This window comes from Nomascus leucogenys, chromosome 12 (genome assembly GCF_006542625.1).
Source record: "Nomascus leucogenys isolate Asia chromosome 12, Asia_NLE_v1, whole genome shotgun sequence".
In the NCBI taxonomy this organism is placed as follows: domain Eukaryota; kingdom Metazoa; phylum Chordata; class Mammalia; order Primates; family Hylobatidae; genus Nomascus; species Nomascus leucogenys.
In genome coordinates, this window is record NC_044392.1 from 40,374,320 (window position 1) to 40,489,776 (window position 115,457).

The 115,457-nt window shown below is 48.9% G+C and overlaps 8 protein-coding genes across 18 annotated transcripts; 6 read left to right on the forward strand and 2 right to left on the reverse strand.

Moving 5' to 3' along the window:
• Nucleotides 1-10,346: 10,346 nt before the first annotated feature.
• On the forward strand, nt 10,347-22,954 carry DEDD (death effector domain containing). 3 transcript variants are annotated; one of them, XM_003258732.4, is made up of 6 exons: nt 10,347-11,380; nt 13,082-13,114; nt 19,726-20,114; nt 20,306-20,413; nt 20,720-20,866; nt 21,419-22,954. In XM_003258732.4, the coding sequence occupies exons 3-6, from the start codon at nt 19,790-19,792 to the stop codon at nt 21,793-21,795; spliced, it is 957 nt and encodes a 318-aa protein (XP_003258780.2). In that variant the 5' UTR covers nt 10,347-11,380; nt 13,082-13,114; nt 19,726-19,789; the 3' UTR covers nt 21,796-22,954. The 3 variants fall into 3 exon arrangements, with proteins under 3 accessions (XP_003258780.2, XP_030679948.1, XP_030679950.1); XM_030824088.1 differs by lacking the exon at nt 10,347-11,380 and adding an exon at nt 11,439-11,540; XM_030824090.1 differs by lacking the exon at nt 10,347-11,380 and adding an exon at nt 11,885-12,923.
• On the reverse strand, nt 22,737-26,157 carry NIT1 (nitrilase 1). Of its 3 annotated transcripts, none has more exons than XM_003258733.4 (7): nt 26,057-26,157; nt 25,350-25,445; nt 24,843-25,097; nt 24,619-24,722; nt 24,274-24,407; nt 23,688-23,813; nt 22,737-23,425 (listed from the first exon to the last, which is right to left on the reverse strand). In XM_003258733.4, coding segments are annotated over exons 1-7 (984 nt in total). In that variant the 5' UTR covers nt 26,059-26,157; the 3' UTR covers nt 22,737-23,158. The 3 variants fall into 3 exon arrangements, with proteins under 3 accessions (XP_003258781.2, XP_030679946.1, XP_030679947.1); XM_030824086.1 differs by having other exon boundaries at nt 25,350-25,546; nt 26,057-26,097; XM_030824087.1 differs by lacking the exons at nt 25,350-25,445; nt 26,057-26,157 and adding an exon at nt 25,685-26,043 and having other exon boundaries at nt 22,854-23,425.
• PFDN2 (prefoldin subunit 2) lies at nt 26,131-40,403 on the forward strand. The gene is made up of 4 exons (XM_003258736.2): nt 26,131-26,283; nt 38,593-38,681; nt 38,797-38,920; nt 40,101-40,403. Exons 1-4 carry the CDS (start codon nt 26,209-26,211, stop codon nt 40,275-40,277), a joined length of 465 nt encoding a protein of 154 aa, XP_003258784.1. The 5' UTR covers nt 26,131-26,208; the 3' UTR covers nt 40,278-40,403.
• A 207-nt stretch (nt 40,404-40,610) lies between these two features.
• On the reverse strand, nt 40,611-42,828 carry KLHDC9 (kelch domain containing 9). Of its 3 annotated transcripts, XR_001116627.2 has the most exons (5): nt 42,550-42,828; nt 41,892-42,288; nt 41,449-41,608; nt 41,158-41,356; nt 40,611-40,896 (listed from the first exon to the last, which is right to left on the reverse strand). XR_001116627.2 is itself a non-coding variant. In XM_003258737.4 (4 exons), the coding sequence occupies exons 1-4, from the start codon at nt 42,416-42,418 to the stop codon at nt 40,733-40,735; spliced, it is 1,050 nt and encodes a 349-aa protein (XP_003258785.1). In that variant the 5' UTR covers nt 42,419-42,543; the 3' UTR covers nt 40,611-40,732. The 3 variants fall into 3 exon arrangements, 2 of the variants coding, with proteins under 2 accessions (XP_003258785.1, XP_030679945.1); XM_003258737.4 differs by lacking the exon at nt 42,550-42,828 and having other exon boundaries at nt 41,892-42,543; XM_030824085.1 differs by lacking the exons at nt 40,611-40,896; nt 42,550-42,828 and having other exon boundaries at nt 41,196-41,375; nt 41,892-42,543.
• A 9,079-nt stretch (nt 42,829-51,907) lies between these two features.
• Nucleotides 51,908-70,765, forward strand: NECTIN4 (nectin cell adhesion molecule 4). Its single transcript, XM_030823199.1, has 9 exons — nt 51,908-52,242; nt 61,844-62,203; nt 64,048-64,338; nt 65,315-65,435; nt 67,018-67,166; nt 67,402-67,558; nt 67,976-68,051; nt 68,472-68,546; nt 68,886-70,765. Exons 1-9 carry the CDS (start codon nt 52,164-52,166, stop codon nt 69,108-69,110), a joined length of 1,533 nt encoding a protein of 510 aa, XP_030679059.1. The 5' UTR covers nt 51,908-52,163; the 3' UTR covers nt 69,111-70,765.
• A 1,284-nt stretch (nt 70,766-72,049) lies between these two features.
• On the forward strand, nt 72,050-94,688 carry ARHGAP30 (Rho GTPase activating protein 30). Its single transcript, XM_030824092.1, has 12 exons — nt 72,050-72,221; nt 81,969-82,071; nt 85,135-85,279; nt 86,869-86,951; nt 87,286-87,393; nt 88,340-88,467; nt 88,929-89,100; nt 89,183-89,286; nt 89,363-89,440; nt 89,959-90,360; nt 91,943-92,208; nt 92,298-94,688. The coding sequence occupies exons 1-12, from the start codon at nt 72,125-72,127 to the stop codon at nt 93,912-93,914; spliced, it is 3,303 nt and encodes a 1,100-aa protein (XP_030679952.1). The 5' UTR covers nt 72,050-72,124; the 3' UTR covers nt 93,915-94,688.
• A 959-nt stretch (nt 94,689-95,647) lies between these two features.
• Nucleotides 95,648-102,372, forward strand: USF1 (upstream transcription factor 1). Of its 3 annotated transcripts, none has more exons than XM_003258729.2 (11): nt 95,648-95,770; nt 98,275-98,367; nt 98,750-98,799; nt 98,962-99,077; nt 99,416-99,517; nt 99,785-99,980; nt 100,220-100,307; nt 100,766-100,824; nt 100,968-101,062; nt 101,305-101,433; nt 101,626-102,372. In XM_003258729.2, exons 2-11 carry the CDS (start codon nt 98,360-98,362, stop codon nt 101,713-101,715), a joined length of 933 nt encoding a protein of 310 aa, XP_003258777.1. In that variant the 5' UTR covers nt 95,648-95,770; nt 98,275-98,359; the 3' UTR covers nt 101,716-102,372. The 3 variants fall into 3 exon arrangements, with proteins under 3 accessions (XP_003258777.1, XP_004089892.1, XP_030679953.1); XM_004089844.3 differs by having other exon boundaries at nt 95,650-95,770; nt 98,962-99,046; XM_030824093.1 differs by having other exon boundaries at nt 95,663-95,770; nt 98,245-98,367.
• A 60-nt stretch (nt 102,373-102,432) lies between these two features.
• On the forward strand, nt 102,433-103,997 carry TSTD1 (thiosulfate sulfurtransferase like domain containing 1). Of its 3 annotated transcripts, none has more exons than XM_030824095.1 (4): nt 102,433-102,743; nt 102,950-103,072; nt 103,554-103,716; nt 103,802-103,997. In XM_030824095.1, exons 1-4 carry the CDS (start codon nt 102,668-102,670, stop codon nt 103,851-103,853), a joined length of 414 nt encoding a protein of 137 aa, XP_030679955.1. In that variant the 5' UTR covers nt 102,433-102,667; the 3' UTR covers nt 103,854-103,997. The 3 variants fall into 3 exon arrangements, with proteins under 3 accessions (XP_030679955.1, XP_030679956.1, XP_030679957.1); XM_030824096.1 differs by having other exon boundaries at nt 102,437-102,743; nt 102,989-103,072; XM_030824097.1 differs by lacking the exon at nt 102,950-103,072 and having other exon boundaries at nt 102,441-102,743.
• The last annotated feature ends 11,460 nt before the right edge of the window (nt 103,998-115,457 follow it).

Here is a 115,457-nt window from a genome sequence, read left to right on the forward strand (position 1 = left end):
TGTATTTTTAGTAGAGACGGGGTTTCACCGTGGTCTCGATCTCCTGATCTCGTGATCCGCCCGCCTCGGCCTCCCAAAGTGCTGGGATTACAAGCGTGAGCCACCGTGCCCGGCCAATTAAACTTATTGATATAAAATGTCCTTATTTCTAGTAATGCTTTTTACCTTCAAGTCAACTGTGTCTGATTTTAATATAAGCTTCTTTTGGCTTATGTTGCATAGCTTATCTTTTCCTATACTTTTACTTTCAACCTTTTGATAACCTTATTATTGTTTATTTATTTATTTTATTTTATTTTTTATTTTTTTATTTTTTTGAGACGGAGTCTTTCTCCGTCCCCCAGGCTGGAGTGCAGTGGCACGATCTCGGCTCACCGCAACCTCCACCTCCTGGGTTCACGCCATTCTCCTGCCTCAGCCTCCTGAGTAGCTGGGACTACAGGCGCCCGCCAACACGCCCCGCTAATTTTTGTGTTTTTAGTAGAGATGGGGTTTCACCTTGTTAGCCAGGATGGTCTTAATCTCCTGACCTCGTGATCTGCCCGCCTCGGCCTCCCAAAGTGCTGGGGTTACAGGCGTGAGCCACCACGCCTGGCCACATTATTATTTTTTTAAAGGAGTGATTTATGAACAGTGAGATGAAAAAGCAGTGATCCCCAGAAGCCTGCAATGTTTCATCAGGATATGATTCAGTCCCAGTTGTCAGCTCTTCTTCCAGGTCTTTTGCAGGTATCCTTTCTCAGCCTGGGACATTCCTCCCCATTCTCCACAAAACGGATCCTCCTTCATGTCTTCGTCGTCTTCTTCTTTCCTCCTCCTCCTCCTTCATGTCTTCGTCGTCTTCTTCTTTCCTCCTCCTCCTCCTCCTCCTCTTCTTCTTCTTTTTTTAAAGACAGACAGGGTCTTGCTCTGTTACTCAGACTGGAGGGCAGTGCAGTAGTGTAATCACGGCTCTTTACAGCCTTGAACTCCTGGGCTCAAACAATCCTCCTACCTCAGCCTGCTGAGTAGCTGGGGCTACAGGCACATGACATCACACTCAGCTAATATTTAATTTTTTTTATTAATTTTTTTTGCACACAAAAACAATAAACATTTTCTAAAAATACATACAAACAAAAAGATGCGTATCAAACACATCAGGAAGGTTACACATGGGAAGTCGGGGAATAGAAATGGGGGGTGGGAGTTAAAATAAATGAGAGAGGGATTTTATATGGATCAGTGATAATAACTCAATCCTCTATTTGACAAAGAAGAGGGAGAAGGATGAGAAAGAAAAAGAAAGTGGGATAAAGGATCAGAAAGGGAGGAAAATAGAAAAAACTAGAGTATGACTCCAGGGTAGACCCGTTTTGCCGTCACTGAGTTGGTTGGTTGGTTTGCCTGTTGTATTTTTCATGTTTCGCCAAGTTGGCTAGACTGGTCTCGAACCCCCAGCCCGAAGTGATCAACCCGCCTCGTCCCCCAGAGTGCCGGGACCACAGGTGTGAGCCACCACGTCCAGCCCCCACATTGCTTCTGGCCTCCGTGGTAGACCTCCCAGACGGAGCGGCCGGGCAGAGGCGCTCCTCACTTCTTCCCAGACACGGGGCGGCCGGGCAGAGGAGCTCCTCACTTCTTCCCAGACGATAGATGGCCGGGCAGAGGCGCTCCTCACTTCCCAGACGATGGGTGGCCGGGCAGAGGCACTCCTCACTTCCCAGACGGGGCGGCTGGGCAGAGGCGCTCCTCACTTCCCAGACAGGGCGGCCGGGCCGAGGCGCTACTCACTTCCCAGACAATGGGTGGCCGGGCAGAGGCTCTCCTCATTTCCCAGATTAATATTTAATTTTTAATTTTTAATTTTTTTTTTTTTTGAGATGGAGTCTCCCTCTGTTGCCCAGGCTGGAGTGCAGTGGCACGATCTCTGCTCACTGCAACCTCCGCCTCCCAGGTTCAAGCAATTCTCCTGCCTCAGCCTCCGGAGTAGCTAGGATTACAGGCGTGCACCACCATGCCTGGCTAATTTTTGTATTTTTAGTAGAGACAGAGTTTCACCATGTTGGTCAGGCTGGTCTTGAACACCTGACCTCGTGATCCACACGCCTCGGCCTCCCAAAGTGCTGGGATTACAGGCATGAGCCACCACGTGAGCCCAGCCAATTTTTAATTATTTTTGTAGAGACAGGGGTCTCACCATCTTGCCTAGGCTGGTATCAAATTTGCCTCAGCCTCCCAATGTGCTGGTATTACAGGTGTGAGCCATTGCACCAGGCCCTTCCTTCATGTCTTTTGGCTTCTATTGTATGTTATCTCCTCAAAGGGAGGCTTTCCCTGGTTTTTGTCATAGCATTCAGTTATTTTCCTTCATAGCACCTATTTCAATTTAGAATTATGTATTTGTTATTTTATTCCTTAATATCTGTCTACCCATGTAAATGGTAACCTCCATGAAGACATAGACCCTCTTCTTTGTTCTCCACTGTGTATCTTATCCTGCATGTCTATCACAATACCTAACATTAGTAAATGCTTAACACATATCTATTAAATAAACAACTGATGGCCGGGCACAGTGGCTCAAGCTTGTAATCCCAGCACTTTGGGAGGCCGAGGTGGGACCATCACGAGGTCAGGAGATTGAAACCATCCTGGCTAACACGGTGAAACTCTGTCTCTACTAAAAATACAAAAAAATTCGCCAGGTGTGGTGGCGGGTGCCTGTAGTCCCAGCTACTCGGGAGGCTGAGGCAGGAGAATGGCGTGAACCCAGAAGGCGGAGCTTGCAGTGAGCCGAGATTGCGCCACTGCACTCCAGCCTGGGCGACACAGTGAGACTCTGTCTCGAAAAAATATAAAAATAAAAATAAAATAAAATAAAAATAAATGACTGAGTTTCCTTTCTTGTCAGTGTTACTAGATTAACAGATTAGGAGAAGATCATAGATGCAGTGTATCTTTTTTTTTTTTCCTGAGACAGCGTCTCACTCTGTCGCCCAGGCTGGAGTGCAAGCGGCATGATCTCGGCTCACTGCAACCTCTGCCTCCCGGGTTCAAGTGATTCTCCCACCTCAGCCTCTGGAGTAGCTGGGATTACAGGCGCCTGCGACCATGCCCAGCTAATTTTTGTGTTTTTAGTAGAGACGGGGTTTCACCATGTTGGCCAGGCTGGTCTCGAACTCCTGACCTCAAGAGATCCACCTGCCTTGGCCTCCCAAAGTGCTGCAATTATAGGCATGAACCACCACGCCCGGCCTGTTATGTTATTTGAAAAAGAATGGTCTGGAATATAAGAGCATTTTTACTTAATTGAACAACCACCCAAAGAAAAATTGGTTAATTCTCTAATTAACTGGTAGGATTGGTGAGACAGGGTTGTTTTATGTTACGGTCTTTGGAATAACCAATGACTTGGAAAAAGTCATCCCCATGGGGGCAGCAGAGAGTCATTGATAAAGAGCCTGCTGAATTTCTGAAACCTGGTGAAACTTGTTATGTATATACAATAATAAATATTAGGTAACATTTATCGAGCACTAGGCCCTGTGCAACACTTTCTATACATCATTTAATATAATCATTAAAACAATGATCTGTGAGGTGGATGTTATATTTCTTTCATAGATAAAACAAGTTTAGAGAAGTTAAGGAACTTGCCTGTCATATTAGTGAGGGTCAGAGCGGGGGAATGAAGAAAAGGGAACAGGTTGAGGTGACTTGAACAGCAGATCATTAGGATTCAGCAACTGATTGTGGTCTCTACTTCTTTTTTCTTTTTATTTTTTTTTGAGGCAGCATGGTCTGGCTCTGTCATCCAGGCTGGAGTGCAGTGGTGCGATCTAGGCTCACTGCAACCTCGGCTTTCCAGGCTCAAGTGATCCTTCCACCTCAGCCTCCTGAGTAGCTGGAACTACAAGCACATGCCACCATGCCTAATTTTTGTATTTTTTTTCTGTAGAGACAGGGTTTGGCCATGTTACCCAGGCTGGTCTTGAACTCCTGGACTCAAGCAATCCACCCGCCTCAGCCTCTCAAAGTGCTGGGACTGCAGGCATGAGCCACCATGCGTGGCCAAGGTCCCTACTCTTTTATTCGGGAGCCATAGAAGCCAGAATTCTAGTTAAGGACTTAGAGCTAGGTTCGAAGCTGAACTGAAATTAGGAGGAGCCAGTAGTATAATGCCTGGATGAAAACGAGTAACTGGGGCAGCTTAGAGTTAATAGGAAACCAAGAATAGAGCAGATCATCAGGTCACCAAGTCCCTGCAGGGTAAAGCAGAAGAGTAAAGCCCTGGTAGGGACACAGGGATCCGAGTGGCCCTGGAAGAGTCAAGAGGATACTTGCGACAAGGGGCTAGTGCTAGATATTCCTTAAGGGAATATCTGTTTGAAAAGATTAATCTGGCAGGGCTGGGAAGGAACATGGACTAGGACAAGCAGCCTTAATAGAGTATTCAGATCAAGAAAGAGAACAGATCTGCTTTACTCTAAACTGGTACTACCACTGACTTGTAAAAAAATATTTAGTAGGGACATGTGGCTATGATGTGTTGACCCAGAGAGAAAAAACAGAACCAATAAATGGAAGTTACAAAGAGATTTATCTAAGGATAGTAAAAAGGCCTTTCTAATTACTGAGAATTACAGGGAGTTGAAAACTACAGTTAAGGACACAGTGGAAATGTGAGCCTGTGGAGAGACAGCTGAAGGGTTCCAGGTTACAGATTCCAGTGAAGGAAGAAGTAACTGTGGGAAGAAGAGATAGGAACTAATGTAAAGGAAGAAACATAACAAGCAGAGGACTTCCACAAGAGAATTCTACACAGGGTTCTCAATCTTCTCAGAGGAAGTTCCCCCAAGTTTTTAGTTGAATCAAGGAGAGGGTGGTTCATAAGGCAAGAAATGAAGTTTTTGTTTTAACTGTACAGATTATGTATAGTTTTCTTTTTTTTTTTTTTGAGACGGAGTCTCGCTCTTTCACCCAGGCTGGAGTGCAGTGGCGCGATCTCGGCTCACTTCAGGCTCCGCCCCCCGGGGTTCACGCCATTCTCCTGCCTCAGCCTCCCGCGTAGCTGGGACTACGGGCGCCTGCCACCTCGCCCGGCTAATTTTTTGTATTTTTAGTAGAGACGGGGTTTCACCGTGTTAGCCAGGATGGTCTCGATCTCCTGACCTCGTGATCCGCCCGCCTCGGCCTCCCAAAGTGCTGGGATTACAGGTGTGAGCCACCGCGCCCGGCCGATTATGTATAGTTTAAGCTAAGGAGGAACAGCAGTCTAGCTATAGCTAACAAAAAACTCTAAACTGTTTGAAATATTTTTTTCTCAGTGATGGACATGAGGGTGCCTATCTCTACACAGGAGGTCCCTTTGGCTTAGCTCAGGAAGTTTGCACAGCTCTCTTTGTTGGCATTATGATCTTAGGACTTCATGTTGAAAGAGTGAACTTCCAGGGCTCCCCAAGCAGAAAATATCCCTCCAAATAAACTGACTAGTTTAGGAACAGCTGGCCAGGCAACTGTCCCAATGTTTGGAATTTGGAAAATTTGGTCATTGAAGTATGGCCCCAGGGAAACGAACTGAGTTCTGTGAGTCCTGCAGGGGAAGAGAGATTACTTTGGAAGGCCTAATGAAGGCAAATCTCAGCCCTTCCTTCAGTTTTCCATTCTTTTTTTTGAGACAGAGTTCAATTCTGTTGCCCAGGCTGGAGTACAGTGGTGTGATCTCGGCTTACTGCAACCTCCACCTCTCAGGTTCAAGCAATTCTCCTGCCTCAGCCTCCCGAGTAGCTGGGATTACAAGCGCATGCCACCACACCCAGCTAATTTGTGTATTTTTTAGTAGAGGCGGGGTTTCACCATTTTGACCAGGCTGGTCTCGAACTCCTGACCTCAAGTGATCCTCCTGCCTTGGCCTCCCAAAGTGCTGGGATTACAGGCATGAGCCACCGTGCCTGGCTAAGCTTTCCATTCTCAGTGAAGAAAGTGATCTGTTCTTTTCCCCATTGGCTGCAATAAGCAGACTGAACATCATACTATGACTAGAAAAGGCAATCCTCAGCTTTCTCTAATCCTCTGAATGGAATTGGGTTAGGTTTGGAGAGGAGAGGTGGGTTCACGGAAAGGAATTACCATCATGGTGCCAAGACTACTAGGTGTCAAACCACTTCAGAATATGGATACGGAGGGAGAATATTATTCTCCTTTAAGAAGTAGTGCCGGCTGGGCGCGGTGGCTCACGCTTGTAATCCCAGCACTTTGGGAGGCCGAGGCGGGTGGATCACGAGGTCAGCAGATCAAGACCAGGTGAAACTCCCTCTCTACTAAAAATACAAAAAATTAGCCGGGCGTGGTGGCGGGCCTGTAGTCCCAGCTACTCGGAGAGGCTGAGGCAGGAGAATGGCGTGAACCCGGGAGGCGGAGCTTGCAGTGAGCCGAGATTGCGCCACTGCACTCCAGCCTGGGTGACAGAGCGAGACTCCGTCTCAAAAAAAAAAAAAAAAAAAAGTAGTGCCTGTGTCTGCCTTCTTTGCGGGCTTATGTGGATTACATCTGCATTCCACACATCACAGCTACCTCTGTCCTGATGGCTATTCCTCTAGAAAAAGCTTAGGAAAAGCTAAGGAGCAATCTGCGAAGACAATGAATAAATAAGGGAGATTATTTACAAAAGAAAAGCGTTCCAGTGGGTATAGAGGAAAAAATGGTCAGAGGCGAGGTAGAAATTTTTTACTTTTCCCAATTAATGAACACCTTTTCCCTTCAACCTTCTACAGGCTGTTTATTCTTGCTCCTGTAGGAAGGGGTGGCAAAGTATCAGCTTTCTCTTTGCTACCCACTGCTACTTTTAGACCACTGTGCTTCCATCCTCTTGGAAAAATTCGTCTCCCTTTGAAGCTTATGCCATCTGGCTTTACTGCCCTTTAGCATCTTTTTTTTTTCTTTTTGGAGTGCAGTGGCATAATTACAGCTCACTGCAGCCTCAAACTCCTGGGCTCAAGTGATCCTCCAAACCCAGCCTTCAGCACCTATTAACCTCTTTTTGTGCCAACTCTTACTGTCATCCTGGGAGGTTTTAGAAAAACCTATGAAAAATACAGTTAGTTCCTGACCTCCAACTCCAACGAATACTCCCACTTTCAATTCCTTAATTTCACCATTTCTAGAAAAACAGGTTTTTGTTGATGGCAGCTTCAGGGCCATAGTAAGGACTGAGAGAGGGTAGCATTCTTCTTTTTTTTTTTTTTGAAACAGGGTCTCGCTATGTCACTCAGGTTGGAGTGCAATGGTGCCATCAGGGCTCACTGCAACCTCAAACTCCTCAGTCTCAGGTGATCCTCACACCTCAGCCTCCCAAATAGCTGGGACTACAGGTAAGTGCACACCCAGCTAATTAAAAAAAAAAAAATTGTAGAGATGGGGTCTCTCATTATGTTGCCCAGGCTGATCTTGAACTCCTGGCCAAAGTATTGGGATTACAGGTATGAGCCACCACACCCAGCCAGGGTAGCATTATTGAGTGCAGTAAGATTGATGGTGCCAGCACTGGCTGGTGTTGACTTGAAGACTCACTGAAAAACTGGGACTGGCAACCATGATGCATAAAGGCAGAATAGCCTGGGGGTTGTACTGCCCAGTGATACTGGGGGAAAAGTTCAAGATCTGGATTTGACTCTTGTGCCAAGCTTCCAAGAAACCTAGGTTCAGAGGTAAGAGCACCTTTCCTATTAGCTGCCTCTCTGGGGACATCTGACACTTTCAACATCCACCCCCTTGAAATACTCTTCCCTTTGATTCTGACAATTATCTCCCAGGTTTTCTTCTTCACTCGCTATTCCTTTTCAAAGATTCTCGAAGAGCTCTTTTTCTACTTGTGCCTTAAATGTTGGAATTTCCGAGAGCACTCTTCTTAGCCCTCTGCTCTTTTCTGGGGAGCTTATCCAAATCTATGGCTTCAACTACCACTGAAATGTTGATGTTTCAGAATTTCTGGCCTATGTATCACAGGACTTTCTAAAAAGTAGTTTTCTGGCCAGGCACCATGGCTCACGCCTGTAATCCCAGCACTTTAGGAGGCCGAGGCGAGTGGATCACGGGGTCAGGAGTTTGAGACCAGCCTGGCCAACATAATAAAACCCTGTCTCTACTAAAAATACAAAAAATTAGCCAGGCATGGTGGTGTGCGCCTGTAGTCCCAGCTACTCGAGAGGCTGAGGCAGGAGAATTGCTTGAACCTGGGAATCAGAGGTTGCAGTGAGCTGAAACGTGCCACTGCACTTCAGCCTGGGTGACAGAGCAAGACTCTATCTCAAAAAAGAAAAAAAAAAGTAGCTTTCTATAAAATAATATGTGCATAATAAAATAATTTCAAGCAATAAAGATAGATGTAAAATGAAAAGTGTAAGTCTTATCCCTCCTAGGCCCACTCTTCATAATTTTTTAACGCATGTGTAAATGTGTCATGTTTATTCTGTGCTTGCTTTTTTCCTCCACTTTATTTTTCTCTTAAGTTTTAAATCTGTATATTAAACATGCCACTAGGACATACCTATCTAGCTATCTCACAGGTACCTAAAACTTCTTCCCTTTCTTTGGAATTCTCCCTTCTGCAACACCCTACCACTAGTCACCTTTTTACATCAACACCATGAAAAAACTGTCTTTATACGTTGTGCCTTCTCAATCCAATCTGGTTTCTATCCACCATAACTACAAAACAGCTTTCTCCAAATTTCCTAAATGACCTCCTTGTTGCAATATCTTTTTTGGAGGGACAGTCTCGCTGGAGTGCAATTGTGCAGTTTTGGCTCACTGTATCTCCGCCTCCTGGGTTCACGCGATTCTCCCACCTCAGCCTCCCAAGTAGCTGGGATTACAGGTGCCCGACACTATGCCTGGCTAATTTGTGTATTTTTAGTAGAGATGGGAGTTCCACCATATTGTCCAGGCTGGTCTCAAACTCCTGACCTCAGGTGATCAGCCCACCTCGGCCCCCAAAGTGCTGGGATTACAGGTGTGAGCTACCACACCTGGCCTTTTTATTTATTTATTTGTTTGTTTTATTTACAAAAAAACCAAAGTCTTGTTCTGTTGCCGGGAGTGCAGTGGTGCAATCTTGACTCACTGCAACCTCCACCTCCTGGGTTCAAGTGATTCTCGTGTTTCAGCCTTCAGAGTACCTGGGATCACAGGTGCGCACCACCATGCCCAGCTAATTTTTGTATTTTTTGTAAAGATGGGGTCTTGCCACGTTGGCCACACTGGTCTCTAAGTCCTGGTCTCAAGTGATTCACCTGCCTAGGCTTCCCAAAGTGCTGAGATTACAGGTGTGAGCCACTGTGCCTGGCCCTTGTTGCAATATCTGATAGATACATTTTATTTATTTTATTTTATTTTTTTGGAGACAGAGTCTCACTCTGTCACCCAGGCTGGAGTGCAGTGGCACGATCTCAGCTCACTGCAACCTCTGCCTCCTGGGTTCAAGTGATTCTTGTGCCTCAGCCTCCCCAGTAGCTGGGACTACAGGCGCGCACTGCCATGCCTGGCTGATTTTTGTATTTTTAGTACAGATGGGGTTTCACCATGTTGGCCAGGCTGGTCTCCAGCTCCTGACCTCAAGTGATCTGCCCGCCACGGCCTCCCAAAGTGCTGGGATTACAGGCGTGAGCCACAGCACCCGGCCTATTTATTTTATTTTATTTTTTTTGAGACAGGGTCTTGCTCTGGTGCCCAGGCTGGAATGCAGTGGCGCAATGTCGGCTCACTGCAACCTCTGCCTCCTGGGTTCAAGCAATTCTCATGCTTCAGCCTCCCAAGTAGCTGGGATTACAGGCATGTGCAACCACACCCATCTAATTTTTTTTGTATTTTTAGTAGAGACAGGGTTTCACCATGTTGGTGAGGCTGGTCTCGAACTCCTGGCCTCAAGTCATCCACCCGCCTCGGCCTCCCAAAGCTAGGATTACAGGTGTGAGCCACCATGCCCGGCCCTGATGGATATATTTTTAGTTATCATTTTACTTTATCTCTGTTACACTAAACGCTTTAACCAGTTTCCTTGATAGTTCTCTACGGTTTTCTTCTTTCCTTTTGGTTTGCCCCTTCTCAGTGTTCTCTTTTCGGCTTCCCTCATCCTATCCCGCAAATGCAGGTATCCTCTCTAGCCCACTTCATGGCTTCAACAGCTATCTATATGCACATGCACACACACCTCAAACCTTTCTTTTGGGTTCCCAACCCACATTAGCTAATATCCCAGGGGCACCTAAAACTCAGTATCTCCCCCCTAAACGAGAAAGAAAATGGTATAATTATTCCCCAGTTGTCCAAGTCACAACATTCGTACCTCTTAAACCAATCTGTATCTCCCCATCCGCACTCTCCCTTCCACAGGCCGACCATCATCCTTGCCTGGAAAAGAGCCTCACAACTGCTCTCCTTGATTCTCACTTTGTCCCCTCAATTCATCCTTCACGCTGCACGCAGCGATCTAAAATGCAAATAAAATTGTTCACACCTCTGCTGAGATTCTTCAAAGACTTTTCATTGCCTTAAGGACAAAAATCAATTAATTTACAAGGCTTCTCATAATCTGGTCTTCCCCTATCTATTACCTCTTTCTGAAGCCACACCAGGCTGTTGGCAGGTCCAGAACGTACCCGCACCATCTTCCCCACCCCCAATTCCCAACAGCCCTACACGGATCAGCTAGGTGACACTTCCTACAGGAAACCGGCGTTCAAAAGGTAAATGCTGAACGAATGAATTCCAAGACGGGATCTGGGCAGCGCTTTCGGCTCCGGATCCGGGTTTACGGAACGTCCGGGTTATCAGGAAGCTCAGAGGAAAGGTGAAATCCAGATCTTGACCCTTCACTCAAGTTCGCCAGACAAACCGATCCCCGTGCTATTCCGCCCTTATGAGTCATGGCTGCCAATCCCAGCCTTTCAGTGGATCTTGAAGTCGCCAGCCAGCTGTGGCGCCACCAACGTTTCCCATTCAAGAATGCTATCCTCTCCCCTTCCTTATTACCGCCCTAAGCAGCCATCAAGAAAAACCGGCGTTGCCAGCTTGCCCCAAAGCAAGATGGCTGCCAATCCCTATCTCTCCTCCCGAAGTGAAGCTATCCACTCCCCGCTTAATGCCGCTGCCAGGCTGCCCTCACTTACTATGGCTACTCCGGCTCATGTCTCACTATGGCCTCGAAGCCGCCACTAACCGGCCGGGTTCCGGGAGGCGCCGTTCAGGATGCAGCCACCCCCGCCCGCCTGTCCCCTCCCCCACGCCCGCGGCGGCGGCGGCGGCGGCGGCGGCGGCTGGAGCCCGGATGCGGCGCCGTGAGACAAGCCCGGGAGAGCGGCGCGGATGGATCCAACATGGCGGCGCCGAGCCTGAGCCGAGAGTGAGGCGGAGGGGCGGCCGGAGTGGGGAGAGGGAGTCGAGCGGGACGGGGCGGGGCCGGGCGGGGCCGCAAAGGGCTTGGGGAAGGAAAGTGAAGGGGGAGGCGGTGGCGACGTCCAGCCTGAGAACCTCAAGAGAGGGAGGTGACGGGACGCTGAGAGGTGGGGGAGGGGAGCTGCCGAGGGGGGCGTGCAGGGGAGATGGCAACTGCGGGAGAGGGCAGGGGTCGAGACGGAGGAGTGAGGGCATGGGGAGGGGCGTAAACAAGGGCTGAGACTGGGCCCAGCTAGGGGTATTAGAGAGGCCGAGGTGGGGAGTGGGGCTGCGATCCGCTCGTATTGAAGGGGGTAGGAGCAGGAGGGGAGAGGCTGAGGGTGTGAAGGGGAAGGGGGCTGTGGCATGTGGTTGGAGGGAGGACTGGACTCTGATGAGGGGTGTTGCGAGGAGGTGGGGAAAGGTCAGAATTGGAGTTAAGACGTTTCTGAGGGGCTTCGAAAGTGTTAAATTGGAGGTGGGAGGGGGAAGGGCCTAGGGGAGAATTTGGGTGGAAAAGGAGAGAACGGAGGCTTGGGGAATGGAGAGAGTGTCGGTGGGAGGAGGTAATGGAGAAAGTGAGAGACTGGGAGGAAGAAAGTTTGGGAGGAAGGGGAGTGGAATGGGAGATAGGACAGTGGAGCTGCAGGGGTGATAGAGGTTCGGGGGTTTCCCTTTCCCCGGTGGAGAGGAGGAGAGAACAGAGTTAAGCAGCATCAGTTGCAGCCAATTCTAATTGCCAGGCCCTTAGCTTTGAAGAGGGTGGGAAGGGCAGAAGGGAATGGTCATGTGGGTTTGCAGAATTGGGGTTGGATGAGAATTCAACTGGGTTTGTTTTCCAAAAGACTCCCTAGCTTACTGTTCCCATGTTTTTCCTGCTTGGAAAATGGGGAAGCCTGTGTCGCCCAAGTGTGGAGCAGCAAAGGACTTTTCTAGTTTTTAGCATTAGCAATACAAGAGTAGGGGAGCAGACATGGCTCTATTGGAACCCTATATGCTAAGGTGGAGGCTCTGGAAGTCTGAGGAGGGAAAGAGAAAAGATAGAGGGGCATCTAGACAGGTTAATTAAATGAGTGCTGTAGTTTCTAGACTCTTTTGCTATTTGAGTCTAGAAGGGAGGGGGTAACATGGATACTGTATGTAGAAAAACTTTCCCTGGTGAAACATGGATGTATGAGTGGATGCTGCGCCATTAGATATTTTGTTCTCATTGTGTGCTAGTTAAGGGAAAGGGCCAAAGGTAGAATTTGGAGGATAGTGCTGGTCTGCTGTAACCACTTTCCTCCCAGTTTTTTCTAAAGATGAAAGTTAACATTAATATTGTAACAAAATAGGAATAAGGAATTGTGGAGGAAGATGAGAAGCTGCCAGAGGGTAATTGGTTTTCCCAGAAGTTCTTAAATTTGGGAGCTGTCTTGCCGCAAGCCATTGAGACTGGAAATTTTTGGAGTTGGTATTGTTTTTGTAAATTGACTAATAGAGAGTTAGGGAAGCCTGGAGACTTGTTGGGGGTGAGTTCTCTAAATGGCTTTAGGCTTGTCTGTGTACTTTTGCAACGAGATTGTCTAATTCTATGGGCCTTTGAGGTTTCAAAGTAAAACTTGAAAATTAATTATTTTCCCCTCCTTATTTGTTTTTGTTTTGCTGCTGGCTGTGAAACTTGTGCTAGGAAGAGACCTGGGAAATTAAGTTTCTTGCGGAGGTAAGTCTGGAACTTTTTTATTGTTTTCAAACAATGGAAGGGAATGGAAATAGCATGGGAGTTATTTTGAGGTTGGGTCCATTAATGAGGAGGAGAATGCCAGGGAAAATGAGTTTTCATTCATCCATCTGAGTGCATGAGATCTGTTGTAATCACTGTCTTTAGTTAATTGGAGATAGGAGGTGAAAGAGAAGGAGATTTAGATGTCTTGGGACAATCCCCCAGCTTTGGTTTGTTATTGTCTAGTCTTCTTGGTCAGCTCTGAAACTTTTTTTTTTCAACATATGGAAGGCTGTATTCTAGTACATTATCTACTAAATGTTGCCCTTGGAGGGTTGCTGGGACACTTTCCTTCCATGGGAAACTTTTCCTCTAACTTTGTCTTCCAGCTGTTGGGGGGTTCCTGGCATCTTTCTTTTGAAAACATACTATGTAATTCTGACTTCCAGATATTTGATTACATTTCCTAGTCCCACCAGCAAGAATGTACTCTTAACCATCTTTAAGATTTTCTATGTAGTTTTCAGGTTTCAAGATACCACTTTTTTTGTAGTTCTTCTGCATGACTTTTCCTCTGAGGACTTCTGAGAGAGTCAGATATTTCTAATTCTATGAAATTACAAATATCCCTGTTCAGAAAAGATGACTGTCATTTTCATTTCAAGACAGCACTCTTTTTTATTTCTTTCACGTGGCTTTCCCCTAAGGGCTTCTGAGAGAGCCAAGTACATCAAAAACTACAGATATTCCTGGTTGGGATGAGACCAGACTTTGCTTGGAAGTAGAAACATAGTAGAGAAGAACCAATCAGGAGGAAATCCTGAAGATACCTATAGACTGTGGCCCTTGGCTGACTTGGACTTCTCTAAAGAAAAAAACAAAACTCCAGGAAATACAACAATTCCTCAGAATCAATTATTCTTGGGAAACTGTAGGGGAGAATTCATGTGTTACTATCTCAAATAGAGCCAGTCAGTGGGATCAGGACTTCTGTGTGCTGGAGTTTTGTCTCTTGGTATTTGGCAGTGTTTCAGACTTGAGTTAGTTCTAATCTTCTGTTCAGAGGGTTACATTCTCCTCACCATTGTGATACCTGTCATTTAGAATCTCTGTATGTGTTTTTTTTTTTTTTTTTTTTTTTTTTTGAGACAGAATCTTTCTCTGTCCCCCAGGCTTGAGTGCAGTGGCGCGATCTCGGCTCACCGCAACCTCCACCTCCTGGGTTCACGCCATTCTCCTGCCTCAGCCTCCTGAGTAGCTGGGACTACAGGCGCCCGCCAACACGCCCGGCTAATTTTTTGTATTTTTAGTAGAGACAGGGTTTCACCGTGTTAGCCAGGATGGTCTCGATCTCCTGACCTCGTGATCTGCCCGCCTCGGCCTCCCAAAGTGCTGGGATTACAGGCTTGAGCCACCGCGCCCGGCCTAGAATTTCTGTATGTTTTAAGTTGAGCTCCCTTGCTTCACTGCCACAGAAATATGAGTATATTTTGGTTTTAGAGGAAATTGGTCATGTTTTCTTTTCTAATTTTACTAACCAGCTGAACTTCCATCGCTTTTTTTTTTTTTTTTTTCGAGGCAAGGTCTCACTCTGTACCCCAGGCTGGAGTGCAGTGGTGCGATCAGAGTAGCTGGGACCACAGGTATGTCCCACTATGCCCAGCTAATTTTTGTTTATTGTTTGTAGAGATGGAGTTGTGTCATGTTGCTCAGGCTGGTCTCGAACTCCTGGGCTCAAGCAGTCCTCCTGCCTTGGTCTCCCAAAGTGTTGAGATTACAAGTGTGAGCCACCATGCCAGGCCTCATTACATTCTTTTAATGTTAAAGTTAGATAGATTCTTGGAACCCTTATCTGGGTTGCATTAAGTGGAGAGGGTTGCCTCTTAACCTGCATGACAGTATCCTCATATTTCTCCCAAGGACATGGCCTTGAGGAACTTACATATTTCTATGTTTTGCTTCATTGAACAAGCAATATAAGTCTGATTAGTGACCTAACAAGGACAGTCTGCTGCTCATCCAGTTCCAAGACTTTAAAGATGGCCCTGAGGCTTACGAGCAGGATCCTTTGTGTCTGTCTTACAGAGGATTACATTTCTAATATCCCCACAGAACTCCAGATTGAACTAGGTCAAAGTAGACCTCCTGGGATGGGGCAGAAGTGGATGTAGAACTACCACCTGTTCCTCAGCTGAATGGCAACAGCAGGTGACAGAGGACCCAAGGTTGGAGTGGCATGAAACACCTTAGTGCAGTTGGACTTGGGAGTTAAACGAACGTGTATGTCCGACAGGCTTTTCTTTTCTTCCGGAATGTTGTTTGATGGGTTTGGATTGGAGGGACCAAATGGCTTTTTCTAGATCTAGTGTGGAAAGTGACATGCATTCTTTTGACCCTTCATCATGCTCCACCTAGAATAGGGTTTCTCATCCTCGGCATTATTGACATTTCGTGCTGGATGATTCTTTGTTGTGGCAGACTGTTCTGTGCATTATAGGATGTTTCTTTTTTCTTTTGAGACAGGGTTTCATTCTGTCACCTGGGCTGGAGTGCAGTGGCACTGTCACATCCCACTGCAGCTTCGACCTTCCAGGCTCATGCGATTCTCCTACCTTAGCCTCCCAAGTAGCTGGGATCACAGGTGCATGCCACCACGCCAGGCTAATTTTTATATTTTGTGTAGAGATGGGGTTTTACCATGTTGTCCAAGCTGATCTCAAACTCCTGGGCTCAAGTGTTCCTCCCACCTTGGCCTCTCAAAGTGCAGGGATTACAGATGTGAGCCACTGCACCTGTCCTATAGGATGTTTCTAAATATCCCTGGCTTCTACTCATTACATGCTGCTTGCAGTCCCCTTCCCCACCAGGCATAATAATCAGAAATGTCTCCAGACATTGCCACATATTCCCCAGGGGTCAAATTTGCCCCTGGTTGAGAACCACTGACCTAAAAGCTATTATAATTCCTAGTACATTGATGATCTAGCCTGGGATCTAGGACTTAAAGGTGGCTAGTGTGTTTGTTTCCTCTCAAATGTAGGGAGTTAACTTCAAGGGATTGAAGCTTATAGAATTACATCCATTGATACATAATTAGGACCACAGTGCTTTCCTGTATTTTGCCTTATTTTCCATTGTGACGGTATGTGGGGACAGTGTTTCTTCATTTCCTGGGGTTTAAGCACACTTTAAATTAGGGAACTGTGGAGCAACCGGCTCTTCTCGTTGGTTTAATGTGAAACCTACCCATCTGCTTTATCTGAGATCCTCATAATCAACAGCTGGCCCAAGGGAACAGGTGGGATAGGGAACAAAGAGAAGTTGCAGGGGCTCTGAGGAGGCTCAGTTTTCTCATGTTGCCTGCTATGAGCAAGAACTTATTTTCCTTTAGCACCTTCATTTGTACCCAGTGACAGCAACAGGTGAATCGAGAGGAAGAGACAAGGAATACCAGTCTATAGTTGAATAGCTATTTCCCATGCTTTGGGTGGGGCATCTGGGCTCTCAAAACTATGGATTACATTTCCTGTCTACATATCAGAACCCATGGTATATAGGGTTAAGTGATCCCAGAGTGTACCTCCCCTTTTCTTAAGGGAATGAGTTTCTCTGTGCTTTCATTTTAGTTTTTCATCTGAGGAAGAAAGGACCAGTTTCTACTTACTCTTCAGCTTTCTCTATCAGCTTTGTTTTTCCAAAGAAGCTTATTATTTTATTCTGTTTCCTAGTCTAGCCTCAGTTCCTTTTTGTATAAAATGGACAGAGCAACCTGTCTTATTGTTGAGTAGGGTAGAGTGGTGTGGTATGGTGTGGGTAGTTCTGGACATTGCAGAGGAGGCTATGGCTAGTTAGAATATACGCATGGTAACTGAATTACCTGTATCTGTTTTTAATGGGGTCCTCTCTTGGACTTTTGTGAGTTTGTTTCTTAATTGGAATTGCTTGAGGTGATCTCTTGGAGATTAAGTTCAGTTCAACAGTGGGTTGCTCCTACTATATTTGAGGCTCTGTCCATTACTAGGCACTAGGGATATAAAGATGAATATGACATAGTTCCTCTCCATGAGTTAAGTAGGATCTAATGGGATAATAAATACACAAATAATTTTAGTACATGCTGATAAATGGTGTAAAGGAAATATGCATAGTGTTCCATAAGAGCACAGAAGAGGACTACTTATCTCAGCATGGGGGTGTAGAAGATGCATTTTGAAGATGGCATCTGAGCTGACTCTTAAAGAATGAGTAGGAGTTAGCCATCTGAAAAAGAGTGATGATGGGGGTGTGGAATAGAGAAGGGAGAGGGGCATTCAGGCAAAGAGAAGAGCCTGAAGAAGGTATAGAGAAACAAATTGCGTGATGTATGTGAACTATAAACAAACTGATAGTGTTAGAGAATAAAAAGCGGATGTGATGGGAGATGAGGTTGGGAAGGTAGGCCTGATCTTAGAAGGCTTCATGTGTGTAAAGAATTTGGAGTGTTCGGCCAGGCATGGTGGCTCACGCCTGTAATCTCAGCACTTTGGGAGGCCGAGGCAGGCGGATCACAAGGTCAGGAGTTCGAGACCAGCCTGGCCAATATGGTGAAACTCCGTCTCTACTAAAAATACAAAAAGTAGCTGGGCGTGGTGGCGGGTGCCTGTAGTCCCAGCTACTCGGGAAGCTGAGGCAGGAGAATTGCTTGAACCCGGGAGGCGGAGGTTGCAGTGAGCCAAGATCGCGCCACTGCACTCCAGTCTGGGCGACAGGGTGACTCTGTCTCAAAAAAAAAAAAAAAAAAAAGAAAAAGAGTTTGGAGTGTTCTTATAGATAACGACGGGGCTATCAATGGGTCTGAAGCAGGAAAGTGACTTGGTCAGTTGCAGATTTTAGACAGCTAACTGAACTAGATGTGGCAGTGGATGGATTTAGGTAGGTTAAGATTGGTGTTGCAGAGAACTTTTAAAGTTACAGTAGTCCAGTTGAGAGATTATTGTAATCTGAACCATGGCAGTGGAGGTGGAAAGGTAGGATAGATTTAAGAAATATCTAGAAGTAGCATTAACAGGAATTTAGGATTGATTGTGTGATTGGAGATTGTGACCAGAGAGTGCACAGTATAGGATGGTACTGTCTGGTGGAGCAGTAAGTATGAGTGACTTGAGTGGAGTGAAAGTTGTTGAATTTGAGAATTGATTAATGGCTGCGTCATTGGTATTACTCATAACCCATAATGATGGAGGAACTTTGTGAATCAAGAGCCAAACTATATAATGAATGTGGGGCTGTGATTGGTCATTGATAGGGGATTGGTAAATGACATCCATGAGGAAAGCTTAGAAGTTGGTATTGCCAAGGCCAAGTACGGTGGCTCACGCCTGTAATCCCAGCACTTTGGGAGGCTGAGTCAGGTGGATGACATGAGGTCAGGAGTTCAAGACCAGCCTGACCATCATGGTAAAACCCCGTCTCTACTAAAAATACAAAAATTAGCAAGACGTGGTGGTGTGTGCCTGTAATCCCACCTACTTGGGAGGCCGAGGCACGAGAATTGCTTGAGCCTGGGAGGCGGAGGTTGCAGTGAGCCGAGATTGTGCCACTGCACTACAGCCTGGGTGACAAAGTGAGACTCCATCTCAAAAAAAGGTTGGTATTGCCAAATAGTGTGAAGATCAAGGGAGTACAAATGGCATAGAATTACAAGAATGCTTATTTAGAAACTTAATGTTTGTTTTAAATCCATGAGTTTTGGTAAATATTGATAAACTTTCTGAGCAGTTATCGTTTCTCGATGTGGTTGGATTGTAGGAAAAATGTGGAGGGGTGATTCTGGGCTGCAAAGGCCAAGGATGCTTGTATCTTTGAAATGTTTCACAACCATTTACATAAGGGTTACCCCGTGATTTTCTCAATGGATTCTTATCAACTCTGAGGTGTAGATTCATTCATCCCTGTTTATAGATGACAGCACTGAGAATTTGGAGTTAAGTGACTTGCTTGTGGTCACACAGCTACACAGCTTTTCAGTGATACAGTCAGAATTTAAACTAGTTCTTTTCTTTTTTTTCGAGATGGGGGACTCACTCTGTCACCCAGGCTACAGTGCAGGATTATAGCTCACTGCAGCCTTGAACTCCTGGGCTCAAGTGATCCTCCTGCCTCAGCCTCCTGAGTAGCTGGGACTACAGGCACATGCCACCATGCCTTGCCAATTTTTTTCTTTTTTGTAGAGATGGGGTCTCGCTATGTTGACCAGGCTGATCTTGAACTCCTGGCCTCAAGCCTTCCTCCCACCTCAGCCTCCTGCGCAGCTGGGACTACAGGCGTGTACCACCAAGCCCAGCTAATTTTTTCTTTTTTTGTAGAAATGGGTCTCCCTATGTTGCCCAGGCTGGTCTTGAACGCCTGGGATCAAGTGATCCTCCTGCCTTGGCTTCCCAAAATGCTGGGATTACAGGTGTGAGCCCCTGTGGCTGGCCAGTGTTTATTTTTAAACAAACACTTTAAAAATTTAATAAACATGTATAAAGCACTGTACCGTGCCAGGCATTGTTAGCGACTGGGAATATGGGAATGCATAAGACTAGTTCCTGCCCTTGAGTGTCTCATCGGTTCTTTCCGTGCCCTTTCAGTACGGTGGGGATTGCAGCTGCTGAGCAGGGATTCTGGAAAGCATTGCGTACCTGAGCCCCCAGCATGGCGGGCCTAAAGCGGCGGGCAAGCCAGGTGTGGCCAGAAGAGCATGGTGAGCAGGAACATGGGCTGTACAGCCTGCACCGCATGTTTGACATCGTGGGCACTCATCTGACACACAGAGATGTGCGCGTGCTTTCTTTCCTCTTTGTTGATGTCATTGATGACCACGAGCGTGGACTCATCCGAAATGGACGTGACTTCTTATTGGCACTGGAGCGCCAGGGCCGCTGTGATGAAAGTAACTTTCGCCAGGTGCTGCAGCTGCTGCGCATCATTACTCGCCACGACCTGCTGCCCTACGTCACCCTCAAGAGGAGACGGGCTGGTGAGGAAGTATTAGGGGCTGGAATCAGGGAAGAGTTGTGGGAGGCCAGGAAGGAGCAGCATAGACATCCAAAGGGGAGGACACATTGGTCCTGGGGAGGACTTAGAGTAAGTTGTGAGGCCCACTGGGGGTTTGGACTGATAGAAGGGAAGGGTGTATATTTTCCTGAATGATTACTTCTCCTCCTACAGTGTGCCCTGATCTTGTAGACAAGTATCTGGAGGAGACATCAATTCGCTATGTGACCCCCAGAGCCCTCAGTGATCCAGAACCAAGGCCTCCCCAGCCCTCTAAAACAGGTGAGAAGACATTAACTCCCCCTACTTTCCATCATCAAGTAAAAAGACACTGATCCCATCACATTCTGGGCCTTGCCAGCTTAAATGAAAGGATGCTGTGTCCCCACATCTTAACCCATAAAAAAAAAATCAGGTGAGGTGACATTTCTCCTAGGTCCTGTATTTGCTCTCACATGTCTTTTCAAGTCACATTATTTCCACTGCTTTTAGTGCTAAGTCTAAATGATTCCTTCCTCATTCCAAGAGAAGTGCTTGAATTTCTGCCTTTACCCTACTGTGTTTTCTTCCCTTTTACTTTCTGGTCAGTGCCTCCCCACTATCCTGTGGTGTGCTGCCCCACTTCGGGTCCTCAGATGTGTAGCAAGCGGCCAGCCCGAGGGAGAGCCACACTTGGGAGCCAGCGAAAACGCCGGAAGTCAGTGACACCAGATCCCAAGGAAAAGCAGACATGTGGTGAGGAAGTTCAAGGGTTCCAGAGGTGGAGCAGACTTGAAGAATATAAAGAACTGCTGGGACACTGGGCAGTTTATGCTATTCAGTGTGATTCACTTTGATTGCCGTTGCAAAGTGAGGCTGAATGGTTTGGTGTCTGGTGGAAGAACTGCTCTTTATGATTGTGGCAGGGTACATTTCAACTTTTCTTAGTTAATACTACATCACAGGGATGTTGTTATGACATCCTTATTGTAGGATGAGCCAAGTCAAGATAGAGTATTAAAATGAACTTCTATGCCTGGTAATTAGGAAAATATCTCCTATAAGCAAGTTGCTACCTGTGAGTAATGGGAACAGTGCTGACCTGGGCATGTCCCGTTTAAGGGAACCTCCTGCATTCAGGCAAGGATTTCAGAGATACATACAAATAGTCCTGGGGAAGAGGTAGAGAAGCTGTCAGGTGATATTCCCTACTTTTTTATTCTGTTGTGCTTTTCAGTTTTCAAGCTTGGGTTGTAAACTCATCCCTTACTATAACCTCTTCTGCTCTGTATCTTCTGTTTCCAACAGACATCAGACTGCGGGTTCGGGCTGAATACTGCCAGCATGAGACTGCTCTGCAGGGCAATGTCTTCTCTAACAAGCAGGACCCACTTGAGCGCCAGTTTGAGCGCTTTAACCAGGCCAACACCATCCTCAAGTCCCGGGACCTGGGCTCCATCATCTGTGACATCAAGTTCTCTGAGCTCACCTACCTCGACGCATTCTGGCGCGACTACATCAATGGCTCTTTATTAGAGGCACTTAAAGGTGTCTTCATCACAGACTCCCTCAAGCAAGCTGTGGGCCATGAAGCCATCAAGCTGCTGGTAAATGTAGACGAGGAGGACTATGAGCTGGGCCGACAGAAACTCCTGAGGAACTTGATGCTGCAAGCATTGCCCTGACCTATTCCCTCTTCTCACTTTGGGGACTGTTCCCATCACCCACCTCTGGAGCTTACACTGTTCTGGGGTTTGTTCTCTACCCTTCCAACCAATCACACCCCTGCCTTTTTTTTTTTAAAGACAAAAGAAAGTGGAAGTGGTATTCCCCACCCCTCCCTGCACCCATGTGCCTGGGCTTCCCCTTTGTTTCCCTTTTCCATTTACCCCCTAATGTGTGTCTCTACAGCTACCTTACCACTGAGCCGTAAGACAAATGTATAGGGAGAAGCAAAGTCTACAGCACATAGTCTTTGTAAGGGATTGATGTGAACACTTTTTTTGGATGCACTAAGGAGTTATCAATACTTCTGGCTTTATGAGAGCTCTTAAATTTTGTCTAAAAAACCAAAGGGCTGTGAGTAAGGGAGCTATGTGGAAAGTGGGACTCTGAAGTGTATTTTGAAAATTAATCGCCACCCTCTTCCAAATTATAGAATTTTTTAAAAACAAGCTGTGGCCCTTTCCACTCTCTCCTGGCCTCTGGTGCTGCTCCTCTCTGCCGCCTTTCCTCCATTCCATGGCTTGAAACCTCTGCCTGATGTGGCTCCTTCCTTTTTCCCATTTGTCAAACCCTCTTCAAAGGAGGAACAGATAAGAAGACTGGGTCAGCCTAGTCGTGCCTCCCAACTGTGGTGGTATATGTGTACACACATACACAGGGTGGATGGAGAAGAGGTTGCTGATTAAAATACACTCCCCCTATAAAGGGGAAGGGGGAGTGTGACACTTTCTTTCCATGTTTAAGTGAAAATAAATAATGTACCCTGCAGCCCTTTTCCCCTTTGCTTTCTTCTGGCTTGGGCAAAGGGCATCATAGGTGAAAGTGAAGTAATTCCTTTTTCCTTTCCCCTCCACTCCTACGCCCACTCCCATGCTTGGGAGAATGGGGCTGGGACATGCACTGAGTGTTGCACTTTTATTTAGGTAGGGAGGCATGTTGAATGAGCCAGGAGGTCTAGAACTGGAGCTTAGTCCAGCTGGTACAATACCAACTCCCCTTCTAGTTCCCAAAGGCGATGTCCAGACACAGACTTTATGATTATTATATTTTTCAATGCCAGTGCTGCTCAGCCCTCAGCAGAACTTCAGTTTCCATGAAATAAACAATGACTATATAAAATTCCACCTTTCTGAAACTGCAGTCTGACCTCAGGTGAAGCTCAGGTGAAAGTTTCCCAAGCCCATCTGTGTTCCATCAAGAGAGTCAAGGTTCTCCAAGTGAGGGGAGCTGTGCCTGGGTCCTGCCTCCAAGTCACATGAGCACCAGCTCACAATGGCAGGGTGGGGGTGGGAGGGGCGGGTCTAAACTCACAAAAGTCAAGTCTTAAGACAGTGGGTGACCCAGATTGCCATAGAGGTCAGGCCTGCGGTGCTGGAACACAGGCAGGTGTTGGCGCAACTGTCGCAGATAGTTGAGGTCTATTCGGGCAAGGCAGAGGCCTGGCCCCTCAGAGCAGCGGGCCACCACTGTTCCCCAGGGGTCTACCACCATGCTGTGGCCATAACTTGCTCTCTTCTCATGGTGGCGTCCACACTGTGCCGCTGCCACTACATAGCACTGGGTTTCGATAGCACGGGCCCGCAGCAACACCTGGGCATGAGATGTGTGTTCACTTAAGTACATGTAGCAAATAGTGGGGAAGTGACAGGTGAGGGACATTACAGACCATTGTGACTATTTTGATAATTGCCTAGGAATGATTTACTATTTTAACTATTCTGTAATATGAGATAAATATTTGGGGAATGAGTTTTCCCATTAGGTGGAAAGGGGAAGGAATTTAACTGGTAGTGCCAAAGGGGGAAGATGAGGTTAAGAAAAGGGCTTATGTTTTAAAAAGGCATCGTCTTACCTCCCAGTGGGCTGGGCCTGTAACGGATCCAAAAGCTGAAGGATAGGTAAGTATCTCTGCTCCAGCTTGAGCCAATGCCAGAGAGAGTTCAGGGAACCGCATGTCATAGCAGACAGCTAGACCAATCTGGAATGAAAAACAGCCTACTTAGTAGTCTTCCTGCTCTGTTTATCACAGCATCTAGTCATATTTCCATTACCCACTTTCTTAGGGCTTTCTATCCTCTACTGCCAGTTCAAAGTATTCCTTTTTTTTTTTTTTTTTTTGAGACAGAGTCTCGCTCTGTCGCCCAGGCTGGAGTGCAGTGGCGCAATCTCCGCTCACTGCAAGCTCCGCCTCCTGGGTTCACGCCATTCTCCTGCCTCAGCCTCTCCGAGTAGCTGCGACCACAGGCACCCGCCACCACGCCCGGCTAATTTTTTTTGTATTTTTAGTAGAGACGGGGTTTCACCGTGGTCTCGATCTCCTGAACTTGTGATCCGCCCGCCTCGGCCTCCCAAAGTGCTGGGATTACAAGCGTGAGCCACCGCGCCGGCCCAGTTCAAAGTATTCCTGTTCCCCTCCCTCATCCTTTCACAACTCCCACCTTGCCTGCTGGTGTGCTCACAGGTGACTCAAGACTGGGCCCAGGCATGGTAGAGTTGCTTTCACACATAGGCCCCTGCCCTGGAATCTCTACGTCACACAGATGTGTCTTCCTGTAAGTAGCCACTACTGCCCCTACAGTAAGAAAGAAGGAATATCAGTGCTGGTGTTCTAGAAGCCTTGCCTATTCCTCCCAAGGAGGAGATAGTTTATAGGCTAGGAACTGAAGCAGGAACACCCCTAAATCCTTGGGTCAAGGAAATAGAGTTGAGAAACAATTCTGGAGAATCTAAGTTTAGGTAGAAGAGCATGGGAAGAGGCAGGCTAAAGGGTTATAAAGTCTCACCTTTGCTGTTCAGCAGCACGTGACAATTGTAGATTTTCTGAGTCTGCTCCCAGTCTTGGCCACGCTCATGGAAACCACCCAAGGACAGCCAGAGTCCACATTCCCTGGGGGGAAGGGACACTGACAACTCTTCACTGACTTCTCAAGGCTCTACCCTCATATCTGGCAACCCAGGGACACTGTCCAACAAAGATTCTACCTCTCCCTCGCTCTTTCCCTGATACCTGGCAAGCTGGGTGTATTCTTCCAAAAGTTTCCCACCCAGTGGTTCAGACAGGCGTAGCGTCTCTGCAGGGTCCCGTGCAATGAAGTCAAATGCCTCAGGCAGGAAAGCCAGGCAGGCACCCAGTCTGGCAGCCTCTCGAACCAGCTCAGCACATGTTTTAAAGTTCTGTTGCTTGTCTGGCGTCGATGTTACCTGGCACACAGCCACCAGGGGCAGTTCGCAGGAGGAAGAGGAGATAGCCATGGCTCTGGGCCTGTGAATAGCATAGGCAGGATACTCAAGTTTCATAGCACGGGGAAACAAATTTAATGCTAAGGGGTGCAAGTGGAGAGGCAGGAAAAATGGACTTCCTTTTGATCATGCTCTTACAGGGCACGTTGATCCAGGGCTAGTAGGGCTCACCAATCAAATGTGTGGATAGTTGACACTCCTGTGTCTCCCACTATCCATTTAACAAACTGAGCATCTAAGTGCCAGGCACTGAGGACACAACAAAACGTGTTACCTGGGCTGAGCACAAAGTACTGAGAGTCGAGGTATCCGGAGTCCGGGACACAGAAGGGACAGGAATCTGTGAGGAGGCCTGGTGATGAAGCCCAGCCTGAGGAAGGTGAGACATGAGGACACCAACCCCTTCTTCAAGCAATAGATTTCTAGGATTCTCTGACTTCTCTCTTTATACTGTGAGCCTGAATCAGGGCCCTGCCAGTAAAAACCTAGTCTTCAAAACGCGCTTTACTATATAAGAAATTATAGGCTAAGGGACAAGATCATACAGTGGGAAGATGAAGGAAGGGGCTCTGCTCGCCGCCTGAATAGTTCAACTTCCAATGATCTCACATTAAACTGAAGCCTCTTTCCTCTGACAAACGTTTCTGCAGTCCAAAAGACATCTCCGGGAACTATCCTTGGTTTTCCCAAGACTTTCTCCTTGACTGTGCACTTGCGCAGCTTTACTGACTCGAAGCATATTTCCCCTTTCACCAGAATCTCTCAGGGGAAAGTTCACCCTCCCTCGTCTTCCACCCCTCCCTGGTGGGCAAGGGGCAAAAGAACCCAGGCCCCAAGCCGCGCCCGCCCTCCACCCTCCCGCCGTCCGCTCCAGTTGGCCCGTCCCTCCCCGCCTCTCCCAGGGGCAGCATCTCTGTTGCACAAGTTAAAGCACCGCAGGTGGGATTCACCGCGGCCGACGGGATAGGGAGTAGGTCCTACATGAAGATATGGCCAAAACCATTCGCAGGATCGGATCCGGAGGGCGGCCTGGAGCCAGAAGCGCCGCAGCGAGTGGGCGGTAGCTCGCAGGCCGGACGTGACGCAAGGCGGGGGCTGAGCTGCGCCGGCCGGAAACCCAGCAGGCGGCTAAGATGGCGGAGAACAGCGGTCGCGCCGGCAAGAGCAGCGGGAGCGGCGCGGGGAAGGGGGCGGTGTCCGCAGAGCAGGTGAGGAGTGGCTAACGCGAAGGAGGGTACCCACCTGGGTCTGGAATACTAGCGAGAAGGGGGAGCCTGTGACTTGTGCAGGCCTTTACTCCGGTACCACATGTGCGTGGCACCTAGAGAGGGAAGGGTCCCCGGAAAAGCTAGCCGAGCCCCTTCGGAGAGGTAGACGGGTGGGTAGGTGAGAGCCACGCCTCTGTGGGGTGGTGGGTGAGCCTGAGCAAGGGGAAAGCCCTGACATGCAGGGTCTGGGAAGATACACAGGTCTGAGGGGAGATGGTTTGCTGCTTTCTCTATCTCTCCTCAGCCCCTCCAGACAGGTTATGGCTGGGCAAGACAGCTCGAAACCAACCCCAAAGGATTAGTTAACGGGCTGGCTGTGTAGTCTGTTACGTGATCCTGAACCCACGTTGACAATCGCTGTCACGCTGCAGAGCCACGTGACTCTCATGCTCGAACAGCCTAGTGTTCGATATACTATTTTGATTCGGGAGTTCATTACTAGATCGAATTTCTTTAGAGACCAGAAACCCCTTTCTAATCCGAGTTTGCATTTTCCCCAGTGCCTAGCATCGGGAAGCGTTTGATAAGTTAATTAGAAAACCCTTTGTGGCTTGGGAACCGTGTTTTGCTAAGTGGAAAAATAGGAGTGGGAGGAAAGCTACACAATAGAAATGAAAACAGTTAACAGCTATTTTATTATTATTATTATTTTTTGAGACTGAGACTCGCTCTGTCGCCTAGGCTGGAGTGCATGCAGTGGCATGATCTCGCCTTACTGCAATCCACCTGCTGGTTCATTCAAGCTATTCTTCTGCCTCAGCCTCCCGAGTAGCTGGGACTACAGGCGCGCACCACCACACCCGGCTAATTTTTGTATTTTTAGTAGAGACGGGGTTTCACCATATTGGCCAGGCTGGTCCCGAACTCCTGACCTAGTGATCCGCACGCCTCGGCCTCCCAAAGTCCTGGGATTACAGGCGTGAGCCACCGCGCCCGGCCTACAGCTGTCTTAATTATAGGTTCAGTTTTCGTTGAACAATTAATACAAGCAGATGTATCAGCATAAAGATTTTTATTTTTATTGTTTTTTGAGACAGAGTCTCACTCTGTCATCCAGGCTGGAGTACAGTTGCGGGATGTCGGCTCACCACAGCCGCCACCTCCCGGGTTCAAGCATTTCTGCCTTAGCCTCCCGAGTAGCTGGGATTACATACCCGCACCACCATGCCCAGTTAATTTTTGTAGAGGCAGGATTTCACTATGTTGCCCATGCTGGTCTCGAAGAGCATAGTCTAGTGGGGTAAATAAGAGAAGCAAAATGCTCATATGAGGCAGAAGTGTCCTAAGAGAAGTATAAAGTGCCATGGAATATGGTTTCTGACTTGGGGTAGGGGAAGGGAAAAGGAACCTAACACTTTTTAATACTTTTTTGTTGTTGTTGAGACGGAGTCTCTGTTGCCGAGGCTGGAGTGCAGTGGCGTGATCTCGGCTCACTACAACCTCTGCCTCCCAGGTTCGAGCGATTCTGGTGCCTCGGCCTCCTGAGTAGCTGGGATTACAGGTGCACCACCACACCCTGCTAATTGTTGTCTTTTTGGTAGAGATGGGGTTTCACCATGTTGGCCAGGCTGGTCTCGAACTCCTGAACTCAAGTGATCTGCCTGCCTTGGCCTCCCAGAGTGGTGGGATTACAGGCATGAGCCACAATGCTTTTTTTTTTAGACACAGAATTTCACTTCGTTGCTCAGGCTGAGTGCAGTGGCGTGATGATAGCCTGCTGCAGCCTCGAAATCCCTGGGTGATCAAGCCGTCCTCCTGACTCAGCCTCCTGAGTAGCTGGGACTATAGGCATAAGCCATTTTGAATGGCTAATTAAAAAAATTTTTTTTGGTAGAGATGGGAGTCTCACTTTGTTGCTCTGGCTGATCTTGAACTCCTGGCCTCAGGTGATCCACCTGCCTTGGTCTCCCAAAGTGTTGGGATTGCAGGTGTGAGTCACCTTGCTTGGCTGCCCCTAATAATTTTTAAGACTACCGTGGGCCAAGCACTCTGCTGGGTACAGTGATACATATACAGTAGCTCCCCCTTATCTGAGGGGGACATATTCCAAGACCCCAGTAGATGCCTGAAACCTGGGATAGTATTGAACTCTATGTTTTTTCTCATACCTATGATAAAGTCTAATTTATATAATAGGTGCAGTAACTGATAGAACAGTTATGACAATATAATAAAGGTTATATGAATGTGGTCTCTCTTTTTCAAAATATTTTATTGTACTGTACTCACCCTTCTTGTGATGATGTGAGATGATAAACTGCCTTCCTGATGAGGTAAGGTGAATGACAGCATTGTGATATAGCCTTAGGCCACTATTGGTGATAAGTCAGAAGGAGAGTCGTCTCCTTTACGTGATCTCAGATCATTGAGCCATGACAGTGTTGAGCAGGAGATGTTGATGACTAAAGCGCAGGTAGCATATACAGCATGGATAGGCTGGGCAAAAGGATGATTCACATCCTGAGCGGGATGGCTCGAGATTTCATCACGCTATTCACAACAGTGTGCAACTTAAAACTTATGAATTGTTGGCCAGGTGCCGTGGCTCACAACACCTGTAATCCCAGCACTTTGGGATACCGAGGTGGGTGGATCATCTGAGGTCAGGAGTTCGAGACCAGCTTGGTCAACATGGCGAAACCCCATCGCTACTAAAAATAAAAAAATTAGCCAGATGTGGTGGCGGGCACCTGTAATCCTAGCTACCCAAGAGGCTGAGGCAGGGAGAATCGCTTGAATCCGGGAGGCAGAGGTTACAGTGAGCCAAGATTGCACGGTTGCCCTCCAGCCTGGGCAACAGAGCGAGACTCTTGTCTCAAAAAACAAACACACAAAAAGTATGAATTGTTTATTTCTGGAATTTTCCATTTATTTTCAGACATTGGATAACTCTGGATAATGAGAGACTATTGTAAATGAAACAGACTTTGTCTTCAAATTGCTTTACTCACAGACTCATTTGAGAAAAGACAAACCAAACAATAAAGATTTATAGTGTGCTGCACAATCCCCTCATTATGGCAGCAGAGGAGAGACCCCTAACTAATCACGAGGTTGTAGGATTGTGGGGGTGGGGGCTGGAAAAGGGAAGCTGTGGTATAGTAGGGTGGCTAAGAGCATTCTTATGTGCTAGGGTCAGACCTAAGTTTGAATTTCATTTCTACTATTTACTATCTATATATGATCTCCCATGAGTTACATCTTGGCCTCCCCCATCTGTAGACACATAACAGTACCTACCTCATCACTGAATTTAGGGTATTAGGCAAGACAATGCATGCAAAGTGTTTTGCACAGTGATTAGAATATAGTGTGTGTTTAGTAAATGCTAGTTAGCTTTTGTTTTCTAGAGGAGAAAAATCCTTCAGCTCAATTCTAAAGGATGAGAGAAGTTAGTCAAGCAAAGAAGGAAGTGGAAGATTTTCTAGGTAGAGGGAATAATGTGTTCCAAAACACTAAGGCATGAAACTGCCTGGCATGTTTGGGATGCAGGTGGGACTTAATGTTTGAGGTGGATTACAGAACTTGAATATGGAGAAAAGGGGGTAAAAGAGGAATATAAGATGTCTCTCAGGTTTCTGTCTTTGGTGGATAATGGTGCCATAGGGAATGTAGGAAGACAGACAGTTTTGGGGGAAATATAAGTTTATTTTAGGATTTTGAGTTTAGGTTTCTTGTGGGACACCCAGGTTAAACATTCAGTAGACACTTTGATTTTTAAATCTTGAGATACAGTAAGAAATCTGAGTTGGAGATACAGATTTGAGAATTGAGTTTATGGATGATAAAGCCGTGGTTATGGATAAAAATGATCACTTTCCACAGTTTGTACAAAAAGTGAAAAAAGAAGTAGAACAAGAGTGGAACCACTGTTTTAGGGGAGCTAAAGAGAACCCCTCAAACTTCCCTCAGGAAACTGAGGAAGTGTGATAATTGAGTTTTGAGGCTGTTCCTTGATTAACATTCTCCTGCCTTTGTTTATTCTGGAGAGGACACTGGGTAAAACATTACAAGATTTATCACTGCTGCAAATTTGAGCCACATATGTCCCTTACAAACAAGATGGAAGCAAATTAACACATTGTGTTAGACACTTGTTTTACCTTGTGTTACTGATTGAGACAGGTCTCATTCTGTTGCCCAGGCTGGAGTGCAGTGGTGCGATCACGGCTCACTGCAGCCTCAACCTCCCAAGGCTCAGGTGATCCTTCTACCTCAGCCTCCCAAGTTACTGGGACTACAGGCATGTGCCACCCTGCCCAGCTAATTTTTGTACTTCTTGTAGAGATGAAGTTTTGCCATGTTGCCCAGGCTGGTCTTGAACGCCTGGGCTCAAGCAGTCCACCTGCCTTGGCCTCCCAAAGTGCTAGGATTACAGGCATGAGCTGAGCCACCGCTCAGGCCTACCTTCTGTTATTTAATTACTGCCATTTGAAGTAGGTTGTATTGTCCTCCTTTTTTTTTTTTTTTGAGACGGAGTCTCGCTCTGTCACCCAGGCTGGAGTGCAGTGGCGCTATCTCGGCTCACTGCAAGCTCCGCCTCCCGGGTTCACGCCATTCTCCTGCCTCAGCCTCCCTTAGTAGCTGGGACTACAGGCGCCCGCCATCACGTCCGGCTAATTTTTGGTATTTTTAGTAAAGACGGGGTTTCACTGTGGTCTCGATCTCCTGACCTCGTGATCCGCCCGCCTCGGCCTCCCAAAGTGCTGGGATTACAAGCGTGAGCCACCGCGCCCGGCCTATTGTCCTCCATTTACAGGTGAGGACATTTTAATTTCAGAGGCTTTAGTTAACTTGCCCAAGGTCAGTAACTGGAAGAGCAGAATTTTTAAATGAGGAATGGGTGCAGCACACCAACATGGCACATGGATACATATGTAACAAACCTGCACATTGTGCACATGTACCCTAAAACTTAAAGTATAATAATAAAAAAAAGAAAAAAAAACTTGTTATATGATAGATATTGTCCTAAGTTATTGATGTAATTACTTAATCCTTACAACATTCTGTGAGGCAGGTATTATCTGTATTTTATTGGTGAAGAAACATCAGGAAAGAAGTAATTAATTCTTATGCATTCTGTGAGGCAGGTATTAATCTGTATTTTATTGGTGAAGAAACATCAGAAAAGTAATTAATACTTATGCATTCTGTGAGGCAGATATTAATCTGTATTTTATTGGTGAAGAAACATTAAGAAAAGAAGTAACTTGTCATGGTCTGACGTTAAGCCATTTCTGTCAGGCACAGAAAAGCTCCTTCCTCTAACTTGTAAATGTGGGACTAGAATTTCTGAAAAGGCCTGGTTTTGCAGGCAATTAGAATAAAGGCAATTGCTGGAACTTTAGAAGTAGCTAAGAATGCCACTTGAAATAGTATAGGTTACCCTGATTTGATTATATGAATGTATCAAATTATCACATATACCATGAAAATATGAATGATTATGAATCAATAAAAAAAATTTCAAAAATAATATAGGTAATGAAGAAGTGCTATGAATAGAATCTTAGATCCTGTGGCCATTGTAGGAGTGAAAGAGGAAGAACTTTCAGAAAGGACAAAGAAGGAGGCTTGAGATAGGAAGGAGAACTGAAGGGACCTGGAAACCAAAGGGGAGTCGAAGATCTACATTGTATCGGGCAGTTGACCTATTATCTCAGTTAGTTCTCATTGTTACCCTATAGCAGTGATTCTCAACTGGCATTATCTTTTCCTAGGAGACATCTGGCAGTGTCTGGAGACATTTTTGGTTGTCACAAGTAAAAGGGGTTGCTACTGGCTTTTAGTGGGTATAGTCCAGGGATTTGTTAAACATCCTATAATGCCTGAGACAGCCCTCCTAGCAAAGAATGATTTGGCCTAACATGTCAGTAGTGACAATGTTGAGAAACCCTTCCCTGTGGTATATTATATTAAGTCCATTTTATAAATGAGGGAACAAGGAAAGTTAAGTGACTCAGTCATATAGCAAGTAAATGGCAAAACTGGGATTTCAACCCAGGTCAGAATAGGAAGTTGGGTTCTTTCCACTTTACCATGTTGCTACTTGGATCCCAGTACTTGGGGAGGCTGAGGCAGGAGGATCTCTTGAAGCCACGAGTTTGAAACCAGCCTGGGCAACATAGTAAGACCCCCATCTCGGGCCGGGCGTGGTGGCTAACACCTGTAATCCCAGCACTTTGGGAGGCTGAGGCGGGCGGATCACAAGGTCAGGAGATGGAGACCATCCTGGCTAACATGGTGAAACCCCATCTCTACTGAAAAAAAAAAAAAAATACAAAAAATTAGCCGGGTGCGTTTGCGGGCGCCTGTAGTCCCAGCTACTTGGGAGGCTGAGGCAGGAGAATTGCTTGAACCTGGGAGGTGGAGGTTGCAGTGAGCTGATATCATGCCACTGCACTCCAGCCTGGGCGACAGAGCGAGACTCCGTCTCTACAAAAAAAAAAAAAAAAAAAAAAAAAAAACCGTCTCTACAAAAAAAAAAAAAAAAATTTCATGAAGAGAAGGGATGAGTACTATTATTTGATGGAGTAATAAGGTCAAAGAAGTTTTCTTTGACAGAGAGTTGAGTATGTTCTTCAGAAAAGGGGGCACTGAACTGAAAAGAAGGTAATTAGTGGAGCAGTATCCCAGATCATGCTTTTCCAGGTTCATCCGATCATAATTCTCTACCTCTTCTATTCTTCCATTGAAACCAGTAAGAGTAAATGTCATGTAAGAAGACCCTAGGACATTTTGGAGAGAAAGTTAATGATTATAGATTTTTTCCTAAAATTATTAAAACTATATGGTAAAAAAGAAAACAGGAATATAAATTTGCTTTTATAAGAAATTAATATTTGACAAGCCAGGAATAATATATTAACAGAGATAGATTTTTAGAGTTAGACAAACCTGGGTACAGGTATGATTTCTGCAGTTCACTAGGTTATTTTATTTTTTATTTTTTGAGACGGAGCCTTGCTCTGTCACCCAGGCTGGAGTGCAGTGGTGTGGTGTGCACCACCACGCCTGGCTAATTTTTGTATTTTTAGTAGAGATGGGGTTTCACCATGTTGGCCAGGCTGGTCGTGAACTCCTGACCTCAAGTGATCTGCCCGCCTTGGCCTACCAAACTGCTGGGATTACAGGCCTGAGCCACCGTGCCAGGCCTGTCCAAAGAGATTTTATATTGGTACTATTTATTACAGAAAAATTGGAAACAACCTAAATGTTCTAACAGCAGAGGATTAGTTAAGCTTTTTTTCTTTTTTTTTTTTTTTTTTTTTTTTTGAGACAGAGTCTCGCCCTGTCACCCAGGATGGAGTGCAGTGGCATGATCTGGGCTCACTGCAACCTCCGCCTCCTGGCTTCAAGCAATTCTCCTGCCTCAGCCTCCCAACTAGCTGGGACTGCAGGCATGTGCCACCACACCCAGCTAATTTTTTGTATTATTAGTAAAGACCGGCTTTCACCATATTAGCCAGGATGGTCTGGATCTCCTGACCTCGTGATCCACCTACCTCAGCCTCCCAAAGTGCTGGGATTACAGGCGTGAGCCATCATGCCCGGCCCTAGTTAAGCAGTTTTAAAAAGTAATAGGGTATGGGCCTGGTGGCTCATGCCTGTAATCCCAGCACTTTGGGAGGCTAGGATGGGAGGGTCACTTGAGCCCAGGAGTTCGAGACCAGCCTGGGCAATATGGCAAAACCCTGTCTCTACAAAAAAAATACAAAAATTAGCCAGGCATGGTGGCACATGCCAATGGTCCCATCATTCAGGAGGCTGAGGTGAGAGGATCGCTTCATTCAGCTCAGGAATTCAAGGCTGCATTGAGCCAATGATTGTGTCACTGCACTCCAGCCTAGGGAACAGAGTGAGACCCCATCACTACAAAAAGTAAAAAAAACGGCCGGGCGCGGTGGCTTACGCCTGTAATCCCAGCACTTTGGGAGGCCGAGGCAGGCGGATCACGAGGTCAGGAGATGGAGACCATCCTGGCTAACACAGTGAAACCCTGTCTCTACTAAAAATACAAAAAATTAGCCGGGCAAAGTGGCGGGCGCCTGTAGTCCCAGCTACTTGGGAGGCTGAGGCAGGAGAATGGCGTGAACCCCCGAGGGGCGGAGCCTGCAGTGAGCTGAGATTGCACCACTGCACTCCAGCCTGGGCGACAGCGAGACTCTCTGTCTCAAAAAAAAAAAAAAAAAGTTAAAAAAACTAGCCAGGAGTGGTGATGGTTGCCTATAGTCCCAACTACTCTAGAAGTGGAGGCAGGAGGATCACTTGAGCCCAGGAGTTCAAGGTTGCAATGAGCCATGATTGCACCACTGTACTCCATCTGGGCAACAGATCAATCAGGAGTTCAAGTAAGACCCTGTCTCAAGAAGAAAAGAAAAAAATTGTTTGTACATAGATGATTATTTAATAGGGTTGAGAGACGCAACACTGACATGTCAATCTGTGCTTACAGCAGACAACTTAAAGAGAATAAGGAATAAGGAAAGGGAAGGATAATTAGGTCCTAGCCATAGGGGAGAAGACTATTAGAAAAGTTTTGTTTTGAAAAGAAAAGTGTGGGAATAGAGGATAGCTTCTCTGTTTTCATTACCTGGTGGACCCCAGAAATGGCTTAATATTGGCTTATTTTCATATAGTCTACAGTTAAGTTGCAGTTGCTGCTGTATTAGGCCGTTCTTGTGTTGCTATAATTACCTGAGACTGGGGAATTTATAAGAAAAGTGGTTTAATTGGCTCATGGTTGTGTAGGCTGTACAGGAAGCATGGCATCTGCTTCTGGGGTGGCCTCAGGAAGCTTCCCATCATGATGAAAGGCAAAGGGGGGACAGGTGTCTTATGCATGGTGGGAGCAGGAGGAACAAAAAGGGGTAGGTGTCATACTTTTAAAGAACCAGATCTTGTGTGAACTCAGACCAATAACTCACTTATCATCAAGGGGATGGCAACCAAGTCATTCATGAGAGATCTACCCCCATGATCCAAACACCTCCCACCAGGCTGCACCTCCAAAGTTGGGGATTATATTTCAGTATGAAACTTAGAGGGGATATATAAACTATATCAGCTGCTAAGAGATTTGATTTCCTTTAAGTGCACTTATGGCTGAAATTTTCCATAATAACTATGGATAACTCACATATTTAAGTAGATTTTAGTTTGGTATTTGATTAAAAGTTCATAAAATGGAACAAGAGGAAATTAGTTATTAGCAAGAATGTTGAAGAAAAGTTGGAATTAAAAAAAAATCTCAGCCGGGTGCAGTGGCTCATGCCTGTAATCCCAGCACTTTGGGAGGCTGAGGTGGGTGGTTGACCTGAGGTCAGGAGTCCAAGACCAGCCTGACCAATATGGTGGAACCCCCATCTCTACTTAAATTACAAAAATTAGCTTGGTGTGGTGGTGTGCACATGTAGTCCCAGCTACTTGGGAGGCTGAGGCAGAAGGATCACTTGAGCCCAGGAGTTAAAAATTGGGGCATCAGAAATTTTAGACACTTAAGCTGATTTCTTTGATGTATTTAACAACATACATCCAGAAAAGTGGATCATTTGGGTGCTAAGGGAACATCTAGAATCTGCTTTAGTCATAATTTTTTTTAGATGGAATTATTTTGATCTAGAATATTAACAGTGGAGAAAAATCTAATATAAATGGGATGGTTTTGAGATAGGCAATGAAGGTTAAGGAAAAACAGCCTGTAGATAAGTTAGATTTCCAAGGGATTTGTTGAAATGAATGGATAAAGTAGATTGAGATGAAGGGGTGATAGATGGGAGAAAGGAGGAGGTTGCTGGAATGACAAGTTTTTGGTGAAGTATTATTCCTTGGTTTATTGGCAGTAGAAGGGATATAAGGGTGGTGCAGGTCAGCCATTTGGATAATATTTGCTGTATGTGATCCTTGCAGAGGGCGAACTAGAGCTAAGGGGCCAGGCCAGGCATGTTGGCTCATGCCTGTAATCCCAGCACTTTGGGAGGCTGAGGCAGGCAGAGCACTTGAGCCCAGGAGTTTGAGACCAGCCTGAGCAACATAGTAGGATCCTGTCTCTACAAAAATATTAGGTGGTGTGCACCTGTAGTCCCAGCTGCTTGGGAGGCTGAGGCAAGAAGATCACCAGAGCCCAGGGAGATTGAGGCTGCAGTGAGCTGTGATTGTGCCACTGCACTCCAGCCTGGGTGACAGAGTGCAACCTTTCTTAAAAAAAAAAAAAAAAAAGAAAAAAGAGATGGGGCCCTAGTAAAGAGGAAGTGGTTAATCATCTTTATTAGGGCAAAGTTTCTGGCTGTGTGACTGGAGATGATATTTGCAAATACACTCGTATTTGGTAATGGTTTGAATGGATTGAGTCCACTGTTGTCAGATGACCAGGAGAGAGTCTAAGGGGCAATTCTGGACTTGGAGAGAAGTCCATGGTAGTATTAATGTACTTCACTGTTCACAAAGATGTTTCACACTCATTGGTTCACATGATACAACAACCTTATGTAGTAGGAATCATTATCTGCATTTTGCAGGTAAGAAAACTAAGGCTTAAAGGGGTTAATCCAGTGGTTCTCAGTTCACACTACACATTAGAACTATGTGGGAGATCTTTTTAAAAATACTGAGGCCTGGGCCTTACCCCCAGTAGTTGTGTAGTTGTTCTGAGGCTCCACTATTCATGTTTTTAAAATGATTCAGGTGATTCTAACATATAGCCATGGTTAAGAACCACAGGGTTAAATGTCTGTCCCAGGCCATAGAGCCAATAAAGTAGCAGATGCAGAACCTGAAACCTGGTCTTTTGTCTCTGAGCCTCATATTTTTCATTTTTCCCCCCCACACTCTGATTTTTCAGGTTTCATTTAAGACCATTACATTATCCCTCAGGAAGCCTGTATCAGTTAGGGTTTATAGGCTACAGAAACCAACTCTGACCAACTTTCTTTTTTGAGATGAAGTCTTGCTCTGTTGCCAGGCTGGAGTGCGGTAGCGCGATCTCAGCTCACTGCAACCTCCGCCTCCTGGGTTCAAGCAATTCCCCTGCCTCTCCTGAGTAGCTGGGACTACAGGCACATGCCACCATGCCCAGCTAATTTTTTTGTATTTTAGTAGAGATGGGGTTTCACCATGTTGGCCAGGATGATCTTGATCTCCTGACCTCGTGATCTGCCCACCTCGGCCTCCCAAAGTGCTGGGATTACAGGCGTGAGCCACCACACCTGGCCCTTTTTTTTTTTTAAAGGGCTGTTTTTGAATAATAGTGGGTATTTCTCAGAATTGAACAGAATGAAAAAAAAGGCTAAATAACTAGACTGAACAAAGTTCAAGAACTAGGGCAGCTTTAGAGAATCTAGGAATAGGAATGGAAGGTCATCTCTACAGAACCAACAGGAATCTTAACTCCAGCTGTCTTCTATACCCATTTGTCTGCAAAATTCGAATTCCTGTAGAGAGACTCTGTAGGTCACTGCCCCTGGGTCAGGGGTCATGTGGTTAGTAGCCCCAAAAGAACCACACCAAGTCAAGGAGGGGCAGTTCCCCAATGGATGGGATACTGAGCAGACCCAAACAAAAGTTTCTCATTACAAAGCCCTTCCTGACAGCCCTCACTGCAAGTCTAGGCTCCCCTGTAGGTACTCCAGTAGCTCTCCAACCCCATTCTTTTTTTTTTTTTTTTTTTTTGAGACGGAGTCTTACTCTGTCGCCAGGCTGGAGTGCAGTGGTGCGATCTCGGCTCACTGCAACCTCCGCCTCCCAGGTTCAAACGATTCTCCTGCCTCAGCCTCCCAAGTAGCTGAGACTACAGGTGCACACCACCACACCCAATTAATTTTTCTATTTTTAGTAGAGACAGGGTTTCACCATGTTGGCCAGGATGGTCTCAATCTCGTGACCTCGTGATCCGCCCGCCTCGGCCTCCCAAAGTGCTGGGATTACAGGCGTGAGCCACTGCGCCTGGCCCCCATTCTTATATTAAATGCCTATTTCCCACCAAACTATGAGCTACGAGAAGCCAGAGGCCAAATCTATTCTGTGATATCCCTCAGTAGGCCCTCAAATATGTTAAAAATAGTAGGCCCTCCGTGTTTGGCGAATGGAATTCCAGAAAAATTTTAGGTAGAAATCGCAAACTTGTGGTTCTACTCCTTTTCCAAGGTAGGTGCCCACTACTGCACCTTTGTAAAGCCTGCCACCCTATGTGCTATCTGGACCCTCTGCCATTTCCACTATCCCCTTTCTTCTCTTCTCTCACCTTGTTAGGTAATTGCTGGCTTCAACCGCCTTCGGCAGGAACAGCGAGGCCTGGCATCCAAAGCAGCTGAATTGGAGATGGAGTTGAATGAGCACAGGTGAGAAAGTCAGGGAGAGGCAAACAGTAGGACAGTTGTATGGGCTACTCCGTGAGGGGGATTTGTAGTAGAGTGGGGCTGAATCCTCAGGTCCTGCCTTGTTCTCCTATCCCAGCCTAGTGATCGATACACTGAAGGAGGTAGATGAAACTCGTAAGTGCTACCGCATGGTTGGAGGAGTGCTGGTGGAGCGAACTGTCAAAGAGGTGCTGCCTGCTTTGGAGAACAACAAGGAGCAGGTGAGCAAGAATCATTGAATAGGATCGGGTACAGTGGCTGTAAACCCAGCACTTTGGGAGGCCAAGGCAGGTGGACTCCTTGAGTCCAGGGGTTCGAGACCACCCTGGGCAACATGGTGAAACCACATCACTACAAAAAAATACAAAAAATTAGCTGGGTATGGTGGTATGTGCCTGTAGTCCCAGCTACTCACCTGAGTCTAAAATGTCGAGGCTTCAGTGAGCTGTGATCACCTCACTGCACTCCAGCCTGGGTGACAGAGTGAGACCCTGTCTCAAAAAAAAAGAGGGCAGCATAAAATAGCCTATGCTCATTATGCTATGCTAAGTCCAACTCTTAGACAAGAGGAATCGCTGACTGCTGTGGGCTCTCTGATCTGGCTGAATTGAGGTGGGAGGATTGCGGTTACAGTAGTGTTTCTCATAGTGTGTGTTTCACGGATACATGAATCAAAATCACCTGAAGGACTAATTTATAAATGCAGCTTCCCAGACCCACTGGATTAGAACCTTTGGGAGTGCCATGAAGTGACATTTTAAAAATAAGCTAGGCAGGTTGCAGTGGCTCACACCTGTAATCCCAGCACTTTGGGAGGCCGAGGCAGGTGGATCACGAGGTCAGGAGGTCAATACCATCCTGGCTAGCATGGTGAAACCCCATCTCTACTAAGAATACGAAGAATTGGCTGGGCGTGGTGGTGGGCACCTGTGGTCCTAGCTACTCGGGAGACTGAGGCAGGAGAATGGCGTGAACCTGCGAGGCGGAGCTTGCAGTGAGCCAAGATCGCACCACTGTACTCCAGCCTGGGTGACAGCGAGACTGCATCTCAAAAAAAAAAAATAATAAAAATAAAAAATGAAAAAATAAAAATAAGCTCATGCCTGTATTCCCAGCGCTTTGGGAGACCGAGGCAGGAGGATTGCTTGAGGCAGGAGTTTGAGACCAGCCTGGGTAACATAGTAGGAAATTGTCTCTGTAAAAAATAAGCAGCCCAGGTGATTCTAAGTACATTAAAGTGTATAAACCACTGTGTTCAAGAAAGGAATAATTTTAATGTCTGGGCTCCTCTACTTGGTTAAAGGTAAAGTTAAACGTGTTAACACTTCTACCAATAGTCCATTCCAGGTGGGGGAAGGGAGTCCTGAATTCCTTATATAATCCCTGTCACTTGTCCTCTAGATACAGAAGATCATTGAGACACTGACACAGCAGCTTCAGGCAAAGGGAAAAGAACTAAATGAATTCCGGGAAAAGCACAACATTCGTCTCATGGGAGAAGATGAGAAGCCAGCAGCCAAGGAAAACTCAGAAGGGGCTGGGGCTAAGGCCAGCTCAGCTGGAGTGTTGGTCTCCTAGGGACCAAGGCCTTTGCATTTTTTTCTACCCTGACTCCCACTTCTAATTTCTCTTTATTGTTATTATTATTATTTTCTCTGCTATTGTAATATTTTTTGTTAATTAAATGTTTTGGTCAGAATCTTAGCTGTAGCCTGAAGTCTTCTCCCACTTGGGGGTGGAAATTGTTTTGAGACATGGAACAGCATATGATGTGTGGTTTTTGTTTCCATCAGGTTAATGACTCATAATATGAGTAGGACCCATTTTTATTTTATCCTTTCCTTGCAAATAAAGGTATGTCCACTTATTTACTGCCCTTCCCCCTCCCCCCCAAAATTTCAGAAACAAATCTTAAGTCTCACATTGAAATTTAATAAGCATTTGAAGTGAAGCAGATAGCTCTGGTGATAACGCTTTATAGGTTTGCAACAAAGCAAAACAAAATGAGGCTTAGTGATGTGTCTTGGCACTATTTAGATAAAGTCCAGGATGCAAACCTGTGGACTGGCTGTCCTGCCATCCTCACCAAAACCCCCAACCAGGTAAAGCTGATCATTCCAAAGGCAGGTGCGATGGCCCACGCGTTTCATCCCGCGATCTGCACAGGGGAAGTGGAACCACAGAGGAGGAGATGTGCCTGTTGGGTAGGGGCAGAGGGTGGTTATTGAGGCAGTAGCACTTGGCATTCACAGAACTCAACACGACCAAGGGCTTGCCCATTGTTTTTCTGCTCACTTGATTTCTAGGCCTCTTCAAATGCTTAATATTCTGTGTACTCCTTTAACTCCTGTCAACTAATTTTTCCTCCTCCCTACCCCATCACTCCATCCTCTCTGTAGTCTTCAGGTTCCCCCATCTTCCCACCTTTCCCCCCTTCAGCCATTAGTCTGGCTCTCACGGGTATCATAGATGTAGAGATCATTGCAGATGGTGTCCCTAGCTCTGGTCAGAGTTTCTCCACCAAACAGCACAGCAAAGGGCCCGACCACAGAACATGAGTGATGCCGTAGTCCATGGGGCCCCTTCTGGGACCCCTGCCCACTGCTCACAAGCCTTGCAAGCTGTTCCATCAAATGAGGAGCAACAGGTGGTTCCTCCTTGGGGAGAAAGAAAGGACTGTCTGAAGAGACCTGGGCATCACAATTTTAGCCTCTTCCCATCCTAAACAAGATGTGTGAGGAGCTAATACCTTAATTTTCCCATGACTCCAATGCCCAGCTACTTCTGGTTCAGCTAAGTTGCAACCTCCAAAGAGCAATAGTTGATGACCTGGATGGGGTCCAGGAGTTTGGAGCAGGGCCGCACAGTGACCTGAGCGTGAGGCTATGTGGCAGCCTTCTTGCTTGTAGCTGTGGATATGTAGAAATTCAGGGCTGAGTGGGTTTTCTGGAAAATATAAGTGCCACCGCCCTTGCCAAGGATGGATGGAGAAGAGGCACAGGGCAGTGCAGTAGGTGGGATGAGAGGGAGGGTAATACTGTAGAGAGCTCAGCTAGCTTAAACATGGTAGGTTCCCCTGGAAGGAGGGTGCTAGAGTGAGGACGTGGATAAATTGCCTGAGAAATCTGTTTAGGCTTTTGTTTTTCCAGAGTGTAGATGAGAGTGAAAGGTTTTGGGCAGGGGGTGCCATACCAATAGGTGCGGGCGCTGGGGTCCAGCCTTAATGTGTAGATGCTTCCATAGCGTCGCTGAGTGTGGATACCGCCCTCCCGGCCAGCCACCTGCAGCTCTCGGTCAGAGATGCCGGTGCAGGTGTGACTACTGAGGCCAGCGGGGGGGCAGTCACCAGGGGTCGCTGTCCACGCCTCCCACACACCGCACTCTGTGTCCAGTGCGGTCACTGTGGCCAAGCGGCGAGACCCGTCCCAGCCGCCCACCACGCAGAGCCAACGCCCGCCCACGGGTACCGCGTCATGGTGACTGCGCGGGGGGCTGCCCCGGGCTCCCAATCGTACGGCCTGGCCGCTAGCCGGGTCGAAGACCACCGTATCGCTGCTGGGCTCTCTCGCTCCTCCTGCTAGGAGACCACCTACGAGATAGAACCGTCCCCGCAGTTCGGTGCATGAATGGAAGGCCCTAGCTAAAAGCGCGTCCCGCGCCACTGGCCTCCAGGCCCAGCCTGAGCCTGCGGCCCGACCCGGGGGCACGGCCACCGCCATGGGCCCCGGGGAGAGGGAGGGCGGTGGGGTCTGCGGCTTGGAACGAGCCCCTACATGGCGGGCCAGGCACCTCGCCTTCCGCGGGCTTCCCCGGGAACCTCCCCCTGCCGGACGCCAGCCGGGGTTCCCACCTCAAGTCCCGGCTTTCTCTCCGTGGTCGCCCAGCAACCACTGCAGCGGCTGCAGCGCGACCGCTGCAAACCGAAGGTCGCAAAGCAGCAGTTACCGTGGAGACAGGACACCTGGGTGGCTATCGGGAACCGTATGGTGGTGCCACCAAGGCTACGGGAGCTGTATCAGGTCAATAAAAATCCTGCAAGATTGTTAACCTCAGAAAGTCGGAGGACAGTCGGGTCCTCAGAATAAACCCCCGTGATCTCAGCTGTGAACTGATTTGCGATTTTGACATTTGAGGTGCAGATGCTGCTCCACTAGGGCCGGGAGGGATCATTTGGCTTCAGGGTTTCTTACTTGGGCTTACCACCCCAGGGATGAGCAAGGAAGGAGAAGCAAAAGTCAGAGGGTGGGGAAGTGAAAGTGGACTGAGCACTGGCCCGAGAGACAGGAGACCTGGGTTCTAGTCCCAACTATGCCCCTGACCCTCAAAGGCATTGTTTCTCTCTAGGCCTTCTCAGCTTTGTCATTCATCAAATAGGATGTTGGTTTATTCCCAAAGGCTTGAAGGTCCCAACTGATTGGGTGGGAGAGTCCTTTCAGCTCTGGCCACTAGAGGGTAGCAGAACCCAGTCTCTCAGGGGACACACACACACACACACACACACACACACACACACACACACAGAGAGAGAGAGAGAGAGAGAGAGAGAGAGAGAGAGAGAGAGAGAGAACCCACGCAGCCTTAGAAGGGTGAAGTGGGGGAAGAGTGAGAAAATGAGAAAAACAGACTCCTACCCTTCCCTGATATCTTTTATTTAAGCCAGGTTCCAGATATTAACTCTGTCCCCCAGGACCAAGTGATAACTGAAGAGGCCCAGATGCAAGCTTTCTGGTTTCAGCAGAAGGAGGAAATACAGACAGAATTTTCCTCCCAACACAGCTGGGGTGGGGCAAAAACAGGATCTGTGTCCTCTGGGACTGGGCTGTAAGTGGGAATGATGACTGCTACTTGTGGCCTTTGGTTTCTACACATCACCTTGCTCCCCATCATACCTGACATACTGAGACCATAGAAAGTGGCCAGGCAGGAGAATCACTTGAGGCCGGGAGTTCAGGAGTTCAAGACCAGCCTGGGTAACATAGTGAGACCCTGTTGAAAGAAAGAAAGAAAAAAAGAAAAGAAATAAAGAAAGGAGACAATGGCCAGGGCTGCAGTGAGGATGGGCATGTAATGCAGGGTCTCATAGCACGGCAGGGCTTTCCCCTCCTCTTCCCAACTCTTGGTACTCAGCACGGGGATGGCATGGGCAGGAAAGGCACAGTTATAGAGATTGGAAGATTACCAGGACCTGTTCCCCACCTGTACCTTAAAGCCAAGATTCAACAATAGCTTTGAAAGTCTCTGCCCTCCCAACTATAGCTTTCCCTGAGTATGACAGGCAGTATTCTCAGTTTTCCAAAATCATGGTAAGAATCTCTTAAAAATCACTAAGTTGGCCGGGCGCGGTGGCTCACGCTTGTAATCCCAGCACTGTGGGAGGCCGAGGCGGGTGGATCACGACGTCAGGAGATCGAGACCACGGTGAAACCCCGTCTCTACTAAAAATACAAAAAAATTAGCCGGGCGTGGTGGCGGGCGCCTGTAGTCCCAGCTACTCGGAGAGGCTGAGGCAGGAGAATGGCGGGAACCCGGGAGGCGGAGCTAGCAGTGAGCCGAGATTGCACCACTGCACTCCAGCCTGGGCGACAGAGCGAGACTCCGTCTCAAAAAAAAAAAAAAAAAAAAAAAAAAAAAAAATCACTAAGTTTTACTGTCCTTGGCTGAAATTTAAAAGTCAGTCTTTTCCCTCAGGCTTCTCACTGGCTCACCTCCCAACAGCTGGATTCAGATCTGTCATACTCCTAGGATTAGGCAAGGGCTTGCCTCAGGGGTGGGGCAATTTTGCCTAAACCTTATTGGCCTATATGTCCATTTTAGGCTCTTGCTTTTGCCTAAGTCTTGGCTGTTCTGTTAGACTTACTTTCTGCCTCTCCTAGATAGAAATGGGAACTCCCCACCCCACGGGCCTTTCCAGCTCCTCTCTCCCAGCTTCCTCTCTGATTCTGAGTCCTTAGCAGTAGGCATCTTAGTTAGACATAGAGCTTGAACCTCACATACTCCTTGGCTGTACCCTCTCCAGTTCTGTACCTAGATGCTGCCAGTTCCTCCTAATAGCTGGAAGCATCTGTCCATTGCTTTGCCATCCCAAGACCCTGGGAGAGGAACTGCCTAGGACTCCTACCTTCTTAGGTTAGTTTGAACCAAATCTATATTTTGGAGGAGGGAGAAAAGAAGCCAGAAAGAGAGAAACAGAGAGAGGAAGAAAGCAAACCAGCCAACCTGGACTTGTATGACACATGCTTCACACCGCAGGACAGCATCTGCAGTGGTCTATAACGACCTTGTCAATGATACATAAACTGAAAGGGCAGTAAGATAAGTGAAAGGGGGAACTGAGAGAAAATTGTGAGAGACAGGGAAAAGGGCAGACAGGGCTGTGAACCTGCTTTCACCTGCTAATAATATCCAGGGACGACCTCTGTCCAGAAATGAGAGCAGGGACTGGATATCCTGAAAGTCTTGTAATCTTGATGTGATCCTCTGACGTTGGCTTTGTCTCAGTTGGCCAAGAGTCTGTGTGATCTCTAGCAAGCAAGCACCCAGCTTCCTACCTAGCCTTAGACGCCTGTCCTAGCCCCAAATCTATGCCCCCCTGCCTCAAACCTTCACAAAGCTCTTACTCTATCTTCTCCCTTCCTTAACCCCATTTTCTGACCCTGGAACCATCTCTGGTTCTTAGCATTATTCAGTACATACAGAAAACCAACAATTGGGCTGGGTGTGGTGGCTCACGCCTGTAATCCAGGTGGGCGGATCACTTGAGGCCAGGAGTTCGAGACCAGCCTGGCCAACATGGTGAAACCCCATCTCTACCAAAATAAAAATAAAAAATTCACCAGCCGTGGTGGTGCATGCCTGTAGTCCCAGCTACTCTGGAGGCTGAGGCAAGAGAATCGCTTGAACCTGGGAGGCTGAGGTTGCAGTGAGCCGCGATTGTGCCATTGCACTCCAGCCTGGGTGACTGACAGAAAGAGAGAGAGAGAAAGAAAGAAAAGAGAGAGAGAGAGAGAAAAGAGAGAGCAAGAAAGAAAAGAGAGAGAAAGAAAAAGAAAGACAGAAAGACAGAAGGAAGGAAGGAAGGAAGGAAGGAAGGAAGGAAGGAAGGAAGGAAGGAAAGAAGGAAAGAAAAAGAAAGAAAGAAAGAAAGAAAGAAAGAAAGAAAGAAAGAAAGACCAACAATTGCACCAAAGGGTCCTAGTCGCACTCAAGACTCCCACAGTTCCCTCTGCCCATGTCTCCCAGGCTGTCCCCATCCTTCAGGCCCTTTCTTTGACTCTTCTTCTGCTGTACCCTGACCCTTCCTGGCCCTATGCCATCCTGGCCCCAATTCTGACTCTTTGCTCTCAGCTCAGCCAGAATAAAGACAGGGACAAAAGGACAGAGAAATGACCAGGCAAAGAGACGGCACGAGGTCAGATCTTGAGAGCTCCTTTGACTGGATATGAGCTAGAAGGAGATTGAGAGAAAGGTGAAATTGTAAGCAGGCTTTAGGGTGGGGGGGAGTGGTAATCAGCCAAGTTAGAGAATGATGGAGAGGTGGGATAAGGATGGGGAGGAGCTTATGTTGTTGAGGGAGTAGGCAATGTTGAGTAGGAAAGTGTCATTAGGTCATTGCTGAGTGGTGGGAATTGAGGGCAGAAGAGGGAAGGACTTGAGTAATCATGGCATCCAGAAATTTCTCTTCGGGTCCTTCTATCTCTGTTTCAGATTTTGTCTTGGCCACTTTAGCCACTTTGTCTCTTTGAATTCTTCCCCTTCAATAACTCGTGTGTGTGTGTGTGTGTGTGTGTGTGTGTGTGTGTGTGTCTCCAGTACAATCCCTGACTCACGATGGTTCAACCTACAATTTTTCTTTTTCTTTTTCTTTTTTTTTTTTTTTTTGAGACGGAGTCCTGCTCTGTCACCAGGCTGGAGTGCAGTGGCACAATCTTGGCTCACCGTAACCTCTGCCTCCTGGGTTCAAGCGATTCTCCTGCCTCAGCCTCCTGAGTAGCTGGGACTATAGGCATGCACCACCAAGCCCAGCTAATTTTTTGTGTTTTTAGTAGAGATGAGGTTTCACCATGTTGGCCAGAATGGTCTCGATCTCTTGACCTCATGATCCGCCCCCCTCAGCCTCCCAAAGTGCTGGGATTACAGGTGTGAGCCACCATGCCCGACCCAACTTATAATTTTTTAACTACAGTGATGCAAAAATGATAGCGTGTTCGGTAGGACCCATACTTGAATTTTGAATTTTGATAGTTTCTAGGGCTAGCGACTGGTATATTAAATGCATTTTCAACTTATATGTTCAGTTTGCAATGGGCTTATCAGGACATAACCCTGTCATAAAAGTCAAGGAGTATTTGTATATTTTTCTGTCTCTAAGTTTCCATTTTTCTCACTGTGCCTTGAGATCTGTCTCTCACTGTTTCGACTTTTGTGTTTTTCTCTCTGGGTTACTGCCCCCTTTTTTCTGCTGACCAGAGCCAGCCATCTGACTTTCCTGCAAGGAGCTTTAGAACTTTCCAGAAATGGCCAGACTTCTTCCCTTTGGCTGCTTTCTAGAACTACAGCACCAGTTTGGGGTCCCCGGGCATAGTCATAAGGTCTCAATTTTTGATGAGGACCTGAGTGAGCTTCAATACATAGGGCCTTTTCAGGGAGTAGAATTTCCCCACAGTAGGGTCTTAGTGTCAAAATAAAGACATTTGTCCCTTAACCCAAACTCTGGTCCTGGATTTCGTGGTAGAGTGTTCATGGAAACTTGGGAAGTTCATGGGGTGAGAGCAAGGAGGATGGGACTCTGTACACAACTGGATCTACTGAGAAACAGGACCTGAACATGCCTTGCATTTAGCTGCCTCCTCCCCTGGATGGCACACTCCAGCTTTAGGGCCCTCGAGGAACAAGCAAATTCAGCCCCCTGAGCTCCAAGAGTTGTTAGGCAAACAAAAAATGTGGTTATCATTAAAGGATGGGGCTGGGGGCTGGGTATTGGGGAATCGGTGGGCCTGCAGGATAGGCAAAGAACAACATAGCACATGGCAATGTTTCGATGTAATTTCCTAGAAAACAAGAGGCCACCATCCTAATATTGAGCATAGTGAAGTTCCATCTGGAGGAGAGTAAAGGTGTTTTCTAGGGGAAGAAAAGCTGCTGGAGCTCCTGTGTTCTGTATGGGGGTATGCCCATACCTCCATGGATGGAGCAGGGGTGATCCTAGGGAGGAGCAGGAGGAGTGACTTTGAAGCCTTGGTCCTGGGGGGTGAGATCAAGGCCCATATTGGTAATCTTTCACCACGTCATCAGCTCCCCAACACCTTTCTGTACAAACTGCAGAAAGTTTGCAATGAGCAGATCAGGAATAGCTTATCACAGAGACAAAGCTGTACAGAAATGGATCACAAATATTTTATCCACACTCATGCTTCCAACTAGTTCCGCTCTGATTTTTTTTCACCCTCCTCTCTCCCTAAGCACAAGGGACTCTCCCCCAGCCTCTGACTCTTCTGTGACCTGGGATCTCACTGCAGACAGACAGGATATTACTCACCAAGGAGCTCTCTCATCTACTCCTACCCCCAGCTCATCCTCCTGCACCCCACTCTCACTCCCACCCCTTCCCACTTGGGCCCACTCCTTCCCTCCCCCACTCAATCTGACCCTCACTCTCACTCTTCTTCTCCCCCACACCACCCCACCCATCCTTGTCCCTCTCTGACTCACCTCAAGTCCCATCGACACAAACAAAAATTTCGGCACAACCCACTCCAACCGGTTTGGCTGAGGCGTGCAGCCTGTCATGGGGACAGAGACAGGTACAAGCGGATGCTTGGATGCATGCAGATCATGAAGAACATCCGCTGCTGTGCACACAGAGACAGTCCCACATATGTGCATAGCATGTATGTGTACAGAGATGCGTAGGGAACACCTGAGGGTGGGATATAGCATGTTACAGTTGTTTCTGTGTCTGCCTCTCCTGATTGAGGGCTCCTTGAGGGCAGGGACTATGTGTTACGTCTCTGTCTCCTCCCTTGAGCCTGACACATAGTGGCACTCACTTAATGTCTGTTGAAGGAATGCATGGGTGCAGGCGCACACGCAGCAATGTCACTCAGACAAACACACACGATAAAGACACTATCATGGCTTGAATTGTTCTCATTCTTAGGGCCCACAATGTGGGTAGGAGGAGGGTAGGAGTGACGCATGTGGGGAATGGGAATGCAATATGGAAGGGAGAACCGAACCAGAATACCAGGCATTGGTCTTGAAAATCTTCCTCCGGCCAGGCGCGGTGGCTCACGCCTGTAATCCCAGCATTTTGGGAGGCCGAGGTGGGCGGATCACGAGGTCAGGAGATCGAGACCATCCTGGCTAACACGGTGGAACCCTGTCTCTACTAAAAATACAAAAAATTAGCCAGGCGCGGTGGCGGGCGCCTGTAGTCCCAGCTACTCGGGAGGCTGAGGCAGGAGAAGGGCGTGAACCCAGGAGGCGGAGAGCTTGCAGTGAGCCGAGATCGCGCCACTGCACTCTGGCCTGGGGGAAAGAGCAAGACTCCGTCTCAAAAAAAAAAAAAAAAAAAGAAAATCTTCCTCATCCAATATTTCCTTCCAGCCTCAATCCTAGAATATGCCTTCCCCAGCCTTCATCCTAGGAGAGGGTAGGAAAGGCCTAAGTTTGAGGGCATATTCTCCAAGAGCATGGCCCTTGTGAGACATACAGGGCTGAGGGGAAGGAGGGGACAGAGCGACTTGAGATAGGTATTTGTGAAATGAGGAGAGAGAGAGATCCCTACCTCCATCAAAGGCCTGGAGTGGGCTGCTGGACTCTAGTGCTCCCTCTCAGGCCCTGTGGTGCCCTTAGCCTATTTCAAGGCTGCATCATACCCATGAAAAAATGAGTATAGCCATACCCTAACTCCACCTCTGGACAGTTCTGCCTCCCTTCCATGCTCTGTATGGCCAGAGTTCAGGGTGAGTGATTAAGGGGCCCAACCAGGGGTTCAGAGACATTCTGACTGGTAGCACTTTCGCAGGGGTATACTGTGAATGGATAGGCTGAAGGAGATTGGATATCCATCTTGTGAACTAACTGCTTTTCCACTCCTGTGCCTCAGTTTCTCCTGTGGCTTCCTGTACCTGGAGGGGTGAATCCGTGGGAAGGAAAGCAGCTCCTCCGAAAGCATGTGATAGGATCCAAGGTGTGATAATTATAACACAGGATGCTCCCCCTCCCATTCCCACTGGCCCTACTCCACCCCTGCCACACTGGATCTCAAAGCATCATCTGGGTGGGGCTGTTCCCCTGGCACAGGTGGGGACCTGAAGAAGGGAAGGGGCTGGAGGTGGAGAGAAACTGGGGAATTCTGGCATCTGGTCTGGCCTTTAAGGGCCTCTGACCTGCAGGAAATAGCCCCTGAAGAAGAGGTCACTGCCGTGGTCATTGCTGACAGTTGGCATCTAGAGCCAGAGTTGGGGTCATAGTCCAGCGACAGGAGTAAAGTCCAGGTCACAACCCCAGTTCAGGATAGTAACTCACGGCCAGTCAGGATCTCTGCTTTACTGATCCTACTTCACCACCCTTTCCATCCGGACAACTCATTTATTCAGAAATGCATGCCTTCACCAAAATGTAGTCAGTTCCCATGAAATTCTGTGGCCTGTCCTAGCATGGAAGACTGAGATAAGATTATAAAACAAGCCCACCTTTCAAGGAGTTCACAGGCTCCAACTCTTGCCCTGTCCCGCAATTTAATACATTTACTGAATCCCTGGCACACAGCAGGCCTCAATCAATGTTTTTTTGACTTGAAGCTTGCAATTTAGTTAAGGAGATAAGATGTGCACAAATTATGAGCACGTAAGCTATAATAAAAGGACTAGCAAAGGCTGAGGAAGAATAGAAGAAAGATTAATTTGGGGTGGGAGGAGCAGAGAAGGCTTCAAGAAGATGTGGCATTTGAGGTCAGCTTTGAAAGATGAATAAGAGTTTGACAGGTAGAGTTGGTGGGGATGGTGGTGGTAGAAAATCTACATAGAACAACTCTTCCTTACCGCTTCTTTATTCCTCCTTTCTGCCTTCTCCAGATGGAAGGGTCCTATTGCAAAACTTTAACCTATATTTTTTTCTTCTCCCACGTCTATCTCTATATTTACCTGGTTTTTGTTTTAGCCCTAGTCTGCAAGTGATGTTGCCCCTCCCCTTCACTAAATTTTCAGTGGGCTCAGAATATGCCCTCTCCCTCTGGCTATCCCAGGGAGAGCAGTAAGGTTTTGTGTAACTTGGCGGTCACTTTTTCTGCATTCAGAATGGAAACACATGGTCTGACAAGGATGTATTTATAGGAATACAGGGCCAGAGTACTTGAAATTAAGATTGTCCTTGCAAAGTCCAGACATGTGGTCTTGTCCAATGACCTTGGAGTAAACTGGGTAAAATGACCATGGAGAGGGTAGAGAGGAACCTCTCTCCATTCAAGTTGTGCTGCTGAGCTTTTGGGACTCCTGGCCAGGTAACAAGGTATTGAAGCTGAGAGAGGGCCCTGATAGGGAAGCCAGGAACCCCTAGGGCTAATTCCTTGGCCACTTCCTTGGCTTCTTCTAGATGGAGTTGGAGTTAGAGGAGTTACGTAAGTTCTTTCTCAGGGGTCTTTGAACTACTTCCCTACCTCAGGGATAGAGGTGTCTGAGCAAACCATGAGACTAAGTTGTGTGTCCTCTGGCAAGTCCCTCCCCTTCTCTGGGCCTTGGTTTTCTCATCTGAAGAATGAAATATACAGCGCAGCACTGACAGACTCCTTCCTCAGTTCTGGCCTTCTCCGATTCTGTGGCTCCAAAGCTGAGACCCTCCAGGAGATCCGGGAACTTGTCAAGGCCCCCAAGAGGTAGCAAGGCTAGCTGGGGTGTGGGACGCTTGGGTTCCTTTCTACCCACAAGGGCCTTGCCCCTGTTCATCCTGGCCTGGCCTGGTGCCCTGGGCCTCCTTTAGCTCCGACCCTTGCCTCTCCCTTCATAGCCCCTTCCACATACTCGCAGGTAAAGCCTGGAGCTGAGGATGGGACCCCACCAACCCCACCCAGGTCCTTCCCTCCTTCCCTCCCTCCCTGGCGCCCATTAGCTAGCCCAGGCCATGGGGGCGGTGGCTGCTGAGTCTCCGTGCCAGGCCCAGCCCCCAGAGACGCACCTGTTCTGACCTGCTGAGCAGGTTCCCAGGTTTCTGCCGTCGTTGTTGGCCACAGCGTGGGAAGTAGCTCTGGGGGAGCTCGGAGCTCCCGATCACGGCTTCTTGGGGGTAGCTACGGCTGGGTGGGTAGAACGGGGCCGGGGCTGGGTCCCCTAGTGGAGACCCAAGTGCGAGAGGCAAGAACTCTGCAGCTTCCTGCCTTCTGGGTTAGTTCCTTATTCAAGTCTGCAGCCGGCTCCCAGGGAGATCTTGGTGGAACTTCAGAAACGCTGGGCAGTCTGCCTTTCAACCATGCGCCTGTCCCTGGGAGCCGAGATGTGGGGGCCTGAGGCCTGGCTGCTGCTGCTGCTACTGATGGCATCATTTACAGGTAGGACTTGCCTGAACCATCAGGACACTTGCTTCTGAGCCCAACCTGGCACTGACACACATGCACAAACACATAGACACACACGCATGCACACACACACACATTCTCCTTTCTTTGACTCTGAACTGAGGAGCCAGTCTCTCTCTCTCCTACCCCCAACTTCCAGCAGTGCCCCCAGAAAAGCCAGTATAGCCCTTCCCCTTCATGTTCCCTCCCAGCCCCCAGGCCAGGTCACTATGTCTGGGGGTCACTAAGACTTGCCTAGGCCTGAGCTGTCTTGGGAAATAGACATGGTGACCCAGTGCAGGTGGGCAGGCAGGTGGGACTTGTGAGGATCCTGTTCACCCCAGGGTTTCCTGGAGGTGCCTTGGCCTACCCCCTGGGCTCTGGAACGGCTGCCTGGAACTGGGGCTGACTCAGGGCTCAGCTGGTTTCTGCAGTCATCAGGGTGCAGGAAGCCTGATGCCCAGAGAGTGGATGGGGGATTTCTATTTCCTTCTCTTCTCTCCATGGTGTTCTGGAGCACCAGGACTGGGGCACCTGCTGGGGACTATAGGAGAGCCGAGAACGCCTGTCACTCTGACCCCTCCCTTTCCCTGGGCACAGTATTAGGTGCCAGGGTGGTAATAAGGGGGTTTAGATGGGTGGGGGTCTAAGGTAGGGAACCTTCTAGATAGGGTGTGGTCCTCATTTGTTCATCTCCTGTTCCCGCATTTTCTTAACTAGATGCCTTGTATTACTCCTCACCTCCTGTCTGTCTAATGCATATAGAGCAAATATGAATTATAGGAATGTATAATCTTCAGAGTGGAGGAGAGTGTGTGTCCGTGTGTGTGCACAGTGAGACCTCAGTGGGATTCCATAGGCTGTTCCTACGGTAATGAGTAACAGAAATATTTCTCCTTCAAAAGATAGGGCCAGATCTGGACAGGATAGTTTGATTCTCAGGCCCAGGAGCAGTAGCAAGGGAGCCTCTGTTGCCCAGCAAGATCTAGCAGTGATTCCCCTACCTCCATCTCCAGCCAAAGCTTTGAGGAGGGGAAAAAGGCCTAGATGTGTGGATTGGTGGAGGTATGGGCTGCTCCAACTCTGATTTTATTATAGGTCATGGGCCCAGCCTCCAGTCATAGGATACTGAGCTCCTACCCCTGCCATCCCCTCACAGTCCCCTACCACTTGTGTTTTAATTCCCGTCTTCCAGATAATCCTTCTCACTTGTTTAGGTCAAAAAGGTGGAGCCTAGTTGCTGGAGTTGGGGAACCAGCAGTCACTTTCCTGTGGGATCTACCCACACCTAAAGAGTGGAGTCATGCCATCTCAGGACTTGGAAGAGATCAAAGAGATCACCACTCCAACTCTCTCATTTTACAGATGAAAAAACTGAGAGAGGCAAGTGAGATCTGCAAGATTACTCAATGTTAGGAGTAGACACACATGCACACGCACAAACATCTCTTTCCTTTGACTCTGAACTGAGGAGCCAATCTCTCTCTCCCACCCCCAGCTTCCAGCAGTACCCCCAGAAGAGCCAGTGTAGCCCTTCCCTTTCATGGTCCCTCACAGCCCCCAGGCCAGGTCACTATGTCTGGAATCCCTGATTACCTCTGCTCAGTGTTAGGAACATAACCAGGGTTAGTGTCTTGGTGTTCTCACTCTAAGTTCATTGAAGAATAGTACATTTGAGTGCACACTGGGTACAGCCTGGGTACTAGATGCTGGAGATGCAATGGTGACTGCATCACATGGTTCTTGCCTTCCTTTTCCATGATGGCAAAACTGTTCTTACTAAGAGAAGCCCAGGGAAGGGGAAAGGAGACCCCCTTCTAGTTAGACCTCATGCAATGCCTGACAGTAAGGGAGGAAGCCTGGCTCCAGATTGCCCCAGGAAGCTGGTACCTGGTAGGAGGCCACTTTGCTGCTGCTGCAGCGACAACCTGCACAGAGCTGAGGTTGCTCTGGGGGCTGGAGACTCCTAGCCTGAGGATCAGATGGTCCTAGCTCCACTACCACCCCCATTCTGGCTTTTCTGTGTGTAGACTCTCCTTAATGGGTCCCGGGAACCTGGAATGTTTCATGTCTCTGAAAAAATCCTTGGACTGGGAAGTCAGGAGTCTCGGGTCCAGATCCCGTTTCCGCTATTAATCTATTTGGTAATCTTGGGCAGCGATGAAACCAGACTTCAGTAGACCGAGAGCTAGGACCAGATGATCTCTATTGACCTTCCAGCTCTGAAATACGATGACTCTGTGATGGTCCAGCCCTGGCTGAAGTGGGGTGCTGGGGTGTTGGAAGGGTCACTGGGTCTGGCTGTGGAGGTAGGAGGAGGAAAGGGTTCTGGTCCCATCTCTCAGAGGGTACCAGAGTACCTTTCCCCAGGATACTGCCTTCCTGGCCCTACTGCAAATTCACCCCCCACCCAAATCCTGGGCCATTAGAGCTCTGAGCCCCAGGGCCCTGCCCCACCCCTGACAGGGAAAGGAGCCCAGGCTTGGGAGGCGCCTCAGCACCACAGCTCTTTGTCTCTCCTTAATGGGTTGAGTTTCCGGGTGAGGTCTCCTCCCTTCTCCCTCCCCCATCTCTTGCCCTGGGGCTGAGGGACCCAAATCCACGAGACACCCCTCCCCCCTTTAGGATCCTAGTCCCTAGCTCTTTGTTGGGTTCAGGAGCTCTGCAGGACCAGAGGGCGAGTGGTGCTCTGCATTCTGAGGTCTGCCTTCTGGGGGTTAGGATCAGCTTTCTGTCTGAGGTTAGTTTCCTCGAAAGGGAGGGGCCCATCCTTACTTTTCTACTCCTGTTTACGGTGGGGGGGGGGCAGGCCCTTTCCTATAGGACCTACCCAAACCCGGGGAAGCCAGCAAGGGAGGTGATGAGAATCGGGAGAATCCCAGGGAAGCCCTGTGACCCCAGTGACCTTGTTCCCACCCTAGTGTTTAAGGAGGCCGGGCCAAGGAGACCCTAGCTACAGAGATGAGGAGGTTAGAGTTCATGATTCCATCAGCCGGACCAGAGCCTCGGGATCTGGGGGTCCTGTAGGCAAAGTGAATGGGGATTAGCTACTTTGGGGCAAAAGCCCAGTGAGGAGAGAATGATTGGATGTTCTAGTCTGCAAAAACTTGCACTTGTTCCGACCGAAGTCTAGGCAGAGAGAAGGGATGGAGGTGATGCAGGAAACGAAGTCAGAAGGGAAGGGAGTAGAGAAGCCTAGGGTCTTAATTTGGGAAGAGAATCTAAATGAGGAGGGGGCCAGGCTTGGTGGCTCATGCCTATAATCCCAGCACTTTGGGAGGCCAAGGCAGGTGAATCCCTTGAGGCCAGGAGTTTGAGACCCGCCTGGGCAACACGGCAAAACCCCGTCCCTACAAAAAATAAAAAAGTTAGCCAGGCATGGTGGCATACCTGTGGTCCCAGCTACTTGGGAGGATTGCCTGAATCCAAGGAGATTGAGGTTGCAGTGAGCCATGATCGCGCCACTACACTCTAGCCTGGGTGACAGAGTGAGACTCTGTGTCAAAAAAAAAAAAAAAAAGAGGAGGTGAAGTTCAGAACTGGGGAGGCATCTGCCATGCCTCCTGAAGGAAGGCTGTGGAGAAGGCGGCTGAGGTCACTCTTTCACTGGAACAGGCAGCCTCTGGCCTCAGGAGATTTTCTCATAGTTTTCTGGCCACCCCCACCCCCTTCCCTCTAAATCTGGTGTGTCCTGAGAGCTGGAGTTGAGGCTGTGATTTGGGATGGTGCAGAGCTGGCCATGGTGGGTGGAGGGGCAGTGCGGAGCAGGGGTTAGGATCTCAGGAGTTTGGGAGAAGCTGAATCCTGGTTCTCCCACCCACAGTGTGGCTGTTGTGGTGACTCAGCCAGGCTCAGACTCTGGCTCCGGGGGGTTTAGGGGACTTATCTGTGCTGGGAGCTGTGTCTGGGCCAGAGTGGGGCTGCCTCAAGGCCTGTCCCCCCCATTGTTCTCATCTCCCTTTGTGATTGTGTGGCCCCCCTCCCCAGACACTAATCTGTGGGTGGGCGTTATGCCCAGGCTGGGAAGCTCTCACTAAGCTGGGGGGCTTAGAACAATGGGGGGTAAGTGAGGGAGGTGGATGAAGGCGGAGAGGGAATCTTCTGGTTTTTAAAGTTCCTTAGCACTCCAAGGCCAAGGTTATGGGGGAAAGAGTGGATGGAAGGGGGTTTGCTGGGTTGTCTGTGTCACCTGTCCTGGATGGGGAGCTTTGGTGCGTCTCTCCCAGGTCCTTTCTCACTCCAAACTCACCCACATACTGCAGCTCTCCGGTGGAGGTTGTTGCTGTCAGGTAAGGGGAGGCAGGAGTTAACAAAGGAGCATGAGACCCTAGACAGCCTGGACCCCTCCCCCTAGCCCCAGGCAGAATTCCCCTCACCCCCACCAAACCCACACCAGACAACCCTTACCCAGGCCTGGAGCCAGAGCTGGTTTTTCTGGTGGTGGCAGCAGCAGAGCCCTGACAGAGATTCCCAGGGAGAGGCCTCCTTGGGGGGCCAGAGCTGCTGAGGAGCCCTGGGGAGTGGCTGGGGGTAGTGGTGAGAAGGGTGGGAGTCCTTTTAGTAGGAACCTGAGGAGCAAGGGGAGAGGGAACATTTGTTTTGTTCTACTGGGGAGTCCTTAATGGCAAGTTCCCATCCCCCGGAGGGACAGTGACCTCATCTCTGGGTACTTCCACCTTGAGCCTGAGATGAATATGTCTTCAGGTCTTGGGGTAAGGTGGGGAAGGATGCTGGGGGTAACATTCCAGGCAGGATGCAGAGGCAAAGGCTACAGCCACATACCACTGACCAATGGCAGCTGAGACAGAGAGACATGTGGAAGCCAAGATAAACCGACAGCAAAATATTTACTATGTGTGCAGAGTTCCGCGAGACAAGAATGCACTCCATGCATACAGAGGGTGTGACACACACACGGAATCATGTGTGCACACACATTCACACATACTGATACACAGCTCTTCCCTCTGGACACAGACAAGTAAGTACGTATATGCCCCTAAGATAAGATATGAAAACATATATGTGCCAAACACCCACCAGTTTATGCAAGGCGATAGCCTCACATGCGTTTGAACCAGCACTAAGACTGGCCAGGCCCTTAGCCACAGCTCCCCATACACAAAAAACTCATACTTACTCCCTTCCTCCTTCTCACAGACCCACCTCTAGGATCCCCTACATTCACACCTGTAAGTCCCAGCAGGGAATACTGATGGAGAAAGGCCCCTCATAAAGAAAAGATACTTCCTTAAAGATGCTCTTGATGGCTGGGTGTCAGCAAGTGCCAGCCTCAGTTTCCCCTCCTGAGATCAGAGGCCAGGCTCACACAGAAAGGAAAGTTGAGACCCAGGCATAGGGTGGGGAACAGCCAGCCAGCCCAAACCTGGAATGGAGGGCCTGTCTGGGAGCGGGCGGGGTACACAAAGGGCTGGGCTCCAAAGAGGCCCGTGGGGGCCTGGCCAGGGTGGGGGAGGCCAAGGGCAGGGATCCCGTCTGGCCAGTTGGGCCTGTTCTCTCCCTTGCGCAAGGTGGTGGTGGCTGTGGCTAGGCTTGCTGCTGTGAGGCAGCTTCTGAGTCACCAAGGCTCCTGACCAGCGTCCTGGTGCTCCAGGGAGGAGGGGTGAGAGGGTCAGAGGGAGGAGTGTCCAACCAGCCGGAGTCCACCAGCCTCAGTAAACAATTTGCAACAGAAGGGTCTGTGGGCTTGGCCTGGCCTGGCCACCACATGCCCGCAAGGTGAACTCACCAGGCAAGCAATGTGTCTCCTTTGGTCTGATGACATCATCATGCTGACGCCAGGCTGACACTGGGTGGAGGAGAGAAGGAGGAGGCAGTCCTGGCCTGCCCTGGCCTGGAAACCTGGACTTCTGGGTCTGTTTAGCCAAGGACAGGGATTCTAGGGCCCAAATTCTTTTTTCTCTTCTCTTGTACCCTAGGGTGGTAGGGGGGTACGCAGCTGGAGGAGGGTGTTGCCTCAGGCTGAGATGTTCCTACTAAATAGTGGATTTAGAACAATGAGGATCTGTGGGAGATATCCAGAAGGGAATTTCCTGTTTTACTGGGTTCCTCGGTCTGTGAAGCTTCAGTTTGTCCCCTAGGGGTGGGGATCGTGGACTCACAGGTGAGAACATGGAGGATTGAGATTCAGGCATGCGCTGGGTATCTAATGCCTGCTGTACCCTAAGAAGGTATTTTCCGGCCGGGCGCGGTGGCTCACGCTTGTAATCCCAGCACTTTGGGAGGCCGAGGCGGGTGGATCACGAGGTCAGGAGATCAAGACCACGGTGAAACCCCGTCTCTACTAAAAAAATACAAAAAATTAGCCGGGCGTGGTGGCGGGCGCCTGTAGTCCCAGCTACTCGGAGAGGCTGAGGCAGGAGAATGGCGTGAACCCGGGAGGCGGAGCTTGCAGTGAGCCGAGATCGCGCCACTGCACTCCAGCCTGGGTGAGAGAACGAGACTCTGTCTCAAAAAAAAAAAAAAAAAAAAAAAAAAAAAAAAAGAAGGTATTTTCCAAGGGAAATACAGGTGATTAGTGGTGGGGAGGCAGCAGGTGGTTGGCTAGTATAGGAATAGGGATGGAAAATATGCCATCTGATATTGTCTCAGAAATAGTCTTTAGAAAGGTTTGAGTGTCCTAATGGGGCAGGTCTTGGGATCCCTGTGACTGTCACAGACACCAGCGTTTGAAGCAGAGGATATGTTGTGCTGGAGATCCCCTACCCAAGCTCACTCACAGCCCTTCCTTGGCAGCCCTGTTCTTTCCAGTGCCAGGAGGAGAAGAAGCCTGGGAGGGGTGCGGGTGGTTAGCTGGACTCCCAGGCTGGGCTGGGTGGGACCAACATTAGCTTACGCAGGTCAGGGCCCTGGTATCTGGCCCTGCAGGTGTATCCTGTCCCATCTGGGCCCTCTCAGCACCCAACAGCATCCTTCTTCCCTCTCCTTCTGGTAGCAGGGCCACAGGAACCCCTTCCTGTGCTCTATGTGCTGCCTCACTAAAACTCTCTGATCCATTCTGGTGGGGCTTCATTTCCTCCCTCCATGCCTGCCTCCTTCCAACCCTATTTTTTTCCTCTGTCCAGTCTGGAGGTGCTCCCTTTGGCAGTGAACCCAATTAGCTAGCCCAGCCTATCCTGCCTCCACCCCAAGGTTACCATGTAATGTTCCTCCCTGGCCTGTCCAATGCTTGTTCCTCCTCATTTTTTTTTGGGAGGGGGGGATGGCATCTCGCTTTGTTGCCCAAGCTGGAGGTCAGTGGCTTGATCTTAGCTCACTGCAACCTCCACCTCTTGGGTTCACCAATTCTCCTGCCTCAGCCTCCCGAGTAGTCAGGACTACAGGCGCCCGCCACCACACCCATCTAATTTTTTTATTTTTAGTAGAGACAGGATTTCACCATGTTGGCCAGGCTGGTCTCAAACTCCTGACCTCAGGTGATCTGCCTGCCTCAGCTTCCCAAAGTGCTGGGATTAGGGTGTGAGCCACTGTGCCCAGCCTGTTCCTCCTCATTCTATACTTTCCTTCTGTCTCTCTCATTTATTAATTCACCTGTTCATTCATTCACTTGGTCAATAAATGTTGACGGAACCCACATACCACTGAGCACTAAATCAGAAACAATGGTTCCATATGTGATGTGAGGCCCAGAAAATAGGGATAAAGTGCTGTGACAGGAGTGAAAGCAGGGTGCTGGGGAGCACAGAGGAAGGGCACCTAATGCTGCCTGGGGTGGGGGTGGGAGGAGGGAGGACTCCTGCTGGAAATGATGTCTAAGCAGAGTCTTAAATGATGAGTAGGCGCTACCAGACATAGGGAGGAGGCATTCCAGGCAGGGGGTACAGTGTGAGCAGAGGTGAGGAACAACAAGGTGTGTGGCTTGCTGGGCAGAGGCAGGGACAACACACTGTTGGGGGTTGCTGGGGCACGCATTCCAAGGCAAGGAGCTCCCGCCATCCCAGCATGTTCCTTTGCTCCGCCCCCAGGCCCCAATCCCCATATTTCACTTTTGATTCCATGACTCCAAATTTATTTTCTTCCCAACAATGAACATCCTCAGGCCCTGTCTCCCTCATAAGTTACTCATCCTAGAAATTTAGGAGCTGCCTTTGAGTCCTTCCTCTCCTTCATCTCTCTTTCTGGTCAGTGACCAAATCCCTGTCAAATCTCCCCCTGGAACTGTCCCCTCCTCTCCACCCTAGCGCTACTGCACCCAGGCTGCAGCTGCAGCCTTCAGTGAGTGCCCCTCACCACTTGCTCACGGCACTCCCTGGCTAAGGAACCTTCAGTGACTCCCCATTTCCTCTTGATCAAGTCTGAATTCCTTTGCTGGTATGGAAGTTCCCCAGTGATTTGGCCCCACCCAGCCCAAACCATATTTTCCACTCCTGCTCAACACACACACCCTGTCTTAGGCTGGGTCCTCTCCTCTTTGCTTCCTAAACAAGCCACCTTCTCCATCTCCTTGGTGTTTGCTCACCGTGGTCCCTGACTTAGAATGCCTTTCTAGGCCTCTCTCCCTCCTAATCCTACCCAACTCATGTATGGGGCCCTCCCAAATGATTCAGTCCCGTAGTGATTGCCCCATCCCACGGTTGGCCTGTAACACACCCCTGAGCACTAAATCAGAAACCATCATCACATGTTTCCATATGTGTCTCCATATGTATCTCTTGCTCCTGAGCAGAACTCAAGTCCCATGAGAGCAGGGAGTGGATCCTTATTTGCAGATAAGGTAACATGATGGATAGCTCTGATTCCAGAATCCCTGAGGGCTTCATTAATATGCAAAATACTAGTCCTTTGTACTAGCCCTTTGTCCCTTGTCCACCGATTCTGGCTTACAATTCTGACCCGGTTGCTGTGTGTCTGCCCTGATCTCATCTCTCTGGGCCTCTGACCTGGGCCCTTTCTGTCTTTAGTGGCTTGCTCATTCCTGCCTCTGAGCCTTGGTTCATGCCTTTCCTCCCACATGGAACACTTCCTGCGCTATGGGAATCCAGGTATCTCATCTTCAAGCCATGAAAAGAATGTTCCAAAGGGCCTACTGAATAGACCCTTCCTACCCTATGTGCCCCATTCCAGACACCAACAGTTTTGGATTCTTGCCGTGGCTCCCGGCCACATTTTCTGAAACTATCCACTTTTTCCTGGTTGGTGGGTTGAACCTCCTCTGAAAGTTTGTTCATGGCTTTCCCTGTTTCTTTGCGCATAAATTCCATTTCCCTGATGACTGTGAGCTCCCTGAGGGCAGAGGCTGGGTCTTCCTGTTCTGTTACAGCCTCCCACCTTGCAACTGCTCAGGGTACAATCCTAGGCTGCAAGAGGGTGTGAGTCTTCCATAAATTGTCTGTGTGGCCTTAGGCAAGCCACTTCCTCTCTCTGGGTCTCAGTTTCCTCATCTGTTAAATGGTGATAATAACGCCTATCTCTTGGGAATGTTTTGTAGATTTAATAAGGTAATGAACTGAATGTGCTTTGCAAGCACAAAATGCTCCAGGAGTTCCGGCCACCTTTGCTGTCATTATCATTATGACTGTGCTCCCCCAGCTCTGGCAGCACCCCAATGGTGGCTGTCCCTCTCTGCCCCCTGCAGGCCGGTGCCCCGCGGGTGAGCTGGAGACCTCAGACGTGGTAACTGTGGTGCTGGGCCAGGACGCAAAACTACCCTGCTTCTACCGAGGGGACTCCGGCGAGCAAGTGGGGCAAGTGGCATGGGCTCGGGTGGACGCGGGCGAAGGCGCCCAGGAACTAGCGCTACTGCACTCCAAATACGGGCTTCATGTGAGCCCGGCTTACGAGGGCCGCGTGGAGCAGCCGCCGCCCCCACGCGACCCCCTGGACGGCTCAGTGCTCCTGCGCAACGCAGTGCAGGCAGACGAGGGCGAGTATGAGTGCCGGGTCAGCACCTTCCCCGCCGGCAGCTTCCAGGCGCGGCTGCGGCTCCGAGTGCTGGGTAAGTGGGGATCTCTGGGTATGGTCTGAGCTGCTGTGGATGCAGGGGGAAGCAGAGATGAGGACTGCAGAGATGGATGGGGCAGAGGTAGAACAGGAATAAAAAGTGGGGTCATGTTCAGGTGAGGGAGCTTCACGCAGCTAGCTATCCTCGCACCCAATCCAGAAATTCTCTCCAAGTAACCCCAAAAGCTGGGGAAGAATCCATTTATTAGGAAGTTCTTCCTTCCGACGACATGAAACTCCCTCTGTTACTTTTGCCCTGTGGCAATATGGCACTGGCTTATTCTCTTTTCTGCACAACCACCTTTCCAAAAGCAGAGGCCCTTTGTCATGCCCCACCCAAATCTACTCTTCTCCAAGCTAAACTTACTGGTCCCTGACACAGTTCCACCAAAGACAGTTTCTAAGCCTCTTTCACCATCCTGTGCTCCATGGTATTTTTTACAATGTGGGTCCTGAATGTGGACACAGGCCCAGCTATGGTGTGGCCATACACGACCAGTGGGGCTAATACCTTCCTTGATATGGACCTTCAGTGAATGTGGTCTGAGATCACAACCACTTTTTTTATTTTTTGAGACAGAGTCTCACTCTGTCGCCCAGGCTGGAGTGCAGTGGTGCGATCTCAGCTCACTGCAAGCTCCGCCTTCCGGGTTCACGCCATTCTCCTGCCTCAGCCTCCCGAGTAGCTGGGTCTACAGGCGACCACCACCACGCCCAGCTAATTTTTTTGTATTTTTAGTAGAGACAAGGTTTCACCGTGTTAGCCAGGATGGTCTCCATCTCCTGACCTCGTGATCCGCTTGTCTTGGCCTCCCAAAGTGCTGGGATTACAGGCGTGAGCCACCGCGCCGGGCCACATGCACTTTTTAAACCATCACTTTATATTGTGGGCACTTGTGGTGAACTCCGGACTTATGGTCAAGTTAAGTCTTTTCCATTCTGTGTTAATATTTTGAAGGTAAAAATAAAGGTTTTTGGCTGGGTGAGGTGGCTCACACCCTGTAATCCCAGCGCTTTGGGAGGCTGAGGTGGGCAGATCACCTGAGGTCAGGGGTTTGAGACCAGCTTGGCCAACATGGTGAAACCCCATCTCTACTAAAAATACACAAATCAGCTGGGTGTGGTGGTGCGCACCTGTAATCCCAGCTACTTAGGAGGCTGAGGCAGGAGAATTGCTTGAACCCGGGAGGTGGAGGTTGCAGTGAGCCAAGATCGTGCCACTGCACTCCAGCCTGAGCGTTAGCGGGAGACTCAGTCTCAAAAATAAATAAATAAATAAATAAACAAATAAATAAATAAAATAAAGGTTTTTATAGTTTCCCTTTATTCACATATGAGTTAATAACATCAGCCTTGGAGTAAAAATAAAAACCCAAGTGTAAATCTAGGCTTTGTCACCTAATAGCTGATGACTTGGGACAGTCAGTTAACTTCCTTGTGCTTTGGTTTCCTCATTTGGAAAATACAGATAATAATACCTAACTCACTGTTTGTTGACAGAATTTGAGATAACATTTATAAGGTATTTAGCATAATAGTTGACACACAGCAAATGCTTACTAGATGGTGGTTATTATTAGGTAGATGATATCTGGTTAGGTTTTTAATTACTTCATTATTTTTATTTTTTAAAATGATATATGTTCATTGTAAAAAATTCACGCAGTAGAGAAGGATACAAAGTCACCTGAATTTCTACCATTCATCTGCGTCTCCATGAAATAAAAGAAGGAAAGGGGGCCTGAAAGTTTGTACTTGCGCAAGACTGAAATGCGATGAGTGGAGGCCTCCTGACAGGGATTGTGCAGACCCGTGACCCCTGCCTTTCCCCATTTGCAGTGCCTCCCCTGCCCTCACTGAATCCTGGTCCAGCACTAGAAGAGGGCCAGGGCCTGACCCTGGCAGCCTCCTGCACAGCTGAGGGCAGCCCAGCCCCCAGCGTGACCTGGGACACAGAGGTCAAAGGCACAACGTCCAGCCGTTCCTTCAAGCACTCCCGCTCTGCTGCCGTCACCTCAGAGTTCCACCTGGTGCCTAGCCGCAGCATGAATGGGCAGCCACTGACTTGTGTGGTGTCCCATCCTGGCCTGCTCCAGGACCAAAGGATCACCCACATCCTCCACGTGTCCTGTAAGTACTTGGATGCTTGGGTAGGGAGGCCCAAGGAGTTCTTAGCAGATAGGTGAGATGCCATAGGTCCCTGAGCCATGCCAGGCTGGCCAGCCTGGGTCCTGGAGGCTATAGTATGTGACAGAGCACTAGTCCAAATGTGGAAGACCTGGAGTCCGATCCCAGAGGATAGACCTCTCTGAGCTTCTGTGTCCTTATCTTTACAAAGGAGATTGCCTTGTTTCACAGGGTTATTGGGAGAATCAATTATAAACATGGAATTGAAAGCACTTTCTAAAATATTAGTTTAGGATTTGGAAATAGATAAACTTAGACAAGCCCTAGTTCTACTTAGCAGCTGTTATTCAATCTTGTTAGGCTTCATTTTCTTCATCAGCAAAATGAGTATAATTATTTATAACTCATACCAACTTTAGAGGGTTTTGATGGGAAATAGAAACTATGAACGCAGAGCAACTCACACAGTGCTTAGCGCATTGAAGGCGCTTGGTAAATGGTAGATATTGTTTTCCCAGTATTAGACTTCAAGCCTCTGGAGGGGATAAGACTGTTTTCAGCATTTGGCTTAAAGTAGGTCCTCAACAAATGTTTTCTGAAGAAATGAATGAACTAGTAGGATTGTTACACCTTTGAAGAATCAGGCAACATTTATTTAGCACCTGTTCTATGACTAGCACTATGCTAGGCAACACAAGACATCCAGAAAATGTTTGATGGATCACTACCTTGAGGGACTTCTGGTCTCATTGTACAGGTAAACCAATATAAACTCTCTGAGCTTAGAGAGGTGAGGGAACAGTGTGGCCAGGAGCTGTCAGCAGGGTGGGGCTGAGCTAGCTTTGGCAGCAGATGAGCAGGATGGAGAAGGGCAAGGGGAGGGTATTTCAGGCAGGGTGGGGTGGGGACAGGGCACTTTGAGGCACCACATGATCAAAGGCATCATTCCCATTCTTTCTCCTCCCACTTCCCATTCCAGTCCTTGCTGAGGCCTCTGTGAGGGGCCTTGAAGACCAAAATCTGTGGCACGTTGGCAGAGAAGGAGCTATGCTCAAGTGCCTGAGTGAGGGGCAGCCCCCTCCCTCATACAACTGGACACGGTAAGGGCCCAAGCCTAGGGAAGGCTTAACTTGAGACTAGGTTCCTCCCCTCTCAGGGCCAGGATATACCACTATGGAATGAGACAATATATTCTGAGCCCCCAAATATGTTGGGGTATGTGTTCAGATCTCTTGTATTATTATACTCATTACACAAGAACACAAATATTATTGGTTTGCCCAGGGAATCTAAGATACATGGTCATTAGTAGGGAATAAATGGATAAGCCCTTAAATATTTTGTCTTTTATTTTATTTATTTTAGTTTTGAGACAGAGTCTTGCTCTGTCTCCAGGCTGGAGTGCATGGCATGATCTCGGCTCACTGAAACCCCCCGCTCCTGGGTTCAAGCAGTTCTCCTGCCTCAGCCTCCCGAGTAGCTGGGATTACAGGCACGCACCACCCCGCCCAGCTAATTTTTGTATTTTTAGTAGAGACAGGGTTTCACCATTTTGGCCAGGCTGGTCTCGATCTCTAGACCTCATGATCTGCCCACCCTGGCCTCCCAAAGTTCTGGGATTACAGGCATGAGCCACCATGCCCGGCCCTTGTCTTTTATTTTTATTTTTTTGAGAGGGAGTTTCGCTCTGTTGCCCAGGCTGGAGTGCAGTGGTGTGATCTTGGCTCACTGCAACCTCTGCCTGCCGGTTCAAGAGATTCTCCTGCCTCAGCCTCCCAAGTAGCTGGGATTACAGGTGTGTGCCAGCATGCCCAGCTAGTTTTTTGTATTTTTAGTAGAGATGGGCTTTCAACATGTTGACCACGCCAGTCTCGAACTCCTGACCTCAGGTGATCTTCCCGCCTCGGCCTCCCAAAGTGCTGGGATTATAGTCGTGAGCCACCATGCCTGGCCTTGTCTAACTTTTAAATTGTGAAATATAACACAATATTTTGATATTAATATTTTATCTATTTATGTGAGTGCATAAAATGCACAAGACAGCTGTGTCTTTTTCTAATTGTTGTTAAGCCAACACTCCTATAACCATCACAATATTGCTAGCACCTCAAAAACACCCACTACCTCCAGTTCCCTCAAGGCATCCTTGGCCTTTTTCCAAGGTCTGAAATATCTAGAGAGTCAGGGAGAGGTTGGGTACACATGTGTGTGAGCCCATGATGGGCATGTTCTCACATGTGAGCATATGAGCGATGCATGTGGCCTTGTGCCTGGGGCTATGTTTGTGTATCCTGCCATGCAACATCACGGGTGTTGGAGCAGGCAGTCACATTTTCCAATTACCTCTACACCCAGCTAGGAGTGGAGTGTCCTGTTGTGTGGACTTTATAACATGTGTACCTGGTATCTAGTGTTGGATGACGTGATGCCTGTGGAAGCATGTGGGATGGCACACGTGTGGATCATCCCCGGGTGTGTGTGTGGGGTGCCCAGGTCAGGCTGGGCAGCAGGGAGAAAGGACCTCTGCCTAGACCTGCCTGGTGGAGGGAGGGGCACCGTGGGAACAGCCGGCGGCTCTGGGTGACGTCATGGGGGTGGAGGGTGGAGAGCTGTCTGGACACGTTGGGTGGTGGTGGCTTCAGCCCTTCCCGGCTAGCACCCTTCAGCTTCCCTGTCTTCCAGGCTGGATGGGCCTCTGCCCAGTGGGGTACGAGTGGATGGGGACACTTTGGGCTTTCCCCCACTGACCACTGAGCACAGCGGCATCTACGTCTGCCATGTCAGCAATGAGTTCTCCGCGAGGGATTCTCAGGTCACTGTGGATGTTCTTGGTAAGCACTGGGGCAGAAGGGACAAGGGACCTGGGCCAAGGGGCTTGGTGGGGGCAGCAGGAAGCAAGACAGAGACAGTGAATTGGGAAAGTGTTTATTCAGAGGGGGCTGGGCTGCGTGTCTTGCAGAGAATCAAACTGAGGTGTGGTTTTAGATGTTTTGTGGGGGAGCTGTGAGGTCTGGGGTGGGTTGTGGCTGCAGGCTTCCACCTCAGACAGTGGCCTGTCTCCAGCAGACCCCCAGGAAGACTCTGGGAAGCAGGTGGACCTAGTATCAGCCTCCGTGGTGGTGGTGGGTGTGATCGCTGCACTCTTGTTCTGCCTTCTGGTGGTGGTGGTGGTACTCATGTCCCGATACCATCAGCGCAAGGCCCAGCAGATGACCCAGAAATAGTGAGTACTGGGCACTCCTGGGTGGGTAAAACTAAGCTGGGAACAAAGAAGAGGATAGCAGGAGGTGGGCCAGGCCCGAGGAGACTGGGTGGGCTGAAAACTGAGGAGTTTCAGACTAGAGGTGGGGTCTTTCTAGGGCTGAGAAGGAGCTAAGGGTCTGGAGCACAGATGGAGCACTCAATCCTTCCACCTTAGTGAGGGTCAGATCCATGTGCCTGGATGTTGCCAAGTATGCACACGCACACAGCACACACATGCTCTTCAGCCGCACTGCCACCTGCAGCCACACACTCACACTTGCAGGGCCAGCACGGCACCCACACCCTCCAGGCCTGTCTCACTAGGCTCAGCCAGGATAGGCTCACCTTGGGAGGCTGCCACTACCCTCAGCTCCTGACAAGGGTGTGTCTTTCCCAGTGAGGAGGAGCTGACCCTGACCAGGGAGAACTCCATCCGGAGGCTGCATTCCCATCACACGGACCCCAGGAGCCAGGTGTGTGCCAAGGTTGGGTGTATGCATGCAGGGGTGTGGTCGCATTGGGGTGTGCTTGTGCCTGGGCCCCTCTGCAGACCAGGAGCACAGCTCTCTGCTGGGTCAGCCAGTGACTCACAGCTGGGGCTGGCCGGGGTAGAGTTGAGAGGGTGTAGCTGCTTTGGGTCTGCTAGGGCTGCTCCAGAAGGCCCCCTTAAGCATTGGCCTAGGGCCTTCTCTGGGAAGCCACCATCAGTTCTGCTTCCAGGGTGGGTTTGTGGTCGCAGTGGGGAAATGAGAATGTTTGTTTCCAGGAGAAAATGGGCCTGTTGGGTTGGGGGACAGGCAAGTAGGGAGGAGGCTGGTGGAGGACAAGAGGGGAAGAGGCTGAGGGGAGGAGGCTGAGCCCTGTTCTAACTGCCCCGTGTCTGGGCCCTGCAGCCGGAGGAGAGTGTAGGGCTGAGAGCCGAGGGCCACCCCGATAGTCTCAAGGACAACAGTAGCTGCTCTGTGATGGTGAGGCCCCCGGCCCCACCGGTGTCCCCACCACTCTCCTCGGGCCCCTGCCCTGGTCCCAGATATGGTGCGTCAGCAGCCCCCTTACCAGTCCCTCTTGCTTTAGCCCTGGCTCATGCAGCCCAGCACCGCATCTCTGCTACATCTTTGTTCTCCCGTCTCCCTCTCCCCATGCCTAACACTTGTTCCTGGTCCCCGATCTCTGGGCCCCTATGCTTCTGAGGCAACCGTTTCCCCTGCTTGTGCCTGGCCTCTGATCCCACCATGACCCAGCCGTGCCCCACCATGTCCAGCTGCCCTGCCTTTGTTCCTGACTTGCCCTTTGCCCTTGGTCTGCAGAGCGAAGAGCCCGAGGGCCGCAGTTACTCCACGCTGACCACGGTGAGGGAGATAGAAACACAGACTGAACTGCTGTCTCCAGGCTCTGGGCGGGCCGAGGAGGAGGAAGATCAGGATGAAGGCATCAAACAGGCCATGAACCATTTTGTTCAGGAGAATGGGACCCTGCGGGCCAAGCCCACGGGCAATGGCATCTACATCAATGGGCGGGGACATCTGGTCTGACCCAGGCCTGCCTCCCTTCCCTAGGCCTGGCTCCTTCTGTTGACATGGGAGATTTTAGCTCATCTTGGGGGCCTCCTTAAACACCCCCATTTCTTGTGGAAGATGTTCCCCATTCCACTGACTGCTTGACCTTTACCTCCAACCCTTCTGTTCATCGGGAGGGCTCTACCAATTGAGTCTCTCCCACCATGCATGCAGGTCACTGTGTGTGTGCATGTGTGCCTGTGTGAGTGTTGACTGACTGTGTGTGTGTGGAGGGGTGACTGTGTCCGTGATGTGTATTATGCTGTCATACCAGAGTCAAGTGAACTGTGGTGTATGTGCCACAGGATTTGAGTGGTTGCGTGGGCAACACTGTCAGGGTTTGGTGTGTGTGTCATGTGGCTGTGTGTGACCTCTGCCTGAAAAAGCAGGTATTTTCTCAGACCCCAGAGCAGTATTAATGAGGCAGAGGTTGGAGGTGAGAGGTGGAGACTGTGGGTCAGACCCAGGTGTGCGGGCATAGCTGGAGCTGGAATCTGCCTCCGGTGTGAGGGAACCTGTCTCCTACCACTTCGGAGCCATGGGGGCAAGTGTGAAGCAGCCAGTCCCGGGGTCAGCCAGAGGCTTGAACTGTTACAGAAGCCCTCTGCCCTCTGGTGGCCTCTGGGCCTGCTGCATGTATATATTTTCTGTAAATATACATGCGCCGGGAGCTTCTTGCAGGAATACTGCTCCAAATCACTTTTAATTTTTTTCTTTTTTTTTTTCTTGCCCTTTCCATTAGTTGTATTTTTAATTTATTTTTATTTTTATTTTTATTTTTACTTTTAGCGATGAGGTCTCACTATGTTGCTCAGGCTGACCTTGAACTCCTGGGCTCAAGCAATCCTCCTGCCTCAGCTTCCCTAGTAGCTGGGACTTTAGGTGTACACCACTGTGCCTGCTTTGAATCCTTTACTAAGAGAAAAAAAAAATTAAAGAAAGCGTTTAGATTTATCCAATGTTTACTACTGGGATTGCTTAAAGTGAGGCCCCTCCAACACCAGGGGGTTAATTCCTGTGATTGTGAAAGGGGCTCCTTCCAAGGCATCTTCATGCAGGCAGCCCCTTGGGAGGGCACCTGAGAGCTGGTGGAGTCTGGAATTAGGGATGTGAGCCTCGTGGTTACTGGGTAAGGTAAAGTTGCATCCACCGTTGTTTGTGATACCTTGGGGAGTTGCTTGGACCTGGTGACAAGGCCTCCTGTTCAATGGTGGTGTTGAGGAGAGAGAGAGCAGTGATTATAGACCAAGAGAGCAGGAGTTCAGGTGAGGTGAAGGAGGTGCTGGGGGTGAGAATGTTGCCTTTCCCCCTGGGTTTTGGATCACTAATTCAAGGCTTTCTGGATGTTTCTCTGGGTTGGGGCCGGAGTTCAGTGAGGTTTATTTTTAGCTGGCCCACCCAAATACACTCAGCCAGAATACCTAGATTTAGTACCCCAACTCTTCTTAGTCTGAAATCTGCTGGATTTCTGGCCTAAGGGAGAGGCTCCCATCCTTCGTTCCCCAGCCAGCCTAGGACTTTGAATGTGGAGCCTGAAGATCTAAGATCCTAATATGTACATTTTATGTAAATATGTGCATATTTGTACATAAAATGATATTCTGTTTTTAAATAAACAGACAAAACTTGTTGTCTGGTTCCTGTCTTGCCCCTTGAACTGTGTAAGCTCTGAGTCACATACTCTCTGTCTCAGTACCATCCTTCCTGTAGTCCCAAGTAGGGGAAAACTTAGGATGCCTGTAGCTGGGAGGGAAAGGGAAAGAATTGGCCTCCACAAGGCCTTTGGCCATCTCTGAGAGTCCCCTGGTAGGAAAGTGGAGCTAAGAACCCTTTCGAGGATGGCCAGTACCTTAGTTTGCAAAGTGTTTTAAATTCCTTTTTTTTTTTTTTTTTTTTTTGAGATGAAGTCTCGCTTTGTCGCCCAGGCTGGAGTGCAGTGGCACTACCTAGGCTCATTGCAAACTCCGACTCCCAGGTTCAAGCGATTCTCTCACCTCAGCCTCCCGAGTAGCTGGGATTACAGGCGCCCGCCACCATGCTCAGTTAGTTTTTGTATTTTTAGTAGAGACAGGGTTTCACCATGTTGGCCAAGCTGGTCTTGAACTCTTGACCTCAGGTGATTCACCCACCTCAGCCTCCCAAACTGCTGGGATTACAGGCGTGAGCCACTGCGCCCAGCCTGAATTCCTTATTGTACTGGAGACTTAACAACAGCTATGTGAAATAGGCAGCAGTGTACCCTTTTTTACAGGTAAAGAAACTGAAACTCAAGTTAAATGAGTTTTACAGACTCTTAGAGGTCCTCTAGTCTGCTCCCTTCATTTTCCTAGGTGTGGAAACTGAGGCTCAGTGAAGTAATGTGATTTGACTGAGGTGCTAGATCCATTAGAGGCAGAACCCAGGCATCCTCCCTTGTGAGTGTGCTTTTCACAGCCCCGTGTCAACTTGCTCCCAGGCAAGCCCCAGGTCTCTACCTTGGACCCAAGAATTCTGGTCTCTAAGGGAGTTGGTCACCTGCTCACACCCCAGACACCATCACCCCACCCCAGGGCTCTGACATCACCTCCCCGACCAATGAACGAAGTCCAAGCAATGGGTGAGGATGTGAATGTCAGCTACCTCCCCCACCCTAGGCCCTGTGGTTGCAAAGATGCTCTAACAGGAAGTGGGTTAAGGAGCTGCACTGCTTCCTGCCCCCTAAAGCTGAGCGGGGCGAGGAGGGCGAGTGCCAGGCTGGGCCACGAGACACAGGACACAATTTCTTGCCAGGGTCCTGGTAGCTTCCTCTTCAACAGCCACTTCCGTGTGGCCGGGGCCCCAGGGGCAGGAGCTGCTGCCCGTTGCCCAGGCCACCCTCCACCCCCAATTGGGAGCCCTGCCCCCCTGGGGCAGGGCCAAGCCCAGCAGCTGGCTGGGATCCCATGGGGGACTGGTAGGGCAGAGGTCTTGGGGGATAGAGGTGACCAGGCCAGTGCCCTGGGGCTCTGGCCATGAAGTCTCGGCAGAAAGGAAAGAAGAAGGGCGGCGCGAAGGAGCGGGTTTTTGGGTGCGACTTGCAGGAGCACCTGCAGCACTCAGGCCAGGAGGGTAAGGAGGCTGGCTCAGCTTCTGCAGGGTGGGTGGGGAGGCACTGGGCATCCGCAGCCCGATCCAGCCTGAAGGGCAGAAGCAGTTTCCGGTGCTCCTGGGGAAGGGGCAGTGGCCTGGGGTCACCATTCAAGAGAACTGTAAGTGGGCAAGGCAGGAAATGTGGCTCAGTGAAGAAGGCAGGGCGGCTCCCTTGTGTAACTTTCTGGGGATGGGGTGGCTGAGGGGATGAGAATGTGAGCACCCAGGTAGCAGTGAGGGGGAGGATGGAGAGACTGGAAACCGAGGAGGAGTGGATGAAACAGCGGGCAGGTGACTGGGAACAAGGGAGGGAGGGTGAAGCGACAGGGTCAGGAGAGGAGTGGCTGAAGGGGAAATGATTATCCTTAGGTCTGAATGAAAGGAGACAGGGAAATGGCCCCAGAAGGGTCTCAAGATGGCCCTTGAGGCGGGTGGTTTCCTGGCTGGAGAACACCCAAGGACAAGGTCATGGGCTCTGTTCCCACTGCAGCCTTGCTGGGCCGCAGGGGAGGATGTGGGGCTGGAAACACCCTCTGCCCCCAGTCTTTGTGATTCTCTTGTTCTCCCTGTGCAAAAGAGAAACAGGTTCAAAGTGGGGGGCAAGGGGAGAAGCTGCTGAAATGGGGAGGAATGAAAGAGAGGGCGTGAGGCTTGGCTTGAAGCTGGAGGTGGAGGGTGCAAAGGCGGGTGGGTGTGGAGCTGTCTGTGGAGCTGTCTGTGGAGCTGACCCAGCTCCCTCCCTGGGTTACCTTAAAGTGGGCTTTGAAGCCAGAAGGACCAGGGACAATATCAGTTTCACAACGGGGCCTGGCATGGAGCAGCCACTCAAAATCATTTCTTGATTCCATTTGAAATTGAACCCAGGTATCCTGGCTGCCCAGCCCAGCTTGTTTTTGGCACTTCAAGCTCCTCCTAGAGAAGGGCATAATTCTTTCCCCACTCCACCCCATTCCACCCCACCCCAATCTGTCATTTCCTCTTTGTCCCCTCCTCTGCTCTGGGCTGTGGTGCTTGCAGTGGAGGGAGGGTGATGGTGGTTCCCAGATCATTTCCTGCTCTTAGCCCCGCCCCTGCGTCCCCAGACACCTCCTTCCCCTTTTCTCCTCCCGTGAGACGACCCCTATCCCCATTGCCCTTGGTTAAGGGAAAGCCTAGACCCCAAGGAAGAGTGTTAAATAGCTGAAGCGAGCTTATTTGAGCCTTCCTCTTCTCACTGGGCAGAGTGGAGGTGGCACAGCTATCAGTGCAGGGCTTACTCCTTTCTAAGGGACTCCTCTCAAGAGCTATGATTCTTAGCCAAGGACCATGAGATTTAATTGGGGATGATGTTCTCCTCCCAGCTCAATGCAAACCCTCAGTTCAGCCTTTCCTGGTACTGCCCTTTCCTGTGGTCCACCAACCAACCCTATCTTGAAACACTGAACCCACAGCCGGCCCAGAACCTGCTCCTATAACCCTCCCGGCCTCTTCCTGCATTCCTAGAAGGGAAGGGGCATGCTCTCTAGAGGGGACAGACATCTGATTGCTGAATCCTGATCCTAGGTGAATCCCAGAGCAGGAGACCAGAACCTCACCTGAACCCAAAGGTGGGTCGATCTTGGGCACCAGAGTAGCAGTGGTGGCTCCTTCCCTATACCTCAGGTCTTCCTGGTACAGAGAGGTGGAAAGTGGAAGGAAGGACAGAGAGAGGCTGGTGATGGTTCCTCTCTTTAATCCAACATCCACAAAAAAATGAAAGCAGACAGATCTGTGTTTTTGGTTAATTTATTCTCCCTGATCATGCTGGTCTCCCCCATCCTCACAACCTTGCTCCATCTCAGCCCTCTCTCCAGCTCTTTGCCCCCACATGGGTCTCTTCCTTCCCTAAACCCTGTATGTACTAAAGTGTTTCTTTTCCTAATCTTTGATAGATTGTTCAGATTTCTTTCTTTCTTTCTTTTTTGAGACGGAGTCTTGCTCTGTCCCAGGCTGGAGTGTAGTGGCGTGATCTCAGCTCACTGCAACCTCCGCCTCCCAGGTTCAATCAATTCTCCTGCCTCAGCCTCCAGAGTAGCCGAGATTACAGGCAGGCACCACCACACCCAGCTAATTTTTGTATTTTTAGTAGAGACAGGGTTTCACCATGTTGGCCAGGCTGGTCTCGAACACTGACCTCATGATCCGCCTGCCTTGGCCTCCCAAAGTGCTGGGATTACAGGCGTGAGCCACCACACCTGGCCGATTGTTCAGGTTTCTTTTTTTTTTTTGAGATGGAGTCTCGCTCTGTTGCCCAGGCTGGAGTGCAGTGGCACAATCTCGGCTCACTGCTAGCTCCGCCTCCCGGGTTCACGGCCATTCTCCTGCCTCAGCCTCTCCGAGTAGCTGGGACTACAGGCACCCACCACCACGCCCGGCTAATTTTTTGTATTTTTAGTAGAGACGGGGTTTCACCGTGGTCTTGATCTCCTGACCTCGTGATCCGCCCGCCTCGGCCTCCCAAAGTGATTGTTCAGGTTTCTTTTTTTTTTTTTTTTTTTTTTTGAGACGGAGTCTCACTCTGTCACCCAGGCTGGAGTGCAGTGGCCCGATCTCGGCTCACTGCAAGCTCCGCCTCCCGGGTTCACGCCATTCTCCTGCCTCAGCCTCTCCGAGTAGCTGGGACTACAGGCGCCCGCCACCACGCCCGGCTAATTTTTTTGTATTTTTAGTAGAGACGGGGTTTCACTATGGTCTCGATCTCCTGACCTCGTGATCCGCCCGCCTCGGCCTCCCAAAGTGCTGGGATTACAAGCGTGAGCCACCGCGCCCGGCCCTGTTCAGGTTTCTAATTCTCAGGTCCCTAAGCTTTGGGCCTTCCTCCCTGACCCTACCCTCATTTCCTCGATGTCTCCATCCCTTTGACTTCATCCCTCCAATCCTGTCTGTAGCTTTTATCTCTGACCTCATCTCTCTGATCTCTATCTCCCTAACTCCCCCATCTCTGTGGCCCTATTGTCTCTTCCCCCATCTCCTTGACCCAGTTCTTCTATGGCTGTGACTCCTTAGGCTTTTGAGTGTCCTCTTTAAAGGACTCTGGAGGTTCAAAATCAGCAGAGAAGGATAGGATAGAGAAGACCTGGTTTGGATGCTGCTCATGTGACAAAAACCTGGTGGTTTAGGTGACAGCAGACTATTTATGAGTCAAAAGAGTTGGCTTAGCATTAGGCACCCGAGAGTACAGCAGCAGCTCAAACAAGGTGGGGCCTGCCCTATCTCTGCGTTCAATGCTGGGAACCTGAGGTCAGTGGGATCCTAGAAAATGGGAGTAGGTACTGAAAGGATGGATGGTGAACTGTAGGACTGAGACTAAGACGAAGCAAGAGACATGACTAGGGTGCAAAATTTAAGGAAGCACTCACTTTCAGTGTCGTAAAATTGCCCTAGGTGCCTTTTTTTTTTTTTTTTTTTGAGATGCAGTCTTGCTCTGTCACCCAGGCTGGAGTGCAGCACAACCATCTTGGCTCACTGCAACCTCGACCTCCAGGGTTCAAGCAATTCTCCCTGCCTCAGCCTCCCGAGTAGCTGGGACTATAAGCACACACCACCACGCCTGGCTAATTTTTGTACTTTTTAGTGGAGACGGGGTTTTGCCATGTTGGCCAGGCTAGTCTTGAACTCCTGAGCTCAGGTGATCCACTCGCCTGGGCCTCCCAAAGTGCTGGGATTACAGGCGTGAGCCACCACGCCAGGCCCCTAGGTGCCTCATTCTCAAGGAGGTACTCAAGACCGTGCATGGGCATGGCTGGCATCTGCATGGCCCTGAAAATAAGTGCTTCCTTAAATTTTGCACACTAGATGCTTCCCTAATCCTACCCAACTCCTGGCTGTGGTATGCAGGAGAATGAAGGGTCTGGAAGCCAGGTTGTATGAGGAGAGTTGAAAGATTGTGGTTGGCTGGGCATGGTGGCTCACGCCTGTAATCCCAGCACTTTGGGAGGCCAAGGCGGGTGGATCACTTGAGGTCAGGAGTTCGAGGCCAGCCTGGCCAACATGGTGAGATTCCATCTCTACTAAAAATACAAAAATTAGCTGGGCATGGTGGTGTGCGCCTGTAGTCCCGGTTACTTGTGAGGCTGAGGCTGCAGTGAGCCAAGACTGCACCACTGCACTCCAGCCTGGGCAACAAAGTGAGACTCTGTCTCAGATAAATAAATAAATAAATAAATAAATAAATAAATAAATAAATAAGGGGCTGGGTGCAGTGGCTCACGCCTGTAATCCCAACACTTTGGGAAGCCGAGGTGGGCGGATCACCTGAAGTCGGGAGTTTGAGACCAGCCTGACCAACATGGAGAAACTCTGTCTCTACTAGAAATATAAATATTAGCCGGGCAGAATGGTCGGTGCCTGTAATCCCAGCTACTTGGGAGGCTGAGGCAGGAGAATCTCTTGAATCCGGGAGGCGGAGGTTGCAGTGAACCAAGATCGTGCCATTGCACTCTCCAGCCTGGGCAACAAGAGTGAAACTCTGTCTGAAGAAAAAAAAAAAGAAAAAAGAAAAAGGAAAGATTGGGGTTGATGAATTTATTGATTATTTTCTTCATTCCATATTTCTGTCATACTTTATTCAACAAAGAGCTTGGAATGACTTTCAAAACCTAAAGCTTTACAAAAAATTAGAATAAATGATTGAAGGAATTGGGTTGAAGGAAAACCAAGAGGAAGAGAAAGATCAGCACCCAGAAATGCATATTACATGGTTCTATATGGTTCTTAGAGGTGGGCTCTGAGCTTCCTAGTGGTTAAAGAGGTAAACACAGGCCAGGCCCGGTGGCTTACGCCTGTAATCCCAGCACTTTGGGAGGCTGAAGAGGGCAGATCACTTGTGGTCAGGAGTTCGAGACCAGCCTGGCCAACATGGTGAGACCCCATCCCTGCTAAAAAACACAAAAATTAGCAGGGCATGGTGGGGTGCACCTGTAGTCCTGGCTACTCAGGAGGCTGAGGCACCAGAACTGCTTGAAGGCACCCCAACTCAAAATAAATAAATAAATAAACATAATCAAGTGCAAGACTCATGGGCCCATAAGGAAAAAAAGTTAGATGGTTTAGGAGAACCACAGCTTTTTCCCCCTCCCCTCCCCTCCCCTCCCCTCCCCTTCCCTTCCCTTTCCCCCCCTTCCCTTCCCCTTCCCCTTCCCCTTCCCTCCCATTCCCTCCCCTCCCCTTCCTTTCCTTTTCTCTTCCTTCCCTCCCTCCCTTCCTCTCTCTTTTCTTTTCTCTCCTTCCTCTTCTTCCTCTCCTTCCTCTTCTTCCTCTCCTTCCTCTTCTTTCTTTCTCTTTCTTTCCTTCCTTCCTTCCTTCCTCCCTTCCTTCCTTCTCTCTCCTTCTTTCTTTCTTTCTTTCTTTCCTTTCCTTTCCTTTCTTACTCTGTTGCCAAGGCTGGTGTGCAATGGTGCCATAATCACTCACTGCAGCCTCAAACTCCTGGGCTCAAGCAATCTCCTGCTTTAGCCTCCTGAGTAGCTGAGACTACAGGTGTGAGCCACCACGCCCTGCTAATTTTTTATTTTTTGTAGAGATGAGGTCTTGCTATGTTACCCAGGCTGGTCTTGAACTCCTGACCTCAAGTGATCCACCTGCCTTGACCTCCCAAACTGTTGGGGTTACAGGCATGAGCTGCCATGCCAAACACAGCTTTTTCTGACACTGATATATGAGACGAATTTCTCTGATGAGTCCTAGTTAATAGGACCCAATATTCTGTCATTGGCAATATTCTCTGTTAAATCTCCAAGGGATGTTATTGATTCTCATAATTGATTAATTCACTGAGTCATTTCACAAACATTCATTGAGCACTTGCTCTGTTTCAACATTGTGCCAGATGCTGGGAGGATGTTATTATATGTCAGGAGGTATAAATACAAAATAAACTAATCATAACAAACTGCAAGAAGTGCTATAATACAAACATGAATGGCCAGGCGCAGTGGCTCATGCCTGTAATCCCAGCACTTTGGGAGGCTGAGGTGGGCAGATCACCTGTGGTCGGGAGTTCAAGACAGCCTGACCAACGTGGGGAAACCCCATCTCTACTAAAAATACAAAATTGGGCCGGGCGCAGTGGCTCAAGCCTGTAATCCCAGTAATTTGGGAGGCTGAGGCAGGCGGATCACAAAGTCAGGAGATCGAGACCATCCTGGCTAACACGGTGAAACCCCGTCTCTACTAAAAATACAAAAAATTAGCCGGGCGTGGTGGCGGGCGCCTATGGTCCCAGCTGCTTGGCAGGCTGAGGCAGGAGAATGTCGTGAACCGGGGAGGCAGAGCCTGCAGTGAGCTGAGATCGCGCCACTGCACTCCAGGCTGGGAGACAGAGCAAGACTCCGTCTCAAAAAAAAAAAAAAAATACAAAATTAGCCGGGCATGGTGGCACATACCTGTAATCCCAGCTACTAGGGAGGCTGAGGCAGGAGAATCGCTTGAACCTGGGAGGCGGAGGTTGTGGTGAGCCGAGATCGTGCCACTGCACTCCAGCCTGGGTAACAAGAGCGAAACTCCGTCTCAAAAAAAAAAAGAACAAAGACTGTAGTGAATTATAATATAGATATAAGAAAAAGGTTTGGAATTGGAGGTTGTGTTTAAGATGTGCGTTTTTTTTTTTTTTTTTGAGATGGAGTCTCACTCTGTCCCCCAGGCTGGAGTGCAGTGGTGCAATCTCAGCTCACTGCAACAACTACCTCTCAGGTTCAAGCAATTCTCCTTCCTCAGCCACCCAAGTAGCTGGGACTACAGACGCATGCCACCACACCAGGCTAATTTTTGTATTTTTAGTAGAGACGGAGTTTTGCCATGTTGGCCAGGCTGGTCTCAAACTCTAAACCTCAAGTGATCTGCCCACCTCAGCCTACCAAAGTGCTGGGATTACAGGTGTGAGCTACTGCACCTGGCCTAAGATGTGTTTTAAGGAATGAATAGAAGTTCACCAGGCAGAGTCAGAGGGAGGGTAATTCCAGGCAAGGGAATAATATGAGTGATGGTACCAAGGCTTGTTAATGGACTAGCAAAGGGCTGCATCATAGGATTTGTCAAGGAATTGTTTGGAGCTATGGCTGAAATGGTGTCTGGACCTGGTTTGTGAAGGGTCTTATATACCAGGTTGGGGAGTTTATATTTTATTTTGTATTTGTAAGGTAAGCAATGGGGATTAACGTGGGGCAGAGTAGGGTGTATGCGAGGCAAAGGATCTAAAGTAGGGAAGTGCTTTGGAAAGATAACTACGTGACCTTGTGGAGATGGGTTTCAATACATGGTTTTTTGTTGTTGTTTTTAAAGACTGAGTCTTGCTCTGTCATTAAAGCTGGAGTACAGTGGCACAATCTTGGCTCACTGCAACCTCCACCTCCTGGGTTCAAGCAATTCTCCTGCCTCAGCCTCCCAAGTAGCTGGAATTATAGGCGTGCACTGCCACGCCGGGCTAATTTTTGTATTTTTAGTAGAGAGGGGGTTTCACCATGTTGGCCAGGCTGGTCTCGAACTCCTGACCTCAGATGATCCACCTGCTTTGGCCTCCCAAAGTGCTGGGATTACAGGCGTGAGCCACCGCGGCTGGCCGTTTTTGAGGAACTATCATGTATGAGACACTATGTCAGATAATATAAGGAATACCAAGATGGATCACACTTAGATTTTGTCCTTAAAAAGCTTACAGTCTAGTAACAGGAGGGGGCCCAGGGTTGGGAAAGATAGTACAGGTTTTTGCACCCTTGATTTGAGTCCTGGCTCTAGCTGGGTGCTGCTGGGCACTCGGTACTTCTTGGGCACTCGGTACTTCTTTGACCCTCAGTTTTCTTATCTGTAAAATGGGGACTAGAATATCTAATTTTTAAAGTTTTTTTTTTCAGATATTCTTGTATTTGATTGCCAAAGGTCTGTCATTCAGAATATCTAATTTTTAAGATTAAATGATAGAACATATATAAAGCAGGTCAGGCGCGGTGGCTCAGGCCTGTAATCCCAGCACTTTGGGAGGCTCACCTGAGGTCAGGAGTACGAGACCAGCCTGGCCAACATGGTGAAACCCCATCTCTACTAAAAATACAAAAATTAGCTGGGTGTGGTGGCGCGTGTCTGTAATTCCAGCTACTTGGGAGGCTGAGGCAGGAAAATTGCTTGAACCCGGGAGGTGGAGGTTGCAGTGAGCCAAGATTGTGCCACTGCACTCCAGTCTGGGAAACAGAGTGAGACTCCATCTCAAAAAAACAAAAAAACAAACAAACAGAACCTAACAACAACAAAGAACTAATAGCCATGAGCTTTCTTACCAGAGGGTGTGCTTCAAAATAATCCCCAACAGTCCTGTTCCATTTGGTTTGGGACAACTAATGTTCCTTCACCTTATGTAGAGTGTTAAGTAAATGCACTTTTAGGATAAGTCCTTGGCCAGGCTCGGTGGCTCACGCCTGTAATCCCAGCGCTTTGGGAGGCTCAGGCGGGCGAAATATGAGGTCAGGAGTTCAAGACCAGCCTGGCCAACATGGTGAAACCCCGTCTCTACTAAAAATACAAAAAAATTAGCTGGACATAGTGGCGGGCGTCTGTAATTCTGTAATTCCAACTCGAGAGGCTGAGGCAGGAGAATCGCTTGAACCTGGGAGGCGGAGGTTGCAGTAAGCAAAGATCGTGCCACTGCACTCCAGCCTGGGCAACAGAGTGAGACTCCGTCTCAAAAAAACAAAACAAAAAAAAAAGTGCTTGACTCTGCCTCCCCTACCAACCAGATTGTTGCCCCTTTAAAAATAACCAGTAATTACAGACAAGTTTCTTTCTTTTCTTTTTTTTTTTTTTTTTTTGAGATGGAGTTTCGCTCTTGTTACCCAGATTAGAGTGCAGTGGCGTGATCTCAGCTCACTGAAACCTCCACCTCTCGGTTCAAGTGATTCTCCTGCCTCAGCCTTCCAAGTAGCTAGGATTACAGGCATGTGCCACCATGCCTAGGTAGTTTTTGTAGTTTTTAGTAGAGATGGGGTTTCACCATGTTGGTCAGGCTGGTCTCAAACTCCTGACCTCAGGTGATTCACCCACCTCAGCCTCCCAAAGTGTTGGGATTACAGGCATGAGACATCGCACCTGGCCCAAGAGAGACAAATTTCTTTTTCTCTCTCTCTCTCCTCTCTCTCTCTCTCTCTTTCTTTTTTTGAGACAGGGTCTCACTCTGTCACCCAGCAGGCCAGAGTGCGGCTTCCTGCAGCCCTTGCCTCCTGGGCTCAGGTGATCCTCCCATCTCAGCCTCCTGAGTAGCTGAAACTACAGGCATGCACCACCACACCCCATTTGTGTTTGCATTTTTTGTAGAGACAGAGTTTCAGCATGTTACTCAGTCTGGTCTTGAACTCCTGGGCTCAAGCAATTCACCCTCCTTGGCCTCCCAAGGTGCTGGCTTACAGGGGTGAGCCACTGCACCCAGCCTGACAAATTTCACTTTAACAAAGGCAGAACTTTCTAACAAAGAGCTGATTGGGTAGTTTGGAGAGGCAGTGAGCTCCCAGGACCTTTAGGACCCACTAAGCAGAGATACTGTAGAGGGGTTGATAGGTTGAAACTGATGATCTGTAAGAATCTTTCTGACAAGTTTTTATTCCATGAGCTTTGCTCGTGGTCTCCCCAAATTCCCTTCTCTGAGAAATTCCATTTCTCAAACCCAGTGCAGTCTCTGACCACCCAGATCCTCTGATTTCTGTGTCTCTGCCCCGTCTGTGTCCCCAGTGCCCCAGGTGCTAAAGAGCTGTGCAGAATTTGTGGAGGAGTATGGAGTGGTGGATGGGATCTACCGCCTCTCAGGGGTCTCCTCCAACATCCAGAAGCTTCGGTGAGTCAAACAGTGTGGGAGGGCTCTGACCAGGAGGCCAGGGAGCCAGAAGGTCACATTAAGAGTTGCTGAGGACAGCAGAGATGGGGAGAGGCAGTGGGGAGAAGGAAACACAGTAGATACTAGATAAGGTCCTAGGGAGGTGCTCTAACAACTCCTCAGGGAAGGTGGAGACCATGGTCCCTCCCCCAACTTAGCACACACACACACAAACTCCACTCTCACATACACCATTCCCACACACACACCTGGCTTAAAAAAAAAAAAAAAAAAAAATTTAGGCCAGGCGCGGTGGCTCACGCCTATAATCTCAGCATTCTGGGAGGCTGAAGTGTGTGGATCACCTGAGGTCAGAAGTTCAAAACCAGCCTGGCCAATGTGGTGAAACCCTATCTCTACTAAAAATACAAAAATTAGCTAGGTGTGGTGGCGCACACCTGTAATCCCAGCTACTCGGGAGGCTGAGGCAGGAGAATTGCTCCAACCCAGGAGGAGAGGTTACAGTGAGTCAAGATTGCACCACTGCACTCTAGCCTGGGTGACAGAGTGAGACTCCGTTTCAAAACAAAAGACAAAAAACTTAGATAAAATTTACATATCAAAAAATTCACCATTTAAAAATGTATAATTCCGTTGTTTTTAGTGTATTCACATACTATTCACATTTACTTCAGATAGTGGCGAAGTACAATAATCATCACAATCTAATTCCAGGACATTTCTTTTTTTTTTTTTTTGAGATAGAGTCTCACTCTGTTGCCCAGGCTGGAGTGCAGTGGCACAATCTTGGCTCATTGCAACCTCTGCCTCCTGGGTTCAAGTGATTCTCCTGCCTCAGCCTCCTGAGTAGCTGGGACTACAGATGCACACCATCATGCCTGGCTAATTTTTGTGTTTTTAGTAGAAATGGGGTTTCACTATGTTGGCCAGGCTGGTCTTAATATTTTTTTTTCAATTTTTTTTTTTGAGACGGAGTCTCCCTCTGTTGCCCAGGCTGGAGTGCAGTGTCACGATCTTGGCTGACTGCAGCCTCTGCCTCCTGGGTTCAAGTGATTCTCCTGCCTCACTCTCCTGAGTAGCTGGGACAACAGGCATGCACCACCAGACCCAGCTAATTTTTTTGCATCTTTAGTAGAGGCAGGGTTTCACTATGTTAGCCAGGCTGCTCTTGAACTCCTGACCTCAAGTGATCTGCCTGCCTTAGCCTCTCAAAGTGTTGGGATTACAGGCATGAGCCACCACTCCCTGGCCTATGTATTTACTTACTTATTTATTTATTTTTTGGGATGGAGTCTTGCTCTGCTGCCCAGGCTGTAGTGCAGTGGCGTGATCTCAGCTCACTGCAGCCTCTGCCTCCTAGGTTCAAGCAATTCTCCTGCCTCAGCCTCCCGAGTAGCTGGGATTACAGGCACATGTCACCATGCCCGTTTTTTTTTTTTTTTTTTTGAGATGGAGTTTCACTCTTGTTGCCCAGGCTGGAGTGAAATGGCGCAATCTTGGCTCACCACAACCTCCACCTTTCGGGTTCAAGCGATCTCCTGCCTCAGCCTCCTGAGTAGCTGGGATTACAGGCGAGCACCACCATGCCTGGCTAATTTTGTATTTTTAGTAGAGACGGGGTTTCTCCATGTTGGTCAGACTGGTCTTGAACTCTTGACCTCAGGTGATCTGCCTGTCTTGGCCTCCTGAAGTGCTGAGATTACAGGTGTGAGCCACCATGCCCAGCCCACAGTTTTGTATTTTTAGTAGAGACAGGGTTTCACCATGTTGGTCAGGCTGGTCTCGAACTCCAGACCTCAGGTGATCCACCTGGCTCGGCCTCCCAATGTGTTGGGATTACAGGCATGAGCCACTGCACCCGGCCTACCTTTTTTATTATAGCCATCCCTGTAAATGTAAACTGATATTTCAACGTGATTTATATTTGAGTTACTTTTGTTCTTTTTCTTTTCTTTTTTTGAGACTGGGTCTCACTCTGTCACCCAAGCTAGAGTGCAGTGGCATGGTCATGGCTCACTGCAGCCTCTACCTCCTAGGCTCAAGTGATCCTCCTACCTCAGCCTTCTGAGTAGTGGGGATTACAGGCATGAGCCACCTCCCCTGGCCTATATTTGCATTTCTGTAATAGGTAATGATGTTGAACATCTTTTCCTGTGCTTATTGTCTACTTGCATATCTTCTTTGGAGCAATAACAATGTTTATTCAAACCTTTGCCCATTTTTTCCCCCTTTCCTATGGTGCTGACTTTGCCTGTTTAAAAATTTGGCTTACTTGTTTAGCCGGGCATGGTGGTGGGCACCTGTAGTCCCAGCTACTCAGGAGGCTGAGGCAGGAGAATCGCTTGAACCTGGGAGGCAGAGGCTGCAGTGAGCAGAGATAGTGCCACTGCACGCCAGTCTGGGCGACAGAGTGAGACTCTGTTTCAAAAAAAAAAAAAATAGCTTATTTGTCTTTCTAGTCATTGAATTATAAGAGTTCTTTATATGTTTGGAATACTAGACCCTCAATCAGATATATTGTTTGCAAATATTACTCCCATTTTGTGGGTTGTCTTCACTTTTTTAATGGTGACTTTTGGCTACAAATGTTTTTAATTTTGATGTTCAATGTATCCATTTTTTTGTTTGCTTGTGCTTTTAGTATCATATCTAAGAAACTGTTGCCTAATCCTAGGACATAAAGATTTACACTTGCGTTTCTTTCTAAGAGTTATACCCATCCATTTTTACATGTACCCAGTGGCACAGATTTAGGACCATACCCTACTGACTGTTACATATCCTTGTATTGCTACACATATCTACAGCTACATCTCTAACATAACCCTGTTCATGCATAGATCCACTTACCTGTACATGTACCCATCCTCACATTCACATCTACATGTCAACATATGCAATACCTTATACTTACTGGCTTATATGTGTACGTGTCCCAACATTCTCCTTCCAAGTCCCACACATGTTGACCCATGACCATGCCGGGACCCATCTCTATAGGGACCCACCTCTTCCCACATCACCCCAACCCCTACCACTCCTGACCACATTGCGCCTCCCCAGGCAGGAATTTGAGTCAGAGCGGAAGCCAGACCTGCGTCGGGATGTTTACCTCCAAGACATTCACTGCGTCTCCTCCCTGTGCAAGGCCTATTTCAGAGAACTGCCGGATCCCCTGCTCACTTACCGGCTCTATGACAAGTTTGCCGTGAGTTGAGAGGCGGAGGGGTGGAAGACAGGGTTCAGGGGTGGACAGTCTGGTTTTGACATCCCAGGTGTGCCACATACCAGCCAGAGTCCTAGCGATCCTGAATGACAGAGACCACAGAAAAACTTACTGGGGAAAAGACCCCTTCTCCCCAAATCTCCTAGCCCCTACTACCTTTGTCCTCCCCCATCCTTTTTCTCTTCACTCTCCCTCTGCTATGTCCTTCTTTCTCCTAAGGCCTGCAGATTGCACACAGCACAGCGGTGAGACTTGGGGAGGTAGAGGTCAGATTGTTGTAGCTGGAAGGGCCTTGGAAAGTGCGTAGACCAGAGCTTCCCTACACTTAAGAGAATGAGAATACTTTTTAGAAGTAAAATTTTTTTCAAGGATGCCTCTCCATTCACTCTAATTATGTGTTGAACATCTTTGGATTATTTTATTTTATTTTATTTTATTTATTATATTATATTTTATTTATTTTATTTTATTTTATTTATTTTATTTTTATATTTTAAGATGGAATCTCACTCTGTTGCCCAGGCTGGACTATAGTGGTGCAATCTCGGCTCACTGCAACCTCCGCCTCCCAGGTTCAAGTGATTCTCCTGCCTCAGCCTCCTGAGTAGCTGGAGAGCCCGCCACAATGCCTGGCTAATTTTTTGTATTTTTGGTAGAGACAGGGTTTCACCATGTTGGTCAGGCTGGTCTTGAATCCCTGACATCAAGTGATTCACCCACCTCAGCCTCCCAAACTGTTGGGATTACAGGCATGAGCCCCTGCGCCCAGCCTGTTTTTTGTTTTTTGAGACAGGATCTCCTTTGGTCACCCAGGCTGGAGTGCAGTGGTGTGATCACAGCTCACTGCAACCTCAATCTCCCAGGCTCAAGTGATCCCCCTACCTCAGCCTCCTGAGTAGATGGGACTACAGGCGTGCACCACCATGCCTGGCTGATTTTTTAAATTTTTAGTAGAGACAAGGTCTTGCTGTGTTGCCCAGGCTGGTCTCAAGCTCCTAAGCTTAAGAAATCCTCCCAACTCAGCTTCCAAAGTGCTGGGGTTACAGATGTAGCCACTGTGCCCAGCCTGAACATCTTTTAAATGTGAAAACACATGAAAAATATGCTATTTTGAATTGAGTAACACTTTAAAAATAAGTTGCACTTTCTTGAGTACAACAGCACTGAGAGACCCTAAATCCTAGCAGCACACTGCTCAGTCCACACCGACTAGGGTGGGGTGGGGGACAGCTCTCCTGGACACACTGAAACAACTCTGTGGTCCCTGGGGCACCCACAGGGTGGCACCACTGAAGTATCCCAGTACCAGAGCTCTACGGATGGACGGTAAGGCAGTGAGTTGCCAAGTTCACAAAAGCTATTAAGTGGCATAACCAAAATTCAGCTGCCATCTTTGTGGACCCCAAATTCTGAGCTCTCTCTACCAAGTCAGTGCACCGCAGATGATGTAGGATAGGGTAGCAACAGAGTCCAGTGCACATTGTTCCTGAGAACTTGGTTAGGAGCTCTGGGGAGTAAGCAGGGGCATTGCTGGGTCACTGATTTCTGCTTCTTGCACTCTTCTCAATCAGGAGGCTGTAGGAGTGCAATTGGAACCTGAGCGCTTGGTCAAGATCCTAGAGGTGCTTCGAGAACTCCCTGTCCCAAACTACAGGTATGTGGCACTCCATATCTGCCCAGCAACCTGAGACAACTCATTAACTCGCTGCCTGGAGCCTTAACTGGGTCCTACTGGCTCCCAGGTCCCAGCCCTAATGCCTGCCCTGGGCATTCCCTGTGTGATCCCTGTCCCCGCTTTCTGCAGGACCCTTAACTGGGTCCTACTGGCTCCCAGGTCCCAGCCCTAATGCCTGCCCTGGGCATTCCCTGTGTGATCCCTGTCCCCGCTTTCTGCAGGACCCTTAACTGGGTCCTACTGGCTCCCAGGTCCCAGCCCTAATGCCTGCCCTGGGCATTCCCTGTGTGATCCCTGTCCCCGCTTTCTGCAGGACCCTGGAGTTCCTCATGAGGCACTTGGTGCACATGGCCTCATTCAGTGCCCAGACCAACATGCATGCTCGCAACCTGGCCATCGTGTGGGCTCCCAACCTGCTGAGGTAGGTGCCTGTGTGAGCAGTGTATGGGGATCCTGTGAGACACTGGCCTCTGGGAGGCTGCTCCCAGGATGAGGTGTGACTGTGTGGGTACACTGGAGAAGGGTGAGGGGCTCACGAAGCCCAGTGAGAAAAGAAGGTTCAAGATCATGTTGGGTTGGATGGGCCCCATCCATTTTAGTCCCTTCTCTGCGATCAAATAAAGTCCCTAAAAGGCAGGACTTTTGTGTTTTCCTACAGTGTGTCACTGAGCTCAGGGACTGGAACATAATAGTTCCATGTCAATTTTTTTGTTTGTTTTTGAGACACAGTCTTGCTCTGTCGCCCAGGCTGGAGAGCAGCGGCGCGATCTCAACTCACTGCAAACTCCGCTTCCTGGGTTCAAGTGATTCTCGTGCCTCAGCCTCCTGAGTAGCTGGGATTACAGGCATGAGCCACCATGCCTGGCTAATTTTTGTATTTTTAGTAGAGAGAAGGGGTTTCACCATGTTGGTCAGGCTGATCTTGAACTCCTGACCTCAGGTGATCCACCCACCTCCTCCCTGTGCAAGTGCCAGGATTACAGGTGTGAGCCACTGTGCCCGGCCTCATGCCAAATGTTTGTTGAGCAAAACGTCTTGCGGTCTGTTGGCTGCACTCACTGTGCATATCACTCACTGTGGTCCAAGATAGACTATGAGAAGTCCTGTAATTCATTATAAAATCATTATAAACTAGACACCCTGGTGTGCAAAGGAAATAGAGATTAATCCTGAGGAGGGTGTCCAAGAAGGCTTCCTTCCTGGAAGTCTTCAAGTGGCATCTGAGAATTGGAAGAATTATGCATACAATTTAAGAGGTAGAGATGGGGTTAAGGTCATTCGAGAGAGAGAATAAGGTATTTTCAGGGAGAATCTGGATTAGGAAGTTTGGTGGGGCTGAGGGGGAGAATAACTCCACATCTCCACAGGTCTAAGGACATAGAGGCCTCAGGCTTCAATGGGACAGCAGCCTTCATGGAGGTGCGAGTACAATCCATCGTCGTGGAGTTCATCCTGACACACGTGGACCAGCTCTTTGGGGGTGCTGCCCTCTCTGGTCAGTGTCCTTCCTGCCCTCCACATATCCCACTGTTTGGGGAGTCAAGTCAGTTACAGAGAGCCTTGAAGATCACCTAGTTCAGCTGAGTCTCATACAGGGATGTTGGTAGTGGCTACATGGAGAGAACCCTGGGGAGATAATTGTGCAGTCAGGACTTGAGAAGACCTCTTCTGCTGTCAGTCCAGGGCATGGCTTGATCTCTGAGTCACCATCCTGGCTCCCAAGGCTAGTGATGGCTCATACCCACCCCCAGCCCACCAGGCCAACGTCCTGGGATCTCCCAGCCTTCTTTGTCCATGAGGGCACTCTTTTGAGGTGATGGACATGGAGGCACTGTCTTTAGGGGCTTCTGAATGTATCCCTAACCTGGTAGTTGGCGAGGGGTGATGAAGGATTGGGTGCCTGAGGGCCCTCTCTTGGCTCTGTTCCTGGCTGGCCAATTCCTTTCCTTTTCCCAGGTGGTGAGGTGGAGAGTGGATGGCGATCACTTCCAGGGACCCGGGCATCAGGCAGCCCCGAGGACCTTATGCCCAGGCCCCTGCCTTATCACCTGCCTAGCATCCTGCAGGCTGGCGATGGACCCCCACAGATGCGGCCCTACCATACCATCATTGAGATTGCAGAGCACAAGTAAGGCCTCCTTCCTGGGCCTTCCTCCCCTACACTGACCATCATGTTCCAACCTCCAATTATGCCCCTCCATTCTTTGTAGGAGGAAGGGGTCTTTGAAGGTCAGGAAGTGGAGGTCTATCTTCAATTTAGGTCGCTCTGGCCATGAGACTAAGCGTAAACTTCCACGGGGGGCTGAGGACAGGGGTAAGTCTGGGGAGATGGGGGGAGCTCTGCTGAGAGTGCACAAGGCCCTGGCTCTACCCACATCCCTGTCTTACAGAGGATAAATCCAACAAGGGGACACTGAGGCCAGCCAAAAGCATGGACTCACTGAGTGCTGCAGCTGGGGCCAGTGATGGTGAGTATGAGGTGCATTTCTGCATGTGTATGTGTGTGTGCTACGTGACCAGCATGGGCTTGTGTGTGCATGTGTACGTGCAGCCAACTGTGTTCAATGATTTCAAAAAATATTTAATGAGTGCCTATTATATACCAGCTACATTGTAAACGTAGCTGAATGCTACGGTGAGCTCACTGTCTAATCTATGAGTTTGTTGATGAGTGTTCATGTGGGAAGGGACAGCATGGGCGTGGTGGTGGTGGTGGTGGTGGTGGTGACGGCCAGTGACTGCCAGTGACTGTATCTGCAGGGAAAGAAGGGAGTTCCCTAGGTATGTGAAGGTGAGGTGATCTTTGACCTACTGGCTGGGTGAAAAGTTTGCAGTAGTGATCAAAAGAAGCTGGGCCTAGTGCCTTCCAGGCTGTCGTTGCTTTCAGGCCTGAGAAAGCAGAGAGCATTCTCCAGAGCCTTCTTGAGATGTCTAGGCCCCTTGGAGCTTAGGCCATTGCCTACCTGGCCCTCTTTTTCCTCCACAGAGCCAGAGGGGCTGGTGGGGCCCAGTAGCCCCCGGCCAAGCCCATTGCTGCCTGAGAGCTTGGAGAACAATTCTATAGAGGCAGCAGAGGGTGAACAGGAGCCTGAAGCAGAAGCATTGGGTGGCACAAACTCTGAACCAGGCACACCACGAGCTGGGCGGTCAGCCATCCGGGCTGGGGGCAGCAGCCGTGCAGAGCGCTGTGCTGGTGTCCACATCTCAGACCCCTACAATGTCAACCTCCCGCTACACATCACCTCTATCCTCAATGTGCCCCCGAACATCATCTCTAACATTTCCTTGGCCAGACTCACCCGTGGCCTTGAGTGCCCTGCTCTACAGCACCGGCCAAGCCCTGCCTCTGGCCCTGGCCCTGGCCCTGGCCTTGGCCCTGGCCCCCCAGGTGAGGACCCATTGATTGACCAAGACTGGGAAAGGGGATTAGAACTCTAGGCTGAAGCTCTGATGCTGGAAGATCCACCCTAGGAAGGGCAGAGGCCTCAGCCCTTGGGCTTTGGGGTGGTTACCTTCAGCTGCCTCCCTAGATTCACGATTAAGGAAATCCAGTAATATTATGAGGCTATGTGAAATCTATGGAGAGATCTCTAGCAGCCTTCAGAACATTGATGTACCCAAGAATAGGGGCCTGTGTCAGAAACATACAGCAGGGATTACTAAGGACAAATGTGGGAATATATAATAGATGGATGGGTAATAATAATAGTAACATCAATACTATCAGCTAACATTTATGAAGAGTTTATTAAGTACCGGCCGGGCGCTGTGGCTCATGCCTATAATCCCAGCACTTTGGGAGGCCTAGGCGGGCGGATCACCTGAGGTCAGGAGTTCAAGACCAGCCTGCCCAACATGGGGAAACCCCAACTCTACTAAAAATACAAAAAATTGGCCAGGTGTGGTGGCAGGTGCCTGTGGTCCCAGCTCCTTGGGAGGCTGAGGCAGGAGAATCGCTTGAACCCAGGAGGCAGAGGCTGCAGTGAGCCGAGATCACGCCACTGCACTCCAGCCTGGGTGACAAGAGCAAAACTCTGTCTCAAATTTAAAAAAAAAAAAAAAAAAAAAAGAGTTTATTAAGTACCGAGTGCTAGGCCACGCATGGTGGCTCACACCTGCAATTCCAACACTTTGGGAGGCTGAGGAGGGTGGATCACTGGAGGTCAGGAGTTCGAGACCAGCCTGGTCAACATGGTGAAACCCGGTCTCTACTAAAAAAGTACAAAAAAAATTAGCCAGGCGTGTGTGGTGAGGCATGCCTGTAATCCCAGAGACTCAGGAGGCTGAGGCAGGAGAATTGGTTGAACCCAGGAGGTGGAGGTTGCAGTGAGCTGAGATTGCGCCACTGCACTCCAGCCTGGGAGACATAGTAAGACTCTGTCTCAAAAAAAAAAAAAAAAAGTCCAAGTGCTGTGATTGCAGGAATTAGCTTGTTTCATTTTCTTATAATCTTATGACATAGGTATTGTTAGCTTTATGTTACAGCAGTGGAAACTGAGACTTAGGTTAATCAATTTGCAATTGATTTAGGCAGAAGTAGCAGAGCTAGGATCTGATCCTTGCTCTGACTCCAGTTCCTGAAGTGTCACTCATGAGAAGTCCTGAGGCAGGATAGGATAGTGGGTAAGAACATGGGCTATAAAGTAGACTTGGGTTCAAGTTTTGGCTGTACTGCTTAATCTCTGAGCCTCAGTTTCCTCATATGTAAAATGAGGACAATACCTCACATAACAGCTTGGAGGAAAAAATGACAATGCATTGTAAAACGTATAGCACAGTGCTTGGCACCTGGTAGGGTCTCAATTAAGGTAGCAAGCCAATAACTAGGGACACTGGTCTGAAAGGATCAGTCATGCAGAGTAGCAATGCTGGGAGTGCTGGGCCCCTGCTATATCAATGCTAGGAGGACTCACACTGAAAAGGGTCAGGGCTTGACCTTTGTATTCCTGGGACTACTTCTCCCCCAACAGATGAAAAGTTGGAAGCAAGTCCAGCCTCAAGTCCCCTGGCAGACTCAGGCCCAGACGACTTGGCTCCTGCCCTGGAGGACTCCCTGTCCCAGGAGGTGCAGGACTCCTTCTCCTTCCTAGAGGACTCAAGCAGCTCAGAACCTGAGTGGGTGGGGGCAGAGGATGGGGAGGTGGCCCAGGCAGAAGCAGCAGAAGCAGCCTTCTCCCCTGGGGAGGACGACCCTGGGATGGGCTACCCGGAGGAGCTCCTGGGAGTTGGGCCTCAGGTAAGGAGAGCCGTGTTGGGTTTGGGGGTGGCATGGAGTCAAGGGTGGACACGGCCTCCTGGTCCTGAGTCACAATGCTGTGCCTGCAGGTGGAGGAGTTCTCTGTGGAGCCACCCCTGGATGACCTGTCTCTGGATGAGGCACAGTTTGTCTTGGCCCCCAGCTGCTGTTCCCTGGACTCTGCTGGCCCCGGGCCTGAAGTTGAGGAGGAAAATGGGGAGGAACTTTTCCTGAGTGCCTATGATGACCTAAGTCCCCTTCTGGGACCTAAACCCCCAATCTGGGAGAGTTCAGGGAGTCTGGAGGGAGAGGCAGCAGGATGTGGAAGGCAGGCTCTGGGACAGGCTGGGGAAGAGCAGGCATGCTGGGAAGTTGGCAAGGACAAGCAGGCTGAGCCTGGAGGCAGGCTAGACATCAGGGAAGTGGCAGAGGGAAGTCCAGAGACTAAGGTGGAGGCTGGAAAGGCCAGTGAGGATAGAGGGGAGGCTGGGGGAAGCCAAGAGACAAAAGTCAGATTGAGAGAAGGGAGTAGGGAAGAGACAGAGGCCAAGGAAGAGAAGTCCAAAGGTCAGAAGAAGGCTGACAGTATGGAGGCTAAAGGTGTGGAGGAACCAGGAGGAGAGGAGTATACAGACGAGAAGGAAAAAGAAATTGAGAAAGAGGCCGAACAAAGAGAGGAAGCCCAGGTAGAAGCTGGAAGGGACCTAGAGCAAGGGGCCCAGGAAGATCAAGTTGCTGAGGAGAAATGGGAAGTTGTACACAAACAAGAGGCCGAGGGAGTCAGAGAGGATGAGGACAAAGGACAGAAGGAGAAGGGGTACCATGAAGCAAGAAAAGACCAAGGAGATGGTGAAGACAGCAGAAGCCCAGAAGCAGCAACTGAAGGAGGAGCAGGGGAGGTCAGCAAGGAACGGGAGAGTGGGGATGGAGAGGCTGAGGGAGACCAGAGGGCTGGAGGGGACTATTTAGAAGAGGACACCCTCTCTGAAGGTTCAGGTGTAGAGTCCCTGGAGGTTGACTGTGCCAAAGAGGGCAATCCTCACTCTTCTGAGATGGAAGAGGTAGCCCCACAGCCACCCCAGCCAGAGGAGATGGAGCCTGAGGGGCAGCCCGGTCCAGACGGCTGTCTATGCCCCTGTTCCCTTGGCTTGGGTGGCGTTGGCATGCGTCTAGCTTCCACTCTAGTTCAGGTCCAACAGGTCCGCTCTGTGCCTGTGGTGCCCCCCAAGCCACAGTTTGCCAAGATGCCCAGTGCAATGTGTAGCAAGATTCATGTGGCACCTGCAAATCCAAGCCCGAGGCCTGGCCGGCTTGATGGGACTCCTGGAGAAAGGGCTTGGGGGTCCCGAGCTTCTCGATCCTCTTGGAGAAATGGGGGTAGTCTTTCCTTTGATGCTGCTGTGGCCCTAGCCCGGGACCGCCAAAGGACTGAGGCTCAAGGAGTTCGGCGAACCCAGACCTGTACTGAGGGTGGGGATTACTGCCTCATCCCCAGAACCTCCCCTTGTAGCATGATCTCTGCCCATTCTCCTCGGCCCCTTAGCTGCCTGGAGCTCCCATCTGAAGGTGCAGAAGCGTCTGGATCCCGGAGTCGTCTTAGTCTGCCCCCTAGAGAACCCCAGGTTCCTGACCCCCTGTTGTCCTCTCAGCGCAGATCGTATGCATTTGAAACACAGGCTAACCCTGGGAAAGGTGAGGGACTGTGATTAGGACCACAGCCCTGGGCAAAGGGGACCAGTAAGTTATCTTGAATCTTCGGGGTTCCTGACTAGCTGTCTCTTCTGCAGCATGAGCAGCTGTAGTGGCCCAACTCTATAGGCTTTGGCCCTCCAGCTTCTCTCTTTGACTGTGGGAGGCACTGCCTTGGTTGGTTTACCTGAACTTGTCTCAGACACAAAGCACTTATCTCTTAGGAGATTCCCAAGAAAGTCAACAAGATCTTGTCCCCAGGGAGTGGGTCATTGGCCAAAGGGAGCACAAAGTAGGCAGAAAACTTAAAACAGTTTGTTAAAGTGAAGACTGGAGAAATTCCTCCCTTCCTCTGAGCTGTGAATCTCTCTTCATGAAAGCCAAAGGTAGAGACAGGGAGGACAGGACCAGGTTAGGGCCTTCCACACACAAACACTTCTAGGGTTGCCCATTCCTGTTCTGTTCTTGGACCCTTAGATATCTCCTGTCCCTTTTAAATCCAGATTAAGAGAAACGTCCAGGAAGAGCTCTTTGAAGCCCTCAGTATTTGTTGGAGGGACTAGACTCCTCTCCAGCTCCCCACCCTCTGCCTCCAGTCACCATGTGCAAGAGAGGTCCTGTACAGATCTCTCTGGGCTCTCCTTTTTCCTTTAGAATAACTTCTTCCTGTTTCAGGAAAGGGAAATGGTGTCACTCAGGCCCTGGGACTGCTTTTCCAGCCAGGCTGGGGCCATAGGTCCCACTCTAGTGAAGGTCAATGTCTCAGAATAAAAGCTGTATTTTAACACATAGTGTGGATTTTCATTATTCTTATTAAAGTCTTTGGTGATAGGTATTATATCTTCACATATTTGGCAAAACATTCTTTTTCTTCTTGTCGTTTGGGTGCTCTTCCTCAGTTGTTGTCATGGAGACTAGTGGCTAGAAACTAGAGCTAGGTTCATGGTGGTCAGGAAATAAGGAAGAGAAACTTATATTTACATAATGCTCATTATGTGCCAGGAACTGGACTAAGTATCCTGTGCTCATAAAATCTATGTCCTTGATTTTATTTAATCCACATAATTCTGGAAGGTTGGTGCTAGTATCTCCAGTTTATAGATGAGGAAACTAAGGCTCAATTAAGTCAAAATGTTTGCCAAAGGTCTCAGAGGTAAGAAGTGGCAGAGATGGGTTTGAAACCTGGATCTGCCTGGCCCCAAGCTTGAATTCTTCCCATTATACCACACTACTCCAAATCCATTCAGGGTAGGTCTTGATTGAGAAGAATGGGAATCAAGATTCCTGTCACAGAAGGTTTGAGCCTTTAGAACACTAGAAGCTTTGGGGTCTTTGGGTAAGTGACTGCTGACGCGAATAACAAGGAACATACCCAATTCTATGCATGCCCTGATAGGTCGTAATCTCTAGCAGGTAACCTTTCAAATAGACGCCCTGAGCCAAGATGGCCTCCCAAATAGCCCTTGTTAAAGATGGCGCCTCCGTCGCACGTCCCTTCCTTGATCTCAGCTGGATTCTCTTTTTTCATGGAATGAAAAAATGCCCTGCCAAGCACTAAGATATTAGTACAAGTTAGTCGTCTCTTTGCCGTTCTTGTCGGAAGTGGCCAGGCCTTCAGCTACATTCTCCAGGACACGGCTTCTTTCCGGCTTCACAGATAACCCACAAACATCAGCTCTCATCAAGATGGAGTGGGCGGAAGTGGGGCCGCTCTGAGTTTGAATTTATGGGCGGGGCGAGAGCGATACTTCCGCCCCTCACCAACATGGCCGCGGGCTGGAAGTGCGCATGAGCAGCTGTCTATGGAGATTACCTAGGTCGGGAGAGGGAGAACACAGTTGGAGAAAATCGGCAGCTGAGACGGCCTTGGCCGGTGAGTGTAGGACCGGGCAGAAGTCTGGAAACTGGGTGGACTGGCAAGGCAGGGCAGCTTTGATTTTGTTTCCGTTTTTCAGGTTAGAGAACACTGCTGGGGAGGAAGTCTTTGTTTTGGGGGAGGGGGCTGTGCTGGTTCTTTATCTCCTACCCTGCTTTGTGGGCCAAACTCTCTCCCTTCCCCAGAGCGCGAGCGTCCCAGCCCTCCTGCGCTGTCCCGCTGCGCGCCGCAGCCGCCGGCACCGGGCGCTTGAGCTCCCTAGTCCCCGAGGCCCTTTCCTGCCTCCTCCGCGGAGCAGCTGGGGCGCGGGGCTAGACTGCGGGGCTGTGGGGTCACGGCGCAGGCTCCCGGGCTTGCGCCTGGCGGGCGCTCAGCTCCGTAAGCGCCTAATGGTTGGTGAGCCTGCAGGGAGACGCCTAATTCTAAGGCAAGGTCTAGGCGCCTGACTTCTTTCGGGAGTTGATTTTTCTTCCCTTTGTGTCCAGATTTAGCAAGGGCTCTTACTGGGCCCTTCTGGCCTGAGCGTGCACACCACAACGTCCCATCCCTGTTTCCGTGTCACCGATCCCTAATGCCTAGGAAATGCTTCCGGATGTCCAACTAAGATTTGAATAAGTACCCTGACCCCGTTGCTGGGTGGCCTCAGAGACTGCCCCGGCTGACAGCTGTGGCCAATAGAGATGCCTCCTGTGCCGGGCCCTCTATTTCATTGCCTTCCCCTGCAGTCAGCGCGGCAAGCTTCGCAGGGCATTTCCTCTTCAGGTTTGAAGATGGAAATGTAGGTGGTCCCAAAACACTAGTGCTACTTCCCCTTATCGACTGGGATCTCCTTGCAGCGTTACTTCCTCCGGACGGTTTCACTTTCAGTTCCTTTTTCAACATTTTCCTCGGACGCGGTCTTTCCGAGGCTTATCCACTGAAAATTTTCCTTGGATAGGAAAGGTTTGGAGGACCTTATGGGTAGAGAATTTCTAAAAATCTTGCTCCTTTTGTGTTGGGATTATCTTACTGCTTTGTACTGTGTAACTGTTTCTTTCTGGAGGCATGTCTGCCCAGCTCTTTGTTTTTCCTGCCCTCTGGCTGGGTGTCAGGGTCCTAAGGCAGAGCTTGTAAGTGGATTCTTCCCCCTTTGTCTCTTCTTCAGAACCCTGTTTTTTTTTTGTTTTTTTTTTGTTTTTTTTTTTACCCCTTCTTGCTCAGGCTTAGTTGATTTGGAGTTGTCATAGCAACATTTTAGCAACAGTGTAACAGTGTTGTTCTACAGGAAGGCTTGATGAATAAAATAGAGGGTGCTTGAAGAGGATCCACTTGGGCTTTAGGGTTTCTAACAGATTATATAAATCTGGATACCCCAAAACAAGAGTCCTGTCAGTAGAATGGGGCCCAAATGCCAAGTCTAGTCTTTGTGGTCAGGGACATTCTTCCAGTGGTAGTGGGCATCAGATTTCCTCTTCCTAGGTTTGAAAACAGAAATGTCTTGGTGGACAATATGTGGCTGAGAAACTGGAAGAAGCATCAGTGTCCATGACACTGTATTTTTTGATGGTGGGGCCAATACATGGCCCTTCCTGATTCCCATGAAGCTGCCATCATGGCAGGTCATAATAGCTTTAATGATCCATTTAGAAATGTGTTGTTGGCTGGGTGCGGTGGCTCATGCCTGTAATCCCAGCACTTTGGGAGGCCGAGGCAGGCGGATCACTTGAGGTCAGGAGTTCCACACCAGCCTGGCCAACATGGTAAAACCCCGTCTCTACTGAAAATACAAAAATTAGCCGGGCATGGTGGTGGGTGCCTATAAGCTATTCGGGAGGCTGAGGCAGGAGAATCACTTGAACCCAGGAGATGGAGGTTGTAAGCCGAGATCGTGCCACTGCACTCCAGCCTGGGTGACAGGGCAAGACTCTGTCTCAAAAAAAAAAGAAAAGAAATGCGTTGTTTCGGCCAGGTGTGGTGGCTCACACCTGTAATCCCAGCACTTTGGGAGGCCGAGGTGGACAGATCACGAGGTCAGGAGTTCGAGACCAGCTGGGCCAACATGGTGAAACCCCGTCTCTACTAAAAATACAAAAATTAGCCAGGTGTGGTGGTGTGCACCTGTAATCCCAGCTACTCGGGAGGCTGAGGCAGGAGAATCACTTGAACCTGGGAGGCAGAGGTTGCAGTGAGCTGAGATCGCGCCACTGCACTCCAGCCTGGGTGACAGAGCGAGACTCTGTCTCAAAAAAAAAAAAAAAAAAAGTGTTGTTTCTGTCTTCCAGTATAATTATCCCCTCTCCACCAGGAGTTGGAGTGATAATGGAGGGATGAGGAACACTATTTTTAGCGTTGCTTTTTCGATCACTGTAGGCCAGTCCTCAACATCAGTATGGTGGAGGCTGATTGTCCCCTGCAGATGACTGGGTTATTTTCCTGGCTATGTGTTCATGGAACTTAAGTTCTAGAACCAGAGATACTGTTCTGTTTCCTAGACTCACTGCAAACTTCATGATTTCTACCAGGACTTAGCACTCAGGCCTGTGAATCAGGAGATACAAAGACCTCCAAAAAAGGACCAGTTCCTCGGATGTGCCCCCTCACAGAGAGATGAAGGGGTGAGTGAAGAAGAGGTAGGGTCTGGGATGAAAGATGGGTGGCCTGGAAGAGTGCAAAATGGCCAAGAGCACTGCCTCTGGAGTCAGGCAGACCTGGATTCAGGTTCTACTCTATCACTTACTGTGTGATTTGGTTTCTCCATGTATAAAATGGAAGTAGTGCTATCTATCTCATGGTACTGTTTTTAGTATTAAATAAAAGTACATGTGATGTACTTAGTTTAGTGCTTATGTACATAGTAAACAGTAAACACTAGTTGTTATTCTAACCTAACCCAGCTTCTGTTGGGAATGCCAGTGAGTTTGCAGCCATATGTTACTGGGCCAGTGAGCTTCTCATTTACTTCTCATGCTCTTCCTTTTGTCCTTTCGCCACAAACAGGCAGCAGAAAACAGCTGAAACGGAAGAGGGGACAGTGCAGATTCAGGAAGGTGAGTGCTAGAAACAGAACCAAGACTAAGAACCCATCATGGCCTCCCTTCCTTCCCCACCAGACCATCTCCTGTGCATCCTCCTCCTTCCGTGACTTGCAAATGGAACGGGGGGAGAAAGGCAGTTAACTCACAGACTTTTCCTTTGTTCTTTTAATTCAGGTGCAGTGGCTACTGGGGAAGACCCAACCAGTGTGGCTATTGCCAGCATCCAATCAGCTGCCACCTTCCCTGACCCCAACGTCAAGTACGTCTTCCGAACTGAGAATGGGGGCCAGGTAAGGGAGGGGGCCAGGTGGCTGCAGGTGTTATTTGGGGTTGGGATTGAGGGAGGTAATTGAACATGTCTTGGGGAGACCTGGCTTGGAGGATGAGTTGAAAGAGTGGACTGTTGCAGGGGAGGGGGGTGCTAATACTGGAGTAGAGACTGGCGTGAGGTTAGATGTATGCTGAAACCTCTGTGTGGGGAAAGAAGGGAGAATGGCTGAATCCATGTCTCTGAAGGACTTTGTTTTTGGGCCCTATCCAAGGGAAGCTTTATGAGGGGCCCTAGGATTCCCAACACTTAATCTTTTCTTCTCTCTTCCCCTCCCTCTGCCTTCCTCTACACTTCTAGGTGATGTACAGGGTGATCCAGGTGTCTGAAGGGCAGCTGGATGGCCAAACTGAGGGAAGTGGCGCCATCAGTGGCTACCCTGCCACTCAATCCATGACCCAGGTACAGGGTATGGGCTGGGGAGGTGACTAGAGTTCTGAGAAGTAAGATGAAGACGTGAATCAGTAGGATGGGGGTGAAGCTAGGAACAGTGAGGCATCTAAGGCTGCCTTGTCCCAAAGCACTAGGCTCTCCTTTTCTGGATGTTTCTCTCTCTCTCTCTCTCTCTCCACCCTACCTCCCACCCCAAGGGATAGAAGCTGCAGAGTGATATAGTGGGAAGAAGTTTTTGACTGTTACCAGAATCAGTTCTCTTGCTCCCCTTCCCAGGCGGTGATCCAGGGTGCTTTCACCAGTGATGATGCAGTTGACACAGAGGGGACAGCTGCTGAGACGCACTATACTTACTTCCCCAGCACGGCAGTGGGAGATGGGGCAGGGGGTACCACATCGGGGAGTACAGCTGCTGTTGTTACTACCCAGGGCTCAGAGGCACTGCTGGGGCAGGCGACCCCTCCTGGCACTGGTGAGATATTGCATGAGGATGCTGGCTGAAAGGGCTAGAATAGGCTGTGGGACATGACTAGTAGGCAGTGAGCCTTCACTCATGACTCTTAGTGATCATTAAGACTTGGACAGGCAGTGAGTCTGGGGCTGCTCTTCTATTAGCATGTTCTTTTTAGAGGAGGGGCCCAGGGTCTTCACCTCAGGGCTTGGTGAGGTTCCTACCCATGTCCTGACAGAACCTACCCTGCATCTTCACAGGTCAATTCTTTGTGATGATGTCACCACAAGAAGTACTGCAGGGAGGAAGCCAGCGCTCAATTGCCCCTAGGACTCACCCTTATTCCCCGTGAGTGACCCTTGTTTCTTCTCAGATTCCATAAGTGGCTTTTTTGTGTTTTTTTTGTTTTTTTTTGAGACAGAGACCTGCTCTGTCACCCAGGCTGGAGTGCAGTGGCATGACCTCAGCTCACTGCAACCTCTGCCTGCAGGGTTCAAGTGTTTCTCATGCCTCAGCCTCCCGAGTAGCTGGAACTACAGAGATGTACGACCACCTCTGGTGGCTAATTTTTGTATCTTTAGTAGAGACAGGGTTTCACCATGTTGGCCAGGCTGGTCTTGAACTCTTGACCTCAAGTGATCCGCCTGCCTCGGCCTCCCAAAGTGTTGGGATTACGGGTGTGAGACACCACACCCAGCTACCATAAGTGGTCCTAATACCTGCTAAATCTTGTATAATTCCTTAACCCCAAACTTCAATCATGTATTTTATCTTCTTACTCTGGCCACCTTGGGCTCTGTTGTCAGGAAGTCAGAAGCTCCCCGGACGACTCGGGATGAGAAACGCAGGGCTCAGCATAATGAAGGTAGGTATGATCTGGGTGGAGCTAGAAGCTGTCTGGTGTGATCTCAGCATTGATGTCTGAGGGGAGGAGGGATTAGGTAATTTTACCCCGGGACTTGTGGCGAGTTTTCACTGAGTCACCTTGTCCTCCACTTTGCCCCACAGTGGAGCGCCGCCGCCGAGACAAGATCAACAACTGGATCGTGCAGCTCTCCAAGATAATCCCAGACTGCTCTATGGAGAGCACCAAGTCTGGCCAGGTCATGGAAAGACCCTGGTAGTGGGCAGGATGCCTGAATTCTGTCTCCTGGTATTGTTTCCAGAAATGGTAGAGAGAGGGGCACACATGACAGTAGTCATCTCTCCCTGAGGTTCCTGTATCCCTGGGAGATATTATACCACCTTCCTTAGAGGAAAATGAGGCCCAAAGTGTGAACCTACTTTTGGAAAGCAAGCTGGGTATCTGAAATCCTAGTCCTCATTTTTTGACCTTATCTTGCAGAGTAAAGGTGGGATTCTATCCAAAGCTTGTGATTATATCCAGGAGCTTCGGCAGAGTAACCACCGCTTGTCTGAAGAACTGCAGGGACTTGACCAATTGCAGCTGGACAATGACGTGCTTCGACAACAGGTCAGACTTTTAGCCCCAGTGCAGCCCTTCTCAGTTCTGCTAGCCACTGACCCAGTTTGACACCCTCTACTTTGTTCTCCATGGAGAGGGCTTCATCTTTTCCCCCTCACCAGTGGATGTCTGAATACATTCAGGGGCTTAGAAGTGCCAACTTTACTACCCATTCCCTTTACTGCCTCCTTCCCATGTCAGGTGGAAGATCTTAAAAACAAGAATCTGCTGCTTCGAGCTCAGTTGCGGCACCACGGATTAGAGGTCGTCATCAAGAATGACAGCAACTAACTATGGGGATTCAGGGGCTTTGGGCCCAAGAACTGCAGATAGCCCAGGAGCAACAGCCTAATCCTGTGCCCCTTTCCTTCACTGCCCACTTCTGGCATGGGACAGGGGGAAGTTCAGAAGGTGTGTCCTTGAACTGAGGCCCTGTGATATGGCATCCTGCAGTGGTGTGAAACACACAATGTGGACGTGCACTGACAGCCTTGCCCACCCCCACCATGCAGCCCCTGGGCCCTTGTGCTCCTCTCGCACAATGCATGTGCTGTCTCCATGCTGGATACTGGACACACTAAACTGGGGGGCTTGTCCTGTGCTTGCTTAGAGTGCCCAGCAGAGGTCTGCTGACAGGTGATGCTCTGGCTTGCCCCAGGACTCTGGCATTTCCATTGGTTCTTCCTTTCCCTGGAGCTGAGGTTTAGATGTGCACCCTGCGGCTCAGGGGAGCAAGCTTACACAAGAAGTGGGGGAAGGATGTTTAGCAGTGGCTGGTGCCCATGAAGAGGAGATTGGCCAGCGAGAAGCTGAGGCCTATGCAGACATCTCTGGAGCCAGAGAGAACAACAGGCAGGGGCCCACTTGGGGCCTTCCCCCTTGTGGGGGTCGTTTTTTTTTTTTTCTTTTCTTTTTTTTTTTTTTTTAAGATAAAATTGTTCAAAGCCACAGTTGTCTGTTTTTCTTCCTTTTGTGGGCCACAGGCTAGAAGGGAGGGGCACATTGCTCTTTGACCAGTAAGGGCTGTGCCAAGTTCTGGGTGGGGTGCTGCTCCTGCATTTATTACCCGGAGTCCTGGTTCCTGGACCAGACCGGTGTGTCGTTTTTGGCCCACGCTAGAGAATGTTAAGGGCTTCTGCGGCGGGTTGGTGCTAGAGGCGCAGCGAACAGGTGCTGTGGGGGCGGCGCGGGAGGCGGTGCCCTCGCTTCCGGATCCGGTCTCAGCTCTGGGAGGGAGAGGGAGATGCTGCAGGCGCCGAGAGGGCGGGCCAGGGCCGCACTCCGGAGATTCGCGGTTGCTGCGCGCACCATGGCTGGAGGTACCTGCGGGGGATGCCTGGGGCCGCGGTCCTCTTGGTCCCCTGGGTTGAGGCGTGGCAGGGAGTGGGGTGGGGGAGCGAAGGGGCGTGGCTGAGGGGTCTTCGTGCACACCCTACCGGGGAGAGGTGCTGCCAGGTGAGGGGATGCCATGGCGGCCGTGACTCCTAGGTCCCCTCTCCTAAAGGCTGTTGCGCCCCTTCCTCAGCGCCCACGGTCTCTCTCCCTGAACTCCGTTCACTCCTAGCCTCCGGCCGGGCCCGGCTCTTCGACGTGCGCACTCGCGAGGAGGCGGCAGCTGGGACCATCCCAGGGGCGCTCAACATCCCGGGTATAGGGTGGAGAGGGGACGCCCAGGTGGTGGAATAGAGACCGTTCAGGAGGTTCTTTGCCAATGGGACCTCATTTAGGATGGAATGGGGAAGGCACTGATTATGGAGGTGGAGGTCCTGCATTCCCGGGAGCCAGCCCTCAGCTTCCATAGGAAGGACTGATGGGGGGCGGATCTTGGCATCGGAACTGGCCCATCCAGTTTGAGAAGACAGCAGGCGGAGAGGAGAGGGGCAGACCAGGTTCTCTTGACCTCCCCAAGTCTGGACGCCTGAGGGGGCATCCCTCCCCGCCTTCTCACAGCTTGGGGAGTGGCTTGCATTCAAAAGTTGTCGGTTTCTGGTCCTTGAAATTGGGGTGGGGGTAGGGGATGGTTATCATATGTTGTTTGGGGGCCCCCAGGACCCAGCCTTTCCAGGTCCAGCTTCCGAACCTGAGTGCCAAACTGCTGGCTTTCCCTTCTACCCTCTCCACTCCTCCAGTGTCCGAGTTGGAGAGTGCTCTGCAGATGGAGCCAGCTGCCTTCCAGGCTTTATACTCTGCTGAGAAGCCAAAGCTGGAAGATGAGCATCTTGTTTTCTTCTGTCAGATGGGCAAGCGGGGCCTCCAGGCCACGCAGCTGGCCCGGAGTCTTGGATACAGTGGGTACGGGGAGGTGTGGCTGCTAGCTGGGAGGTGATGGGTACTGCCTGTCATTCCTGTTGTCTCTCATGCTTCTTTGTCTCCACAGGGCTCGCAACTACGCTGGGGCCTATAGAGAATGGTTGGAGAAAGAGGGTTAGGCAGGAGGCAGCTTACTGATTGCCACCCCCTGGCCCCTTAATGGCCACCTTAACTAAGGGTGTGAACGGGCTGACTTGGTGAGTTGGGCAAGTCCTTATAGTGTTGTGCACACAAAAGCATCAAATAAAGAACATTTAATCAAAGGATTCGAAGCATTTAATGTGTCAGGCGGACTGAAAACAGTTCTAATCTTTATCTAGACCTCAATTCAGCCCTGGATCATCATTTCGCAGCATTCATCTGCTTCCCCCTAGCACTCCCCACATGCAACATTCTAGCAGTTTCCTGAGAGGCTACAATGTACAGTTCTTCTAGAATAGCTGTTTTCAGCCCAGAATGCACATCAGAATCACCTAGTAGGTTTTTTTTTTTTTTTTTTTTTTTTTTTTTTTTGAGACGGAGTCTCACTCTGTCGCCCAGGCTGGAGTGCAGTGGCACAATCTCGGCTCACTGCAAGCTCCGCCTTGCGGGTTCACGCCATTCTCCTGCCTCAGCCTCTCCGAGTAGCTGGTACTACAGGCGCCCGCCACCACGCCCGGCTAATTTTTTTTTGTATTTTTAGTAGAGATGGGGTTTCACTTTTTGTTTGTTTTATTTTTTAATTCAGAATATGGAGAGTGGAGCCTGAGCATTAGTGGCTTTATGGGCCCCTTGAGTGGTTCTCATATACAGCCAGAAGCAGGTACCACTGCTGTAGACCAGAGGTCAGCAAACTATGGTCCCAACTGGCTGTGCTGCTGTGAACTTTGGTTATTGTTTATGGCTGCTTTGTCCATGGATTGAGGAGGTGAAAGGGCAATCCCAGGCCTTTGGGTGAGGGAATGGATGGCACCCTTCATCCCTACTGATGTGTCATGCACAGATTACAGGTGTGAGGAGCCTTTCCTGTGCCACCAAAACCAGGTTTCGTTTTTTTTTTTTTTTTTTTTTTTTTTTTTTTTTTTTTGAGACAGAGTCTTGCTCTGTGGCCCAGGCTGGAGTTCAGTGGCACGATCTCGGCTCAGGGTCCTGAGTAGCTGGGACTACAGGCACCCACCACCACGCCCGGCTAATTTTTTGTATTTTTTTTAGTAGAGACGGGGTTTCACCGTGTTAGCCAGGATGGTCTCAATCTCCTGACCTCGTGATCCGCCCACCTTGGCCTCCCAAAGTGCTGAGATTACAGGCGTGAGCCACCGTGTCTGGCCTCAGGTTTCAGTTTTTATCAACACTGATCCCCTATACTGGATTTAACAAATTTAATTGGTTGGCCAGGCACGGTGGCTCATGCCTGTAATCCCAGCACTTTAGGAGGCCGAGGCGGCGGGTCACCTGAGGTCAGGAGTTTGAGACCAGCCTGCCCAGCATGGTGAAACCCCATCTGTACCAAAAATAAAAAAATTAGCCAGGTGTGGTGGTGCACACCTGTAGTCCCAGCTACTTGGGAGGCTGAGGCAGGAAAATTGCCTGAACCCACGAGGCAGATGTTGCAGTGAGCTGAGATCATGCCACTGCACTGGGTGACAGAGAGAGACTCAGTCTCAAAAAAACTAAAATTTAATTGGTTAAAAAGATGAAATTACACACGCTTATTGAAACAAAATTCAGCACTACACAGTAGGTATATGACTTCCCTCTAGTATAGTGTATAGTTTGATGCATAATACATTTTAAATATTTTCGTGGCAGAGTTTTTACTTCTTAAGTTTGATTTTTGGAAAATGTATTCTTTAATCTGTGGAAGAGAAGATTGAGTCAGAAATGAATCCAGTTTTCTGATTTTTCATGCCTCTGAAGAACTTCTTTCAGGCATTTCCTGCATTCCTTGCCTGTCTCTCACCTCCTTTTCTTCCCTTCTGCCTTCTCCACTATACCCAGCCCTCCTACATTCATTCATTCATTCATTTATTTTTGAGACGGAGTTTTGCTCTTGTTGCCCAGGCTGGAGTGCAATGGCGCGATCTCGGCTCACCGCAGCCTCTGCCTCCTGGGTTCAAGCAATTCTCCTGCCTCAGCCTCCCGAGTAGCTGGGATTTCAGACATGTGCCACCATACCCAGCTAATTTTGTATTTTTAGTAAAGATGAGGTTTCACCATGTTGGTCAGGCTGATCTTGAACTCCCGACCTCAGGTGATCTGCCTGCCTCTGCCTCCCAAAGTACTGAGATTACAGGAGTGAGCCACTGCACCTGGCCCCTCCTACATCTTTTATCTCACAGTATGCACTCCATACACAATGAAATCTGCTATTCCTCTGGGCTCTCCAGCTTCCCTGTCACAGAGCTATCCCACTTTTTCCCTGGGCTCATCTTACCACATTACTGTCTGAGTTTAGCCAGACATTGTTGAATTTGGAGATAAAGTTGAAATACATGAAAGAGTCTAACTGAGAGTCTGGCAAATAGTGTCAGTTACCCTTTCCCCAAATACCCAAAACGTTTTGGTTTTCAGAAAGGTTGGGAAGTTTCTTCTGGGCCTTATTTCCTTCTTTGTTTTGTCTTAACTCTTCTAGTCTTCTGTTTTCCCCTCCACAGGTCTTTATTATAATTTGGTTATAGCATTTTATTATTATTATTGAGGCATAATTTACTTAACAATAAAATGCACAATTCTTGGCCCAGTATGGTGGTTCACGCCTGTAATCCTAGCGCTTTGGGAAGCCGAGGCGGGCGGATCTCTTGAGGCCAGGAGTTCAAGACCAGCCTGGCCAACATGGCGAAACCCTGTCTCTACTAAAAATGCAAAAATTAGCTGGGCCTGGTGGTGCTCGCCTGCAGTCCCAGCTACTCGGGAGGCTAAGGCATAGGCATGAGAATTGCTTGAACCCAGGAGGCAAAGGTTGCAGTGAGCCGAGGTCACGAGACTGTACTCCAGCCTGGGCGACAGAGCAAGACTCTGTCTCAAAAAAAAAAAAAGAAAAAGCACAATTCTTTTTTTTTTTTACCCTGTGGTTGGCAGTTTATTTTAGAAAAACAACGCCCCAGTTATCACAGTTTCTTTTTAGTCCATTTTCCATAACAAGCTACACAAAATTTGGAGGAAGATACTGTCTTTGCAGACTGACACAGTCTGCAAGAGGGGTCATGAATAATAATGATTTCAAAGCTCCTATTTTAACTCCTGAATCGAGCAAAGAATAAATGACAATATAAGAATGAATTTTGTTTGCAACAATATCATAATATAGCATTAATTATTACAGTGCAGTGGTTGTAATTAAGTTCACAATAAAATACTCTTAACCCAAACACCAGACAAACTAAAATCACTAGACTGCTCATGAACTGAAATGATCAGTGCAAGCAGTTGTCTCAGTAATGAAAACCAAAATCGGTAAGGCTTTTCTGGTAGGGAGTCTCTGACATGAACGGCCCTCTCTCTGTTCAGTGAGGCCCAGGCGCCCTCACTTGGAGTCTTGGTCTTTCTTTTCATCTAAAAGGGCAGAACGGATCCCTAGCTTTTTCAGTTCTTCCACCAGGTACCCATTCTAGTACATATGCATAAGAATGTCACAGCCCCCCACAAACTCGCCATTGAGGTATCCATTGAGGATAGTGGGCCAGTTGGAATAGTCTATTTTTTTGTGAGACAGAGTTTCGCTCTTGTTGCCCAGGCTGCAGTGCAATGGGGCGATCTCAGCTCACTGCAAACTCTGCCTTCCGGGTTCAAGTGATTCTCCTGCCTCAGCCTCCCAAGTAGCTGGGATTACAGACATGTGCCACCATGCCTGGCTAATTTTGTATTTTTAGTAGAGATGGGATTTCTCCATGTTGGTCAGGCTCGTCTCAAACTCCCAACCTCAGGTAATCCGCCCACCTCAGCCTCTCAAAGTGCTGGGATTACAGGCGTGAGCCACTGCACTCGACCGGAATATTCATCCATCCATCCATCCTTCCTTCCTTCCTTCCTTCCTTCCTTCCTTCCTTCCTTCCTTCCTTTCTGACACAGTTTTGCTCTTGTTGCCCAGGCTGGAGTGCAAGGGTGTGATCTTGCCTCACCACAACCTCTGCCTCCCGGGTTCAAGTGGCCTTCAAGGAGGCCTCAGCCTCCTGAATAGCTGGGATTATAGGCATGCGTCACCACGCCCAGCTAATTTTGTATTTTTAATAGAGACAAGTTTTCTCCATGTTGGTCAGGCTGGTCTCGAACTCCTGACCTCAGGTGATCCGCCCGCCTTGGCCTCCCAAAGTGCTGGGATTACAGGCATGAGCCACCGTGCCTGGCCAAAATGCACAATTCTTAAGCATTCAATTCACTGAATTTTGAATATACTCACTTGTAACCACCATCCTAAACACAACCTTGAACACCGAAATCCCCAGAATATCTCTAGGTGGCCTTTTCTAGTCAATCCCACCCTACCCCCTTTCTAGGTAACCACTTTATCTTTTATCACCATAAAGTAGGTTTTAGCCAGGTGCGGTGGCTCACGCCTATAATACCAGCACTTTGGGAGGCTGATGCAAGAGGATTGCCTGAGGCAAATAGTTCAAGACCAGCCTGGGCAAGATAGTGTGACCTGTCTCTACAAAAAATTAGCTGGGTGTGGTGGTACACTCCTGTAGTCCCAGCTACTTAGGACGCTGAGGCAGGAGGATTGCTTAAGACCAGGAGGTTGAGACTGCAGTGAGCCATGATTATGCACTGCACTGCAGCTTGCGTGACAGAGTGAGACCCTGTCTCAAAAAAAAAAAAAAAAAAAAGTAGCTCTCAAGCCCCCTTCTTGGCCTGTCAACTTAGGCCATTTGCTTTCTTCAGGTTTTTTTTTTTTTGTTTTTTTTTGAGACGGAATCTGGCTCTGTCACCCAGGCTGGAGTGGTGCAGTGGTGCAATCTTGGCTCACTGCAAGCTCCGCCTCCCGGGTTCAACTTATTCTCCTGCCTCAGGCTCCCAAGTAGCTGGGACTACAGGCGCCACGCCCAGCTAATTTTTGTATTTTTAGTAGAGATGGGGTTTCACCATATTGGCCAGGCTGCTCTCAAACTCCCGACCTTGTGATCCGCCTGCCTCCCAAGGTGCTGGGATTACAGGCGTGAGCCACCGCGCCCAGCTGCTTTCTTCAGTTTTATAACTGATGAGGTTTAGAGAGAATCCTGGAAGTAAACGGACCTGGCTCATTACATAACCATGCCCTCTGGCTTGATCAACATTAAGAGAACATTCTTCTTTCTCCTTCATTAGCTGTTTGGTTCATAACCCCGATAGGCTGTTCCAAGCCATTATCTTGCCTTTTAAAATTCTCTTTCCCTTTCCTCACAACTATTTCAGCAGGTGAGGTTGAAGTCCTGGAGTTTACCAGCTGTATGCACTCTCTTGCCTTACACCTTCCTTTTCATACTAAACTCTGCCCTTTCATCCTGTATCTCTCCCAGGTTTATATTTACCACAAACTTGTGTCATCATTTCTATTACACCACATTTTTGTTGTTCATTTGTTTGTCTCTCCTAATTGATTGTGAGTTTCTCAAAGGCAGGGACTGGCTTTCACTTTCTTACCTCCAGTGCCTCAAACATGACTTCTCAGTAGGTGTCTGCTGAGCCTCACTAGCCTTCTGACCTTCAGAATCTTCTAATTTCAGCCTTTCTGAAGAATCACTGCCTGCCTGATCTTAAAATAACATTTTTATCTTAGTCAGAATTGATAATTTATAATAGGTCCTTGTTATCTAGTAGCTCAAGCACTTGTCTCAGCCTGGCCTTTTGAGCAATCTGTAGTCTAGATCTGGTGTCACCTTGCCTTTCCAAATTTATCTTCCAGTGGCTGCTCCCCACAAGCTGGTTTTCTTCGTGTCCTAAGTAGGCCCTACTCCTTCCTGACCCTGGCCTTTACTTGCCATTTTCCCTGTTTGGGAAGTTTCCAGTCTCCTTTGTGCCATTCTGAATTTCACAAGAATTAGCAGAATTTTTTTGGCATAAGACTTGTTGTTCTCATCAAGATGGCTTTTAAACTGAAGAAGAGGGGAGAAAAATAACCAGATAAAATTATATAACTGAATTCCATGAAGGACATAAGACATGGGAAAAATGGATAAAGTGTGTACCTCTGTTGTAGCACTTATCACATTGCATGGCTCTTCCCACTTTAGACTGAGCTTTCCAGACCAGCTTATTGAAGTGGGTGGGGGTGAGGGGGAGCAAAATAGCCTGAGCTAAGAGGAGGGACTATTTATTTTATTATTGTATGGCCAACAGTAAAACTATAACCTGGCATATGAAAGGTACTCAGTAGGAAAATATATACTGTATGATCTGAATCATTTAAAATGTGTTGAGATTTGCTTTATGGCCAGTTTTTGTAAATGGTCACTGAACACTTGAAAAGAAGGTGTATTCTGCAGCTTTTGGGTGCAGTGTTCTATATATGTCAGTTAGGTCCAGTTTACTAAATTATGTTGTTCAAATCTATCTCTCCGTTTTTTTTTGGCCTTCATTCTCCCTTCCCTCCCCTCCCCTTCCTTTTCCTTCCCTTTTTCTTTCTTTCTTTCTCTCTCTCTCTCTTTTTTTTTTTTGAGACAAGGTCCTGCTCTGTTGCCCAGGCTGGTCTTGAACTCCTGGGCTCAAGCAGTCCTCCCACCTCGGCCTCCCAAAGTGTTGGGATTACAGGCATGAGCCACTGCACCATGATTTGGATTTGTCCATTTTTCTTTTTAGTTCTGTCAGTTTTACTTGATATATTTTGGAGGCTATGTTATTTGATGTATACAAATTTAGAATTGTTATGCTTCCCTCCTGGATTAATCCCTTTCTCACTGTGTCCCTCTTTATCCCTGGGGATGCTTCCTACCTTCAAATCCATTTTATCTGCTATTAGTACAACTATACCACTTCGATTTTGGTTAGTATTTACATGAGAAATAATAGATCAGGCCTCCTGAAATTCATATTAACCAAAGGAAAAAAAAAAACCACTAAGCACAGTTAGACACAAGAAGTAGACTACAGGAAAACAGATTTTTAAAATTTAAAGACAATACATGTTGAGCTCATGGCCAGGGACTTTAAAGTGAAGATAAGCCAAGAAAATGGAAAGTCCTAAGAAACTAGGCCTGATGGTATTTCCCAATAAGAAATCCTTCCAGCTCATTCTAATAGCATTTCCATTCCTAATCATATGCTTGAACCTATCAAATCCTTCAATTAATTGACCTTACCAAATTTTTACAACTTTCCTCATGCCTGTATTTTCCTCCTAATTGAGTTTAGATTCTATACATGATTCTTAATTGTCATCATTCCTTTTGCATAACTAGGAATATACTTATTAAGAAAGTTTAAGGCCTGTATGAAGAAAATGGTAAAAATACAAAAAAAGACCTAAAATTAGACTTGTAAAAATGAAAAGACTTGGCTGGGTGCGGTGGCTCACGCCTGTAATCCTAGCACTCTGGGAGGCTGAGGTGGGTGGATCACTTGAGGTCAGGAGTTCAAGACCAGCCTGGCCAAAATGGTGAAACCCTGTCTCTACTGAAAATACAAAAATTGGCCAGGCGTGGTGATGCGTGCCTGTAATCCTAGCTACTAGGGAGGCTGAGGCAAGAGAATCGCTTGAACCCAGGAGGTGCAGGTTGCAGTGAGGTGAGATCGTGCCACTACAGCCTGGGTGACAGAGTGAGACTCAAAAAAAAAAAAAAAGAAAAGAAAAGACTTAAAAGGTTCTTGGATAGGAAGACTCAACTTTGTAAATATATCATGATGTTTAGTTGAAAACAAGAATAACCAGAAAAGCTTGAAAAAGAACATCAATGAGGGGCAGCAAGCCCCACCAGCTATTCATATATATCAAGCTTGTCCAACCCATGGCCTGTGGGCCACACATGGCCCAGGACAGCTTTGAATACAGCCCAACACAAATTCATAAACTTTCTTAAAACATTATAATATTTGGCCGGGCGCCGTGGCTCACGCTTGTAATCCCAGCACTTTGGGAGGCCGAGGCGGGTGGATCACGAGGTCAGGAGATCGAGACCACGGTGAAACCCCGTCTCTACTAAAAATACAAAAAATTAGCCGGGTGTGGTGGCGGGCGCCTGTAGTCCCAGCTACTCGGAGAGGCTGAGGCAGGAGAATGGCGTGAACCCGGGAGGCGGAGCTTGCAGTGAACCGAGATTGCGCCACTGCACTCCAGCCTGGGCGACAGAGCGAGACTCCGTCTCAAAAAAAAAAAAAAAAAAAAATTATAATATTTGTGTGTGTGTGTGTGTGTGTGAGGCCGGAGTGCAGTGGCACAATCTTGGCTCACTGCAACCTCTGCTTCCTGGGTTCAAGTGATTCTCCTGCTGCAGCCTCCCGAGTAGCTGGGACTCCAGGCACTTGCCACAATGCCCACCTAATTTTTGTATTTTTAGTAGGGACAAGGTTTCCCCATTTTGGCCAGACTGGTCTTGAACTCCTGACCTCAAATAATCCACCCGCCTTGGCCTCCCAGAATGCTGGGATTACAGGTGTGAGCCACTGCACCCAGCCAGTATTAGTGTATTTTATGTGTAGCCCAAGACAATTCTTCCAGTGTGGCCCAGGGAAGCCAAAAGATTTGACTCCCCTGAATATATGATTCATTAGCTGGGCTTGGTGGTACACAACTCTAGTCCCAGCTACTCAGAAGGCTGAGGTGGGAGGATTGCTTGGGACCGAGAGTTTGAGGCTAGCCTGGACAACATAGTGAGACCCCTGCCTCTAAATAAATAAATGAATGAAATGAATGAAATAAATTCTTAGTAATTAAAACAACGTGAATGGATATACAGATGGGTTTTGTACCCCATACTCCATACTAAGATAAATTTCAAATGGATGAAAGATTGAAAGTAAAAAATGTCGGCTGGGCATGGTGGCTCACGCCTGTAATCCCAGCACTTTGGGAGGATGAGACAGGCGGATCACCTGAGGTCATTTTTTTTTTTTTTTTTTTTTTTTTTTTTTTTTGGCTGATGATGGTCCGAAACCCCCCCCAGGCGACCCACCTGAGGTCGGGAGTTCGAAACCAGCCTGACCAACATGGAGAAACTTTGTCTCTACTAAAAAAATACAAAATTAGCTGGGCGTGGTGGCACATGCCTATAATCCCATCTACTCAGGAAGTTGAAACAGGAGAATCGCTTGAACCTGGGAGGCGGAAAGGTGGGCTGAGATTGGGCCATTTCACTCCAGTCTGGGCAACAAGAGTGAAACTTCGTCTCAAAAAAAAAAAAGGGCCAGGTGCGGTGGCTCACACCTGTAATCCCTGCACTTTGGGAGGCTGAGGCAGGTGGATCACGAGGTCAGGAGATCAAGAGTATCCTGGACAACATGGTGAAACCCCATCTATACTAAAAATACAAAAATTAGCCGAGCGTGGTGGTGCACGCCTGTAATCCTAGCTACTTGGGAGCCTGAGGCAGAATTGCTGGAACCCAGGAGGTGGAGGTTGCAGTGAGCCGAGATCCCACCACTGCACTCCAGCCTGGGTGACAGAGTGAGACTCTGTCTCAAAAAAAAAAAAAAAAATTAGCCAGGCATGGTGGCAGGTGCCTGTAGTCCCAGCTACTTGGGAGGCTGAGGCAGGAGAATGGCATGAACCTCGGAGGCGGAGCTTGCAGTGAGCCAAGATCGCGCCACTGCACTCCAGCCTGGGCGACAGAGCAAGACTCCATCTAAAAAAAAAAAAAAAGCAAAAAATGTAAACTATTAGGAAGAAGACCTCTGGTATGGTTTGGCTGTGTCGCCACCAAAATCTCGTGTTGAACTGTAGCTCCCATAATTACCACATGTTGTAGGACGGACCCTGCGGGAGATAATTGAATCATGGGGACAGGTCTTTCCTATGCTGTACTCATGATAGTGAATACATGTTACAAGATCTGATGGTTTTATGAAGGGGAGTTCCCCTACACAAGCTGTCTTCCCTGCTGCCATGTAAGACGTGACTTTGCTCCTCATTTGCCTTCCCCCATGATTGTGAGACATCCCCAGCCATGTGGAACTGTGAGTCAATTAAACCTCTTTCCTTTATAAATTACCCAGTCTCAGGTATGTCTTTATTAGCAGCATGAGAACAAACTAGTACAAACTCTTTCATTACCTTAAAGTGGTGAAAATATTTCTAACTATGACTCAAAATTTAGAAGCCATAAAAGGCTGATAAAGAACAAAACAAACAAGCCAAAGCCTTCTGCGTGGGAAACACACACGTCCACAGAAGTCAAGCCAAAAGAGAAACAGCAAACTGGGGAAATCAATTCAGAGCATACGCAAATAGCTAATTCCTTGGATATATAAAGAACATGTACAAATGGATCAGGAAAAAACAACTATCCTAATTTAAAAATGAGCAAAGCATATGAAGGGACAATTCACAGAATACAACTGGCTCTTTTTTTTTTTTTTGGAGAGACAGTCTTGCTCTGTTACCCAGGCTGGAGTGCAGTGGCATGATCTCGGCTCACTGCAACCTCCGCCTCCCAGGTTCAAGCAATTCTTCTGCCTCAGCTTCTCAAGTAGCTGGGACTACAGGCATGCACCACCATGCCCAGCTAATTTTTGTATTTTTTAGTAGAGACAGGGTTTTACTATATGTTGGCCAGGCTGGTCTCGAACTCCTGACCTCAGGTGATCCACCTGCCTCGGCCTCCCAAAGTGCTGGGATTATAGGCGTGAGCCACTGCACCTGGACACAACTGGCTCTTAATCCAGGGAGATGCTCAGGTCACTTGTAATAAGAGATATGCAATTTTTCGTTGGTTTTTTTTTTTTTTTTTTTGAGACAGAGTCTCCCTCTGTCGCCCAGGCTGGAGTGCAGTGGCACGATCTTGGCTCACTGCAACCTCCGTCTCCTGGGTTCAAGTGATTCTCCTGCCTCAGCCTCCCAAGTAGCTGGGACTACAGGCGCCCGCCACTACGACTGGCTAATTTTTGTATTTTTAGTAGAGACGGGGGTTTCACCATATTGGCCAGTGAACTCCTCTGGAACCATTGGCCTCGAACTCCTGATGTGATTCGCCTGCCTTGGCCTCCCAAAGTGCTGGGATTACAGATGTAAGCCACCACGTCCAGCTTCTAACACACTTCTCTAGTGTGTATCCTTTTTTTTTGAGACAGAGTGTCACTCTGTAACCCAGGCTGGAGTGTAGTGGTGCTATCTCCGCTTACTGTGACCTCTGTCTCCTGGGTTCAAGTGATTCTTGTGCCTCAGCCTCCCGAGTAGCTGAGATCACAGGTGTGAGCTACCACACTCAGCTAATTTTTATATTTTTAGTAGAGACGGGGTTTCACCTTGTTGATCAGGCTGGTCTTGAATTCAAGTGATCCGCCTGGCCTGGCCTCCCAAAGTGCTGGGATTATAGGTGTGAGCCACTGAGCCCAGTCACTAGTGTGTACCTTTTCAGTCTCCACTTCCCCCTACTCTCTAGATTTCCTAAACTTCCTTTTTCCTCTGCACTCTCAGCTAATGAGTTTACCTCTGAAGAAATCAAAGAAATTGCCATTATCTTCTCACCAACAAATCTACAAGCTGTACCACATGCTTCTCTCATTGTGGTGGCGAGTTTTCTCTGCTTTCTTTTAACCCTCAACTTGAGCTCAGGATGCCATCTCTTCTCTCCTCTATTACTTGATACCACAACTGTTCTTCCCCCACCCCCTTTTTGAGA

Excerpts from the sequence above, each read along its gene's own strand:
- DEDD (XM_003258732.4), top strand. The coding sequence starts at position 19,790 with ATGGCGGGCCTAAAGCGGCGGGCAAGCCAGGTGTGGCCAGAAGAGCAT. Across the intron at positions 20,115-20,305 it reads CCTCAAGAGGAGACGGGCTG|TGTGCCCTGATCTTGTAGAC; the intron begins GTGAGGAAGTAT and ends CTCCTCCTACAG. Across the intron at positions 20,867-21,418 it reads CAAGGAAAAGCAGACATGTG|ACATCAGACTGCGGGTTCGG; the intron begins GTGAGGAAGTTC and ends TGTTTCCAACAG.
- KLHDC9 (XM_003258737.4), bottom strand. The coding sequence starts at position 42,418 with ATGGCGGTGGCCGTGCCCCCGGGTCGGGCCGCAGGCTCAGGCTGGGCC. Across the intron at positions 41,609-41,891 it reads CCCAGCGCCCGCACCTATTG|CTACAAGCAAGAAGGCTGCC; the intron begins GTATGGCACCCC and ends ACATATCCACAG. Across the intron at positions 41,357-41,448 it reads GGAGTCATGGGAAAATTAAG|GAGGAACCACCTGTTGCTCC; the intron begins GTATTAGCTCCT and ends TTTCTCCCCAAG.
- NIT1 (XM_003258733.4), bottom strand. Across the intron at positions 24,723-24,842 it reads GAATACACCCAGCTTGCCAG|GGAATGTGGACTCTGGCTGT; the intron begins GTATCAGGGAAA and ends CCTTCCCCCCAG. Across the intron at positions 24,408-24,618 it reads CGTGCTGCTGAACAGCAAAG|GGGCAGTAGTGGCTACTTAC; the intron begins GTGAGACTTTAT and ends TTCTTACTGTAG.
- USF1 (XM_003258729.2), top strand. Across the intron at positions 99,518-99,784 it reads CCACTCAATCCATGACCCAG|GCGGTGATCCAGGGTGCTTT; the intron begins GTACAGGGTATG and ends TCCCCTTCCCAG. Across the intron at positions 99,981-100,219 it reads GGCGACCCCTCCTGGCACTG|GTCAATTCTTTGTGATGATG; the intron begins GTGAGATATTGC and ends GCATCTTCACAG.
- ARHGAP30 (XM_030824092.1), top strand. The coding sequence starts at position 72,125 with ATGAAGTCTCGGCAGAAAGGAAAGAAGAAGGGCGGCGCGAAGGAGCGG. Across the intron at positions 88,468-88,928 it reads TGGGGGTGCTGCCCTCTCTG|GTGGTGAGGTGGAGAGTGGA; the intron begins GTCAGTGTCCTT and ends TCCTTTTCCCAG. Across the intron at positions 89,101-89,182 it reads ATTGAGATTGCAGAGCACAA|GAGGAAGGGGTCTTTGAAGG; the intron begins GTAAGGCCTCCT and ends CATTCTTTGTAG.
- NECTIN4 (XM_030823199.1), top strand. The coding sequence starts at position 52,164 with ATGCGCCTGTCCCTGGGAGCCGAGATGTGGGGGCCTGAGGCCTGGCTG. Across the intron at positions 62,204-64,047 it reads GCTGCGGCTCCGAGTGCTGG|TGCCTCCCCTGCCCTCACTG; the intron begins GTAAGTGGGGAT and ends CCCCATTTGCAG. Across the intron at positions 65,436-67,017 it reads CCCTCATACAACTGGACACG|GCTGGATGGGCCTCTGCCCA; the intron begins GTAAGGGCCCAA and ends CCTGTCTTCCAG.
- TSTD1 (XM_030824095.1), top strand. The coding sequence starts at position 102,668 with ATGCTGCAGGCGCCGAGAGGGCGGGCCAGGGCCGCACTCCGGAGATTC. Across the intron at positions 102,744-102,949 it reads TGCGCGCACCATGGCTGGAG|CGCCCACGGTCTCTCTCCCT; the intron begins GTACCTGCGGGG and ends CCCCTTCCTCAG. Across the intron at positions 103,717-103,801 it reads CGGAGTCTTGGATACAGTGG|GGCTCGCAACTACGCTGGGG; the intron begins GTACGGGGAGGT and ends TTGTCTCCACAG.
- PFDN2 (XM_003258736.2), top strand. The coding sequence starts at position 26,209 with ATGGCGGAGAACAGCGGTCGCGCCGGCAAGAGCAGCGGGAGCGGCGCG. Across the intron at positions 26,284-38,592 it reads GGGCGGTGTCCGCAGAGCAG|GTAATTGCTGGCTTCAACCG; the intron begins GTGAGGAGTGGC and ends TCACCTTGTTAG. Across the intron at positions 38,682-38,796 it reads ATGGAGTTGAATGAGCACAG|CCTAGTGATCGATACACTGA; the intron begins GTGAGAAAGTCA and ends CTCCTATCCCAG.